General features: G+C 45.8%; 2 protein-coding genes and 3 long non-coding RNA genes across 7 annotated transcripts; 4 read left to right on the forward strand and 1 right to left on the reverse strand.

The window, feature by feature from the left end:
- Nucleotides 1-11,555: 11,555 nt before the first annotated feature.
- LOC132680677 (uncharacterized) lies at nucleotides 11,556-12,529 on the reverse strand. The gene is made up of 2 exons (XR_009610660.2): nucleotides 12,355-12,529; nucleotides 11,556-12,057 (listed from the first exon to the last, which is right to left on the reverse strand). It is a non-coding gene; the product is annotated as an uncharacterized LOC132680677 (long non-coding RNA).
- A 10,400-nt stretch (nucleotides 12,530-22,929) lies between these two features.
- On the forward strand, nucleotides 22,930-97,737 carry MARCHF6 (membrane associated ring-CH-type finger 6). 3 transcript variants are annotated; one of them, XM_078444394.1, is made up of 27 exons: nucleotides 22,930-23,186; nucleotides 34,003-34,210; nucleotides 41,929-42,025; nucleotides 42,814-42,887; nucleotides 45,274-45,417; nucleotides 50,658-50,730; nucleotides 54,690-54,858; nucleotides 57,534-57,723; nucleotides 59,360-59,421; nucleotides 60,159-60,191; nucleotides 61,358-61,409; nucleotides 64,558-64,616; nucleotides 65,887-65,967; nucleotides 66,196-66,264; nucleotides 66,344-66,418; nucleotides 67,728-67,862; nucleotides 69,832-69,951; nucleotides 70,749-70,849; nucleotides 73,331-73,468; nucleotides 74,066-74,270; nucleotides 77,277-77,346; nucleotides 80,019-80,215; nucleotides 81,876-82,010; nucleotides 87,108-87,197; nucleotides 89,621-89,753; nucleotides 91,150-91,285; nucleotides 94,800-97,737. In XM_078444394.1, exons 5-27 carry the CDS (start codon nucleotides 45,288-45,290, stop codon nucleotides 94,888-94,890), a joined length of 2,544 nt encoding a protein of 847 aa, XP_078300520.1. In that variant the 5' UTR covers nucleotides 22,930-23,186; nucleotides 34,003-34,210; nucleotides 41,929-42,025; nucleotides 42,814-42,887; nucleotides 45,274-45,287; the 3' UTR covers nucleotides 94,891-97,737. The 3 variants fall into 3 exon arrangements, with proteins under 3 accessions (XP_078300520.1, XP_078300515.1, XP_078300518.1); XM_078444389.1 differs by lacking the exon at nucleotides 34,003-34,210; XM_078444392.1 differs by lacking the exon at nucleotides 34,003-34,210 and having other exon boundaries at nucleotides 80,034-80,215.
- Nucleotides 97,738-104,548: 6,811 nt separating this feature from the next.
- On the forward strand, nucleotides 104,549-122,836 carry ROPN1L (rhophilin associated tail protein 1 like). The gene is made up of 5 exons (XM_060634356.3): nucleotides 104,549-105,327; nucleotides 109,450-109,573; nucleotides 111,007-111,168; nucleotides 118,383-118,558; nucleotides 122,655-122,836. Exons 1-5 carry the CDS (start codon nucleotides 105,197-105,199, stop codon nucleotides 122,716-122,718), a joined length of 657 nt encoding a protein of 218 aa, XP_060490339.1. The 5' UTR covers nucleotides 104,549-105,196; the 3' UTR covers nucleotides 122,719-122,836.
- Nucleotides 122,837-127,147: 4,311 nt separating this feature from the next.
- Nucleotides 127,148-129,333, forward strand: LOC132680678 (uncharacterized). Its single transcript, XR_009610661.3, has 2 exons — nucleotides 127,148-127,543; nucleotides 127,902-129,333. It is a non-coding gene; the product is annotated as an uncharacterized LOC132680678 (long non-coding RNA).
- Nucleotides 129,334-133,570: 4,237 nt separating this feature from the next.
- LOC144615909 (uncharacterized) lies at nucleotides 133,571-137,280 on the forward strand. The gene is made up of 3 exons (XR_013554609.2): nucleotides 133,571-135,670; nucleotides 136,258-136,377; nucleotides 136,646-137,280. It is a non-coding gene; the product is annotated as an uncharacterized LOC144615909 (long non-coding RNA).
- The last annotated feature ends 5,094 nt before the right edge of the window (nucleotides 137,281-142,374 follow it).

Below are 142,374 nucleotides of genomic sequence, written 5' to 3' on the forward strand. Positions count from 1 at the left end.
ATTGTGCACCTGAAACTAATATAACACTGCATGTTAATGGCATGAATTAAAATGAAATAAAATGTGTAGGTGCATATTAAGTTATGGTAGTTATTTAATAAAAATATGTTTATTTAAATAGTAGTGATTACCCAAAGGAGATGCTGATTTAACACCCCCAAACTACTAGAATGAACACTTCAAATAAAAATCAGGGTATCATAAACTACGGTTTAATATTTCTCTGAGAAAGTAGTTTTGAAATAAATAGCATTATAGTTTTATGAATTAAAACGAGGAGGGGCGCCTGGGAGGCTCAGTTGGTTGAGTGTCCAACTTTGGCTCAGGTCATGATCTCAGGTTTCATGTGTTCAAGCCCCACGTCGGGCTCTGTGCTGTCAGCTCAGAGCCTGGAGCCTGCTTTGGATTCTGTGTCTCCCTTTCTCTCTGCCCCTCTCCTGCTCACACTGTGTCTCTCTCTGTCTCTCAAAAATAAATAAACTTAAAAAAATTTTTTTTAAATAAAATGAAGAGACAGTGGGGCTCCTGGCTGGCTTAGTCAGAGAAGTATGCAACTCTTGATCTCAGGGCTATGAGCTTGAGCCCCACATTGGGTGTAAAGACTAGATAGATAGATAGATGATAGATAGATAGATGATAGATAGATGATAGATAGATAGATAGATAGACAGATAAAATGAAGAGACATTTGTAGCAGCTCTCTTCATAATTGCCCCAAACAAGAAACAACCCAAACATCTCTCAACGAGTGAATTGATGAACAAACCGTGATGTATCTATGCCATGGAATGTTCCTCAGATAAAAAAGGAACAAGTTATTCATACACCCAAAAACACAGATGGGTAAGTAAAAGAAGCTGGTCCCAAAAGGTTACATACCACATGGTTCCACTCATACAGCATTCTGAAAAGGCAAAACTGGGGGAAGAAAGAACAGATCCGTGCTTGCCAGGGGCTGGGGGTCACGAGAGGGCTTGACAAGAAAAGGGCCCACGAGGCAGTTTCCTGGATGATGGCAGTATTCTGGGCACTGACGGTGGTGGTGGACAAACATATGCCCGTGTTTAAAACGTACAGAACTATGCGCCAGAACCCAATGCCTATTTGATGGTATGTACATCTAAAATAATTCAAGATACATAAAGGGGCACATATGAGAAAGTCTGAACAGTAATTCCTTAACTCGCTCTTTTTCTCTGGGTATTTGGTGCTCAGTATTCTGGTGAACAGAGAACTAAATTCTGGTATCAGATCCCTTAATCTCAAGAGAACCCCATGAAAGGAGTCGTCAGAATGTGTTTCTTTTTCAACAAGGCAGCAGAGAGGTCCTTTCTGAAATCCTGATATTGGGAGAGGGGTTTCCATTTAAATCCCTGCACGAGAAAAGGGTTGAGACGCCAGTGCGAGAGATGCCATGAAATGTCAACGTTGGAAAAGGGACAGAAAGGAAGACCACAATTTTGCTAATTCAATGCCACGTGTGAAGGATGGCAGGCCCCAGCTCCTCTGGGCTGGAAGCGAGCAAAACACCAGTGAGGAGAAAATGAGAGGCAATCACTAGCCCCCGTTTATCAATTTCTTTTACTTTCTCCCTAACTGGCTCTTGGTCTAAATAATAAAACAACTCAGGTGTTTTTTTTTCATGGGTAAGCATTATGATATTTTGGCCTTCAAATCTAAATTCCCAGACATTCTTGAACAATTCTGCTTCCTTTTTCTTTTTTTCAGAGGCAGAAACTCTACTTCACTATTCTGGAAAGTGGGAAACTCTCTCATTTGTTTTTAGAGAGGAGATCTTTTCGTAGAAAAAGGACACCATTCCGTCACCATTTAGGGCATTGTTTGTAGTAGTTATCTCTTGCTGCATTACAAACGTCCTTAACATTTAGTGGCTTCAGAGGCACCTGGTGGCTCAGTCGACTAAGCGTCTGACTCTTGATCTCGGCTCAGGTCGTGATCTCACGGTTAGTGAGTTCAAGCCTCACCTTGAACCCCAGGTTGCACTCCATCATTCCTGCTGCATTCTGTTGATCAAAGCAAGCCCAGGGCAGCCCAGGGTCAAGGGTTGGAGAAACAGGTCCTACCTCTTGGTTTAAGGAGGCACAGCCTAGTCACACAGTCAGAGCGGTAAAGGACACAGGGAGACGGTGACTGGAACAGCGCGCCACACTCCCGTTAATAACGTTTAAAGCTCATATAAATATTAATTCCATTAGTCCTTGGATCTGAATCTGGATGAAATTAGGCTAAAGATATGTTTTGGGTTAGAAGCTCGCATTCACGCCAGCTTTGATGTGGTTAATCCTCATTTTAAAACCATCAGAAACCACTTAGAGATGATTCAGAGAAACCTGACCCCGCGGTTTTTAGGGGGATTTTAACCATCAACTAACGGAAGAGTAACGTGGAATCCATTAGCTATTTTAAAATACACTATTATTATCTAATCGTGTGTCAGCTCCCCTAGGTGTCCTAATGTCTAAACATTTCATAATGTTGTAGGATGATGAAAGGATCCAATTCCCCCAAAGGATGTGGGCAAATCTGAGCATAACCATGAACTAGAGTGGACTGCTGGTAGGTCTCTGGGGCAGAAGGCACAGAGGAAGACCAGAATAATCCTCGTGCGTGCAGTTCAGACTTAGCCCTCTGTCAGCACAGGCTGCCAAACCTGTCACCTTTCTGGCAATAAGGAGCGACGCTCACACAGGCACCAGGGCTACGCCAACATCTCACCCCCTCTGTAGTCTGGGCTAATTCCAGCAATTCGCTGGGGGAGAAGGTATCATGAGAAATCAAGGTCAGGAAACTGCCCACACACCTGCCCCAATTACTCAGCCTCACCAAATTCGTCATGCTCTTTCCTGCTTCAAAGCCTTTGTCCTAGCAGCTCTCCCTGACTGTGAACTTGACTCCCCAGGGTAAGTAATGAAGTGGAGTAGAAATCAAAGGTGGGGATTTGCCCTGGCTTGCCCTTCTGTTGCTCCAAGGCCAGATCCGGGGCCTCTATCCTGCCCTAGGGGATGTTTCTCCCTCTGACCCTTATGGTGGGGGGCGGGGCCCTTTCTGCAACTCCTCCCCACTCCCATCCCCCCACACCTCTCCTCCCCTCCCGTGCCTGAGCCCAGGGCCTTATTGCTGGAAAAGAAATCCCACCACCCTGGGGCTCCCGCAGAGACAGTGGGCAGCTGGGGCGTTCCAGGTTCTTACAGAAGAGTGGGAGGTAGGGAGGAGAACCTGGGAAGCAGAGAAACCGGGAAAGGAGGAGGAAAAAGGACGGCTCTGGAGAGAATTTCCTTTTCACGCTTCTGCTGACCCTGGGGTGGGACTCAAATTGCCAGTGAAGAGGGGCCTGGAGGGGTTTGTAATGTGGGGCTGGGCGTGGGGTTGGGCGGCGTGTGCCAAGGAGGGGGGCTCCGTGCCATGGGCACTCACACGCCCACCTGCTAGAGACAGATAGGGAAGGCTTTGTCCCAAACCGAAAGGATCTGCAAGCCTCTCTAAAAATTCTGAGTTTTCATGTGAGCCTATTTTCCTGCGGGGATTCAACAGGGTGAAACGTGCAGTCAAAGCATTTAGCAGCTGTGTGTGCCTCAGGGTGCTGTAACATCAAAGCCGTTCTTTCTCTCCAGAAAAACACAACTGACCACCCGCCTCCCACCTTTCATGCACTCCTGTGGATATCCCCCACTGGCCCCCTCCTCCCTTCCCCCCTCACCCCCAGCGCCTCCTGATGGCAGCCTCTGCCCAGATCCCCATCCTCAGGCCTCCCGCTCCCCCCTCCAGAAAGCTCATGGCTCCGGGACCTAGGCTGACCACCCTATCCAGCCCCCAGTCCTGGGACAGCTCCCGGAGCCTAAAGGTTCAAGTTCAAACTCATTGATGTCGGGCCTCAGTTTATCCCCGCACCCCTCCACTGCCCCCCACTCCTGTCTTCCTTTCACCGGGGCTGAGTGCATCAGGCACTCTCATGCTGCTGGGCTTTAATCCATGCTGTTCTGCCCTCCCTGCAAACTCTCTTGGAGGTACAGGCAAATATTATTTCAGCTGTAAGGCTGCCCTCCTCCCCACGGCCTCCCCAGAGCCCCCACCCCAACCAGTCACTGCTGGCCGTGCCTGCAGATTTCTGTGCGCTGTGTGTTACACCCCTGTGGTGGCTGACAGCTGGCAGCTGGGATGTCTGTCTCCCTCCTGTCCAGGAGGAGGGTGTCCTCACTGGATCCTGCCCTCCCTGAGCTCCGTCTTCCTCCACACTATCCAGTGAGATTCCTCTCCACGCAGCAGGTTTTCTGTAGACAAGTTTCTCTGTCAACATATGGGAGGTGATTTACCCAGCACTGTTGCAGACCTATTCAACTACTTTTTGAACTGGCCCCACCTTCGTCTTCCCAAAAGAGCTAAAACCAGGCCTTTGATGGTTCCCTGAAATGTTAACCCAGCGATCCCGCTCCCAGGTAGAGGGCCAACGGAATTGAAAACATGCATTCGTATACCTACGTGTTCATAGCAGCTTTATTCATCGTGGCCAAAAAGCAGAAACAACCCAACCAAATGTCCATCAGCTAATGGATGGAGAAGTAAAATGTGCTAGATCTATTCAATGGAATAGTATTTGGCTATAAAAAGAGAACGAAGCTCTGACACCCATTACCACGTGGATGAACCTTGAAAACATTATGCTAAGTCAAAGATGCCAGACACAAAAGATCCCACATTTAGAGGAAATCTATAGACACAGAAAGGTTAAAGTTTGCCAGGGGCTGGGGGTGGGGGGGGGGGGGGGAGGAACAGAGGGTGACTGCCGATGGGGACAGGTTTCTTTTTACAGAGAGGAAAACATTCCAGGGCGGATGGTGGTGACGACTGCAGGGCTCAGTGAGTGAACACACCAAACGGTTGACTTGTACGTGTTCACGTGGGTGAATGGTACCTGTGACCTATGTCTCAATAAAGAGGCTAAAAAGAATTGTCTTTTGAGCACGGTCAAGGGGGTACCGTTCCAGTCCTTACAGGGCTGTGTATTGTATATCGCTTCGGTACTAAGCCCAAGAAAAGTGGTTTGGGAAAGCTCTTCTGGCATTTGGCCCCCCCGTTAGCTTTTCTCCAGGCTCCATGATCCCTTTCCTCTTCTTTCCCCCTCGCACGGGGTGGGACGGTGGTTAGAGCCGCAGAGGGCAGGCGGGGGGGCCCCTACCTGCAGATGCGGGAGGAAGGCTGCCTGGGGGGAGGCGGGCCCTGCACATGGTGCACATGGACGGAGCCTGCGCAGACGCGCCTGCCCAGCACCCCCACCGCCCAGAAGTGCGGTCCGGAAAAGGATGACACCTGACACTAACCGAGCTGTTCCGTGCCGGGTGCACCCAGCCTCCTCGACAGACCCCCAAACCAACCTTAACCGGACAGCCGTGGGAGTGGGGGTACCTGGATCCGTCCCTCCCGGGTCGTTGCCGACCTCAGGCTGCCAGGATCGGGGAGGAACCGCGGGCGCCGCCAGGGGCCGAGAGGACTGGTGTCCTTGGGTGTGATGCCCCCCAGCGAACATCCGAGATTGGAGAGGGGGGGCGAGAAGAGGTCGGGGAGCACGAATACCCGGTGCCGAGTCAGCAGAATCCGGCCTTAGAGAGAACTGGCTCAGAATCAAAGGGACAGCAGGGGGCGGGAGGTTTGAAAAACAGCAATATTTGTACTAGGGGAGAAAGGCACATAAAAGTGTCCTCGCAGTCGGAGTTGGGAGTGGGGGTCACGGGGGAAAGCAGAAACCAGGCGGCCAAGAACGAGTGTGGGTGGCGAGGGCACGCGGGAGACACGTGGGACCCCTGTCCAGCTCTGTGGGCGGCGTGGACAGGGCAGGGCAGGCTGAGCGTGGTCAAAGAAGCCAAGTGGTGTGGATGGGTGGTGGCGGTGTAGACACCGAGACCATAAGATGCAAGAGGCGGGTTAAAGAATCCCCCACCCCCCCCACCCCCGCGTCTGCTTGCAGCCCATCTACTCGAATGGAAGCCCCAGGCGCCTCATGGTGTTCTGGTATCGTCTCTAAAATGCGAGCCAGCTGGAGGGATCTCAGAGACAAGGAAAGTTGGGGGGGGGGCGGGGCGGGGGAGGGGAATATGCCTGCAGGTTGGAAGGAGGGCCCTGACCAGTCTGGAGCCATTGGCCTGGGGCCTTGCCTTTGAGGCTAGCTCAGATCACCTTGTCCCAAGTTCCTACCTCTGCTGCCGTCCAGCCAAATGCCAGGGAAGCCACAGGAGCTGGTGGCTCAGGCCAGCAAGAGTCCCAGGGGTGAGCCAGAGGGCGGCTGTGCCTCTGGGCCTTCTTATTTCTGTTAATGCTCATTATTTAATGCTCATTAATTAGCATTAATAGTTAATGCTCATTATTTAACAATACGTAAAACACATTATGATGGCGTAAGGCTCTCCACAGATGTCCACCTCCTAATCCCTAGAACCTGTAAACATGTTATGTGGCACACCCACACCCACAAAGTGGGGGTGATTAGATTAAGGCTCTGGAGGTAGAAGATTATCCTGGATCACCTGGGTGGGCCCAGTATAATCACAGGGAAGAGGGAGGCACAAAGGGCAGAGTCAAGAGGAGAACCCCAGAAACAGAGGTCCCAGCAATGCAATTGCTGACTTTGAAGATGGACAAAGGGACGCGAGTTGCTGAACGCCGGCAGCTTCCAGAAGGTGGAAAGAGGCAAAGAAGGAGTTTCTGCCCTGGAGCCCCCACGAGGAACTCAGTCCTGCAAACACTCCCATTCCAGGACAGGGCAGTGAAACCCATCTCAGACTCCTGATGTCTGTAAGACAATAAATGGGTACCGTTTCAAGCTTCTAAGTTTGCGATAATTTGTTATAGCAGCAACAGGAAATCACTACCTGAATATGTATGTCTAAAAACAGAAAATAAAATCAGTGGTGATCTACCACCCAGAATAAGATCACAGTTTTTTGTTGTTTTTTTTTTTAATTTATTTTTGAGACAGGGAGAGACAGAGCATGAACAGGGGAGGGTCAGAGAGAGGGAGACACAGAATCCGAAACAGGCTCCAGGCTCCGAGCGGTCAGCACAGAGCCCGACGCGGGGCTCGAACTCACGGACCGCGAGATCATGACCTGAGCCGAAGTCGGCCGCTTAACCAACTGAGCCACACAGGCACCCCAAGATCACAGTTTTTAACGTCTATGATTTAGCAGTCAACTGAGAACGAGAACTGATAGGTGAAGGCGCTCGCAAAGAGCGAAAGTGTCATGTAGCTTATGCTGGCATGTCCAGGGCTAGACACCCCAGTAATTCTACCAGCTAAGAGGGTCTCGAAGCTCACCCAATGCCCAGATCCGGGTTTCTGAATCCCATTCTCCACCCAGAGACGCCAGAGCTCCAAGGCCGACTGGTTAATTTCAGGGTTCAGATAGGAAAGATACAAGATGACGCCAGATCACAGTATTCTGCCAGACAGTGAGGAAGTGCGCAAAGAATGACGCAAACTTATCAAAAGAACGAAAGGAAGTTAGCTTGAAGGAGCTCCCTTTGGACAAATCTGGAATAATTTGCCCAACAGTAATGATGGTATTGTGTTACAACTATTCTTACTTTATTCTATTATAATCATGGTCTCAAGTAAAAATCCACAAGTGCCTACAGATCCAATTATATAGGTGAAAAAAAACAAATGGAGGGAAGAGAAAGGTCTTCCTATGGTAGAATATCAACTAGTAAATGTAGGAGTAACGGAATCGGAAATACCATCAGGAGCCACCATAGTAATAACTGTGTCGGAGAGAATCGTCAATGAATACTAAAACAGCGGGTGAAAGGTTAACGAGAAATGAGATTTGTATACGGTCTCACTCTTCCCTCACAGGATACTAACTATCAAAGGTAAAATAGGAACTTTACGGTGGAGAAAAATCTGGCAGCCATCTTAACCAAGTGATCAAAATTAACATCATCAGTAACAGGACAAAATGACAACAGGAGCCTCTGATACAATGCAACAAGGGCACATCACTTCGGTGCTGCTCATGCCCAAAATTCATAACTTGAATTTGTGAGGGAATATCAAACCACCCTGAAACGTATTTTACAAAATAAAATGAAATGGCCTGTACCCTACAAAAATGCCGAGCTCATGAACAACGCAGGAAGATTAAGAAATTGTTCCTTATTACAGGGGACTAAAGAAGCATGGCACCTAAATGCACTCTGGATTTGGGATCGGATCCTGGACCAGGAAAAATGGCGTTTTCCCCTTTTCCTTAAAAAGGACATCGGTCATGCTACAAGGTGGATGAACCTTGAGGACACTATGCCAAGCGAAATAATCCAATCAAAAGAGACAAATATCGTGTGGTTCCACCTTTATGAAGTTCTTAAAATAGTCAAATTCAGAGATAGAATACATAGTAGTTTCCAGGGGCCGAGGGGAGGGGGGGATGGGGAATTATTGTGCGCTGAGTACTCAGTTCGTTTGAGATGATGGGACAGTACCGCAAACCGATAGTGGTCGCTGTAGACTGGATGTTTGTGTCTCCAAAAATTCATATATTGAAACTTAATCCCCAGTAGGGTGTTTGGAGGTGGAGCCTTTGAGAGATGATTAGGTCATGAGGGCAGAGCCTTTGTGAACGAGTAGTAGTCTTGTAAAAAGAGACCCCAGGGGCGCCTGGGTGGCTCAGTCGGTTAAGTGGCCGACTTCGGCTCAGGTCATGATCTCGCGGTCCGTGAGTTCGAGCCCCGCGTCGGGCTCTGTGCTGACAGCTCAGAGCCTGGAGCCTGTTTCAGATTCTGTGTCTCCCTCTCTCTGACCCTCCCCCATTCATGCTCTGTCTCTGTCTCAAAAATAAATAAATGTTAAAAAAATTAAATAAATAAATAAATAAATAAATAAATAAATAAATAAAAAGAGACCCCAGAGTGCCTGGGTGGTGAAGCATCTGACTTCGGCTCAGGTCATGATCTTGCAGTTTGTGAGTTTGAGCCCCCTGTCAGGCTCTATGCTGACAGCCCAGAGCCTGGAGCCTGTTTCTGATTCTGTGTCTCCCTCTCTCTCTGTCCCTCCCCGGCTCATGCTCTGTCTCTCTGTCTCTCTCTCTCAAGAATAAATAAACATTAAAAAAAAATTTTTTTTTAAAAGAAAGACCCCAGGGAGCTCCCCTGTCTTTCTGACATGCAAGGACACAGTTAGAGATTGCCATCTATGAACCAGGAAACATCCTCCCCAGACACCTCATCTGCTGGCACCCTGATCTTGGACCTCTAGAACTTCAAGAAATAAGCGTCTGTTGTTTATAGGTCACCTGCTCTATGGTATTTTTGTCATAGCAGCCCGAATGGACTAAGATGGTGATAAGGTTGCACAACATTGTGAATGTACTTAATGCCACGGATTGTACACTGAAAAATGGTTAAAATAGACAACAGGTGTTGGCAAGGACGTGGAGAAAAAGGAACGCTCATGCACTGTTGGTGGGAATGCAAACTGGTGTAGCCACTGTGGAAAACAGTATGGAGGGTCCTCAAAAAGTTAAAAATAGAACTACCCTATGATCCACCACTGGATATTTACCCAAAGAATACGAAAACAGTGATTCAAAGACAAACATGCACCCCTATGTTTATAGCAGCATTATTTACAACAGTCAAGATAGGGAAGCAGCCAAAATATCCATCAATTGATGAAAGTGGTGAAGTTTTGGGGTTTTGGTAGAGGGGTCTGGAGCCGATGGTCAAGAAAGAATTCTTGAAGACGTCTTTGGTGCAAAAAGGTGATTTTATTAAAGCACAGGGACAGGACCCGTGGGCACAAGAGCTGCACTGGGATCCTGACGGGTAACTGATTATATATCCTCAGGTTGAGAGGGGGTTATTACTGTTTGGTAAAACCTCAGTCATGAGACCCTTCAGATGTGTATCAGGGGGCCATAAGCTTGGAGTATGATTGCCTGCATATATCTTGGTGGAGTTGAGATAAAGAAAGTTTCCAAAGGAATTTTTATATGTTCAAGTAGACTTACAGGTTCCTGGGGCTTCAAGGTTAAGCCAAGATTCTCTTTTGCCCCTAGCAAAGTGTCATCATCAAGGCAGCTGAGCTCCTAGAGGGAGGTCACTCAGCCCGTTTCAAGGACTTGTCAATGGGCTGCAGGCAGTAAGGGAATTTAATTTTTCATTTGCCTTAGTTTCCCACACTCCCATAGCAAGCACTTAAACCCCTCTCCTTGGTTCTTGGGTATCCAGGAGTGTCCAAAGAATATCACAACCTATCCTACCTGGAGGAGGGGTGCTGTTAGCCTGTACTTTGCCCTCAACTTGCCCCCTACTCTCTCATCAAATGGATAAAGAAGATGTATCTGGGGCACCTGGCTGGCTCAGTCAGTGGAGTGTGTGAGTCTTGATCTTGGGGTCATGAGTTTGAGCTCCATGTTGGGTATAGAGATTACTTAAAAAAATTAGATCTTTAAAAAAAAAGGAAGATGTGGCATCTACACAATGGAACATTATTCAGCCATAAAAAAGAATGAAACCTTGCCATTTTCAATGACATGGATGGAGCTAGAGATTATCACACTAAGCAAAATACGTCAGTCAGAGAAAGACAAATACCATAGGATTTCACTCATGCGTGGGATTTAAGAAACCAAAGAAGTGAACAAAGGGAAAAAGAGAGAGAGAGAGGCAAACCAAGAAACAGTCTTTTAGCTATGGAGAACAAACTGATGGAAACAGAGGGGAGGGGGTTGGGGGGTGGGTAAAATAGGAGATGGGGTAAAAGAGTGCACTTGTGACAAGCACCAAGTGATGTATGGCATTGTTGAGTCACTATATGGCACAGCAAAAACTAATATAACACTGTATGTTAACTACCTGGAATTAAAACAGAAACTTTAAAAAAATTTTTTTAAAATGTTAAATTAAGGTGAAAATAGCAAGTTCTATGCTGTATATATGTTACTATAATAAAAAAATAATTTGAAAAGTCCCGCAAGTCTCGCAAACAAACTCATGACTGGCTGATGGGCAGAATCTGCATAAGGTCGGGAGTTATATAACACTGGCGTGTCAATGTTAATTTCCTCATTTTAATAAACGTACTGTGGTTATGTAAGAAAATGTCCTTTTGCAAAAATAGAAATACATAGCGAAGTATTTAGGGGCAAAGAGGTATGATGCCTACAATACACTCTCAGTTTAGAAAAAACGTACACAAATAATTCATATAGGGATAGAAAAAATGGTAGAGCAAGTGTGCAAAACATCACTATTTGGGGAAGGTGGATGAAATGTACTAAAGAGTCTGCACTATTGTTGCAACTTTTCTGTAAAATCATTTCAAAATATGCAGTTTTAAAAAGCAGAAGAAGTTCCGGGTACCTGGGTGGCGCAGACGGTTAAGCATCTGCCTCTTGACCTTGGCTCAGGTCATGATCTCACAGTTGGCACCCTGCGTCAGGCTCTGCGTTGATGGTATGGAGCCTGTTTGGGATTCTTTCTTTCTCTCTGCCCCTCCCCCGCTTGTGCGCCCTCTCACTCTCTCAAAATAAATAAACAAACTTAAAAAAATTTTTTTTTAAATAGGAGAAGTTCAAATAACTGGAAAGGAATGAGACTGTCTGGAGGGAAGAGGATTCTAACGCCTCAGGCTGTCTTGGCCGCCTGGGCTCTGTGACGCCCTAATTCAGGTGGCTCAGGAACAAGGGAAGCAGTGTGTGCTCAGGTACCCTACCACCCTGACTAATGGGGAAAAAACAGTCCAGGAGCCCTTGGAATGGAGCCTGGGGCAGCTCCAGCCACTTGCAGAGATGAGCCAATTTGCGAAGAGCCTTGGTGAGCTGGGGTTTGGTTCAAGTGGACATCTACCAGGAGTTTCAGTGGAAGGTGAGGCAGAGAAGCCAGGAGGCTGATCAAGTTCAAAGCCCTGACCGTTCTATTGCTGGAGGGGGGGGGGGGAGGGAATCCTCCTCTTCCAGCCACACACACAATGGGGAAATCTCACTCCCTTCATGATGAGCGAAATAAGTCAGCCGCAAATGGTCCACGAGGTCTGATTCCATTCATCTGAAGTTCAAAAGCAGAACAAATTGATGGCGATGGAAGTCACATGCATGTCCCTGGGGGGCGGGGGTCGTGGGAAGGGCAGGAGGGAATTCTGCGCAGCCCTGGAAATACTCTATATCCTGTTCTGGGTGTTGGTCGCAATTTATCAAGAATGTGCACTTAAGCTTGGCCCACTTTCTACTGTGTGAATCCTCCGTTTAAGACGAGTCAGCCCCACCCCCACCTTGGCACTGCAGCACTGACGATGCGTCCATGTTAACAAGGCTTTCATGCAGATTCAATGGAGATTCGATTTACCTTGTTTGTTATTTCGTTGCTAAGCAACGCGGTCGAAGCTGCACGACCAAGTGACGCCAATGATTAAGAGCCAATGTGGGGGGTGTGCTGGAGGAGGATCCAAGAGGGACCAACATGGACAAGCCCCACTCCCACCCCCTTGTTGCCCTGGGTGGCGGCGTGGGGGTGGGGTGGGAGGAGGTTAGGATGGGATTGAGCAGGGCCGACCAGGCCGAAAGCTCAGGCCCTCGCTGCTTGGAGCCACTCTCCCTCCTGCCTGTGCATCTATCGCCATGGCAACCGCTTCGCAGCTCCGGGGCTAAAATGAGCCCCGGTGGGTGTCAGGCAGTGATTGGAGGTCTCACCTGCCATGAAACTGAGTAGCCTGATGAAGAAAGTGATGAGTCACTGCAAGAAAAGGCTGAGGCTTAGGGTCATTCGTGTCAAAAGGGGACAGATTTGAGGCCAGGGCCAGGCCAGAGAGAGTGGTGAAGGTTTTCTGCAGGGCAGGGGTGGGCAGGGCACCAAAACAGAAAGACCTACAACCAGTTAAAACTCAAATGATGTGGAAATAAACAAAGACCACCCAAATGAGAAAAGCAAAGCCTATTCATTCAGAGCTTACTATACAAGAGGAGTCAGCCCCCCTCCCGTGTTTGGCAGACCCTCAAAGGCCGGCACAGGAGGGGGGAAGCTTTATAATGGAAGAAGGGAAGGTTTCAGATACGCTCTGTTTGCAGACTGTTGGCACAGGGAACCCGAAGCAGGGTGTCCTGTGTGAGCCGTTACAGATGCGTATTTGGCTTTCTCTCGTTGGTCCTAAATTGGAAGCGGGACCACAAGGTAGAGAAGTTGACAGCTACTGATGAAGTTCCAGGCCAATGCCGCAGGGCTTGAAGCTTGGCTTCCCGGGCCGGTGGCGGCAGACTGTGGGGTAGAGTTCTGCTGTCGTGCATGGTCAGGTCAGGGTCCATTTGTGTGTTCAGTCCCTCAGTGAATGCCTAGAAGTTAGACGGGTCAAGAGAGTGGTCCCCACGGTCGTATTGACCAGGAGGTGAGGCACTGTGTACGACAGAGGCACAGCTGTGAAAGTCACCCCAGGAGAAGCGGAATATGGAGCATCACAGGGAGGAAAGGAAGAGACCAGGACGGGATTAAACACCTGTGTAGACTCAGCAGTTATGGGGACCAGGAGGCACCTCTGATGGGGACTCGGGGTCTCCTGTGAGCCCGGGATGTGTTTCCTTGCTCAGGCCCTGGATTCAGGCACTGAGGGCGCCACTTCTGAGAGTGTCAGATGGGAGTAACTCATGGTGTCTGAGAGTTTGTCTCTCCAGCTCCTACCGCATAAGAGTGTTGAGATTTGAACCAGTTATGATGCATCAGGTCCATTGGACAGGGCCTGGCACTCAGCACGTGCTCAGTCGATGCTAGATATTATTTAGAGTTTCTGAATGGTTGCTCAAAAATTTAAATTCAGAATACTATGAGGATCACTCTCCAAAGTCTGTAGATGTAACTGGAAACTAATGTGTCAGAAACCTGGAGTCAGAGTAGGGTGAGAGGGATGATGAGTTGACTGAAGGGGTTAGTGGGAGAGACGCAGCATCTTGGGTGCCAAGTGTATATATTTGTCCAGGCTAGACTGGATGCCCTCCCCAGGGACGGAGGAGGAAAGGGGTGATGGGCCAGCGGGGAGACTCCAGAACTCTGTCTGCAGTGACACAGGAGCAGTTCTCTAAAAGAGAGACAGATGGGGGCGCCTGGCTGACTCCGTAAGTAGAGCGTGTGACTCTTCATCTCCTGGTCGTGAGTTCAAGCCCCACATTGGGTGTACAGCTTACTTAAAAAGAGAGAGAGAGACAGAGAGAGACAGAGAAGCAGATCTTGTTACCAGGAGACAAGGAGGAAGGAGAACTTCACAAACAAAAATAATATGTCGTACACTTTAACGGTTTGTGCTCAAAAAGAAGATTTAAACCTAAGAAACTGAGAAATTTGAGCTAGACTTTGAGATTGCATCTAAGCAGTCAGAGTGGTGATCATTATGTGGCTTCCCCAAGGGAAGTTGTAAAAAAAAGATTCCTTCCCAGGAAACCTAGAAAGCAGTCCTGAATTCAGTGGTAACCTTCTTCAGGGACAGGAACTATGTCTTTGATCTGCCTGACCTGCTTATCTCCAGGGTCTAACATAGCATATTCCACAGAAAAACCACTCAGTAAATGCTTGATGGTAACGGAGACCCACGAGATACAGAAGAAATGCAGCTTTGGATTTTAATAAATACAGGAGGGAGAGGTGCTAGTTAATCCCTAAAGATTCCTTTGGGTGCCATACAGCTAAGATGAAATTTCTAAGGGAGACCCTCCGTTTAGGGCAGCTACACAATTTCAGGTTAGAAGCCAAACAGATTAAAATGTACATTGCAGGAGAGGAGCCAGAGAGAGACTCCTCTGGACCCTGGGGAGTGGCCCCTGAATGCTGCACGTGGCTGAGTGTGGCAGTATTCGCTACACCCAGCGTGGGTCTCGAACTCATGACCCTGAGGTCAAGAGCAACATGCTCCTCCGGGTGAGCCAGCAAGGCGCCCTGATTCTCTGTCCCCCTAAGGACACCTGTCATTGCATTTTTGGTCTACCTGGATAATGCAGGATGATCTTCTCATCTCAAGATCCTTACCCGAATCACACCTGCAAAGGTTGTTTTTCCAAATAAGGTAATATTCACAGGTTCCAGGGATTAAGACATGGACATATCTTTTTGGGGGCCACCATTTAGCTGATGATTCCACATCCCAAAGGTAAGAACATGAAGAAGTTCATAGTCCACTCCTGAAAATGCTTGTTAACTGTCCCATGACCTTCTGGGACTGACTGACTCATGACCTCACACAGGGCAACCCAGCATCCATCCTTGGAGGTGGGATTTATTATCAGCCTGGGGTGATCTGCCTTAACCAGGGAAATCCAACACAGTTTCAAAGAATTTGTGAGCTATAGGATCCTCTGGAAGTGGAAGGTTCCATAGCTAACTTAGATGCTTTTCTACTCTCAAGGGTGGATATCTTGCTTCATTTATCCTTGGGGTCCCTCGGACTTTTGTGGTTCAGCGTTTTGCAGAGTGCATACTTGGGTACTCTAGCTACATGAGATGGCCTTTTAGGGAAGGGTTCATGGCCAAGGATGTGTGGACGTCACTGGTGACATTCCCTTTTTGTAAATCCTCAACACGCTTTCATAGATTAAAGTCACCCAAAAATCCAACAGTAGAGAAGTCTAATACTTCCCAACTTGCCTGCAACCCTTTTACAACTCACGCTTTGCTCTGGGAAAGAGATCTATTACACAGGAGTTGGAGGGTATGTGTTTGCACTGTGTTTCCTCTGGTTGGCAGGGTGAGCCGATGCCAGATTATTCTTCATTTCTGACCCTATTTGCAATCCCAGGGCTGGGGCCAACTGCTGACTCTAATGGGCTCTGATCCCTGCTAGGCATCTACTCATCCGCTGATGTTTTACTTCATCCCAGGATTCAGCCGTGTTGCCCAGGACTTACTGATCTGCCTTTGATGTTGCAGCAGAGATACAGAATCCTAGGTTGTGCTGAGTCGCTACGGCCCTTCCCATGCCCTTCCCTTTCACAATAATTGGGAACTTGCCTTGTTTATGGGTGATCTTTTGTGTCCATGGGCATTAAATAAAAGGTTTCTTTTGTCTGGCTTTATTGAGTAGTAAGGTCAGAAATGCAGCAACTCAATCTGAATTTATAAGTGGCTCAGAAGGGGTTCCTAGCTTCTTTCCCTCCTTTGGTTTCTGCAGGAGGAACTCTGTAGGCCCAGCCTATTTCACACGGATGAGCACTCAGGGCCCTGACACTCAGGAAGACCAGTAGGAGTCAACAGTGATTTTTCCCTTTCTTTCTTTCCTTTCCTCTGTTTCTTCTGCCCTCCCTCTCTCTCCCCACCCTACACCTCTTTCTTTCTTTCTTTTTTTTTTTTTTTTTTTTTTTTTTTGCAAGAATTAAGAGATTGACACAATTAGAACAAGGTTTTATTTCACGGAAAAAATCAAGGGAGAATTTTGTGATAAAGAGCCTAGAAGGTTTGTAAAATACACTTGTTATATGAATATCAATGTTTTCATTTTTTTTAACTTTATTTATTTATTTGAGAGAGACAGAGACAGCGTGAGTGGGAAAGGGGTAGAGAGAGAAGGAGAGAGAGAGAAGCCCAAACAGGCTCTGAGCTGCCAGCACAGAGCCAGATGCAGGGCTCGAACTACAAAACTGTGAGATCATAACCTGAGCTGAAACCAAGAGTCAGATGCTTAACCGACTGAGCCACCCCAGGCATCCCTGAATATCAATGTTTTTAATGATAACATGCAATTTCAAATTTAAAAAGAATTTTAAAACCTAGCTGTCCCACTTAGTAGGAAGATATGAATGAAAGGATCTGAAGGCCTGTGACTTTCAAGCATTGCTCAACAGATCATGAGTAGATGGTGAGACTTAGCCATCACCTTAATGAAGTGATCAAACTCAGCAACATTGGTAGTGGTTCAACCTGACTTTCTGGCCTCCCTGTGTGCTGCCACGCCACCTATCAAATATTCTTTTTAAAGAAATGTTTATCCCAGATCAAATCAAGCCTCTAGGCTAACTTCCAGTTTATGTGATACAGACAGCCTAGCGGAACAGATTACATGACAGCCAGAAGCAATCAGACAAATCTAGAATGAGAGACTTTGTATTAACAGCTGTCCTATGATCTGCCAACAGGCATGTCGTCAGAAAACAAAGCGTACAGGACAGTTTTAGAATAAGGGCGATGACCACACAGACTTAAACCTGTGGCAATGAAGGAGGCTGGATTGGATGCTTATGTTACACACTTTTTTTTTTCAAAGCAAAACTGTAAAAGACATTCCTGGGACTATTACAGAACCTTCAGGTTCTAGGTATTATTATGGGGTGCTAATGGTTTTAAAAGAGATTCTTCTTTTTCTTTTTTTTAATGTTTATTTATATTTGAGAGAGAGAGAGAGAGAGAGAGAGAGACAGAGCACAAGCAGGGGGAGGGAGACAGAATGTGAAGCAGGCTCCAGCCTCAGTTGTCAGCTCAACGTGAGGCTCGAACTCACCATCCATGAGATCGTGACCTGAGCTGAAGTCGCTTAACCGACTGAACCACCCAGGTGCCCCTAAAGGAGATTATCCTAACTCTAGAAGATAGTCCTAACATGCTCAGGGGCAGAGTTGTTCAGACAAAGTTGTTCAAAAACAGGACATATAGCTGTTCATTATACTATTTCTTCACCTTTTCTGTATGTTTGAAAATTTTCATAATGAAAGAGTGGAGAAAAAAGGAAATGTGATCTTGAAGGCCTTCATCTCAGCAAACTTCTGACTTAAATCGTGATTTTCATGTGATTTTTGTTTCCAAACATGCCATGAAAAAGAAACACTTGGTACTCCATTTTGATGATTTTTTTTAAATATATATAAATTTTTCTTTTAATTGTAGAGAGGGAGCGCAAGCAGGGAGCGCAAGCATGACTCTGGAATCATGACTCAAGCCGAAATCAAGAGTCAGATGCTCAACCGACTGAGTCACCCAGGTGCCCGCCATTTTGATGAGTTGATTCAACTCAACGTATATCCTCATTGAGAACAGCTGCATGAGGTATTGAAATCGGATTTATTACAACCAAGAAATGCAGATATAAAGGTATGGACACACTAAATGTAATGTATCATTGTCGCTCATTTGATATTGTGGCTATGATATGAACTTATCTCTTCCTAAGAAAGGCCTTAATACACATGTACTATTCCAGCATCCAAAGGATGTCCTGGAAATTTATGCTTAATTTATTCAGCCAATATTTATTGACATGTTGCTACATGTCGAGGCCTGTATTGACCTCAGGGATACATCAGCGAATGAAAGGAGACCACTCCCTGTGAAGGACCACAGGTGACAGACCTCCATGTGCACAAGGACAGATGTAGCCTCATTCATACACGAGTGCAGAGCTCTCTAAAGATTTTGCTTGCACACATCCTAAAAAATTACGTGTACCTTTATTTCTCAATAAATAAACATTATCAGTTTAGGTTTAAATGGTGGCAAAAGATGTAATTCTGTTATAGCATTAACATTTTATTTTTTTAAAGTTCATTTATTTACTTTTTGAGAGAGAGAGGGAGAGAGAGAGCGCGCATGAGCAGAGGAGAGGCAGAGAGAGAGGGAGAGGGAGAATCCCAAAGAGGGTCTGCACCCTCAGCACGGAGCCCGACACAGGGCTCAGACTCACAGACCGTGAAATCACGGCCTGAGCTGAAATCAAGAGTCAGACACTTAACCGACTGAACCACCCAGGCACTATAAAATTAACATTTTAAAATAACAGTGTTTTATCACTCTTTTCAGAATGCCATAGTAAGTGTAGTTTCTTTGTAATCTGTGCGTCTAGGGATTTCCATACCCGAGGTGTTTGCAGGGTGGTTTCTGCTGTCATGTAAATTCTTGCTCAAGGTATCTTGTGACATACGTATGTATAGCTACACACACAAATATTTGGTTATGTTTACTGTGTGCAGTTCGTTGTCCTTGTACATTTACTCGTGGACGTTCTTTGAGGGATGACGTTATGGATGGAACGTGTCCTTCTAAGGTTCACTTTTGAAACCCTAGCTCCCGGTGTGACGGTATTAGGAGACAGAGGTTTTGAGGAGGTAATTGAGATTGAATGGTGTCAGAAGGGAAGGCCCCTAATCGAGTAGGACTCCAGTCCTTGTAGGAAGGGGAAGACACACCAGGGATGTGCACACACAGAAACAAGGCCGTGTAAGGACGCAACAAGAAGGCGTCTGTCTGCAAGCCAAGGGGAGAGGCCTCCGGAGAAACCAACCTTGATGGCATCTTGACCTTGTACTCTCAGCCTCCAGGACCGTGACAGAGTAAATTTCTGTTGTTTAAGCTACCCCATCTGTGGTCTTCTTTTATGGGAGTCCTAGCCGACCAAGACAGCTAGGAAGCAGTGCATTCCCCTAGAAGAATCAGCATTTACTTCTTTCAGGTGCTTAGGGCTCCCAGTGGTCCAAGACCATTTTGAACTGAATTCACTGTCAGAGATTATTTGGTCACTGGGGTGATGGGAGTTGGGGTACAATCCATGCCAGAGCTGGTTCATGGGTATCATCAGCAGACAACTTTCCCTAGATGTCTTAGAGAGGATTCAGATTTATTTCTGGCCCGCTGTTCCCCAGAGACAGCAGCCCTATGGGCCTTGGGGAGAATCCTGGTGGAAGGTCCCTTAACAGAGCCTCATGCCGGTCAGGTTCTGGGCTCCCAAAATTATTCTTCTTGCTGTCAAAACACAAATTCACATCTGCCTGGCTCAGCAGAGCAAAAGCAATTTCCAGGTTCCATTTTCCTCCTCTCCTCAGATTTTGGTCCAGTAATTGCTTTACTGTTTTACTCAACATGTAAGAATATGTCTTTTATATTTTTATCTAGCATTTTCAACTGTTGGCTTAAATAACCTAGCCTGCTATATCCTCGGAAAATGAAATGGATGTTATTATTTTTCTCAATACTTTAACTGAGGTTATTTAAAAAAATTTTTTTTTAATGTTTATTTATTTTTGAAAGAGAGAGAGAAAGAGACAAAGCGTGAGTGGGGGAAGGGCAGAGAAAGAAGGAGACACAGAATCCGAGGCAGGCTCCAGGCTCTGAGCTGTCAGCACAGAGCCCAGTGCGGGGCTCGAACTCACAAACTGTGAGATCATGACCTGAGCTGAATGAAGTCAGACGCCCAAGTGACTAAGCCACCCAGGTGCCCCTAACTGAGAGGTTATTTTAACCAGGAATTTATGCATGGACTCGAAGGCATCCATGAAATACGCCCTGAAATTTTATGCAATGTTTGTGCCTGTGGAATTTTTCCGGGAAAAAAGTGCATAGATTTTATCAGGTTGTCAGAAGTGTTTATGACCGATCCCCAAATTTGAGAACTGCTGCTCTGGAGTTCCATCTGCACTTACCAATTTTGCCTTTAAAAAATGATTTCAGAATAATTTCAAAGTCACAGAAAAGTTGCAAATACAGTACAGACAACTTTCATATTAACTTCACCCAGCTTCAGCAACTTTTAACTTCTCCCTTTCTCTCGATACACACATACCTGCTTTCTCTCGATACACACGTGTGCATGTACACACCCATGTGCGCACACACACACACACACACACACACACACACGGATATAGTCTTTTTTCTAAACGATTTGACTATAAGCTTCAAACCTAATCCTACCTCAAACCTAAATGCTCTAGTGTGTATTTTCCTAAACACAGATCTCTGAAAAAGTCGGGAAATCAACATGGATGCAACACTAACCTCCAAAGACCTTACTCAAATTTCAATTTTGCCAATTGTCCCCAAAATATCTTTTTGCGTTTTCTGGTGTGGGACCTCATCCAGAAACACATATTGCATGCAGTTGTCGTGTCTCTTTGGTCTCCTCCAGTCTGAAACGTCTCCTCAGTCATTTTCTTGTCCTGACAGTATAGGCCTTATATTCTGTAGGATGCCCCTCAGCCTGGGTTCGTCTGCTGTTTCCTCATGCCCAGACGCAGGCGTGCCTTGTCGGCAGGTTTTGATTTTTCATCATGTCCATCTGTCCCATCACTGGTGATGCTAACCACCCCGACCATCTGGTCATGCAGATGCCTTCACTGCAGTACATAACCCGTACTTCTGTGAGCAAGTCTCAATGTCTGTCTCACAGAATCCTTGCCATACAACGCGAGACCGGGTTTGGTGATCCTGAACTGGGCCTCCGGTCTCAGCTCAGGGAGAAGTGCTCTGCTACAGGCCTTACAGGCATGTGAGCTCATGTTAGGGTTAGGTGAGGGATAGGGGCTGGGGAATGAGCCTCCTTCAAATTCAATTTCTTGGGAGATAGTCAAAACATAGCTAAAGAAAGACTTAAATGGGATCAGTTCTCAAGCTCAGTCCTTGAAATCAGCGGGTCTCCATTACAGTGTCAAGAATTCGCTTTCCTACATTGGTAACATGAGTAAAATCAGTCAAATCAGTGACATCGGTCTTTAAGGGTTGTTCTCTTTTTGGAGGACTCCATTTCACTATTTTTACTCTAAATCTCATTCTGATTCAGAAAGTGGGGGGGGGGGGGGAGGTCTTCCCAATGCCTTCAGTCACGCAGATGGAAAAGAGATTGCTAGCATTTTTTTTTTTTTAATTTTTTTTCAACGTTTTTTATTTTTGGGACAGAGAGAGACAGAGCATGAACGGGGGAGGGGCAGAGAGAGAGGGAGACACAGAATCGGAAACAGGCTCCAGGCTCCGAGCCATCAGCCCAGAGCCTGACGCGGGGCTCGAACTCACGGACCGCGAGATCGTGACCTGGCTGAAGTCGGACGCTTAACCGACTGCGCCACCCAGGCGCCCCCTAGCATTCTTGAATCTATTTCTTTTTTTTATTTTTTTATTTTTGGGACAGAGAGAGACAGAGCATGAACGGGGGAGGGGCAGAGCGAGAGGGAGACACAGAATCGGAAACAGGCTCCAGGCTCCGAGCAATCAGCCCAGAGCCTGACGCGGGGCTCGAACTCACGGACCGCGAGATCGTGACCTGGCTGAAGTCGGACGCCCAACCGACTGCGCCACCCAGGCGCCCCTCTTGAATCTATTTCTTTAAATAATCTGTATATTGTTTAAAATGCTTTTCTTTGGGGTTAGAGGCATCTCTGCTTCTACTCAGGCGATCCTAAGGCACTGGCCTTTCTAATCTGTATTTTGTAAGCAGAGCTTCACTTAAAGAAAAAGGCAAGCTCATGGTGTGGAGTGCTGACGGAGGCAGAGGTCAGCCGCTCCTCCTAAGGCCGAGGCAGTTCGGCCCCGGCCCGGTAGGCATCCTGAACTCCGCACAGGAAAGCCTGTTCGCATCCGAACCGATCTCTGTTAGAGGCGGATGTCTCAATCCTCAGCCTCAGTGGGTTATTGAAGTCCTTCCAACCAAAATGCATGAGTCTCCCCGGGGGGAATTTTGGTAAAGTTAGCGAGCGTCTTCTCACATTTCAGTGATGTTGCACCGTTTCCTCAAAACGTGCATCACAGCCACCCGGGTGCCGAACAAAAGTGCATCTCCTGGGCCCACTCCAGACACACGGCACTAGAGTCTCGTGGCGGGAGAGGGGGCGCAGAACCTGTGTTTTCTTTCACCCAGAGGATCCGTAAGCCACCCAGAAACGAGCCTCTGTTGTGCACCGCGGTCCGGTCCGCGCTGCGCTCGCTCACGCTGCTCCGCCCCCCCCCCCCCCCCCCCGGCTCTGTTCCTTTTTTGTCGCCGCCCTCGGTGCCACCAGAGTTCGGCTCCTGCTTAGGTTTCAGCCACGCCGCCCACGACGAGACCCAGGTGGCCCGGAGCCCGGGCAGTCGCAGCCCCGCCCGCGCCCGACCCTCACCGTCCCGGAGGCCGCCGGCGGCGGAAGTGACGGCGCGCGTCGTTGGGGGGCGCTCCCGCCCCTTCCGCCCGGCGCCCCGCCCCGGCCTCTCCGCCCCGCTCTCCCCGCCCCTCCCCCTCCCCTCTCGCGGCCGCTTTCTGTCAGCCTGTCTCCCTCTCCCTCTCCCCCTCTCTCCTTCCTCTCGTTTCCTCTCTCGCACCTGAGCACACGCACCTGCCCGGCCCGGCTCCGCTCCCTCCTCCCTCCTCCCCCTCCCTCCCTCCCTCCCCGCCCGGGCCGGAAGGCTCCGGCCCCGGCCGCGGGTGCCTCGCGGCTGCGTCACCGCCGCCCCCCCAGACAAGATGGACACCGCCGAGGAAGGTAAGCGGCGGCGCCCGCGCCCTTGCACCGGCGCCTGGGTTCGGGCCAGGCCCGCGCTCTGGCCGCGGCGCCCGAGACGGGCGACGGGCCCGGGCGGCGCGGCGGGGGCGCCTGCCCTCGGGGCGGGGGAGCGCGGTGACCGGCGGGGCCAGCGCCCGGGCCGTTTGCCCGCCGAGGAGCCGGCTCGAGGGGCGGCGGACCGCGCGGAGCTGGGCGGGGGGGGGGGGGGGAGCCGAAGGTGACCCCTCGGCGCCCCCCACCGTTTCCCGCCCGTGCGCGCGGGGGGCGGGAACCCGCCGGGGGCGCGGGGCTGCGGGGCTCCGGGCTGGCGCGGCCTCCCTGCCCCTCCATCCCCCCCCCCCCCCCCACGTCCCCGGGGGACCTGCAGTGGTCGCCGCCCGAAGTACGGGGGCGTATTCCACGCCCATCCCCCACTCGGTTTTGTCTTCCTTATTGTCGTTTCGCCTATTGCTGTACAGGCCCTGTCCCCTGACGACAAAACTTCTTTGTTGACTCTGAAACTTCGCGAAAAATGCCCCGCCAGGTGACGGCTGAGTGCGGTTGACTGACCCCTATTTAAGAACCTTGCCCTGTGCGTCCCTGCCCCCAAATAATTTGTTTAGTAAACGTGGAAGAGTAAGGTCCAGCGAGGTTATTAGGAGGAGGGAGATTGTTCGGAATTCTTTTGTTTCGGTGTAGTTGATTTTGTGTCCAGTCCCTGACACCAGTAAGCGGGGGTTTGTGTGCTTTGTTTTGTGAGTGTGGGTTTGGGATACGGCTGTTCGTTAACCCGTGTAAACTGAATACGTGAGGTATAAACATCTAGGGGTGTGGAAATGCGTTTGCTTATCCACCGAAGGGTAGGGTGGGTTCACTTTAAAGCGGTTTTATCTTTTTAGAATCGAGCAAATAATTCAGTGTGTCTGTAGAGGAAATTACTACACTATCCTGTTTCTTGATGGTTTGGTGATCAGTGAAGATGCCCTGATGCGTTTGAGTGGCTTTATGTGGGGGTATGTCTTGCAGCCTTAATGGATTGCGATTTGGGTGGTTTTGGATGAAAATCGTGGAGCACTGCCATGGCATGCAATGGTGATAAAAAGTTTAAGATCTTAGTGTATGTGAAGAATTGGTGGAACTCATCATTTCTTAAATAAATCTTTCATTGGATAATAAGAAGCTAGGCTGTGATGACATTTGTGTGTGATGGTTTACGGAGCCTACCCACGTGCCTTTACCTTTGATCCTCATGGTGGTCCGGTGGAGTAGGTAGGTATAGGTGTGGAAATTCAGGCTTAGTTGTTTTAACAGCTGGTCCACGTCTCACACACTTGTAAGAGATTTTCAGCCCAGATATTGTGATTACCAACAGAGGTTTCCTTCCATTATGTCTCCGTTGTGTTTATTACACCCAGGGAGTGAAGCTGGTCGCCACAGGAGATTCCCTTGGAAAAAAATAGTAAAGCTGCTGAGAGGTTAGGAATCACTTTGTTTTTGACAGATGGTCCTTGTGTGTGAATTTCCATCTGCAAAGATTTTACGTCATTTCGGATTCACATTTTAATGACTCAATCTAGTAAGGCACGTATTTATTTATTTATCACTCGATGTGTGCTGGCAACCCTAAATTCCATTCTTTGAGCCTGGGCGCTTAGTACTTGCCTACACTTCTGGTGCTATAGTTAGTGGTAAATCAGGAATTGCAGAATCTGGAGGTTTATATGGAATCATGAAAGGATGATTTTCAGCGTACTTCCAGTGCTTCAACATTGTTTTTCCTTGTAAAATTATAATCAGGGTAAGGCATGAATGATTTTTATTTACTGACTTGAACACTGTTTCTTATTGAAATAACTAGTATTGAGTACGTGTGTGTGGCATGTGTTTACTGAACACTTTATACACATCTTCTTCTCTCCACATTTTTAGGGTATCCACTCTTTACAGAGAGGAAAGGGGGAGTGTGGGGGGGGGGCGTTGAGGTGAGGGGTCGGGTTGGTATGATTCCGTGACTTGCCCAGGGTCGTCTAGGTAGCGCATATCAGAGGTAAGATTCAGACTCAGGTCTGTTAGACCCTGTGGTTAAAATAGATAATAAATAACTTATTTTTGTCACTCCCTTTATAGGATGAATCATTTACATATTTTGACAGAACCTTTTTTTGGGCATTTGTTTTATGAAGCTATTATTCATGAAATGAAAGTGAATTTTAGTACTTTTCCTGCTCACTTTTGCTAAATTCCAAATCAGAAATCTCAAATTTTCAAAATTAATTTAAATTTAACTTGGAAAAACATTGAAAGGAAAGAGAGGGTTATAGAGAATTATTTCATGATAAAGTGAAAAAAAGTTTGGAAACAACTGCTCTGTTTGCTAAACTAGTTATTACAGATTATTTCTTAAAATGCAATTGGGTTTTTTTTTTTTTTATCTGACTATAAAAGAAACAGTTTTTCTGTAAGACACAGTAAAAATGAAAGAAAATTACCAAAAAAATGTAAAGAAAATTAAATTTTTAAAAATTGTCATTTATTTTTAAAAACACTGATAATGTTTACTTTTCTATTTTTAGTATGTTAATCTGAGCAAAGATGAAGAATGTAATTAAAATACCAACTATACAGTGTGTAACTCTAACCTCCTTTAAAAATGGCATGTCGAGGGGTGCTTGGGTGGCTTGGTTGGTTAAGCATCCGACTTCGGCTCAGGTCATGATCTCACGGTCCGTGAGTTCGAGCCCCGTGTTGGGCTCTGTGCTGACAGCTCAGAGCCTGGAGCCTGTTTCAGATTCTGTGTCTCCCTCTCTCTCTGCCCCTCCCCTGTTCACGCTCTGTCTCTCTCTGTCTCAAAAATAAATAAACGTTAAAAAAATTTTTTTAAAAATGGCATGTCGCTTTCCTCTAGGGTATCACAGATGATGTTGTAATGCTCAGAATGTTTTGTATTTGTGGTAAACAGTACTAAAGTCTGTTAGAAAACTGATAATTTGCTAGATGGATTTTGGCCCTTCATAATAAGTGTTTGCTAGATTTTAAAGATCTCTAAAAAGTGTTTGGGGTATTAAATTTTGTTTTTGTAAAATCAACAGGTTTATGATCTAGTTTCATAACAGAGGATGTGTGAGTCATTCATATTGTTTTTTGTATGTATTTTGTATGAGTGGAGATACGTTATGTAAACTGCTATCATCAAGTCTTTAAATGTAAGAGGATACCTTAGATACACAGCTTCCTCATTTTATGGATTAGGAGTCTGATCCTGCAATGCACTGAGATTTTTTGGTTTCAAAAAAAATATATGTCTTTTGCTCAAGGATATACATTAAAAAAAAATGTTTATTTAGAGAGAGAGAACCAGCGGGGGAGGGGCAGAGAGAGAAGAGAAGGGGGCACAGAGTATCCAAAGTGGTGTCCGCGCTGACATCAGAGAGCCTGATACAGGGCTTGAATTCATGAACCCATGAGATCATGACGTGAGCCAAAGTCGCACACTTAACTTACACAGCCCCTCAAGGATATACATTTCTTAAAAGGAAAAACACCACGCTGTTGGAATGGATGTTGGAAGCAAGTATTGATGTATGAAACCCTCATAAAGATACTAAATACATTTTGCCATAGTAGAGTGTTATCATTTCGGTCCAGTGATACAGACCTGATTTTTTTATTTTGCTAAATTACTACTTACACTAGCAGAAGACAGTTCAAAATCTTATCAGCAATTTGTTTATGGAATGCCAAAGCACTTATTTTATATGCTTTGTGAAACATTGGGAGGGTATAAATTTGAAAGTGTATTGCAGTCGATCGTGTTATATATTTACTATGGCAAAAACTTGAGATGACATAGCTTTGGAAGAAAGGAGTTAGAAGTATGGGAAGTTGTCAGAACCAGACAGCTAGTTACCATCTTTCTAGAACCACATGGTCTTTCATCTCTGCTTCCAGACAAGTCTGCTTCATTCTTCTCACCACAGATCAGCTTTCACTGCATTGGCAGGCTTATCACCAAGCAGACATGCACTTATTTGACAAATGTTTATTTGAGCACCTGTTAGAAGCCAGGCACTATTTTATGCGCTTGGGCTAGGCAGAGAACAAAATAGACAAAATCCCTCATTTCATAGAGTTTACATTCTTGCTTTTGGCTTGGTAGGGGAGGAAGGGATGACAGAAAATAAATTATATGGCATAGCTGGAAGGTTATAAATGTTGTGGAGAAGAGTAAATCTGGAGGGAATAAGGTGTGCCAGGGTGGGAGGACGGGATTTCAGTTTTAACTATGGCAGTGAAGGAAGGCCTCACTGAGAAGGAGCGAAGAGAGGGAGTTGGATACGCAAATACTCTGTGCACAGAGAATTCTAGGCAGAGAGAATAGCCAGTGTGAACTCTCTAAGATGGGAGTGTGTCAGGAGACCAGTGTAGCTACAATGGAGTGAATGAGTAGGGGGAAGAGTAAGTAAAATATGAGGTCAGAGATCATGGGACCAGTGTAGAAGCAGACGGGTATGTAGGACTTTACTTCTACTGTTGTGAGATAGGGAGGGTTTTGAGCAGAGGTGAGGCATAAATTGTCTTGCCATTGTGTCCATGGCTATTTCCGTGAATAGATAGATCTTTTTCCTCATCAACTTAATCTTAAATCCAAATTTCTGGGAGCTAGAATCTGATTGGCCCATGTGGGATCAGGTGCCTACCCATGATCCAGGTGGCTGTGTGATGGTGGGAAAGATGATGGAAAAGTAAAAATCATGCCAAAAGCTACAAACCAGCAGTTACAAGTCCTGGAGATGTAGTATACAGCCCCATAACAATAGTCAATACTATGTTATATATGTGAAAGTTGTTAACAGAGTAGATCTTAAAAGTTCTTATCACAGGAAAAAAATTACGTGTAGTGATGGACTTAACTAGAGTTACTGGGGTCATTTCACATGTTACATATATTGAATCTTTATGTCATACACTCAGAAGTAATGTTATATGTCAGTTATAGTTCAATAAAAAGGAAAAGAATAAAAGTCATGGCTGTCAGTGTCCATTCTCGATTCAGGGCAGACATCCCAAAAGTTGTTTCCTCCATTGTTGAACTAGAATATCTTCTGGGCTGGAATGCTGTGAGTGATTAATGTTGAGCTACCTGGGTATCCTCTTCCAGACCAGGCTTATTTTAGTTGGGCTTTACTTCTCTCCTGTAAGGCCATGAAGATTGCTTATTTTTAGTATAATACAGGTAGAATGGAGAGTGTTCTTAAAAAGGTGACAGGAAGTAAGACCCCAAGGGAAAACTGATTAATTCAGACTATATTTTAGAATGCTATTGCAGTGGGCTGGGCAAGATATTATATAGGGGTTTACATTCAGGCAGTGCAAATGGAAAGAATGAGAAAGAAGAAACAGATCAGGGTAGAATTAATAGAAAAGAGTGATTGATGAGGTGATATAGGAAGGAAGATTTAAGAATGATTTCTAGTGTAGTTTCATTAGCTCTGAATGGGAGGAGATGAATTCAGTTTTGGATATTGTGTTTTCAACAGGTGCCATAACAAAGGATCACAGACTGGGTAACTTAATAGAGGGTTATTTTCTCAGTTCTGGAGACCAGAAGTTTGATACCAAGGTGTCTGCAGGGCTGGTTTCTTCTGAGGCTTCTCTCCTTGCTTGCAGATTTGTGTCTTCTTCTTGTGCCTTCTGTATGGCTTTCTCTCTTTGCATGTTTGTGCCCTAATCTTGTTTTTACAGAGGCACCACTCGTGTTGACTTAGGGCCCATCCGAATGATCTTATTTTTTAACTTAATTATCTCCTTAAATACCCTGTCTAGAAATACAGTCATTCTGAGGTTCTAGGTGTTAGGACATCAGTTTATGAATTTTGGTAGAGCTGGTGGAAACAACACAATTGAGTCCATAACAGGCATAAATTCTTGAAGGCTTGGAAGACATGGAACATTTTCTGTACACTTATTTCTTATAACTGAACTTAATTACAATGTCTTTTTTACTTTTCTCTCTCACTTCCCTGCTTCCACTTGTGTATTCTGTACTGATAGGTTAATAAGGTATAATTTGTATACAATCAAATTTAGTATTTTTAGTGTGTAATTCTATTATAGCACTTTTGAGATAGAAGATTTGGAGGTTCCTTGTCTCTTTCTTCTCCATTTATCAAATATTGAATTCCCCCATTCTTAGCCATTTCAAAGTTCCTCAGAGGCACTTTTATTAAACGGAACAGCTTGTAGACCATTGGACTTAGGATTCCTTTACACTTTTTTTTTTTTTTTAAATTTTAGAGAGAGTGATCAGGAGAGAGGGACAGAGAGAGAGAGAGAGAGAGAGAGAGAGTGTGTGTGTGTGTGTGTGTGTGTGTTTAATGTTTTTATGTATTTTTGAGAGAGAGAGAGAGAGAGGGAGCAAGGGCACAAGCAGGGAAGGGCAGAGAGAGAGGGAGACACAGAATCAGAAGCAGGCTGTAGGCTCTGAGCTGTCAGCACAGAGCCTGATGCAGGGCTCAAACTTGTGAACTTCAAGATCATGACCTGAGCTGAAGTTGGACGCTTAATCGACTGAGCCATCCAGGTACCCCATGAGAGAATCTTAAGCAGAGGCTCAATCCCATGACCTGGAATCATGACCTGAGCGAAATCAAAAGTTGAACGCTTAACTGACTGAACCACCCAGGCGCCCCTCCTTTTACACTTTTAAATACTGAGGACCCATAGGACTTTTGTTTATTTATTTTTTATTTTATTTTTTATTTATTTTTTAATTTTTTTTATTAATGTTTATTTATTTTTGAGACAGAGAGAGGCAGAGCATGAGCGGGGGAGGGGCAGAGAGAGAGGGAGACACAGAATCGAAAGCAGGCTCCAGGCTCTGACCCATCAGCCCAGAGCCCGACGTGGGGCTCGAACTCACGGACCGCAAGATCGTGACCTGAGCTGAAGTCGGACGCTCAACCGACTGAGCCACCCAGGTGCCCCAGGACTTTTGTTTATGTAGGGGTTATCTTTTTACTCTATTAGAAATGAAAACAGAACTTTAAATACCATACATGTTAACAAAAATAACTTCATGATAAATGTATTTTCCAAGACAAAAACCTCAGTGAGAAGAGTATCATTGTTTGAATTTTTTGCCAATCTCTTTTATGCCTGGATTCTTACAAGACAATTGGATTCACATCTCTGCCTCTGTAGTTCCTCTTGCCATATGTTTTGGTTAAAGTGTATGAAGAAAATTTGGCTTCACACAGGTAATTTGAAAAGGGAGGTATATTTTCAGGTAATTTTTGATATCCTTTGATACTATGCCAAAAGTTGACAAGTAGTAGTTTCTTTAAGCAGTATTACATCTGAAAACATATATATCACCTTTTAAAAATTAAATCAACTTAAATTAAAATCCATTGGTCTGATGGCTCAGGATAGTCCAGGAATAGACTCATACGTATATGGACAATTGATTTGTTTACTAATCCAGATACAAAAGCAGGGGTGCCTGGTGGCTCCATCTGTTGAGCGTCTGGCTCAGGTCATGGTCTCAGGGTCATGGGATCGAGCCCTGTGTCGGGCTCTGTGCTGAGCCTGGAGCCTGCTTGGGATTCTCTCTCTCCCTCTTCCCCGCTGCCCTGCTTAAGCTTCCTTACTCTCTCTCTCCCCCTCCCCCCCTCAAAAAAAGGAAAAGAAAAAAGATACAAAAGCATTTCCGTGGAGAAAGTATAGTTTTTCAACAAATGGTGCTGGAATAATTGACTGTCCAAAGGCAGAAAATGAAGTTTGAGGAATTCCTTGGACCATGTACCAAAATTAGCCCAAAGGGATGTTAGATCTAAATGAAAAACCTGTGAAAGTTTTAGAAGAACATAGGAGAAAATCTTTGTGATCTTGGGTTAGTCTGCTAAGATTTCTTAGGTACAACACTAAAAGCATGATCCCTAAAAGAAGAAATTGTTAAATTGGATGGCATCAAAATTCATCACTGTTTAGAGAATGAGGACATGTCACAGAAAATGTTTGCAAAACATATATCTGATAAAAGGACTTACTGGAGTATATAAGAAACTCTCAAAACTCAAGAAGAAAACAAATGACCCAATTAAAAAAAAAAATTTTTTTTTAATGTTTATTTTTGAGAGATACTGAGTGTGAATGGGGGAGGGGAGAGAGAGAGGGAGACACCGAATCAGAAGGCTGCAGACTCAGCTGTCAGCACAGAGCCTGATGAGGGGCTCGAACTCACGAACTTCGAGATCTTGACCTGAGCCAAAGTCGGACGCTTAGCCAATTGAGCCATCCAGGCGCCCCACAAAAGACCCAGTTTAAGAGATGGCCCAAAGATTTTGGAAACTTCACCAGAGGATATATGCACATGGCTAGTAAGCATATAAAAAGATGCGGAGCATCACTGGTCATTAGGTACATGCAAATCAAGATGACTGTGAAAGAATTCACACCCACAACAATGAGTGTAATCAAAAGGGACGGATAATCAGTGTTGTTGGGATTGTGGAGAAATTGGAGCTTCCATTCATTTCTGGTGAGAATGTAGATGGTGTGGCTAATTAACCTCAAAAAGTTAAACTGAGCTGCCAATTCCATTCCTAGGTATATACCCAAGAGGATTAAAAATGTCACAATCCGTTGTCTATTATCTGATGAATGGATAAGTAAAATGTGGTAGATCTATAAAATGGAATATTTGGAAATACAAAGGAATGAAATACTGGTATGTATTACAACTTGGCTGAACCTCATAAACATTATGCTAGGTGAAAGAAGCTAGTCCTGAAACACCACATTTCATATGATTCAAATTGTGTGAAATATCCCAAATAGGCAAATCTACATAAAGAGAAAGAATGAGGAGTGACTGTTAATATATTGTTACAAGGTTTCTTTTTGGGATGATGAAGTTGTTAAAAAACTAGATTGTGGTACTGATTGCATAACTCTGCACATAAATTAAAAACCATCGGATTGAATTGAGCTTTATAATTTGTGTATTTAAATAAAGCTGTTAACAAAAGAAGACTACGATGAGGTATCTCTATTGTGTACCTGTTAGGAAGGATGAAATTGTACAGGACGACCATACCAAATGTTGGTGAGAATGTGGAACAGCCGGCACTTTGTGTACTGCTGGTGGGAATGTAAAATGGTACGGCCACTTTGAAAATCAGTGTAGCGGTTTCTTAGAACGTTAAACATGCACTTAACACATGATCCAGCCATAGCACTCCTAGGGATTTACTAGGAGAAATGAATGCCTACAAACTCGTATGTGCACGTACATAGCAGTTTTATTTGTAAAATCCCAAAACTTGCACTAGCCCAAATGCCCATCGACAGACGAATGGATAAACAAATGGTGACACATCCATACAGTGGAATACTAGTCTGTGCTAAAAAGAAATGAACTTTTGATACACGTAACACCATAGATGAATCTCAAAATAATTAGGATGAGTGAAAGAAGAAGCCAGGGTATGTGCCACTTACATAAAACTCTAGAGAATGCAAGTTAATCCGAAGTACTGGAATGCAGGTAGGTACTTGCTTAGGAATGGGGCGGAGAGGAGAGTGGGACAGTGAGATTATCAAGGAACTTGAGTTAATTTTGGTGGTGATGGATACCTTATTTCAGTTGTGGCGACCGTTTTATCATTGTCAAGTGTACCAAGTGATATTTAAGTGCATTTTATTGAATGTCACTTATTCCTCAATAAAGCTATTTTTAAAAATCTATTGGGTTATTTTTTTACTCATGCATGGTTTTGTAGCATGACGTATTGATCTTTTGGTAGATAGTCACTGAGTTCTGCATATCTTTCAAATGGTAGTAGAAAAGCTTCCATTCACTAACGTCACCACCTACCTTGTCTTGAAAAGCCTTTTAGGTATTAGAGAGGCTGTTATGCTCGTTGTGATGGATACAAGTTTTCTAAAATCATGATTTTTGTCTGAAAGTTTGATTTTTATCATTGGCAGTAAATATCGTTAGTTGTTTTCCTTCACTCCTGGGCTCACTTGATTCTTTTGTGATAAAATGTCTGCGAATACCTAGACCTGAATAACTGTTTTTGTTTTTGTTTTCTCAGTTTTTTTTACCCATGGTAAACATGATGTTTCAAAAAACAACATGATCCATGGAAGGAAAAAACAGCTAGTCCAGCTGGCAAGTCCAAAGAATTGTACAAGTGCTGTTTCTTGTGGTAGCCATTGCTGTCGAGCTCAAGTCCAGGATGAGGAGCCCACACTCCCTGTGTTTTCCAATTCTAAAACTTCCACTTGGTTTTTTAAATCTTCTTTTTCTTTTTTTTTTTTTTTTCTGTTTTTTTGTTTGTTTGTTTGTTTTTTGCAGTCTTGGTCTAGTGAGGAGACAGAAAACACACAGTAATTTAGCCAGAGGAAGTTGAAGGAATTATTAAGCTACAGTTAGAGCGTAGCTATAAAGGTGTAAAGCATACTGTAAAGGGTACTTTGGACAAGAGGGAGTCTATCCAAGTAGGGACGCATTCTGAATTGATGGGGCCCCCCTCACGTCTGTGGTTCAGACGTTGGAGAAATGTGGAGTTGTTCAGAGCTGGTCTGCAGTTTCTGGGCAAGCAGGAAGCAACCCTCCGGGGTGCAGGCAAGCCAGAGTTGATGGATGGGCATGCAGAGGAAGTTGGATACCATTGTTAGGTACAAGGCCTGGAGTGTATTGGGTTCTTCTTACCAGTAGGATTGTGAAAAGGTAGACATTATAACAGACCTACTGACAGTGCAGCAGGAGCCGGAAAACCACTTCCTCCCTCTTGCCTTGTCCCTCCAGCACCCTGTACTGACATGTTTGTGTAAAGAAAGGCTTAAGGATTCATTCTCTTACCACTGGACGGATACTGAAGAACGAATCTGGAGCTGAGAGGGAATGCGTTGATACCTGGCCCACCCCTCCTAAAGCCATTGGAGCCACTGCCTGTGCTGCTGGCAGAATCACCACCAGGATCTCTAACTACTGCAGGAGTCCACAGCACCTGCAGGTAGCTGCCACTGCTTTTTTTAGAGCCAGTAGTAGGAAATGGCTTTACCTTTTCCGGCAAAAGTGCTTCTTGTTGACCGAATGCAACTCAAGCCTAGTCAGCAAAGAAGCCAAAAAAAAGTGGTTTTCAGGCTTCCAAGAGCAACAGTACAGGTGAATGTTCATTTTGTAATAAGTAATCTGGAGAGAGAAAATAACTAAACCTTGGGGTATATGTAGAATTAGGATTTTGAATCCTGTGTTTGCAAGACCTAATTATGTACATTTTTTTATAGGCAGACTTTTCCAGGTAGAGAGTGGCAGTGAAGCACTAGAAACTTTGGGGAAGGAAGGCAAGAAAATCACCAGTGTTCTCATCTAACCAATTATAATGGCTATGTTGGGTTTGTTGGTTTTTTTTTTTTTTTTTTTGTATCTTCTCTTTTAGGCTATTCTGATATTTTTACCTAGTAGGAAGTACAGTGTGTATTTTATTTCAGTTTTTATTCCTGTCTTGTTTACTTAACATTTTGCATTTTTCTATATTCCATGTAGTGAATGTACCACAATTTAATATACCCATTCCCCTGGTTTTGGGTATGTAGGTTATTCACTGACATTTTGAGTAATATTTTTCAATCCTATATTAATATTTGCTTACTGTGATCATAGCTACTAATTGTAAAATTTTATTGGTAATCAGATATTAAAAATCCTTTGTTACTTCAGCCAAATGACTCAAGGCCAACATTAACAATCATAATTCATGTTAATGATATATACCCTTAATATGATGTGATGAAAATGGCACTTTGCCTGTGTGATTTTCTTCCCTCAGACCTATAGCCCCGTATTCTAATCATGAGGAAACATGAGACAAATTCTGAAAAAGACATCCTACAACATACCTACCCAATACTCCTTAAAACAACCAAAGTCATCAGAAGCAAGGAAAGCCTAAGAAACTGCCAGAGCCGAGAGAAACTATCTTAGCCAAGCTAAGGAGATATGGCAGCTAAATAAACGTCAGGTGGATTTTGGAACAAAAAAAAAAAAAGGACATTTGGTGCAGAGAAAGGAAATCTGAATGAACTGTTGATTTTAGTTTATGATAATGTGTGAATATTAGTTCATTAGATGCAAACAAAAGTACCATCCTAATGTAAGGTGTTAAAAACGTGATACTAGGTGCTGTGCATATGAGAACACTGCGCCATCTTCTCAGATTTTCTGTAAATGTAAACTTGTTCTGGAAAATAAAGTCTTTTAATAATTTACCAACCCTTTGCTTTTTGAGTTATCATTAGTTGATTACCTGAAGGATTGTGCAAACATTTTAAAATCTTATGTGGAAAAACATTCAAGGTAGATGATAGCCTAAAAATAATGACATCTACCCAAAGCTCTTCTTTTTTCTGTAGTAGGTGCTTAGGATACATTTGGTGAACTGGATTATTGGCTGGAAAAATTGATGGGATGGGCCAAACCAATACGGGTGTTGACTTCCACAGCTGACTCCAACTTGGTGACCTACTCTTCTTACTGGTTGTTCTCTTCTCCCTCCCTCTCATTTCCTGGGCCATCTCCATACTCAGTTACTAAGGATTTGACGTTTTTCAGTAAAAAAACAAAAAAACCGCACCTTTATATTTATTGAGCTAGGCTCTGTGCTATTAAAAGGTATGCTTTTGTGAAGATATTAGGTATTCAAATAAAGCCACAAAAGTTCCCACACGATTAGACAGAAGAGATTTACTTTTGAAAAGCGGGAAGAGCCTGGGGAGAGGGAAGGGGGGGAAAAAGGGCAGGAAGAGTTTCTCTTCACTGTTTCTAAGCAGGTTTGCATTCCTAACAAGTAAAATGCGATGTTTTTACTTGGGCCTGACAAGATTTGTAGTTTTGCTGCATGTAAATCCGGTGGGAGCCTTGTTCTACCACAGAACTTGATTCTTTCAGTTTTACTAAAGGGCCTCAGGCCGTGCCTTATGCAGACTTGATTGTTTTATAACCTTGGCCATATTATTCTGTTGAGGCGTTGGCTGCTGTGATTGGTTTTGGTATACGAACAGGTTAGTCTTTCTTTGACTTGCTGTGTTGGTGGTAGTTGTGTTCTAGTTGCTCCCCCCGCCCCCGAAGCTGCTGAGACCCTTTCTGAAACAGGATAGGCTAACTCATGTCTTAGGCACAACTCCAAAGTCAGGGCAGGTCAAAACGACAGAGGTTTCTTTCTCAGTGAGCATCATGTCTGGTACGGGCTGGGGAGAGATGCCCCTGGTTCCTGTGGGCATGTGGAAACCTAGATTGCTGGGCGCTCCATCTCAGTGTGCCTCCACAGGCAGTAAGGCAGGAAAATGCAGTGTGGTGAGTTGCGTTCGTCAGCTCCCAGAGTTGTCTACCCGGAAGTGGTACACGTCACTCTCGCTTGTATTTCGTTTCTAATTTCAGAGTGGCAGGGAGGGCAGTCCTATTATCCAGAAAGTGGAATGCCAGAAATATTTAATGTCCAGCGCTGATGATTTCCACAGTCCCTAATGGCATTAGTTCCTGTCTGACTGGATGAAATTAATGTGCATGTTGGGATACGATTCAGTATGCAACTTCATCAGACTACATTTGAGTGAGGGAACAGTAACTTTTTTTCATGTCATTACACTTTCCCATTTGTTCTTCAAATAAACTATTTAAACGATACTTTAATTTACCTTACTATTTAATGTTCGTGGGTTTTTTTGTTTTGTTTTTTTTTTTGGTCTGGGTCAGTTTGTGTAATTTTTTAATTCCAGTGTAGTTTAACATACACTGTTATATTAGTTTCAGGTATACAATATAGTGATTCACCGGTTCCTATATTAGTGCTCATCATGATAAGTGTACTGTTAATCCCCTTCACTTAACACCATCGTCCCACCTACCTCCCCTCTGGTAGCCACCTGTTTATTCTGTGTAGTTAAGAGGCTGTCTTTGGTTTGTCTCTCTCTTTTTTTCTTTATTCATTTGTTTTGTTTCTTAAATTCCACATGTGAGTTAAATCATATGGTATGTGTTTTTCTCTGACTTTTTTCACTTAGCTATAATCTCTCTGGATCCATTCATATGTTGCAAATGGCAAGATTTCATTCTTTTTTATGGCTGAATAACAATCATTGTATGTGTATATAACATGTCTCTCTCTTTTTTTTTTAATGTTTGTTTATTTTTGAGGGGGAGAGAGAGAGAGAGGGAGGGAGGGAGGGAATCCCAAGCAGGCTCCACTGTCATTGCAGAGCCCCACGCAGGGCCCAAACCCACAAACCATGAGATTATGACCTGAGCCAAAATTAAGAGTCAGTTGCCCGACAGACTGAGCCACTCAGGCGCCCCTACAGCACATCTTTATCCATTTATCCATGGTAATGTCCATGAGTTTTTGACAAATGCAGACAGTCATGTAGCTAGCACATTCAAGGTATGGAATAGTTCAGCCACTTCTCAAAATACCCCTGTTCCCTTTTTTGGGCAGTCCCATCCCCAGAGACCCTGGCAGCCACTGATGTGTTTCTGTCTCTGTAGTTTTACCTTTTCTAGAATGTCATAAATGGAATAATATAGTATGGAGCTTTTTTCAGTCTGGCTTCTTTTGCTTAACATATAATTAATTTGAGATTTATTTACATTGTTGTATATATCATTATTTCATTCCTTTTTATTGCTTAATAGTATTCTGTTGTAGAAAAGAATATCAGATGTACCACAGTTTATCTGTTCTCCAATTGTGGAATGCTTGGACTGGTTGTTTCCAGTTAGGGGAAATTATGAATGAAGCCATTGTACAAATTCATGTGGGTCTTTATGCAAACATAAATTTTCATTTTATTAAGTACCTAGGAATGGGATTGCTGGGTCGTATGGTAAAAATGTTTTATTTTTTTTCCTTTTTGTCATTTTAATCGGTATGTAGTGGTATCTTACTGTGATTTAAATTTTTTTGTAGTAAAATATGCATAACAAAATTTACCATTCTAATCATTTTTAAGTGTACAGTTCACTGGAATTAAATATAGTCACATTTAATTGTTGTGCAGCCATCACCATCTTAGTGTGATTTTAACTGCATTTTCCTAATGACTTCATTCTTATGTATCCTTCCAGAAAAAATGTTAGCTCTGTATACCTATGCCTTAATTCAGATTTTTTTTTTACTGGAACACGGATTGACAGGGAAGAAGCTTCCATTCCTTCCTAGTCCACACACAGACTGGATAAGGAAATTTAATTGAGGATATAGACTGAGAGCAGGTGCAGCCTTTCTGTTTGGCAGCTTTTCCCAGCTTCCAGTTCCCTAATAAGGTGTGGCTATGCCCATGACACAGTCTAATCAGGGATTGGGGACTGCTAAACTGCCAAATGTTGGCCTTACAAGTATTTTATAGCTGGGGCTTATCACCATTCTAGTTTATACCAACAATCTTCACCTTTCCATTTAGGGTAATATTTATACATGAGGTGCTTTTGAACGAAACTTAGTCACATCTTCATGATGTGGGAAAACAAAGGGTCAGTACTGCAGAAGAGATTTGTAATATTTTTTGGACCAAGTTCCATATTAAAGTCATTTAGAATAAATGGTTTTTAAATTAGAATTGGGTTGTTGGTGGTGCACAGAAATAGGCTTTTAGGAATGTTGAGACATATTTTTTAAATGTTACTCTGCGTTCTTCCCCTGATGAAGATATAGCCAGTGAAAGTTTTATCACATTTTATTTTACATTTTTTTAAGTTTTTATTTTGAGAGAAAGTGAACTGGGAAGGGGCAGAGAGGGAAAGAGAGAATCTCAAGCAGGCTGCACGCTGTCAACGCAGAGCTACAGCTCCTTTTCAGGAGCCCCACCCAATCTGGCCAATACACGGTCCTCGTGCCACATGGGGGCTGCGCCGTCCTTGTGGGGCTGGTCCCCATTGCAGGATGAGCCCAGTGGCATCAACTGTTGGCACACATGTGAGTATCCCTTCCCCGTTGTCACTGCATCCTGTTGGTGGCAGTGTGCCCACAAAGGCACTCCTTAGTCACCTTGTTTCTGGAGGGCGACATAACTACCCTTATTTGTGTGGGTGCAGCAGTATTGCTGCTGCTTTCCTTTACACTGTGTCCTGATGGCATTACACTCCGTGCCACACTTTTGCTGCTGTGCCCTACTTCTGCAACTGCCTGAGAGCTGCCTGCGGAGACAGGGTGAGGTGGGACTGCTTTGCCTCGGGTCTGCGTTGGCTCACCCACGTTTGCACCCAAACCACCCTACCTGATTAATCCCTCAGTAGCACATGCCTATCTCTAAAGTCGATCCACGGGCATCCTAGCACTTGTGGCCCGGTGTGGTCATGTTCCATATGGCTTTGAGTGCTTATTCTGCTCATACCTGGATAATTCTGATAATCGTGGAACTGATCGATGCCCATAGGCACCAGCATCTCTGGTGATTCTAGATAACCCAGATCGGTCGCCTGTCTCTTGGACCTGTCAACTACTTTAGGTAGCAGTCCCAGTGCCTTTAGTGGCGACCATCACGACCAGGAATCCAGACTTGGTACCATAAATGTAGCTTGATGGTCAAATACCCCAACCAAGAAAGACCACAGATGCACAGATGACCTGCTTGCGACCAGGGAGAGCAGTGATGAAAAACAACACTGGTCTCTTTTGAGGTCCTGTAGTTGGAATGAGTCCATTTTAAATCCTTTGAGGAGGATCCGTCGCAGGGCAAGTCTGGTGCTGGCAGCTGCAGTAATCCCACTTTCAGTGCAGATCCCGAATTCGGTGTACTTAAAATGTTCGTGTGATATTGGATCTCCGGCTTCCCTGTGGGTCTACCGCAGGGTCCTTGCAGGTCCCCACCCCCTGCCTCTAGTGAGCTCCTGGCTCTTAGCCTGGTTTCCCTAGCTGAGGTGTATGTTTGGAGAAAATTAGAGTACTCAAAGCAGACTTGAGCTGCCAGGATACGGCCCCGGGAATCATGGAATTCTAGTGTGGTTCTGTTTTGTTTGTGTCAGAACTTTGCAGAGGCTGATTGGGCAGAAATGTTGGGACATTCATATTGTCGCAAGAGCCCAAAGTCTTAGAATGGTGCAAGACGGACCAGAGTGAAAACTTTTGCCAAAGATGTTTTCGTTAATCAAGGATGAAGGTGAAAGTGGGAGGTTTGAAGAGGCTTTGGATCCGAGTACCCGGTGCGGTTCTGGCTGTAAACAGATGCACATCGCCAGCATTGTTCTCATGACCCCACAGGCTGCTTCCAGGAAACCAAAGTCCTTTGAGTGGTGGTAGCTGGAGGGTGTGGTGCTGAAGCTGAAAGGCGCAACCCTGGAGCGTGTGCTTGATTTGACTCAACCTGGACAACCCCTCCCGGCTCCTGTGCAGACAGAATCGGCACGGCAAAAGCTCTTCCGCGGGTGGTGGTATATGCCCTTTCTGTGCTGGCAGTGATTTGTCTGGCTTATTGATAACCAGGGGTATTAGTGTGCTGAACAGTTAGCCAGCCTGAGTCCTCAGAACCCCTCGTATTCGGTAAGTGGCATTCAGCCACTCGAGATTGAGCAACACGGTGCTTTTTAACGTGGGGGACCAACTACCACCCTGCTTAGCTCATGTGCAGCCTAGTCCCACGGGTGCTGGGGACTGGTTAAATGCATTAATAACGGGCTTGGGTTGCAGTTACTCCCCATTCACGAGAAATTCCCTGTGAGAAGGTAGGTCGAAAGTTTGCCTGAGTCCCTGCCCCCAGTACACACTGCCTGTCGCCTTTCAGATCTACCACTTGGGGTGGGCACTTGGCCCTGAAGATCTCAGAGAAGATGGTCTAAGTAAAAGTTGCGGCCAAATTTCCATAGGTGGTCTTGCAGAGGGAGTGTTGTGGAGCCGGGAGGATTGCTCGCGCGAGGCGCTTCCTCTGCACCCCGGGGGCCGCCCCAGGCAAGATGAGCGAGCCATGTGGGGCCGGGTGAAGGTCTGCCGACCAGGCAGTCCAGGGCTCTGGCGGCTTTTGCTTAAGGTGACCTCTAGCTTGCCTCTCTCTGGCCTGGTACCTTTGTGGTTTTGGGGTGCCCCCTCACCCTGATCGTGTGTGTGTGCGCGCGTGTCCTTAGACCTCTGGTGGTGTGACGTGAAGCTAAAGGGGTGTCTCCTATGCTGCCCGCTGTTACTGTGTCAGGTCCTTGGATATGTTTTTTGTGGAGTTTAAACTGTTAGGACCGGACTTAGGACTTTAAACTGTCGGGATTGGAGTTTAAAACTCTTAGGACACCAGTGGTGACCTGATTTTGCATGTTTCTATTTAACGTTTGTTAGTTACAGAAGAGTGCAGTTTTAGGAGAATAGTTTTTATCAAAAGGGCAATTCACCTTTCTATGTATTAGGGAATTTTTTAGCTTTGAATATACTTATTATGACAGTCACACTTTTACATCTCTGCTGCTGACAGATTCTTGCTTTAACACAGTATTTTTGCTTTGAGGTTGCGTGTTTTTTTTTTTTTTTTCTAAGTTTATTTTTGAGAGAGAGGGAGACGGAGCGTGAGTGGGGGAGGGGCAGAGAGAGAGAGGGAGACAGACTCTGAAGGGGGCTCCAGGCTCTGAGCTGTTAGCCCAGAGCCCAACGCGGGGCTTGAACCCATAAGATCGTGACCTGAGCCGAAGTCGGATGCCAAGTGTTCTGTTTTTTTTTTTTAAGTTATAAAGAAAGATAATTCAATTTATCTTTTTCGTTCACAGACATATGTAGAGTGTGTCGGTCAGAAGGAACACCCGAGAAACCTCTTTATCATCCTTGTGTATGTACCGGCAGTATTAAGTTCATCCATCAAGAATGGTGAGTCATCCTTACAGAAAATTTTATGTCTGAGCTTCAGTGTTGTCATTTATATAATGAAGGGGATTCTTTCAGTGAACTTTCTCTATAATTATTTTTTAAAACTTTTATTCTGAAAATTTAGAAATTACCTATATTCATAATTACCATACCCTGTCATTTGGGTATTGTTTTCCAGGTGCATATGAGTACCTGTTTATTTCTGCCACAGAGAGCTTATTTTGTTCATTGGCAGTATGGAGGTTTTCGGATTCTACTTGTTGTGATAATAGCTTACGTTCATGCAGTGCTTTGTGCCCGGTGGTTCTCAGTGCTTGTACGCAATTCATTTAATTCTTAGAACCATGAGGTGGAATATTTTTATTGTTATGCAGATGAGGAAACGAACACGGAAAGGTTAAGTACCCTTTTCTAGGTCACTCAGCCAACCACTTAGTGACAACCAGGATTCAGACCTAGCTGCCTAGGGTAACAATATTATCAGACCAGTGTTAGAACTGATGTTGATGCTTGGAGATTCTTTTATATTCAAGGCTAGCTTTGAGGAGATTACAATTTAGTTTACTGAACTTTTTTAGTAATAGAAATACATATTTTTATTTGTTATAGTTTTGGACTGTCAGCATGAAGTTATAAAAAGCTAAAAAATGTTATAAATATGAACCTGTCAGAATTGTAAAAGCTCTATGATATATAAAATTTTAATAAAATAGAATGTTGGCTTTCAGTGAAACCTTAAAGTTTCTTTGCTGTAAGTACTATGCTTATTAATGTATTTTTGATTGCAGCTTAGTTCAGTGGCTGAAACACAGTCGAAAAGAATACTGTGAATTATGCAAGCACAGATTTGCTTTCACACCAAGTAAGTTCTTTAGAAGTTTGCATTGCGTTTTGGGGTTATAACTGGTCACGTAAAGATATTTAATAAAAGTATAAAATTTTGGGAAAATATTAAAAAAATGTTTTTTTAAATGTTTATTTATTTTTGAGAGAGCGTGAGCGGGGGAGAGGCAAAGAGAGAGGGAGAACAGAATCCAAAGCAGGCTTCAGGCTCTGAGCCCTATGCGGGGCTCAGACTCACTAGCCATGAGATAATGACTTGAGCCGAAGTCGGACGCTTAACTGGCTGAGCCACCCAGGCGCCCCAGGAAAATCTTTTTTAAAACTACATGTCAGCTTTCAACACACAAATGCATGTGTATGTGAGAAAGAGTGATTTAATTTGTGAGATGTTCCTTTTTTCTTTATTTTTTAATTTTTTATTATGGACAAATTCAAACATTAAAAAAAGGTATAATAAGCCCCCTGTTCATATCTCTTAGTTTGACTCATTTTCAAATCATGGCCTTTACGTGATATTTCTTACCTGTGTTCTTGTTCCCCACCTCCCTATCCTTTTTAAGGCAAATCTCATTTATTTTCATTGGTACATATTTTAGTATGTATCTCTGAACAATAAGGATTCCTTTTAAAAACAATAACTTTAGGGGCATCTGGGCAATTCAGTTGGTTGGGTGTTCAGCTCTTAATTTTAGCTAGGGTCATGGTCTTGCAGTTTGTGAGATCAAGCCTTGCATTGGGCTCTGTGCAGACAGAACAGAGCCTGAAGCCTGCTTGGGATTCTCTGTTTCTCTGCCTCACACCTCTCTCTCTCTCTCTCTCTCTCTCTCTCTCTCTCTCTCACACTCTCACTCTCACTCTCTCACTCACTCAAAAATAAACATTTAGAAAAAATAAAGAGATCTTTCTAAAACATGGCCAAACCTTCCTCTGAGTGTGTTGAACCAGATTTTACAGAGAGATGGGGAGATCTGAATTTACTGTTTGGAGTATTAGTTATTGTGCTGAAATTGGGGAGAGGCAATTGGCTAACAGACATCAGCGGGGTGTTTGCTTCCACATGAAATGACTTTACTGTGGATTGTACTTTTTGAGTGCTGTGTTTCAGGCTTGTATTTGGGAGGAGGGTTCTTTCTTCCTTTTTTTTAAATTGGAGTACAGTTGAGACACAGTGTTAGATTAGTTCTGATGTACAGCATAGTGATTCCACAACTCTGTTATGTTGTGCTCACCGCAAGTGTAGCTACCCAACTTTCACCATACGGTGCTATTATTGCACCATTGACTCTATTCCCTCTGCTATACTTTTCATCCCCGTGACTTATTCCGTAACTGGAAGCCCATACCTCCCACTGTCCTTCACCCATTTTGCCCCCCTCCCCCTTCCCCTTTGGCAACCACCAGTTTGTTCTCTGTACTTATGGGTCTGTTACTGCTTTTTTGTTTATTTATTTGTTTTGTTTTTTAGATTGCATATATGAGTAAAATCATATGGCATTTGTATTTTACTTACTGACTTATTTCACTTAGTATAATACCTTCTAAGTCCATCTTTGCTGTCACAAATGGCAGGATCTTATTATTTTTCATGGCTGAGCAATATTTGTGTGTGTGTGTGTGTGTGTGTGTGTGTGTGTGTAGTATTTTTTCTTTATCCATTCATCTACCAGTGGACGCTTGATGGGTTGCTTCCATATCTTGGCTATTGTAAGTAATACCGCAATAAATATAAGGGTGCATATATCTTTTCGAGTTAGTGTTTTTGTTTTCCTTGGGTGAATACCCAGTAGTGGAATTACTGGATTGTATGATGCTATATGTTTTTAATTTTTTGAGGAATCTCCATACTATTTTCCACAGTGGCTGTGCCAATTTACATTCTCACACCCATAGTGCACGAGGGTTTCTTTTTCTCCACATCCTCGCCAACGCTTATTATTCCTTGTCTTTTTCATGATAGCCCTTTGACAGATACAAGGTGATATCTTAATTGTGGTTTTGACTTAGGAGGGTTTTCTTTAACATGCCAACAGCTTCACCTTTTGCTCCTGTTTGCTTTATCTGATCTTTAATTTGGGAAAACATATTGTTTGAATGCTAAAATATGTATAAATTAGCTATGCACGAAGTTCATGGTAGTGACTGAGGGAATATGAACTTCTCTTGAATCTTTTCTCCTGCACAGAAGCCTTTTTTGTTGGCTTCTGCATTTAACACGTGATTTGCTCTCAAATGAGTTCTGGGTAAATGTGGTATCATTGTGACTGTTTGATTCCCTTTTTTAATAGGAAAAAATAAGTGCAATACAAAGATTGAAAGTTAAGCTAGCACTACATGCTTATTTTATATTTATGAATTAAGCTATTTTTAAATCTTCATGAAATTATGTGCTTTTTTTTCTCTTCTAGTTTATTCTCCAGATATGCCTTCACGGCTTCCAATCCAAGACATATTTGCCGGACTGGTTACAAGTATTGGCACTGCAATACGATACTGGTTTCATTATACACTTGTGGCCTTTGCATGGTTGGGAGTTGTTCCTCTTACAGCATGTGCGTATTCACTTCTCCGTGGTTGGAGTAATTTAAAATTTACGTAACTATTTAATATTACAAAGTTATATTGTATCATATTTGTGTTCAAATGGTATTTAATTATTTGATATTATAATTTCATGTATTTGGAAAGCCTCGCTTAGAAAACGTCCACCTAAATTAAGAACTGTTATCAACAGATCATTTTATCAAATGAATGTGGGAAAGGGGCGCCTGGGTGGCGCAGTCGGTTAAGCATCCGACTTCAGCCAGGTCACGATCTCGCGGTCCGTGAGTTCGAGCCCCGCATCGGGCTCTGGGCTGATGGCTCAGAGCCTGGAGCCTGCTTCCGATTCTGTGTCTCCCTCTCTCTCTGCCCCTCCCCCATTCATGCTCTGTCTCTCTCTGTCTCAAAAATAAATAAAAAACGTTAAAAAAATAAAAAAATTTAAAAATGAATGTGGGAAAGACAAACACAGCATACAGAGGCTAATAATGAAGGTTCATGAAAGAGTTGAAAAAGCAAAAGCAAATTATAATTGGAAGGACCATGATTTTTATTCTCTGAAGTATATTAGAAATTTCAAAGATTGCAGAAGGTGGACTATTTTGAGATTTTCTCCCTCTTTTAAAAGACAACTCATGTATCTATTATTATAGTCCTGAATAATTGGGAGGCTTATCTTTCAAGATATAGGAGGTTTTCTAGAGGTTGGTATACTAACCCTTAATTGATCCCTTTTGTGTTTTTACTTTTTTGTGTGTTTATTATTTAAATGTTTACTCATTTTTGAGAGAGCGTGTGTGTGTTCATGCACAAGCAGGGAAGGGGCGGGGCGGGGGGGGGGGACAGAGGGTCCGAAGTGGGGTCCGTGCTGACAGCAGCGAGCCCGATGCAGGTCTCAAGAACGTGAACTACAAAAATCACAACCCAAGCCAAAGTCTGACATTTAACCGACTGAGCCACCCAGGTGCCCCTGTTTTTTGTTTTTAAAGACATGCAGAAGGTTAGATAGCATATGGTTCCAGAGTGTGCAGATATGATTCTTTGGAATTAGATGCAAATGAGATTTTTATTTTTTATTTTTTATTTTTTTTATTTTTTATTTTTTTTAATGTTTATTTATTTTTGAGACAGAGAGAGACAGAGCATGAACGGGGGAGGGTCAGAGAGAGGGAGACACAGAATCTGAAACAGGCTCCAGGCTCTGAGCTGTCAGCACAGAGCCCGACACGGGGCTCGAACTCACGGACCGCGAGATCATGACCCGAGCTGAAGTCGGCCACTTAACCGACTGAGCCACCCAGGCGCCCCGCAAATGAGATTTTTAAATAAGCATAATTCATATCGTCGTTTCTCTTTAGAATAAAATACACTTGATCATTCATGAAGATGAAAGTCTTTGGGGATACATCAATAGCAGAATAAGTATTGTTGGAGAGTGAGGTGGTGAACTAGGAGATTGAGCAAGGAGTTCTCTAGGATGGAACTCAGAGACAAGAAGTTGCAAGTATGAGGGGAAAAATCAGGAGGTACAGGCTGTATCCAGTTGTTTCACGATCTGTCTAGTAAGTACTTTGAGAAGGTGAAAGAGATACTGGACAGGAGGAAATGACCAGCCTCTGTTCGATTGAAGGAGAGACGGCTGACCATGATGAAGGACAGAGACGCATGAACCTAGACATTCTGGTCTTCCGGGGCTGACTAGCATGGTAGATAATCCATTTTCAGATTGTCCTACAAAGTAATGAAACTCAGACTGGCATTAGACTTAAAATCAGCGGCTTTGAATGCCAAAAGACAGCAGAGACTTCAGATTTTGGCAAAATGTCTGAAACTGAAATCTACCCATAAATTATTCTCAGATGAAGGGACAAAATGCAGACATTTCAGTCAGTGCAAAGGCATGAAAAGCTTGCCACCTCAAACTATTTATGAAAAAAGCATTTGAGGACATACTTCACCAAAATGAGTAAGAAATCGGAAAGGCATGAGCTACGAAGAAAAAGAAACAAGTGCTTCTCACAGCTAACCAGCAATTTTAATCTATAGTGATTGGTAATTTTTCTTTGTGAGGGGACTGTGGGTGCTGTAGATACAGATAGGAAAGTATAGTGTGACTGCATATTAAAAATAATAGGGGTAAGCAAATAGAGCCCAGAGCTAGACTCACATCTGCATCATCACCTGAATCACAACAGAGGTACCACTGCTGTTCAGTGGAAGAAAGCTGATCCTTTCAGTATATGGTACAGCATCACCTGGCTGGCCGGATGAAAAATGAACCATGTCATTATCTTACACCTGACACAAAAATTAATTTGAGTTGGATCATAATCTTGAATGTGCATGTTACAACCAAAAGACTTCTAAAAAAAAAAAACATGGGAGAATAACCATAAAAGAAAATACTGAATAAGTTAGACTTCAGTGAAATTGAGAACTTTTATTCATGCTTAGATACCTTTGAGAAAGGCAAGCCACAGAGAGAAGATATTTGCAATACATACTTCAAACAAAGGACTTGTATCTACGGTATGTAGGGAACTCCTAAAAGTCAGTAAGAAAAAGGCAGACACCCCAAATAAAAAGTAGACAAAAGATCTGAACAGTTGTTTCTGGAAAGAAGATGATCTAAATAGCCAGTGAACACACAAAAAGCTGCTCAGCATCATTAGTCGTCAGGGAAATGCACAAGAAGATACTACTACGTACTCTGCAAAATGGCTGAAACTAAAATATAAGACAAAGCCAAATGTTTCTTAGGGTGTGGAGCATCTGGAACATGCCTTTGTTGGTGGAGGGAATATATATGGTGTAACTACTTCAGAAAACTGTGTGGCAATATCTGACAGATGCTAAATATTATAAATACCTATGATCCAACCTGAAGTTCCATTTCTGGGAATATAGCTGACAGAAACTACAGCCTGTGTCCTCTAAAAGACGTGTGTAAGAATGATCACAGCAGCTTTGCTAATAGGAGTTCACCGGAACCAACCAAATACCTATCAACAGTAGAGTGCATATATTGTGGTTTATCTATACAATGGAATACTACTTAGCAGTGAAAAAATAGGTGATTATTGTGATGCGGAATAACATGGATGAATTTTACTCTGAGAGAACGAAGCGAGGCACAAAAGAGTTTGGATTGCATTTATGTGAAATTTTAAAGTAGGCCAAATTGGGGGTGCCTGGATGGCTCAGTTGGTTGAGCATCTGACTTGGCTCAGATCATGATCTCACAGTTGGTGAGTTCAAGCCCCGTGTTGGGCTCTGTACTGACAGCTTGGAGCCTGAAGCCAGCTTCGGATTCTGTGTCTCCCTTTCTCTCTGCCCCTCTCCCACTTGCGCTCTGTCTCTCTCTCTTGAAAATAAACAAGCATTAAAAAAAATAATTTTAAGTAGGCCAAATTAATCTATGGTGATAGAGATCAGACTAGCAGCTACCTTTTGCTGGAGATTCCAACTGGGAAGGGGATTGAGAAGCCTTCCACGGAGCTAGAAATGCTGAATATCTTGATCTGGGTGGTAGTTTCTTGGATATATGTACATACATAAAAATTCACCCAGACACATACTTAAGATTCACGTAAATTTTACCCTAATAAGAAGTAACAAAATGAAACTTAAAACTGAGTGCCAGAAGAGTAGAAGTGGGATTGAGTTTTTATCCTGGGGAGTGGGAGTAGGAAACAGCAAATATTTGAAAATCTAACAAAAGACAGGAAAGACAGGGAGAGAGGGTAGAGGGAGGGAAGTAAGAGAGGAAGGGGTAAGGTTGCAACTTCTGTGATCCTAAGACTTTAGATTTATCTAATTGCAAGATAGGGGCTTACGGTTCTGTACAGAGAAAAGTGATTCACTGTAAGAGATAAGTACAGAGCAGCCCAGGTTAATGCTAGAGGGATGTCAGCAAATGCTGACAAAACAAAGGAACGGCATTAATCAGCCAGATGTCATTCAAGATGAAACACTTTAATGGGTAAAGAGCATTTATTTTGTATGAGTAAAATGCATAGGCTACCAAGCAAATAAAATTGAAGAACTTTTATGCACCAGAGAACAGGACTTTGAAGTATGTAAAGTGTTCATAGTCAAGTGGAAGACTAACCTCTCTAAAAGCAGTAGATCAAATAATAAATTAAGTAGGGACTTAAAGAATTTACATAATACAATCAACAAGCTGAATCTCTGTTCTCACTTGTTACACACGCACACACTCATACTCAGAATTTAAGTTCTGCCACAAATACATGGTCTGTAACTTTTTTTTTTTTTTTTTTTTAGTCTGTAACTTTTTTAAATTAGCAGTGTACCCTGGGACCTTTCCATGTGAGAACTTGTTGAGCTACCTTAGTTTTTAATGGATGCATAGCACTCTGCACTGAGGACACCTGTAATTTATGAATCCATTTTCTTATCTACAGACATTTGGTCTGTTGTCAGTTTTCCTTTGTTACAACCACACTTGCTTGGAATATTTTATAAATGTATAGAAGTCATTTCTATTACAGAAATCTTTTCCTACCTTTTCATTTTGATTTGGCTTTTGAAAACAGCCGTTGAGGTCACTGAAAATTTTTGATACAAGGCCATAGGGAGTGCTTAAACTAATATACAAGTTCTGGTTAGAAGGAAAATCTCAGCTGTTTCCTCATGGGCCCCATTTCTGTTCTTGACTTTTCTGAGTAAGAGGATGAGGGGATGGCGGTGCCTTCACCCACACTTGATCTTTTTTTCCCTTCATGGCCAGACCCTTAGTCTGTGTTGTTTCAAAATCAGTTGTTAGTGTGCTATTCATGTTATTAGAGCCTTTACTCTTCTGGAAAGTCCTCTTAATTTCAAATTGTATACCCTTGAACTGAAACCTTTTATTTTTGTGAGCAGACTCCATGAATTTTAGAATTCTCGGTTCAGAAAAATTCTCCGTGTTGTAATTTGGAGGTCTTTAATGTAGATTTTTTTCCTTTGCAAACATCTAAGCTCATTCAATAGAAACAAGTCAGTCTATAGAGAATCTAAGCTCTCAACATGAGTGTGTGATGTTGACTCACTATTTTTACGCTTAGTTCACCGTGTTGGGTTTTTTTGATGTAGTATCGTATCGTATTGCCTAGTATAGCGTTTAATGTAGTAAGACAGCCTTGCAAAGACTAAATATTTCAGTGGCTTTCACTTTACCGCTGTTTAATCGAGGCCCTGAGTTCATGGTGAGCGTTATAACCACATGCTGTCTTGCTCTTTTTGCTAGGCCGTATCTACAAGTGCTTGTTTACTGGCTCCGTGAGCTCACTACTGACACTGCCACTGGACATGCTGTCCACGTGAGTACTGAACCTTGTGAAGCTGGAAGGCCGCACAGCACGGAGAGTGCTCGTTTCTCCTGCACACATCTATGTTTCTTACAATTTGAAAATTCCTTTTGTTCCGAGGACAAAAAGTAACTTACGTGTCTTAGTCTGACAGTTATAGGTACAGACGAAGTGGCTGGCAACACGTACGTGTTTGTTTAAAAACAGATATGTTTTAAAGGACTGTTTTGTAACCGGGGGGCGGGGGGGCACCTCTTAAATGGGCTCATGCAATGTGAGATCTACGCTGCTGTGTTCCTGTGCTGAGAGTTCATTTAAACATGTGTTTTTAATGACATAGGCATTTGAATACAAATTTTTTTAAATGTTTCTTGTGATTATTAGAATATGGACTCTAAAAAAACTTGTTCGTGGTCATTGTTTTACTGTATCTTGATTTGACATCAAGCATCGTAATAGCGTTTTTGGGGGGAAAGACGTGTGTTTTATTACTGATGTCAGAATTAGAAATGCTGTAAATGATTAACTGTATCAGGATCACTAGAATATTCAGCCTACCAAAATTGCACCTATATTTGCCAAATCTTTTGTACCCAGTTGACCTTAGGTTCCTGATCCTTATGTCAGTGAGAACAAAGAACAGTATCAAACCCTTCTGTGAACAAGAGTATTCAGAGTATATTACCATAAAAATAAGTCACTCGGCAAAAGGAGAGAGCAAGCTGTATTTCCAATAGAAAAGAAATTAGGAATTCTTTGAAGTCTCTTGCATCTGCATCATTACTTCTAATCATGTTTCTAAATATTTAGAAACATTGGTTGTGTCTGTGACTTGGTTCTTCTACTTGCTGGTTATACCTTTTTGGGTAGAACAGGCAAGGTACTTCATTTCTGTCTGTTTCTTTGGCAGTATAGGGAATAATAGGTTTTCATTGAAGGTTTTCAGCTTGAGCCTTATTTACATGAGAATTGTTTTTTGTTTTCATTTTTGAAGAACAGCTGTGATAAAGTAATTTTTAGAAGTAGACAAAGGCCTCTAAATAGGGCACTGATGGCTGTGGCCATGACAAAACAGGGAAGCAGTAATTTAACACACTTGAAAATCTGGAACTAGTGTAAGGAGATAACCCTTTGTGTAAAAATACAGGCCTTTTGTGAAATGATGCAGTAGAAACCAACAGGATAGTGATCCCTTTTCTGGACATCAGATTTTTAGCTCAGCCGTCCAGAGCATGGTCTTAGTATAGAAGTTTAAAAAGTCTGTCTTAAATGGCTCAGCTGTCATTTGTGTGTATGACATAGCTCACCTCTGACTTGCAGTTAGGAATTGTGTACAAAGCAAAGATGCATATTAGAAGTAGTGAGGGAGGTCAGAAAAAGCAAGGGGTGACTGCTAAGTGGGATGGAAGTCTTATTTTCATAGGTATAAACTAATGAAAGAACCATTTCACGTAGGGAAGGCTTATTCCATTTAGTTTGGACTGAAATTCCGTAAACCATTATAGTTTATGAGTGTGTGTAGTAGAGGCCAGTCAGTATCTCAGTTGTTTAGAAAAGTTGGCTTGAGTTCCTATCTGGACAGTTTAATGAAGTAGAGAGATACATTATTTTTCTCATGGTTTCTGTTTTAATGGCTAAGTTAACATTTACCAAAGCCTGAATTGGGAGGCATTGGCTATGTGAAAAACAGGTGTTTATGGAAGCCGTGTCGGTGAAAATGCCAGACAAAATGTAGTACTTTACTAGCTACCTTCACTTCTTATTGGTAGAACCGTTGAACAGCTGGTTATTTGGCAGGTGTGATCACTTAGGTGATACAGAGAGGTAGTTGGTTGTAACAGAAGGAACCCTAGCATTGGAATACGGTGTCTGTAGCTGGAAGTTTTTTGGTGACCTTGGGCAAATCACTGGAAATTTCTGAACCCGTTTCCTCATCTGTAAAGTCAGGAAGATCATGCCTCAGGGATTTGGGTGGGCTATTCAAAGATTAAATTCACATATATCCATAAAAACTCCATGTGAATTTTGAGTACTTGTGGTAGTGTTCTAGCAGAATTCTCCCCAAAGCTCAGAGCCGTTGCTTGCCTTACATTGGCAAGCTCCCCTTTTCTTTCTCACCTGATTGGTTGGTGAGCCACCAGAATCGCCTTTGAGACACTGCTGATTAACGAGAAGAACACTGAAGGCATGGATGGGGGGGATAGTCAAAAGAAATTGTAAACATGGTTTGGTTTCATAATTCCATGCTGCCTTTTACAGTTTGAAGAATTGAGCCAGTTTTCCTGAAAGCAATTTTAGCTAAACTACTTTTTTTTTTTAATGAGCATTATTTAATTTTCTCTATAGGATTAATTTTATTTCTGCAATTTTACTTTAAATTTCTTAATATTGTAGCTGCTGCTTATATATTCTGTAGCTAAGTTCTCCAGATCATCTCTAGGCACAACATACTAAAGCAGTTAATTACTGCTTTAAAACATACTGCCCCCAAAACTTACTGACTTAAAACAACAGTAATTTTGTTTGCTCATGATTCCGGGGGCCAGCAGTTTGAGCTGAGCTCAGCTGATCAGTTCATCTGTTGGGCTTGCCTCAGTTACTCATGTGTTGCCCTGGGTTCGGATGGTCTAGGATGGCTCTGGCTGGGGTGCCGTGGTTCTCTTCCACGTGGCCTCTCATCTCGCAGAAAGCCAGTGGGGCTTCTGTAGGTGGTGGACACAGGGCAGCATTCTAAAAGAGTGAAAGCGGAAGCTCACAAGCTGTCTTCTAGGCGCTAAACTCAGACAGCCTCTCCTTCATCCAGGCAGTTCACAGAACCAGCCCTGACTCTAGATAGGAGGGAAAAGAACTCTACAAAGGGTTTGTTACTGTTTAAAACTGACGTCAAACAGTTGTTATGCTTATTGCTGGTGACAAGTAGAGAGTAGAGAAGGGGGTGTTTTAGTCCCAAGCTATCAAAGTTTTAATAATCTGAAGGGTTCCTTAGCCCAGGAGTGGTTAGCATTCGTCTTTTGATTGGGATATATTCCAGATCATATCTGTGGGCCACATCAGTTCTTTAAGTTTGGAGCTTGTAGGCTGAGATTGCTCAAATGGATCCTTCTTCAGACTTTCCATGGAGGAAAAAAGTCATTCCATTCTGATGGAAGATTTTCCTAAGGCCACCAAGATTTTTGAGTTATCCTTGAATTATTCTGAAATCAGACGTAGGCTGGGGAAGGACAAGCCCTTTCAGAGAGGGAGTGAACAAAGAGGCCTTTGGTGTCATGATAATGTATTTTCATGTACGACTGTAAAGGAACCGTAGTGTCTTTCTGAATTGGTTGAGGGACTACCGGTAGGTTTGCAGTTGCCATCAAAATTCGATCTGCTTTCTAAGTGACACTTGTCTAAAGTGCGTTACAGACTTTGTCTTATACGCTGCATAGCGAGTATCTCTCGGCCTTTCTTGGGCATTGTCATTAGGCCTTTCTGGAGGTGCTTCTGTCCCTTTCTATTTTACTGGTTATCTTCATGTGTGTGGGTCTCAGCCAACCAAGTTTGTTAAACTTGTGTGTAAAGTAAGGATAAGGAGAGTCTCCCTGAGGGTTGGACAGTCACTCACCTGTAGTAAATTACGTGTACGTTCGGCTGCTTTTGGTTTTTTGTTTTTTGCCTGCCTGTTTCTAAGCCATGTTCATAGAGAAGCTAGGTAGCTAAGTTCTGTGTAGTTCTTATGTTATTCTTTGCTTATTAAAATAAAAACACACATAGTAGAAATGTAGAAAAAAATATATTTGGCCAACTTATAAGATAGTTAGAATTTCACCATTCTCAGAAGTAATTCTCAGAGGCTGATTTCACCCAGAAGATGATGACTTCTTTTTCTGGCCATTCTTCTGACATTTAAGTGTAAAATGAAATGTTGTTACCTTTGTTTTCTTAATTTGAAGTGTTCTTTGGAGTAATTCTCTATAATTTTTTTTTAATAGGGACAATTTATTGGCGGATTGTTTGCAGGGTTGTTTCGTGGTGACGTGCACGCTGTGTGCATTCATCAGCCTCGTGTGGTTGCGAGAGCAGATAGTCCACGGGGGGGCACCGATTTGGTTGGAGCATGCTGCCCCACCCTTCAATGCTGCTGGGCACCACCACAATGAGGTAACTCCCTCGCCCCCGGTGATTCTATCTGAGTAGGACGTGGGAATTACTGTCACCTTCTGAGACCTAAACCCTTGACTCCTGTGCCCCTCATTCAGAAGCAGGACAGTGAAAAGGTTTGGGAGAAGATTAAGGGAGATGCAAAAAATCAAAAGAAGGCTACTTTTCCTTTGCCTCTTAATTTTCTAGTGAGATTGGGAACAATGGTGAGGGTGTACCGAAGCGCTCTTGCACTCTCTTTGCCTGGATTTACTGCTTAACGCTGGCCTGGAAGTTACCATGTGTACTTCCTGGATATGATGCTGATGTGCCGCCTGGCACTAAGGAGGCTGCATACCTCCTTGGTTCATCAGTTTCTTTGTACGTAAATTGCTTATGTTTCCTGCTCCCAGTAGCAACATTACCAAAAGTAGAAAAATCGGAACCCTGTTAACAGTCTGGTGCATTTTCGCTGTTTCTTGATGAGAGATGCCATGCTTAATGTTAGATACAGGAGCATTTGCTGGAAGTATTAAGAGAAAGAGGATGAGGTAAATGATTTTTAGTGTCTTGCTTGCTGAGAAATTTTGGGGCTGACAGTGTCAAAATATTAACTACTTACGTTCGAAAACTACTTACACTTCATACAGTTTTATTATGAAAAATTGACTCTAAGATACTCAGAATGATAATTAACAACTTAATTTTTCATTTAAGGACCTTCTGTGTCAGTGTGTAGCTTGGTCTCCTCAAATTCTGACATTCTTTTTAAAAAAATTTTTTAACGTTCATTTATTTTTGAGAGAGAAAGCATGCAGGAGCAGGGGAGGGGCAGAGAGAGAGGACAGAGAATCTCAAGCAGGCTCTGCACTGTGAGTGCAAACCCCAACGTGTGGCCTGAACCCACGAACTATGAGATCGTGACCTGAACCAAAGTCGGACGCTCAACCAATTGAGCCACCCAGGTGCCCCCAAATTCAATCATACTTTTTTCTTTACAGAGTTAAGAGTGCAAGATGTGAGACTAGAAAGAAAAGATACTTCTTATGTAGCATTACTACATTTATGGTCGTACCTCATATTTTGAAGCATTTAATGCAGTTTTTTAAGAATCTTTATGGACTCCATGGGGGTTCAGTGTTTTCCTTAACTGTAGCTGTGTCTTTGCATTTGGTCGGTAGCAGAACTTAGTAAGAGCCAGAGGAGAATGCATGCGGGAACTGACAGCGTCCATACGGATAGGTTCACCTACTGAGCAGGAATTAGACACCTTTTCCTCAAGTATTTAACTGATAACTGAGAATTAAGTTCTAGATCTGTACGGGTGTAAACGAGTAGGTAATGAGTAAAACTATTTTCGTCCCTGAGATGGTCACTGAAGGCAGTAAAGAAGAATTGCCACCCTTTCCCAGAGTTGGTTGTGGGGTTTGAGTCTCCTCATGAGCTGCCCCCGCCACCCTCCAGGGGAATCTGAGTTCTCTTTTCCCAGAGGTGAAGAATGGAGTTGGACGGGTACCCAAAGACACTAAGAAATAGAGAAATTCAGAATGATCAAATAAGGTCACCACCAAATGAGATGGTGGCTCAGGAGCCAGAGGTCATCCTAATAATGGCTCCCCAGGTCCAGGTTCCACCAGAGCCTTCTGGGCTTCCCCCGGATGGCCTTGATGAAGACCGGAACACGTTGAGATCATTCCGTTGAAGGAATCCTCCCAACCCTGTAGCCTCCAGGCAGAGGTGGCAGCTGGGCTCAAGGGTGTCCTCAGACCTCTCCAGGATCTTGCTGGACAGTGGCTGAGACCCAGTGTTTACACAGAGGAACAGACTGGAGATGCTGGCGTACGAGTAATTCCAGGTTGTCTTGCCTGAGGAGCTCAGAGCGCAGGTGCAGGGATGGCAGCCTGGGGCCAGAATCCCTGGTTGAGTCTCATTGCTCCTTCTTGCTCAGCCTGCATGAGAAGTAACCAGAGTTCTCTTGTTGCAAGATCTGACTGCAGTCGTGGGAAGTCTAACCTTGGTTTTCCTTGAGTTTGCCTTTGACTAGTTGTAATAATAAATCAGAACTCAGGTCTGGATCTCTTTTGGCTGATGCAGCTCTGTTTCCTGAAACTGTGAACTCCAGCAGTTTCTCTCTCCTGTTGTTAAGACAGTCAGCCTGCTGCTTATTTTTACTCTGCTGAATGCCTCCTTTTTTGCCTCCTTTTGTGACATGTTTTAACGTACTGTTTTTATGTATACAAAGGGAATGTTGCTTTAACTTTCTGAATTCTCCATTCTTGCTTTGCTGGCATGAATAGAAGCTTCTGTAACCACACCAGTAACTCATTTGGGATGTGCTTGAAATGTTAAAGTTTGGTCCTCAAAAAAAAAAAATGTTTAAAGGTGAAGAAGGATTATGGAATCATGCGTTCAGAATAGCCAGCCAGATTTGTTAACCCATTTCCTGTGCTGTTTTTGTGAAATCCCTAAATTGTACTGAATGAATATAGACACTGTGACGTGAATTCACGCTCTTATATACTGAGTTGATCCAAAATCAGATACTTGTAGAAAAGGTGACTTTGAGAGGTGTGTTTTGGAATTTTAACAGTGTGTGTGTTTATTAGTTTTATTTTTTTAGCAGGAAGAGTGCTGTTTGGAAATAGAGCAAAACTGAGACAAGTTAGCTAAATTTCTGGGCTTCTCTGTCACTTTAGGCTCCAGCGGGAGGCAATGGTGCTGAAAATGTGGCCCCTGACCAGCCTGCTAACCCGCCGGCCGAGAACGCGGTGGTGGGAGAAAACCCTGATGCCCAGGACGATCAGGCAGAAGAAGAGGAGGAGGACAACGAGGAGGAAGAGGACGCGGGCGGGGAAGATGCAGCCGATGCCAACAACGGGGCCCAGGGTAATGGCCGCTGGCCCATCCTTCTGTTCCCTCCATGACCATGAACCCACTTCCAGCTTTCCTTGAGGAGAAGGACTAGAATTTTCAAAATTTTATGGGCTTGGAGTTGTATTTCCGGCCTGTTTTTACTCTGTTTTGCAAACTTGCATTTCTGGATATACATACGTGTAATTTTTTTTTTTTCCTGTGAAGCAGGGTACATTTTGTGTTTTATTTATGTATTTAATGTTTATTTTTGGGCGAGTGCAGGTGGGGGAGGGGCAGAGAGAAGGGGACAGAGGATCCGAAGCAGGCTCTGTGTTGACAGCAGCAAGCCTGATGCAGGGCTCAAACTCAACGAGCCACGAGATCGTGGTCTGAGCCCAAGTGGGATGCTTTACCAACTGAGCCACCCAGGCGCCCCACGTTCTGTGTTTTAAAATCCTGCTTTACATGGGAGTTTTTTAGAATGAATAGGAAGAAGTTACTTGTAAGTTGTAGTAGATCCTAGGTTGTTTTTTTTTTTTTAAAGGAATTTGATACAGATATACTTTATTCCTTTCCATTTCTATTAAGTCAGCACAGCTTTTTATATCAAAGAGGAATTCTTGAGGTGTACACGGCAGGCCAGATGCCATTAAGGAGGCCATTTCTCTTCTTTTCTAGCAGTTTGTGACTCCAGAAAGTTAAGAAAATCCAAGACTGTGCCCTCCAGCCTGCTATATCGCTAGCTCACCACCTCCATTTCCCCCTCTTGCCCCAGAGTTTTCCTGTCAAGCACCATACTGTGTCTAGGCCCACTTGACATTGCTGACATCAGAGTGCCTCCCGGGCGCCGGCACTCGGGTCCCTGCCTTCATGGAATTTCTGGTCTCTGTGAAGAAGCAGGAATACCCAAGTGAACAAGTACCTCGTTACACATTGTGATAAGTGTGCAGGTTGCTCTGAGGATGCTCTTGGGAAAGACCCTTTTTAAGTAGGTTCTCCGGGTAGCTCAGAGTCGGTGACAGCTGAGACCTGGAAGGATGAGAAGCGAGTTGGGTCATGGGAGCAAGGGCCTTCATCGGGAGGGGCGAGTGTGTGTTCAGAGGCTCTGAGAATGTGGCCCTGCATTCAGGGCACTGAATGCAGCCTCCATTTCCCTGTCTCGGTCCAGCACAATAGCTCCTAACGAGCTGCTGTTCTCTGCTCTCGCCCCACTGTATTCTCACTGCACAGAATGTTCCTAGTGCCTCCTGCCTTAAATTCTTGTGGTTTCTCCGTTGTACTAAAGAAGAAAACATAGTCCAGTTTTACCTTCCCCGCTTGTATGATTGGACCTCTGTCTGCCTTTCATACTGTCTCTTCTGCCACCCTCCCCCCGTGAAAAAGTCTTGTCCCCTGCCTTCCTCACCTTTCTCAAGTTTGCCAGATTCATTCTGGTTTAGTTCCTCTCTTTCACATAATCGTATTTATTGCCTTTCCAACACTTAACCACAGTCTAAAATCAACTATGTATGTGTTTCATTTGTTTATATGTGTTCTTCCTGCCTAACAGGCAAGTAATGTGGTTCAGCTTCTCATTGCTGGTTTACAAAACACCAAACTAAAAGAATGTGTTTTATTGTTTGTGGTTCAGGTTCCATCAGTAATCTTTAAATGACAATTATATTTCCAGATGACATGAACTGGAATGCTTTAGAGTGGGACCGAGCTGCAGAAGAACTTACGTGGGAAAGAGTAAGATTCTTTCATGCATTCTAGTGTTGTTTTTAATTATTTTAATTATTTGAGAAAGAGCACAGGGCAGGGGCAGAGAGAGAACCCAAGCAGTCTCCTCACTGTCAGCGCGGAGCCCAATGCAGGGCTTGAACTCACGAACCGTAAGATCATGATCTGAGCTGAGATCAAGAGTCGGAAGCTTAACTGACTGAGCCACCGAGGTGCCCTGCATTCTAGTGTTTTAACCTGAAACTGTGTTTTAAAGTCAGCCATTTTTATATTTATACACTAATTTTGTAGTCAACATTTGATGGAGACTGTGAACTTTAATTTCTAGAGAAAAGTAATGTATTGTTTGTGGTGAAAATATTAAAAATATAATCTTATTACTGACTATTTTTCTATTTTCTGGCCTTTAATACAAACACATTGTGGACTTTTGGAAAATGAAGTAACAATTTAAATGAAGTATTATTCCGATACTGCAAGTTGATAGGTCCTGAAATCTTGACTGGCTCCATAGCTAATGTAAGAAGTAAACCCAAGATGGAATTGTTTGATTTCATAATCATAAGATTTAGAATAAAAGGAGGCCCAGATATAAAACTCTAGTAAGTTTTTTACTCGAAAATGGTAAGCTGTTTTAGAAAGTAGTGGGTAAGGATTATGTTTACAGATAATTGAAAATGAGCCTTTTTTATAAATAGAAAAAAAATCCTGTTGCATCTTTAATTCGTGTATATTATTTATTTTAGATGCTAGGACTTGACGGATCACTAGTTTTTCTAGTAAGTAAAGCCAATATTTTTTAATAATAAGAGTTGTGACTTAATTATCTTAATGACTCAGCAGTTTCAAATTTACAGTATTATGTGCTGGCTTTTTTACGCTAAAGGTCAGCATGCCCTGTGCCTTTTGATTACTTGATATGTTGAAGAAGGTCTGTTTTGTGTATTGAAAATATTGGCAAAGAACAAAGGTAATAGTATTTAAAAAGGTAATTATTGATTACTTGATTTTTAGAAAACAAAATGAAATACAGAATTGTAGTTAAGAAGAACTTGATCTTTTTTTTTTTTTTTGGGGTCTTTTTAAACTTTGCAGTATATTAATTCATGCCTGAACTGGTGAAAATAGAGCAGCTTTGCAGTGTTCCCGGTGAGAGGCCCATTTTCATGTTAGGTTTCCACTGTTTGCCAAACCTCACCTATCTTCTTTACTTACTGGTAAAGAGTACAGCTCAGAGGTGAGGAATAGTTCCTTAAAGGAGAAGTGATGCTCTTTTCAGGTTCTGTAATATGAAATCACTTGGGATTTTTGAGTATTAAGGTGACTTTAGCTGCATGGGGAAGATTCCCTACTGCCTCAAACAATCATGTAAGGTGACAGTCATCTTGGAGGTGCTAATAACGTAGTAAGTTACTGTGGGGGTGGATGAATGGCCAAGAGGGAATGAGTATTCTAAGACCTCCACTGAGAAAACCGGGGTGCCATAGGGAAAAAAGGGACCAAGGAAGATCAAATGACCTTGCAGAAACCATGAGAACAAAATGGGCAGCGGAAAGAAGCACTGTGCAGTTTACATTCATAAAAAGTTCAGAATTAATGTGATTTTTCAATTTTCCTCCATTTGGAAATTTTCAGTGTCATCTGATTTAAACGAAATCTGGGTATTTTTTGTGAGAATCTGTAATTTGTAGTGGCTTCTTTCTGAAGAGGAAATGTTTATAGATTGATTTTTTTTCCCTACATGTAACATTATAAACTTGAGCCTTATTAGGCTTAATTGTATGAGCTATGTAATGAAAAATAAGTTGCACATAATTTCTGAAATGAAATCTCAACATTCTAGAGTGAAAATTCCAGTCTCCTAACTAAGTGGAGTAGTCTCGTTAGACATATAGTATGAACATATAGAATTGAGTATGTTTTATTAATGGCTCTTTTCTTTTAGGAACATGTCTTCTGGGTGGTGTCTTTAAACACACTCTTCATTCTTGTTTTTGGTAAGTGGTGTTTATACTGTTATTTATGGTAATAAGATAGGAGTTGTTTTTTTGGAGCCTTGTTATGGGTTTTGTTTTTGTTTGTTTTTAAACACAGGGACATACGAAATGGTTTCAGATAGTTATCCTGTACTGGAAGGCCCCACCCATACAGATAACTTTTCTTTCCTAAGCGACATTGACTATAGTTACCTACCATCTCTGCTTCTTTGGGGCATTTCCATCTCTTTTTATAGGAGCTGGTTTTAGACTGACTTGAGAATAGGCATCATCCTGTCTCTGGAACCAGTTTTGTGGTGATTATCTGTGTGTTCTTCCCTTTGGCAGAAGATCTTGTTTTCCTCTCTCAGAGTCCTATCCGAGGCCTTCCCAGAGATCCTGGCTTGGGAGCTGTCACCAGAGGTGGATATAGGCTTGAGGAGAAAAGTGAACCTTTCCCAAGTGTGAATTTCCTTTAGAACCAAATTCCAGGAAATGCAAAGTCATTTCCAAACACTTTGACAACTGCAACCGTGAGGATTTTGTGACAACACATGAGTCCCTCCTGTTGGGAGTGATTAGAGAAAGGAAGATGGGTGAGGAGACAGAATTCACAGGTTTTTCTGCTTTGAGAAAGATGTAATTCCTGCACCTCTCAAGGGAAAGGAAGTGGAGTCTGATAGAATCAGGCTGTTAGATTGTGCTTTGATTTGTGTCTCATAGAGACACCTCAGGCTACACATCTCTTGATAGGGCTGATCTTTGAGAAATTCCTTCTTTCTGCATGTGAGTTACCCCTTAATTCTGCTAAGGAGGGGCAGTATAGATTTCCCAATGTTCTTACACTTTATTCTAAGTTACTCGTTTTGGGTTGCCAACCACGTTGTGACTCAGAAAGCAGTTAGGCCTTCAACGGGAAGTGTTGAAGTGTTGTGAAAAAGACATTGAATGTGTAGACTTGAGAATGAGACAAAAAACTAATTTCTGAATATTATCTATGAAAGAACAAAAAAAATTTAAAGGTATCTTGTTGAAACAAAATAATCTTGAAAAAGTTCCATTGATTCTTAATTTTTAGTAGCTATTGAAGATGGTGCAAATTGATAGGAAGCTCATTCTTTGTTTCCTTTTGCGAGGGTTGGGGTGAGGGGGGTGGAAACATGAAAATGAAGATTATTCTGCATACATTCTTCATTATGTAAAATAATTGATACATACATAGAGTGTGAAACTGTTCTGATTCTTTGAGAGAAAAAATGATGTGTAGATTTTGTCTTTGTTCTTGCAAGAAAAGCTTAATGCTGAATTAATGTTTGGAGGAACAAGTCGCCTTTAAAACATCAATTATAGTGGGGCACCTGGCTGGCTTCGTCGGAGGAGCGTGCAACTCTTAAACTTGGAGTTGTGAGTTGAGCCCCGCACTGGGTATAGAGATGACTAAAAAATAAATAAATAAACTTAAAAAGAAAACATGAATTATAGAAACGGGAGCACTCACTTATGTAAAACAAATCTAAGTAAATTTTTTTTTAATCCAGCCTCTAAGCTTATGCTATAAAAAAGTTGTCTTCGTATAAAACCTGTATATGTTATACTTAGGATCTTTTGAAATGAACCAAGAGGTTTTCCTCTTCTTAGGAATATACTTTTCCTTAAAGGTGAATGGTCATTGGGATTAAGCACACTCCTATTTCTTTTCTACTTTAGTTGCTCTGTTGGAATTTTCCACCTCCATTTTTGGACTCTTATGGTCATGTACTTTGCAGAATTATAGCCTTATTACGCAGCTGTGTCCTAGTAGAAGGGAATGATACTGAGAAACTGACCTTAATTTCAGGATATTTATCTGGTAGTTGCTGTGTAATTGGATAGAAATTGTTAACAATTGGTGCTTCTCAGGAGCCTATTTGAGTCATCATCAGAGCTGGGTGTGAACAAAATAGGAAAAATTCTGCATATAGTTTTTTCTTACTCTTATAGGAATTTCTCGTGCTTTATAATACACGTATTAGTAAAATAATGTGTGTATGATTTATAATTTTAAATATGTTGGGAATACCTGTTCAAAATAATTTCTACCCATGGAATACAATCGATTAGAGAGGTGTGGTGGCCAGATCCCTGTAGATTCACTCTTTTGTCTTAATGATTGAGTCCCCTCGTGGCTTCCCTAGTAATCTGTGCTGCTCAATTAATTTTGCCATACAGAAAATATAATTACATTTTATTAAGAAAAATAAAATTGTATTAACATGACAAGAAATACTTGAGGAAAAGAGACTATACAAATTTTTATTATGAAAATTTTAAGGGTATTTTCTCATTCAACCATAGTGTCTATCACACTGTACTAAATTAGCAGAATTTAAGTTTTTTTTTAACAATCCATCATATTAAAAATTCCTAGATTGTCTCCTTAAATGTCATTTTACAGTTGGTTTGTTTGAGGATGAAAATAAGGTGTACACATTAGTTTTGGTTGTTAAGTCTTAAGTTCCTTTTGATCTAGAATATTCTTTGCTCCTTTCTGCTACTTCTACCCTATTTTGCCATTGATTTCTTGAACAGACTAGGTCACTTGTCCTACATTTGTCTGATTGGCTTCTTGTATGCTGTCTACCACCTTGCTCCTTTGTCTCTATTTTTCCTTTAAACTGGAACATTTAAGTAACATCATAGTTAACCTGAACCTGTTTGTTCAGAAGAAGCCAGACAGGTGTGCGGTTCTTTCCCTCCAATTATCAGTTTTCAGGGTAAGGAATTGATGTGCTATTTCCATGGGTGATGAAAGTGTTTTTTCTTCTGTTGCTTTTTGTCCTTTTGCGGTTTTGTTTTTGGCTTTCCCCTTTTTGGGTAGTATGAACTCGTGTATTTGTGAAGCATTCAGTGTGTTTCCGTCAGTTTGGTCATTCTTTGATGCTCATATTGTCCTTTCATGAGACTTCATGATGGTTCCTGGGTCCTTTGGCCATGAGCCTATTCGACTTTGGTATCTTTGTTGTTTTCCAGTTATAGAGAATGTCCTTCCTAGGCAGTACATTTTTGACCCCAGTTCTGGAATCTTTCATTTCTCGAAGAAGCTCTGGTTCCTTTTAGTGTGGGTTGACACTAGGAGTGTTCCTTGTTTTGATTTTGAAGTTTTCATTGAGTTTTTTTCTTCCCTTTTTAGCATTTTGCCCTTACCATATTGGTCATTTCTCCCTTGTTGGTTTGGGATTTGAAGAACACGTGAGTATAATACTTTTACAAGCTTACTTTCATTATTTTGCCCCAAATTTGATATTTGTTGAGTAAATGATAGTGTTGTAAAGAGTTACTTCATTTCTCAATTTGCCTTCCACAAAGGAATAGTTATCCAACATTATCTCATTCTTTTTCTTTTTTAAACTAACAGAGGCTCAAGACAGTGTAGATAATATTGCCAGCTGAGGAAGATGTGCTCTGAATCCCATGATGCACTCATGTCTTTCTTCCTGTTGGGTGGGCCAAAGGCATGCTACTGGAAAGTTTTCGTACAGGATGATTTTTGACCTGTTCCATTAACTTGTATGCTCCCTTCTCTTCCTTTTCTTTAGCTTTCCCATAGTGAATTTAGAAAAGTAGCAACATATCAGTCAACTTAAAAAAAAAAAAAAAGGATTGGTCTGTTTTGGAATGATAGGCTATAGTGTTTTCTAAAGAATTTGTCTTAATTTTGACATCTCCATGTTTTTAGAGGTAGATAAATATTTGGATGGTCAACTACAGCTATTTTGTGGGGTCTAGTGACTATTTTGTGTAGGGGTCTATTTTGTGAAAGATCTAGTCTTTCAAGGAAGAGCTGACATATCTGGAACGTTCTGTTCAATTTGTGTATGTAAATCCGGAGAGCTCAGATTCTGAAGCGTTCTGAAAGGGCAAAGAGATGCATTTCAGTGTTTAATTGCAGCTCTGCTTCTCGCAGTTGAACACACTTGAAAGGTTCACATAAAGCTTTGATAAATTTGACTTTCCAAACTATCACCACTTGCTGTCTGAAATTCAGGAACCCCAAAGATTTGTCACTGTCCAAACTTTTACTCTCTGTAAGTTGAAAATGGAAGGGATTTGGAGAGCAGGGGAAATGTATGCAGTCGCTCCTCGGGGTGGGAGGTGAGGGGCTGAGACGGACCTGGCCGGCCGGCTGCTTGGGTGGCGCGCTGCTGCTTTCTTTGCTCAGCCCTGGGCGAGTCCGCCTCAGGCCAGAGTAGAGACGAGACTAGTGTTTTGCAGCAGTTAATTTTGTAAAATTTAATTCACTCTGCTTTTATTTTGTCTGCTTGAGTAGAGTGTTACTCTTTGATTTTACCTCATCCTTTCATAATATATAGCAGTGGGAGAGTCTGGTTTGCAGAGATGTCATTCAAAGGGGATTTTATAGTTGTTTTACAGCTTTTAGTCTGCTTGGATTGTTCATACATTATTAAACTGGGATGTAGGCCATATGGTAAAATTAAATTCTATTTATTTTTATTTCCAGGTACAAGCATCTCATTTTGAAGGTCTAATCACAACCATAGTTGGGTATATACTTTTAGCAATAACACTGATAATTTGTCACGTATCCTTTAATTAACTAACGTGGGTATTCAGTGATGTGATTCATACCAAAGAGTTGTTCCTGTTAATGACAAAACTGTTTCTTTTCTCTTGTCCTTTCAGTAAAAGCTGTAGATATATGTAGTGAGGATGAGGACAGATAAAGTATGAAATAAATTGTCAAATAACATTAAGTGTTGCCTAAATAAGTATCTGTTATGCTCAGATTTTCCTTGACTAGATGCTGCAGGGCTTGGCAACTCTTGTTAAATTTCATAGGTCTCGTCGCTTGCTGGGAGTCTGCTATATCGTTGTTAAGGTAATTCCTGTTATAAGTTAAAACCAGAAGTGGCTTCTCCCCATTTGGATGATACTGATGATCTTTGTTTTTACCAAAGGTCTCTTTGCTAGTGGTGGTAGAAATTGGAGTGTTCCCTCTCATTTGTGGCTGGTGGCTGGATATCTGTTCCCTGGTAAGTTTGTTATTCATTATCATATGACCTGATAAATTAAAAGCTTCAAAAAAGGAGGTCTTTAAAATGAATTCCTTTTAAAGGAAACTCAATAGGATAGTAATTTGCTTATTTTTTCTGAGAATGAATCATTGTGGAGTCTTAATGTTACTAGTATTTGTTGAGTACATGATTTTATTTGAGGCTTTGTGCAGATTTTTGATGTCCGAGTATTTTGACTGGAACCTTTCTAATAACCAGTGGAGAAGTTTTGTACCCATTTTACTCTTCTAAATTTTACAGTAATGCTGAGACGTTACATATATAAAGAGAACAATCTAATAAGACTATCTTTGTTTAATAAATTCAACTTTAATCATTTCTTTTAACTAAGATGCTTAGTCTTCATTATAATTAAAAAAAATTGTTTTTAATATTTATGTACTTTTGAGAGAGAGAGAGAGAGAGCGCGCATACATGCGAGCAGGGGAGGGGCAGAGAGAGAGGGAGACACAGAATCCAAAGCAGACTCCAGGCTCTGAGCTGTCAGCACAGAGCCCGATGCGGAGCTCGAACTCATGAACTGTGAGATCATGATCTGAGCTGAAGTCGGAGGCTTAACTGACTGAGGTGCTCAGTCAGCTCAGGACCCAGGTGCTCCTTGATTATAATTTTTAAGGCTGCCAGTGATAATCACGTTTTGACTTTTCAAAAATATTTTGTGTGTAGAAAAGCACCCATACCTTACTATTAAAACTTGTCACGAATGCAGACCTGTAACCAAGGAAAGAAGGTATCGTTAACCAAAAATGTGTCTTTCACAGTAGCAGCATTAGTAAAGTTTGTTTGTTTTGTTTTTTGTTTTTTTTTTTTTGAGAGAGACAGAGACAGTATGAGTGGGGGAGGGACAGAGAGAGGGAGAGCAAGAATCCCAAGCAGCCTCTGCACTGTCAGTGCAGAGCCCGACACAGGGTTTGAACCTATAAAACCACAAGATCATGACCTGAGCTGAAACCAAGAGTCGGACGCTCAGCTGACTGACTGAGCCACCCAGGCGCCCCCGCATTAGTGAAATTCTTATTCGCCAATTGGTTTATCAGTCTTCCTTCTAATATTTAAAACCTTCAAGGGTCATTATCTATCTTTGAAATAGGATCCTGTTTTATATCAGTTATATTTCTGTCATACCATGAAATGACATTTAAAGAGCTGTAGTCCTAGAACATCCTAACCCATACACGTAGTGATATATTCACTTCCTGGAAGATGGAGATGTTAATTTGGCAAATGTGAGTGGTACAGATCTCTCACTTGTTCCGCTTTGATTTAGGAAATGTTTGATGCCACCTTGAAAGACCGAGAGCTGAGCTTTCAGTCTGCGCCAGGTACTACCATGTTTCTGCACTGGCTGGTGGGGATGGTGTACGTGTTCTACTTTGCCTCCTTCATTCTGTTGCTAAGAGAGGTAAGTTCTCAGGGAGACGCCAGCACTGTCCCTTTAAGGAAAGGACTTTGTTTTAACCACGTGTCCTGACTCATTTTCTCAAGGATTTTAGTCTAAGAAGGAATAGCTGATAGAGGAATTTGGCTTTATGTCTTTAAACCGTTTTCAGTCATTTGTCTCAAAAACTGATAAATTTTAATATTTCTGCGTATAGTTAACGAGTTTGAAAGATGAGTAGATCGAGGATAAAACTACTTGTTTTACTTGGTGTCTTTTGTAGCCATCCTCTCCTACAAATTCTTGAAATTTTATGTGATGTGAGTCTGACTTGGACTTCGTTCAAGGAAATCTAGTGCTGGAAATACCCAGAGGTTTTGCAGGATCACGATGTAAAGTTTGTAATCAAGTACATTAAATATGGAATCACAGTGAGGGTCGTTTATGACTGCAGTTCACTTGCCGATGAGTACCTTCACTAGTCCCGTTTTTAGAATACGGTCTTTCCCGATTTGAAGAGAGTGAAAGTAGGGCCAGTATTTGATTAGTATACGTCATGTGCAATCATTCTGATGCGGTGGGCAGTGTAAAAGTGAGTAATTTTCACAAGCGTACTTGCTGCTGTGCATTAGTCCCTCACATATTACCGCAAAGTCCCTCTGCGCCAGACGCGGTGCTGACTGCTGAGGTAATAGTGAGAAACAGAGACACGATTCCCGCTCTTTCCGATTTTATATCCTGGGAAGGAGGAGAGGCATCTGACAAGTCCGCTTACAGCAGTGAGAGTGGTGATGGAGATGCACAGGGCCGCCGGAGGAGGCCGACTGATCCAGTGTGAATGGCCTAATGCTATCCTGGCGTACATTGTGTTTTGGGAAATTGAGGCATTAAGGAGGGGGGCTGAGGTCAAAATGTTCTCCTGAATCATATAGTGTAAGTTCGGTAAATTCTACTTGCAAATAAAACTTGTATTCTTTCTTTGAAGCAAGTGATTGAGACTAACTTAATCTATTCAAAACTGTATAGAACCTCTTAATTACACTGTTAAGTCATAAACTGTTTCACATTGAAATTTTTCATCTTCTCAGTGGGGTGGTTTTTGTGGTGCACAATCCTAGAATTGGGGTGTCAGATGAAACCTTAGAGGTCAGATACCCCCTCATTTGGAGGTTGGAGAAATAGAGTTTGGGCAGTGGAAATGCTTTACACGTGCTAACTCCGTGAATTTGGACCACCTGAGACCACTACCTAGCCTCGCCCATTGCCCCACCACCCACGGCCTCTTGGGTTGATGATTTCCACTGAGAAACGGAAAAAGGATGTAGACAGTAAAATGAAAATGCTGAGAGTTTCTAGCTCCTCTCCGGAGTGTGAGGCTGAAATCAGATCTTGTATTAAAACATTTATAAATTGCAACATAATTCTTTCACTGGATGACACAATATAGTGACAGTTCCTTTATTTTTCTATTTTCATTTTATTTCTTTTAATGTTTTTAATTTATTTTTGAGAGCGAGAGAGTGAGCGAGCGAGCAGGGGAGGTGCAGAGAGGGAGAGGACAGAGGATCCCAAGTGGGCTGCACGCCGACAGCAGAGAGCCCGGTGCAGGGCTCGAACTCACGAACTGTGAGATCATGACCCGAGCTGAAGTTGGATTCTCAACTGACTGAGCCACCCAGGTGCTCCTGTAGTGACAGTGTTTGAAAACAACAACAACAACAAAAAACAACTTATTTTTTATTTTGGAGATTTAGGTTTCTTGACAAATTCTACATTTTTTTTTTTTCATTGAATGATTAAATGGACATCCAGCAAAATAGTTTATTTCATATAGATTCTGATTTAGGAACTTCTTTTCATAGGAAAGCCATGTGAATTTTCTGGGACCCATTTTATTAAGTTTTAAAAGCTTACTTTTCTGTTGATATTTTAGCTCATCTACAGAGTCTGAAGACATTGGTGAGTATTCATAGCATTTAAAATATATTTGCAGGTACTTCGACCTGGTGTCTTATGGTTTCTAAGGAATTTGAATGATCCAGATTTTAATCCAGTACAAGAAATGATCCATTTGCCCATTTATAGGCATCTCCGAAGATTTATTTTGTCAGTGGTAAGCATACCTTTTTATTGTTTTTTGAGTAAAGTGTGCTACCCTTTTGTATTGTTTTGTGGGGGTTTTTTGGCGGCGGGGGGTGCAGTCAGGGGCTGGTAGAGTAGATACGTTGAGTTATTTATGTTTAAGTTGGTGGAAGTTAGTTGTCAAACAGCTGTTCTGTTGGTTGTTTTGATAAAGTAATTAAAATGTTTACTAAAAACAACATTCCCTAGTTCTTTAGTAGTATAATTGGTTGCCAAATTATGGCTTTTGAATTACACTTCATTTGCATTGGAGCAATGGAGATTCACTAATAGTTTTTAAATTCAAAAAACTCTAAACAGAAGTATCTTGAAGTTTCTGTCCCACCTGGAAGAAGAAATTACCTAGTTAAAGCTAAGTTTTTTTAAAATAAAATTTACAAAGCAATATGGTGCCTTCCGGAAACTTTTGTAGCTATTAATATGGGTCACGTCTTATATGTGGTTTATTAAGTTGCAGATGATTCTGATCGTTCATTGTAAGTTTCTGACCCTCTCTTCACATACCGTGCAGTGATTATCCTTTGTGGCTCCTCCTTGAGCCTTTGTGTCCTAGAGAGAGAGAGAGAGAGAGAGAGAGAGGAGCACCCTTCCCAGGAATGCATTCTTTCCACAAAGTGACCCAAGTATATAGTCTGTGGAGTGAGAACACTCTGGGCCGTGGGTGGGTATAGACACTTGGATTGCATCCTGGCTGGGTGTGTTCAGAAGTCTGTTTGTCTCTCACAGGAATGGTTAACAGTGGTGTTCTGCCTTTTTTCTTAACTGCAGATTGTCTTTGGCTCCATTGTTCTCCTGATGCTTTGGCTTCCTATACGTATAATTAAGAGTCTGCTGCCTAATTTTCTTCCATATAATGTCATGCTCTATAGGTGAGTTTTTGAAATTTAGAAGCTTTACTAGTTTAGCTTTGTTGATAACTTAGAGTATATACATTTAAAACATTCATTTCTTAACAGATACTGGAAATCATTTGATACTTGAGTTTTGCCATTTTAGATCGTATAAACATTAGTTTAGCAGTTGCATTTTCCAAAGAAAGACTTATTTTTATGCAAATCAAGTGTGCTTTGGTTCAGCATTGAAATGTTTACCGTACTTAATGACACCATGTTAGCCGCCATCATTTTTGTATGAAAAGCACATCATAAGGAATGTGTAGCCATAGTTATATGTTTAATTGTAGATTAAAATGAAGAAATAAGGCTTATGGATGGAAAATCTTTTTCATTTAAAAGCCTAAGTCACCTGGAAACTTAGTCTCTGCCATTCCACCCCCCCCCCCCCCCCCAATTCCTTTTTTCATTGACTTGCATCATCCTTTCAGTTACCTAAACAGAAGGCTGCTGGAAAATTGGATTTCTTCCTCAGACTTCTAATTAGTCTTTAAATATCGTTAAGTCTTATTTTTAAAGGTCTCTTATCTAATCCAGCTTGATTTACCACTTCCTTAGTTTAGGCTTTCCTCTTGTTCTCCATTTATAGCCCATCCTTACTTAACACCCTGCCTCTTCCTCCATAATCTACATCATAATATCCGGGTCATGTGCAAGGCTTGGCATAGTCTCATGTTGACTTTCCAGCATCCTGTCCCTGCATTGTCTGACTCAAATTCTGCTCTCCAACCATGCTCCCCTCCGCTCAGTCTCCCTAAAACACCTAGCTATTCCTTGTCTTCCTTTCTGTTTAGAATGACCTTCTTCCTCATGTTTAGCTGGAACCCTTTTTGTTATCTTTACTCAAAATCCAAATTAAGATTTGATTCTCTGAATTTTTCCCTAACTAGAGTAAATCCTCATTCCTTCCTTGTGAATTTGGGTCTGGTTATAGTGAGAACCAGGAAGCTTAGGCTTTGGCTATATATATTGTTAGGATAGACCCATTTTGGTAGTCAGTTACACTTAGAAGTTTAGCAGTTTTGGGCCTGTATAGCAGTATTTAGTCCATTCTTCCATTAAAAAAAAACAAAACAAGGGCCCATTGTATGTCCGGTCCTTTTCTGTGCACTAGGTATATAACAGTGAACCAAACAAAATCAAGACAATTCTCTGCTCTTGTGGAGCTTACATTTCAGTGAGGGGGAGACACCCCTCAAAATAGAATATGTAGTATATCTGGGGTCATCAGTACTAGGGGCTTGGAAGATGAAGCAGAGAAAGGGGATAGAGAGAGTGGCCAAGATGGGGTTGTAATTTAGAAGTGACTGATGAGGACCTGAAGAGGTGACAGCTCAGGAAAGCCCTGTCGGAGCTGCTGAGGGATGAGCCATATGGGTTCCTGAAGGTAGAGTGTCCTTGCAGGGGGTGGGCAAGTGCGGTGACATTGGGGTCCGTTTGAGGAGTAGCAGGGAGGCCAGTCTGGCTGGGGTGGAAGAAGGAAAGCATGGTGGTTGGCTGTGAGGTCAGAGAAGTCATGCAAAACCAGATCCTACAGAGTCTCGTAAGCCACTGGAAGCATTTTGGGTTCAACTTGAGCGATTTGGGGAGTTCTTGAAACGTTTGACCAGAAGAGTGATCTGATACAGGTTAGTTAAGAAGCGTCACCGTGGCTGCTGTGATGAGAAGAGACTGGGTCAGGTGGCCAGGACAGAAGCGGGAAGCCGGCTGGGAGGATGGCGCAGTGACCTTGGTGCTGAGGTGAAGGAAGTAGCAGTGGAGGTAATGAGAGGTGGTGAGATTTAGGGCATTGCTAGGATCCAGTCAGCAGGACTCGGGCTGTTTGAGTTGGAGTGAAATAAAGGCAGTCAATGACCTGAGCACCTGGAAGGATGGAGTTGCCATTTACTGGGATGAGGAAGGCTGTGGAGGAGCAGGATTAGAAGGGAAGAGTGGGAATTTGGTCATGGTCAACTGAAGACGTCTCATGTCTGTAGGAGACATTGAGGTCGCACTTTGGATACAAAGTTAGGAGTTAGGGAAGACGTCTGAGTGGTACATAGAAATTTACCGCAACGTAGAAATTTAAGCCACACGAGTGTGCATTCATCCAGAGAGCATGCACACGTGAGAGAGGACAGAGCCTGGGGCCCTCCGTTGTCTTCGGCTCCCTGAGCTAACAGATCTAGAAGGGCGTCCAGTGAGAAAGCGTTTTGAGGACCAAGGAGTACCCAGTTGTGTAATACGCCATACAGCCAGTGAGGTGGGACCCAGACCTGACCATCACATTTAACAACACAGAGGTCACTGGCGACCCTCGTCGGGACTGGTTTTGGAGGATTCAAGGGAGAATGGGGGAGAGGTGATAGAGACAGCGTCAAGGAGTTTTGCTGTCGTCCCATCAGATGTTCAGTATGATGCAGTTACGATGGAAAATAGAGTCGCGCTGTAAATCACAGCTGTTTGTCATTGTCCTAGTGATGCTCCAGTGAGTGAACTGTCCCTTGAGCTGCTCCTGCTTCAGGTGGTCTTGCCGGCGTTACTTGAACAGGGACACACGCGGCAGTGGCTGAAGGGGCTCGTGCGAGCGTGGACTGTAACTGCTGGGTACTTGCTGTAAGTAGGCACTTGATGACCTTTCTGACAAAGTACGTTCCGTGCCCCACTCAGGAGATCGGAGTTTGAAGAAGAGACCATTTGGTGATACCTGCAGGTACATAGGATACTTACTTTGTTCAATTCTTCGTCTTGCTTATTTTTCTCATTACTGTACATCCTTTTATAGAGAACGTACGCACGTTTTTACCCTCGTAAAGTTGAATCTTTGTGATTTAAATGTTTTTCCAGAGAATGTGTGGCATTCTGCTGTCTTATTGCGAAGTACGCATTGGCTTGTATCGGATTGAGCAGGTGTCCCCTGCAGCCTCCGCCATCTCATTTTTGCCGCCACGGATGCGCGTTGGGTTCCCTGCCACAATAGGCACAGGCGCTGGACTGAATTTTCAGGGTGTTTTGGACACGAATAGTAAATTTGGAAAAGTTTAATTTAAAGCAGGTACCAGCGTTTAGGCCAGAATGAGGGGATTAATAGTGCTGTGTATGGATTCTGCTTGTACGTTTTCTACCTTAAGGAATAATAAGAAAGTACGTCTCCTGTCTGCTGTTTTATTCTGATCTGAAGAGAGAATTTTTATTGATGTAATTTTTACACAGGGATCTGCATTCCTATTTATTGGGAGACCAGGAAGAAAACGAGAACAGTGCAAACCAACAAGTTAACAATAATCAGCACGCTCGAAACAACAATGCTATTCCCGTGGTGGGGGAAGGCCTGCATGCAGCCCACCAAGCCATACTGCAGCAGGGGGGGCCTGTTGGCTTTCAGCCTTATCGCCGGCCTTTAAATTTTCCACTCAGGGTAGGTACTAGAAGACTTAGACATGGGGCGCCTGGGTGGTTCAGTTGGTTAAGCATCTGACTTTGGCTCAGGTCATGATCTCGCAGCTCATGAGTTTGAGCCCCATGTCGGGCTCTGTGCCGACAGCTCAGTGCCTGGATCCTGCTTTGGATTCTGTGTCTCCCTCTTTGTCTCTCTGCCTCTCCCTCACTCACAGTCTGTCTCTCTCTGTCTCTCAAAAATAAAAAAACATACAAAAAATTAAAAAAAGACTTCACCAGAAGTCAAGTTTTTTCCCAATTTCTATTGAGAAATTTGCTGCTGTGGCTGGTGCTAGGAGCAGGTAGTCCTCTGTATAGAACTATCTCGCAGTCTCCTGAAAAGAGCCCCCAGCTCTCTCGTTAGCAACATGATATGTGTAAACCTAAGGTAAGTTGATCAGATCTCATAAGTGGCTCACAGTGTTGGGACTCCCTATGCTGCTGCTCCCTCTGCTGTTTGAAAGGAGCAGTGTTAAAGACCCTGGTGAAAATAAGAAATTAACATTATTGATATATTTCAATTATGTGTCAGAGCTGAAATGGGCATTTTAATGTTTTCCCTATTTAATATTCTTCCTAACGTGGCAAGATTGAGTAGTAATCTCATGTTTACATCTGTTGAAACTAAAGAACAGATTGGTTAAGGAAGTGTCTTGTCCCAGCAAAACTTTCCCCCAGCCCCCACCAGAACTGTTCCTGACAAGGGTCGCGGTGGCTTTTGTTTCGTTAAATCCGATGGTCAGGTCTTGGTCCTCACCTCGCTGGCTGGATGAGTAACGTGTTGCACTTTTGGTCAGTCCTTACTCCACGAAACGCTTTTTCAGAAAGCATTCAGGAATCTTCAGGGAGGAGGTGATGCTTTTAAGTCTCTAAAGTTAGGCCAGCCAGAGAATAAAATTGGAAGTGGAAGGGCATGCCAGGCACATGCCAAAACACGAGGCAGGTTAGACATGGTAAGTTTGGAACTGCAGGGAATTAAGTGGATCTAGAGGGTGGAGTGGTGGGGGGGTGCCTGGGTGGCTCAGTCTGTCTGAGTCTGACTTTTTTTTTTTTTTTTAATTTTTGTTTTAATGGTTTTTTTTAAAATGTTTGTTTATTTTTAACAGAGAGAGAGAGAGTGGGGGAGGGGTGGAGAGAGAGGGAGACACAGAATCCAAAGCAGGCTCCAGGCTCTGAGCCATCAGCACAGAGCCCGACACGGGGCTCAAACTCACAGACCGTGAGATCATGACCTGAGCTGAAGTCGGATGCTCAACTGACTTAACCAACCGAGCCACCCAGGTGCCCCTAAATGTCTGACTCTTGGTCTCTGCTCAGGTCTTGACCTCAGGGTCATGAGTCCAGGCCCCGTGTTGGGCTCTGCACTGGGTGTGAAGCCTACCTTAAAAAAAAAGGAGGGGAGGGGGCGCCTGGGTGGCTCGGTTGGTTAAGCGTCTGAGCCTTCATTTCAGCTCAGGTCACGATCTCAGGATTTGTGAGATCGATCCCCATGTCGGGCTCTGCGCTGATGGCATGGAGCCTGTTGGGGATTCTCTGTCTCTCTCTCTGTCTCTCTCAAAATAAGTAAATAAGCATTTAAAAAAACAGAGGGTGGGGTGTATGCAGGTGAGCGTGAGCAATGGGGGAGTCGTGAGAGATGAGGCTCTTAGGCAAAAGGTACTTTCCGGCCCAGATGAGAGACAGTCGGTGGGAGTTTCTCAGGCAACGAAGGCCGACAGGCTCCTCTTGGAGTGTTATGGTGGGTGCTTCTCCGTCTTCCCTCTAGAGCTCTCCCTTCTGGGCCTGGTGAGGGAGAAGGCCAGCAGCGGATGCTCCTCTTCTGCCCCGGGGGCAGCCACTTTCCTCTCAGCCTGCTCGCTTCTCATGCGCACATGTCTGTCCAGGAGCCTCCGCTACACGTGACAGTTCACAATTAAACTTAATTAAAAGTAAATACAACTCGCGAGGATGTGGTGTGATGGATGTGTTAATTACTTCACTGGTAGGAATCCCTTTACGATGTGTACATACAGCGAATCACGTTGTACACTTTAAATACATCACGGTTTTGTCGGTGAGGGGAAAGTACATTTCTAGTAACAGCACGCGCAGAGTAGTTACAGTGTGGCCGTCACCGCCTGGTGACCCCACGTTGCGTGTGCTCGGCCGCTTGTGCCAGCGCAGGTTCCGTCATCGGTCACAGAGAGGTCTAATTAGGCAGCACTGTTAGAGAGGAAGCTTTCCTTTTCACGAAAACTTGTTTTTTGAGAATGTGATTACAAGGTGAGTGTTGGGGCACCTGGGTGGCTCAGTCGGTTGCATGTTCAGCTCTTTAGCTCAGCTCGGGTCATAATCTCGCGGTTTGGGAGGTTGAGCCCTGAGTCAGGCTGTGTGCTCACTGACTGTGTGGGGCCTGTTGGGGAGCCTCTCTCCCTCTGACCTTGTTGTCCTGCACATATGGGCACTCTTTTTCTGTGTCTTTCTCAAAATAAGTAAACTTTTAAAAACGAGTGTGCACACACAAGTGGGGGAGGGACGGAGAGAGGGAGGCACAGAATCCGAAACGGACTCCAGGCTCTGAGCTGTCGGCACAGAGCGCAACACAGGGCTCGAACCCACAGACCGCGAGATCATGACCTGAGCCAAAGTTGGACACTTACCCGACTGAGCCACCTAGGATTCCCTAAGTAAACTTGTAAAAGAAATGGTATGTTTTTAGTTTTAATTTGGAAACATGTAAGCTGATTGTGTCTTACTTTATGCTGATTACAAAATATACATCCTTATTACTTGCTGATGTATCTGATTGTCTGAAAATAGACACTTTTAGCTGAAATTAGAAGTAAATTTACCTAAAATAAAAATCTTTTTGTGTGAAATGGAAGGAAACCTGGGAATAAAAGCCATTTCTTCTTACTGGGAGGATTATTAGGACACATTGAGGGGTGTCCTAAAATATGTTGAGCACATTTGAATCCCTTATGCCCTCTTATGTTTTGCCTTGCAGATATTTTTGTTGATTGTCTTCATGTGTATAACCTTACTGATTGCCAGCCTCATCTGCCTTACTTTACCAGGTATGAGCTAATGACGTGAAAAGATGCTTTGTATCTTCCATCAAGTATAAACCTGAAATAGTTTGCCCCTTATTTTTGATTGATTATGGGCTATTGATCTCTTTAGGACTCTCCATCTCCTTGGAGTCATTTGTCTTAGAACAGAGGGGGACAAAATCGAGGTATAATTTCTGATTCATTTTTAGAAGTAAATTACATATGGGCACTCAGTTTTCTTGGACATAGTCTTTAAAAAATCACCTGTGTGGCTTAGGTCATTTTTTTCAAGTCAGTCTTTCGACGTTGATCACGTTTGCCCTCACTGTATCTTTCCAGTCCGCTGCGTCTTGTTGCTAGGCACCTTTATGAAGCCAGACCGGTTCCCTTTATTGTCTGGTGTTCACAAATACTGATCTTCAAATTTCAGCTAAACGACATTTCTTCATCTGACAAGTGAGATGCTGTGGATGAATATAGTAGTTTGTCATGCTCTGCAAAGGTCAGGAGTAAATGGGAGTCGAGCCCAGAGCCAGTGACAAAGTCTCAGGAACAGCTTGCTGCCCCCAACCTCCCAGTTAGTGTTTATAGCAAGCCAGAAAATCCTGATTCTTACTGATCTATGTTAGCCACTTAAATAATCATTAAGTGGAAGATACTTTTCATTCTTACAAGTACATAAATGTGTATTGACTTAGTATCTCAAGTATAGCACTGCTTCTATAATGTTCTAAATCTGATTTGTATTGAATACTTGAGTTTTTCCATGAGGGCTAAGGTCAAGGAACAAGTAGGAAATTTTGTTTTGAGTGAGGTTTTTAAAAATAATGAGAATATTCTCTAATCTGTAGGAATTGTGGTTTAACTTAAAATGGTAAAAATAAAGGTGGTGTTTTTTTTTTTTTAACTGCTTCTGAATAATAAACTTTGACCTTTAGAACTATGCTCGTAGGAAGCTCACTACTCCTCATATCACAGCTCTCAACAAAGTCTGATTAACGGCTGGGTGCAACATAGTAAATACATTGCTGAGAAAAGTTGGGTTTTGAACTTCGGACAGTTTTACATTTGTGGTTTTAATGTTCTATTTTCGTGTCTTTATCAGAAATACTGAAAAGTTAAAGGAAGGAAACCTTTTAGTATCCAAATTTGTTAGTAAAAGTACTTTAATTTCACTGAAGATTGTTAACTAAATATTCCCCCGTTAATCTAATCTCACTATGGGTTAGTTTTCTGTAGCTTCAGTTCAGCTGATGATAACTTAGTACAAACTAAAAATTTTAACCCTGTGTTAAAGTGTTAAGTCTCAGAAACACTTAAGTAGAAGTGTGTGAAGTATAGAATAGAAACGGGCCATCAGATTTTTAAAAACCACCCAACTATAAACAACCACAGCAACTACAAAAAACCTTGGGATAGCAATGTATGTAAACATATGTGTGTATATAAAATACTAAACATTTCTACAGAATTACCAGTAGTGATTTTTATATCTTTTTCAAATTAACATTCACATGTGTTTATTTCACATAACATTTATGTGTATTTGTCTTTAACAATAACTTATCTTCACATCCAAACCATTTTGTGAGGTTGCAGAGAAGTGTCGATGCCAGCAGTGTGGCTTGTGAGACTTAGTTGTTGAGCTGCTTTAGTTCAGTTGGAGGCAGAGTGCTTCATTGGTCAAGAGCATGAGCTCTGTGGTTCATTGGTCAAGGCATGAGTTCAAATTCAGCCTCCACCCTCACGGGACCTTGGTTGGGCCAGGTTCTTAATCTTCAAAATGGAAATAGTGGCTGCTTAGGGGTTTTTAGGAGGATTGAGATAATATATGGAGAATGCTCGGCACAGCCACTAGCTCCTTTTAGGTATTTAAAAATAGCACTGTATTAACAAGAACTTGATCCATAGAAAAATACGCAAGACGTTTGGGCCTTGCTGTTCTTTCTAGCCTTATTGAAAAGTAACCAAGTGAAGAAAGTTACCATATGGAATGGTCTTGCCTGAGTTAGATTTTTATGGGTACGTTACAGAATTTCTTTGTGTGAGGCAGTTATTTAGACACTTCTCAAATCTGTCTAAGTTAAGACACTTTTCAAATCTGTTTAATATTTGGATCTTTTTTCTAAGAGAATTAATATGTTCCTTGATTATTGTGCTTTAAAATGTTACTATGCCCATTTCATATTAAAATAAGCTTAGTTTTCTGTCTTGATGGACAAACCAACTGAAAGAAAGTTAATCTGACTTACTTGTAATGTTCCTAAATGTTGAAGGTATTGACAGCATAAATAATAACTAAATTCCCCACTTTTGTCATATTATGTGGTAATGATTTTATTTGGTGGTAAAAACAATGGAAACAACCTCCTCAATTGTTTTCATTCTGAAAGAGTAGGTAATCAACAGGGCCGGGCAGAGTAGATGTCACAGGAGAGCTTGTCCCCTGACTTCCTCCTGTGTTTTAGTTGTGTCTTAATCAAATAATTGCATTCTTTAGAGTGTGTGTGTGTGTGTGTGTGTGGTGGGGGGGGGGGGGCTTATTGTTACTTATTTTTAATGAAGACATTGACATATCAAAATGTGATGTCATTTTACTTATCACTTAAAACAATTGAAATAATTGAAAATACTAACAGAAGGACATCAAGATTATAGTTCTCTTTACACAGATAGCCACATATCTCATTTATCAGCCTTTCTGTTTTCAGTATTTGCTGGCCGTTGGTTAATGTCATTTTGGACGGGGACTGCCAAAATTCATGAGCTCTACACAGCTGCTTGTGGTCTCTATGTTTGCTGGCTAACTATAAGGGCAGTGACGGTGCTGGTGGCCTGGATGCCACAGGGACGCAGAGTGATCTTCCAGAAGGTTAAAGAGTGGTCCCTCATGGTAGGTTTTTCTACTACAGAACTGATGGTGTATGATAGGAGTAGTGGATACATGTTTAGTCATTTATTTAAATCTTTTCACTTGTTTCTTCATTATGCATATGGTGTCGAGAGTTGATTTATTTTTAATTAGAAGGGATATTCCTTTAAGACATTAGCTTTCTGATTCATTCTGAGAACCACAGTTGGATGAATTCAAGGGTCAAAAGAAAATCATATTATTACATGATCCAGTAGGGCCCTTAAGTAAGTAATGTAATTAGAAGTTATTTTGGAGATGTTAAGGTATAAGATATTCTTTAGAATTTAAAATCAGTCTAGACATTTTAAGATATTTTTTCTAAAATTTGATTTTTTGATCTATTTGAATATGTAAAAATCTTGACTTCAGGATTAAGTTTGTGTTTTTCATATAAATGGTATTCCTTTAATTACACATTTCTATTGCTGATTCAAGAATGTCTTGGCTAATGTGAAAGTGTAGTAAGTAATGGAAATTATTACTCAGTAAGTACCTAATTGCACAGAGGTGGGGGAAAATGTCAGTGTAAGATGACCGTCCATGTGTGATGATTTATTGATTGATTGTGATGTTGGTTATGCTTGCTAGATAGGTTTAGGTCACTGCTTATGCCTCTTCATTTGTATAATCCTAGTTTTGTATCTGAATCTAGATTTTAATTTCACTAAAAGGTTAATATTAGCGTTGAAAGAAAAACTTGAGATTTATTATATATTATGAATGGAGGGGCTTAATTGCTGTTTAATTTCACAAGATAATGAGACGCTTAAATATATTTAAAATACGGAAACCAGCTAATAACCAGTTTTCATTTGGTAATTTTCTGTTTCTATTTTCTATTATCGATATGCCATTTAAAAAAACAAGTACTGCATTTTGTATGACCCACGTCATGTTAGTCTCTTGTTGAAACAGATGTACTCACCGAGGCTACGTTAAGAGAAAGGGAGGTCATCAGACATCAGGGCCACTTTAAGCACTCATTTCTTTGTCAGGATTCTGTAGTGGTGTTTTCATAGTCTCTATTGTTTTCTCAGTGTTGACTTTATTTTCATTTTTTTGTTGCTTTGTCCAAATTCTAGAGCTGTGCTAACAGAGTAGCCATGTAGCTAATGGCTACTGTATTGGCAACACAGATATAGGACATTTTGGTTATCATAGTTCTCTTGGGCCACAGAGGATTCTAGAGGGAGCCAGTTTGATCAGCGGGTTTAATTACCTTCACTGGGGTTTCTACAGAGCCCTTCTCCTGTACCAGTCCACCTCCAGGGTTACAGGTCAGCCTGTGAGTTGGCTTCATTGGATTAGGAGCCTGGGATAATCAGTAGCTTTTCTTGGACAAATGAAAACCTACTTCTGAGAATGAGTTTGAGAAAAACAGCACAGCCACCTGGTTAATATATGTAATAATGACTTCTGTAATTTATAAGCAAAAATGCATAATAGTTTCATGCTTTTATTATAGCTTGAGCTTGATATACATATTCATTTAATGATATAATACGTATGCGAGGTGTTTAGGTAATGTATTTGTTCTGTTAGGCATCAGGTTAAAGAAGAAAAATAAAGTTCCAAGTGGAATAGAGTTTAGCTAAAAGCCAGAAAGACTCTCTAGTGACATGGCCTCATTTGCTGGCAGATCATGAAGACTTTGATAGTCGCTGTGCTGCTGGCCGGGGTTGTCCCGCTCCTGCTGGGGCTCCTGTTTGAGCTGGTTATTGTCGCTCCCCTGCGGGTTCCCTTGGATCAGACTCCTCTTTTTTACCCATGGCAGGTAAGTGCATGACTTCTGCTCATGGTATTTCTTTATGGATTTGGAATCAGAAAAAGTTGTGATTTTTTTTTTTTTTTTAAAGTGATTTTAAGTAGTTTGTTTAGAAAGACTAATTTTTTCTATTCTGGGAACCCTTATAAAATTGATTAAATAGTACATTTTAATTAATTGCTTTCAAAATATACAGGTCATTTAACTCCTTTAAAAGGTCTTTATAGGTTAAAATGTCACTATTTAGGCTTCACCTGATCTTTAAAGGTACAGACTAACACGTGTTGGTTTTTTCACTTATTAGCTAAGATGAGATACCTTTCTTCTTCTAGGTTTGAGGCTTTAAGCAGTAACTTACATTTTTGAATACTCACAGCATGTTTTCCCACAAAGTCACAGGTTTATTAAAAAGAGCATTCTGAGGGAACCTATATAGATCACAGCAAAGGTCTTAAAGCTATCGGGGAAGAAAAATACTACTTTTCTATAGTATTTAGAGCCTGAAATTAGCATCTTAGACTTCAAGTTCTTAGGAGATCAAAAGGGAAGAGCTAGGCATTGATTCAGTCATTCATAGGCTTTTCAGCCTTGTTTCTATTTTCTCTTAGTGTCTCATGAGAGTAGATTTACTGGAAATGAAAATTATGCAGGATGTATTTCCCCTCCTCTACTTTCCAGATGGAGAGACTCCACAAACTTTACTCAACAGCAGATAACTTACTTTCGTGCTCTAATGTGTGCTAAAACCCTGTATTGTATAACTCAGATGGAAATGAGTCCAATGCAGGAACTTCTTGTGGACCTTATGGGCCGATCGGCGAGACAGGTGCCAGGTGGGCCGCACTGTGATTGGGGCAGTACAGGCCGCTGTGGCCTCATGTAGGAGGTATTTATCCTGGCTTTAGGAGTTACGTATGATTTTCTGTAGGAGACAAGGTCTTGGACAACCTAGAAGAGAGTACAAAGGAGTGGCCAAGAAAGGAAGAAGTGTATTCAAGGAAAGAGGGATTGGGCAGACCACGTGGTGAAACAGAGCATATGTGTGGAGCTGTCTATAATCCTGTGTGCTCTAGAGTCGACTTGGAGAAGTGGGAAACAAAGGGAAAGTTAAGCACATGTGACGTCTTTCTGTAAGGTCTGTACTGCAGGGTAGTCAAATGGCATCAGTGACTGAAGGAAAGCTAGTTTTTTTATGGAGTAATACCAGCTAATAAAGGTAGAGGAAGTAACAATGAGAAAAATCACTGTTTTGCAATAGTTCACAAAATAGGTGATTGCGGCCAAGACTGTTAGTGGATGCTGAACCCGTCAGGTGAAAGTTGATGGGTCTTCAGTTACTACCGCTACATAGCAAGTTGTGTCACAACGGTGTGGCTTAAAACAGCCATTTATTTTGTCTACACAGTCTGTGGGTCAGAAATTAAGACAGGGCACATTGGCTGCTCTGCTCCATGTTGTGTGGGGCCTCGGCTGGGAAGACAGTAGCTGAGTGTGATTTGACAGCAGCAGCCGGAACCCTTTGGAAGTGTCATCACTCACACGTGGGGGTTGGTGCCGGTTGTTGGTTTTACCCCAACTGGGCTGTCGGCTGGAGCTCCTGGATGTACCTGGGCTTCCTCACAGCCGGGCAGCCTCCAGGAAGTGGGGCCTGTTACTTTGTACTTGAGAGAAACAAGCGTCCCCACAGACAGGGTAGGAGCTGCTCATCTCGGAATTCCCACGGTATTGATTTTCACTCCGTTGTAGTGGATCCAGGCAAGACGCAGAGGTGGGCCCAGGTTCAAGGGAAGGCGGTGTAGACCCCTAGCACCTAGGAAGAAGAATTTGCAGGCATGTTTCAACACCACTACGATGCGGAAGTAGTTATTTAAATGGCGGCCAATTGTCATCTTGCACATTACTTGATATCCCAAAGGAAAATACACAGCTTTACTGTGGAAGGGTCAGTCAGACGCTGCCTTAACGCAATGATCACTGCAGATGCCACAAACGGGTACGATTTCAGTGGGTGGCACTGAAACGGAGCAGATTGCCCCTGACATTCAGGTGCTGGCCTGGCATCGGCCGGGCCTTGCTGTTCTCCTCTCGGCAGAAACAGTTTCACAGAACATCAGCGTCACACAAGACCACTTTGTGACAGTGACGGGTCAAGACAAAAACAAGACCCTTTCAAAACCGCGTCTGAACACGGGCAAGGCGTGAGCATTGTCCAAACCACAAAAATGAGAAGACATCCCCCGTTCCCAGCTAACGTCATTAGCCGCTGCTGCATTACTAACTACGGTTTTAGCCTCAGTTGGTCCCTGCTTCTGGGCAAGATAATAATATTAAGATACCCAGGATAGATCACCTCTGCTTTCTAAGAGCGTCCGACACGGAGCAAAGCCCTGTGCCCTTCCTTCCCCCGTATCACCTCACACAAACCGAAATCCTACAGTCAGCTCTTCCGGCTCTCACCGAGCGCCCCACGCTCCCCAGACCGTGTGCTCTTCCTTCCTCACGGCAGCGAGCGGTAACTGCAGCTTGCGTGGCTACACGTGTGTCCCTGTGGTGTTGACGGCGCCCAGCATCGTCCTTCCGCAGAATGACTGGAAACGCTCCGGTTTGGGGCATATTGGCGTATTATGACCCAGTGGTTTCACTTTTCGGAATCCGCGGCAAGGGAACATTGACATGCGCGGGAGGCACGGACCGGGCTGTCTCCACCATGTCATTGTTTCTGATGCCAACATCGTGAGCAACCTGCATGTCCGTCAGCAGAGAAGGCCTAAAGAAAATGTGATCTATTTTTGCTTTGGCACTTGATGTAGCCGTTAAAAAGAGGGAAGTGGAGTTGTGTGTTTTGTTAGAGTTCTCAGTCATGTTTGTGAGTAGGAGAAAAATACAAGTTGTAGATGGCTGTGTGTAGCATGGTGTCCTTAAAATTCTGGATAAGAACAGCTTGCTTTTTCTCCGTACCTGACTCTAAGCTGCTTGCCTTCCCCGTGTTAAGTGGCTGCAGATTTATGGGAGACTGGGCCCTTGGAGTTCTGGCAGAGGGACGTGTGTGTGTGTGTGTGTGTGTGCGCGCGCGTGCGTGTTCTGTCCTGGGGGAAAAGACTGGATGTCAGTGGCTCTTGAAAGAGCTTGAACCTCAGCAATCTGTGGACCTCCTCAGGTGAAAATGAACTTCACCTGGGTGCCTTCTAGACGCCAAAGGCCAAGAGAAAGCTGAATTTGCAAGTCAAATCTCCCCTGCCTGGGGGCCTGGGACAGCACAGGAATGAAGCAAGGAGGCTTCACCATGTTCTGAGTAGGGGACTAGGGGCTTGCTATCCGAACGTCTAAAAGGCTAAAAGGTCCTTTTGTAACCTTTAGGATATTCTTAGTCTGACCTGAGCCTCATTGAACCTGCAGAGAAAAATAACAAATGCTTGATCTAAGGGGGTGCACAGCAACCACAGAAAGGAAGGTCTGGCAGAGCGATGAGAACACGTGCCCAGTGACATGCCTGCCAAACCCTGAGCATCCAAATAGAAGAATAAGAACACAGGTGATCAAGGGCAGTATGTGTGTAGACGCACACACAGTGGCAGTAAAACAAAGTGAAACTGTGGTGCTACATAGCACGGATCTCAGACATTCAGCAGGTGAATTGAAGACGTGGGTCGTCACCGTCGAGGCTCACACTGTGTTTCTGGAAGACCACTGCAGAGCACAGAGCTAAACTGAACAAGTGGGAAGTTGAGGGTAAAGGTCAGGGCCTTGGAGAGTACATCCAGGGAAACTAACATCCCCTGATAAGGGCTCCAGAGTGCAGAAATGAGCGGTGTATAATGAAATAGAAAAATTTAACTGAATTGAAGAAAGTTCTGATTCCGTAGGTTAAAAGAGCTCATCAGGTTTGGTGAAATGGACATTGATGAGAAAAATTTGGGGCATATCTTGGTAAGATAGTTCTGAGTCCTAAAGGTAAAGAGAAATCATAAACCTCGAAACAGAAAATCATATTGGTAATGGACTTTTTTCTGTAACACACAAAACCATACGGCAGAAGAGCATTTATAGACAATTGCAATAAAAGGTATAAAAAACCAGGCCTCCTGTACTGAGGCAGAATGTCACTCAGCCATTTGTCTGTCAGGGTGAAGAGCCATATTTGGGATAGCAAGAATTCAGTGCATACATCAGCCTTTCACCTCATTTGAAGAAGGTGCTCAGAATACAAACCAAGCAGAGCAGTAAATCACATTAGCCTGAAGATGGTAGACAGTGAAGAGGGCTGGCAAACAGTAGGAGCAAAGTTCATATAAAGATGATGCTGCATCATTTCTGTGGGATGTAGATATATAGATACAAGTAAACGCACGGGAAAAAACGTGGAGGGTACGTGAACGGTGGTCATTGCTGGGGAGCGATCGGGTTTTGGGCTGGTAATCACAGAGGACTCCAGCCTTCTCTGCGAAGGTTTTGATTTTATGTAAGAGTACGTCTAAATGTGAATGTGTTACTTTTTAAAAAACACATTAAAAAAACAAACCCAGAGACCGGGTTATGAAGGACTTTGTGTGCCATGCTCAGGAGGACTTCCGAGTTGTAAGCAGGAGACTGACTTGTGATGGGGGTGGTGATGTTTCTGGCGGCCTGGTGGAGAGCTGGCATGGGCGGTTGAGGCTCTAATAACAGTTCAGCAGTACTAGAGCTGGAAACTCTCTGAGCCTTCGGGGTGGTTTCTTCAGGCCAAACATGGCTCCACAGGCTTGTTTTGATGTAGTGTTAGCTCAGCTGAAGGCAACACGGCAGCTTAAGACGGTTGATGAAATAAAATCATGGCACTGTTTCACTTGCTTTTGAGATCCCCATTAATGTTGACACGTTTCCTAATTCTCCTGGGGAAATAATGTAGGTTTCTAAAAGATAATAGAATGAGTTTCGTTAGAAAGACTGAACTTGAGCTCTTAGGGGGAAATTTCCCTGGATTTTTCTAGTGTATGTTCATCTTCTGTAAAATTGTTGCTAATCCTGTAGGACTTCTGTTTTGAAATGAAATATTCAAGAAAATGTATAGCCTGTCTGCTGGGTTTATTGCTGAAAACAAACACCTTTCAAATGGTTTTTGTTTCCTAGGACTGGGCACTTGGAGTCCTTCATGCCAAAATCATCGCAGCTATAACCCTGATGGGCCCTCAGTGGTGGTTAAAGACAGTAATTGAGCAGGTGAGCAGAGTTCGCTTTCAGGAGAGACTAGGTGGGGCAGGGGTCGTGCTTGGCTGCTGGGGTGCTTAAGTTTCATTTTCCACCTTTGAGTTTTCTGCATTTTCTCTAATAAGTATATGTAACTTTTTTTTTTCTAAGAAGACAGTTGGCTGTTTTATCACCATGAATTTTCATCAACCATTCTTAAGACTTTCTCCTTTTTTTAAAAAATGTTTTTGTATTTGTTTTGAAGGAGAGAGAGCACATACACGCCAGTGCGTGGGAAGGGCAGAGAGAGGAGAGAGAGAGTCTCAAGCAGGCTCTGTGCTGTCAGCCCCATGCAGAACTCGATCTCACAAACTGAGATCATGACCTGAGCCAAAATCAAGAGTTGGACACTTAACCAACTGAGCCACCCAGCATCCCAAGATTTCCCTTATCTGAAGTTTAACCAGTGGCTTACAGTACCTAAAGCTCCGAAGTAAAGGCAAAAATTAGTACACTATGTGGTTTGTTTCAGGGAAGTTCTGATGTACGCTTGGTACTCAGTTTTCTAAATCTGTAGTCGAATAAAGAGGTTACTGTTCAAGACAGTAAATCAAGGGCAGGGGAAAAAATAATTTAAAAAGTAAAGCTGATACTGTATACTTGAAACTAATATAACACTATATGTTAACTAACTGGAATAAAATAAAAACGTTGGGGCGCCTGGGTGGCTCAGCTGATGAAGCATCTTTCAGCTCAGGTCATGACCTCACAGTTGGTGGGGTCGAGCCTTACATGGGGCTCTGTGCTGACAGCTCAGAGCCTGCTTGGGATTCTCTGTCTCTCCGTTTCTTCCTGCCCTTCCCCCGCTTGCACATGCCCCTGTGCACTGTTGGGCTCACTCTCTCTCCCCCACCAATATAAATAAACTTAAAAAAAAAAAAAGACTTAAAAAAACATATCCCAAAGCCTTAAAAAAATAATTAAAACACAAAATAAAAACAGTCTTAATGAAAAAAAAAGCAGAGCTGTTAGGGAATATTTTACTACATAGCATGTAGGCTGCTATTATCATATTATGGAACTGTCCGATAACTTGATCATTATGGTGATAACCTTGAAAAAAATACATTGTGCCTCTGTACTCTGGTAATAAGGCTGGAAAGTATGAGAATTCGCTTTAGGAAGATTTCTATCTAAAATAGCCAACATAACAGATTTTGGTACTTACTTCTTTAAATTTTAGTTGACTAGAAAACGTACTTGTGGACAATCCTCTTATCCTTAGGCCAGCGCCAAATAGATTCGGCGTTCTGTTGCAGGAAACAGATGTATAGGAGATAAAGACAGTAGTTCCCAGCTCAGTATGCACAAGAAAATTGTCAGAAAAATCCTGGCCCCGGAGATTTGTGGGGGTAGGAGCGCCAGGAAGTGGCCGTGTGTTTGCATCCACTTTGGAGTCTCTAGGTGTGACTCTGGCCCTTGCCAAGAAATGTGGAGAAGAGGGTTTTGTCGCAATTGGACATTGTGAAACATTGTTGATCTTTGTAATATTTTGCTCTCTGAGACGTTCTTTTTTCATACTGTGTGTGTAAGTTTGAACAAAATGGTTGAGAAACACTGGGATGTCTTGTTGCATCAGTTTAGATTCATTCGGGATTGGTTGCCTTTGGAGGGTTGAGCCTGTTGTCAAGCATGTCCGTGCGCTGTGGCCCTTGGTTGAAGTGTGCTTCAATACTGTGTGCTGCGGGCCGGGAGAAGGCGGGGTGCTGGGGAGAAAGCAAGAACAGAGGTCTTCAGTTCTGTCCCCCTCTGCTCACCATCTTTATTTTCTGTTATTCCCAAGGTTTTCCCACTTCTATTCATTCTTTCCTCTGAAGTGCTATTCATTAGAACTTTCTGGATAAGATAATGAAAATACTGGAGAAATTCTTGACATAAAAAAAAAAAATTCACCATAGAATTCTTTCATACTAAATTTTCACGTAAAATATCTTTGGTTAAAATTTGATTTATACAAGCTTATCAGAAACATGTTCCCTGCTTATAATGTTTTCTTTCGTATTCAGATAAAATGAACGTAATCTTGATTAATAACACAGATCATTCTTACACACATATGTGAGTAGTTGTTTTGGGTTATGATGTGGTCTTCACCTCATATTATTGGGTGTATCCAGTATTGTATAGTGCAGGGCTAGTATAGTTAGGATTCTAGACTAGTGTTTTATTGTTTCATCCCTTTGCAGAGTTAACCTCAAAGTGTAAGGAAATAAATGCATTTCTGTAACGACTTGTGGGCACCGTACTTAACATTCGTGTTCAGAATTTGTCTTGACTTCGGAAAAAATAGCCAATAGATTCAACTCCCTGTGGCTTGGATTCAGTAGAGATTGCTCTGTCAACTTGGGGGAATTTGTCTTGTCTCCCTTTTTCTAATTTTCTCCCTCACGTTTCAGGTTTATGCAAATGGCATCCGGAACATCGACCTTCACTATATCATTCGTAAACTGGCAGCACCAGTGATCTCTGTGCTCTTGCTTTCCCTGTGCGTACCTTACGTCATCGCATCTGGCGTCGTTCCTTTACTAGGTGGGTAATGCTGGCCAGGGAGCTGGAGACGGCACCTGTTAACATCACTACTTTCTCGGCACTTCCAGTGCCGTGGGCTGTGTGGCTCCAGATGATTAATTTGTGAATATAAATCCAGCTAAAACAGTGATTTTGCAGGACTCTTTTTCTTCGATTTGACTACTTAGGGCAAGATTTGGGGAATCATAAACTTCCTTGATACAGTTTTTTCTCTAGGCAAGTGAGGAAGTATTGACATTTACACTGTCCTCAAAATAGGTACAGCTTTCCTTCAGGTTGTCTTCTCCTGACTAGAAGTGCTGTGATCCCATACTTGTAAAATCAAGGTGAAGTGTTGTTATATTAGTAACTAGATATTATTTTTTTAAGTTTATTTTGAGAGAGAGAGAGAGAGAGAGAGAGAGCACGCACATGCACACTAGCAAGGGAGGGGCAAAGAGGGAGAGAGAGAGAGAGAGGATCCCAAGCAGGCTGTGCACTGTCAGCACAGAGCCCAGCGCAGGGCTTGAACCCATGAACTGTGAGGTCATAACCTCAGCTGAAATCAAGAGTCGGATGCTTAACCAACAGAGCCACCCAGACGCCCCACAGCTAGATATTAGCTTGTCAATTACGTGCTCACAGGTCCTCACAGGACCTTAAACCCAGCATATTTTCAAAATTAGAAGCACAAAGTTTCCCCTCCAAATCTTTTTCTTCTACTGAATTCCCTCTCTTAGTGCTTAGTGTTATCATCCAGAATTTGCATGGGTCAGAAACCTTGTAGGTCATTTGTGTCACCTTCCTACTCACATGGTCCCCAAGTCCCGCTGCCCCAGCCTCCAGAAGCCATTCTCTAACCAGGCATCGTTCCCTGTGGCTCTTACCTTAACCTCAGTGGCCTCCTGTCTGGTTTCCCTAATTTAAAGCCACCGCCACTAATTCACTCTCCACACTGTGGCCACAGTGACCTTTCAAAAGAATAAGTCTCATTGTTCCTGTCTGGTGAACATCCTCTTGATGGTTCCAGCATGGCCTTTATTTTATTTATTTATTTATTTTTTTAATTTTTTTTTAACGTTTATTTATTTTTGAGACAGAGACAGAGCATGAACGGGGGAGGGTCAGAGAGAGAGGGAGACACAAAATCTGAAACAGGGTCCAGGCTCTGAGCGGTCAGCACAGCCTGACGCGGGGCTCGAGCTCACGGACCGCGAGATCATGACCTGAGCCGAAGTCGGCCGCTTAACCGACTGAGCCACCCAGGCGCCCCAGCATGGCCTTTATTTAAAGCATTTCACGTGGCAAGCGTCAGCTTCAGTTAAGCATCTCCCAGCCCTGCCTCCCGGGGGAAGGACATATTTTTATTTCACGGTCATTCCATATATACTTAGTTTGCCCTTTCTTTGTTTTACAGGTGTTACTGCAGAAATGCAAAACTTGGTCCATCGGCGAATTTATCCGTTTTTACTGATGGTTGTGGTATTGATGGGGATCTTGTCCTTCCAGGTCCGCCAGTTTAAGCGCCTTTATGAACATATTAAAAATGACAAGTAAGTCTAGATTTCCATTTATCTAACTGTTTTTAAGATGTCTCTTTCTTAATTTTTGTTTCTAATGTGATAAATCATAGTTGAGAAGAGTGCTCAGATTATGGATACGTTTTGAGGTAGAATTAAGGATTTGCTAACAGATTTGATGTAAGATGTAAAAGACAGTGTTATCAAGGATTCCACTGGGGATAGGGAGCTGTCTCTTTTGGAGATGAACAAGACTGGGAGAAGCAAGTAAAGGGAGGAAGGCTTTAATGCCCATTCTAAATAGTTTTTAGTCTGTTTCCTAATGTTTTGGTCTGACAGTACATTAAATAGTTTTAGATAAAAATAAGCCTGTATGAGGACTTGGCCCACCTAAGCTCTACCTGCAACCAGGGGCCACTGGGTCACTCTGACCATTGCCAAGAGAGGCTGTAAGGTTCCTACAGAAGTACCGTAGGGCCTCTGAGGGAAACTGTGACCTCTGCTCCGTGAGAGATTGAGGACAGCCAAGGAAAACACGTTCTGGGGATAACAGCCGTCTGACCTTCCATGTCCTAACAAAGCCAAATGGTGGCTGGCAGAGAGAGTGAGTTTATAATATAACTCCATCCTGGTTTGCCAGGAAGAGTCCCAGTTTACACGTGTTGTCTTGTTGCATTGTTAACAACACTCTCGTTTAGACATGAGATACCTCCTCACACCTGTTGAAGTGGCTACAATTAACAACTCAGGAAACAAACAGATGTTGGCAAGGATGTGGATAAGGGGGAACACTTTTGCACTGTTGTTGGTGGGAATGCAAACTGGTGCAGCCATTCTGGAAAACAGTGTGGCGGTTCCTCCAAAAATTAAAAATAGAACTACCCTACAACCTAGCAGTTGCACTAGTAGGTATTTATCCAAAGGATACAGAAATGCTAATTCAGAGAGGCGCATGCACCCCAATGTTTATAGCAGCACCAAATTATGGAGAGAGCCCGGATGTCCATCGATTGATGAATGGGTAAGAGAGAGAGAGAGAGAGAGAGAGAGAGAGAGTGTGTGTGTGTGTGTGTGTGTGTGTCTATACACACATACATATACACAGTGGAATATCAGCCATCAAAAAGAAAGTCTTGCCATTTGCAACGACACATAGAGTGTATTATGCAAAGCGAAATAAGTCAGGCAGAGAAAGACAATTATCCTATGATTTCACTCCTGTATGGAACTTAAGAAACCAAACAGATGAACATAGGGGAAGGGAAGGAAAAATAAGATAAAAACAGGGATGGAGACAAAACATAAGAGACTCTTAAATACAGAGAACAAACTGACGGTTGCTGGAGGGCAGGGGAGGTGTGGGATGAGTCAATGGGTGATGGGCGCGAAGGAGGGTGCTTGTTGTGATGGGCACTGAGTGTTATATGTAAGTGATGACTCACTGGGCTCTAGTCTGGAAACCAGTACTACGTTGTATGTTAACTCACTTGAATTTAAATGAATAAAAAAAAAAGATGAAATTTAGGGTGTTCAAGACTTTTCCAAAGCATTCACTGACAAAAAACCCAAGTATGCTTGGGTAGTCTGTAAAGTTCTGTCTACCGGGAAAGAACAGAGAGGGGATTTCAATGGTGAATGTCCCATTTTTCTCACTTCACTCGTTTAGGCTGACGAGTACATTCTGCAGACAAGGCAGACGAGACATGGCCTCGGCTTTTTGCTGCTTTCTTCCTCACCCTTGTCCCCCACCCTGCTCGTCTGCCCCAGCGGTCTCTCCTGCCTACCTTGGAGCATGTCTTACTCGTTATTTTCTGCTCTTTTGCTGCAGCCCAGTGTACTCTCTTCTCCCACGTTCGTTCTTCGCATAGCAAACTGTGAAGGGCAGGCTCCCTTGAGGCCGCACCTCGGGTGCCGTGGTTTCCGCCGGTCCAGCAGTGTCGGAAAGGGAGCAGGCTCTGCTCGTGGGGTGTGCGGGGCGGGCTGTGGGCACGAGAGGGTGCTCGGTCATTAGGGAGAGTGGGCGGTGGGCTCAGAGTCTCCTTTCTCTGCACTGAGTTCCTTTTTGGTCCTGGGCAAATGAATTAAAATCACTGTTGTCTCTGCTTTTTATTGCTTTTTCATTGCCATAACGTCAACCCCATTTTTGGCATAACTTGGTGTATTTTGTGATTATGGGTGTGTCAGGCAGTGCCTGACATTAGCATCAGGATACATTAGCATCCAGTTGTCATCGTTTAAAACATTGATAAGCCGTCACAGTTAAAAATACACTGGTGGGGGAACTAACTGTGAGGGAAAGGAGTAGTTAACATCAGGAAAAGGATTGGTGAGAGAAAAAGAACGAGGATTATACCGTGGGATCATGGATGAAGAAGCAATAGGATTAGTGAAATGCTTTAAAAAGTGACGTGAAACTACTCGGCAGAAACTGCCACAATTTCGCGTGAGGCTGGTGTGTGTTGGTGGAAAAGTGGTGAAGGTCAGAGAAGCGAAAGTAATGGTGAAAAGTGAAAGTCACTACACTGAGTCCAGCACATGCCAGGCCTTTGTTGCCGTGGCTTTTGTGTGTTTCTTATTTCTTACAGCAGTCACGGGGCACAGTACTGCTGTCCTCGTTTTATTGGCGAGTAAATAAATTGGGTCTCAGAGACCCAGCTCCCGGGCCAGCCTGTCGCGTGCCGGCTTTGCTGTCCCGTGCTCGCACAGGTGGCTGAGGACCGAGTGACCACTCGTGGGTCTGCAGCGCTGACTTCACGTGGGCACCGTGTACCCCAGCCTCCTGCCGCTCATTGCCACAGTCGGCTCTCACCCACTGTCCTCCGAGGCTCAGCCTGCAGCCCGGGCCCCAGGGTCAGGAGGCCCCCCTGCTTCTCCACAACCGCTGCTGTTGTCCTGGGGATGTGGTGTCTGGTCACGCCAGCCGTGGTCACTTCTGTGTCTGGTGCTGTAGCCCTGCACCCTTTGCCCTGACCTCCGTATCATCATGGCACGTGACTTAGGGACGTGTAACGCTCTGTTGTTGGGCCGTAACCTCCTTCCTTCTGTCCCTTGCATATGCTCACTTCTCTGCCTTCTCCCCTTTGACCTCATTGAGACTCTTGCCCTTGGGTTTCTCCTTTTCTCTAGAACTAGAGCTATTCTGACCCACTTTCTTCTCTACCTAGCTTTCTGTTTCTTCAGATCTGTCTTCTGAGCCGTTTTAGAAAATATTCCTAACAGATAAATGCCCTGAGTCAGTTGACTGTGTCTTACCCCCCGGTGTCTGCGTGTGCACGAGAGCCCCAGCCTTGGGGCCAGAGTACACACGCCATTGCCTGGGATCCGAGGCCTTCCGACGTTTGCTGCTCTCACCTCGCCGTGAGCTGCCTGCTTATGTGCCGTGCCTGTTGCCAGTGTTCATTCTACGTTCCCCTTCAGACCATTGAAGGGTTTTAAGTGGGAGTGATCTGATTTGCCTTCAAAAGATGTATCACTGGCTGCTCTTAGGAAGAATATTTTAATATGTGGGATCATATAAGAGAGTAACCACCCTGTTTTTACAACCTAGATACCTTGTGGGCCAACGCCTCGTGAATTACGAACGGAAATCTGGCAAACAAGGCACATCTCCACCACCTGCACAGTCGTCCCAAGAATAAAGTGGTTGTCTCAACTACCTTGACCTTCCCCTTGCCTTTACGTGTCCTTTTTTGTGGACTTCTCTCTGGGAGATTTTTCCCAGTGATCTCTCAGCATTGTTTTTAAGTTAACCGTATTTGACTTGTGTTCTCAGCATTCGGAGAAGCAGCGTGCAGGGCCCTGCCGCCCTTCCTGCATCTTCCACCATCGTTGCTGTCTGAGGTCTGTACATGTGTAAATAGAAGTTCCTGGATACCCTAAAACCGTGGATTAAACAGAATGTGCATTGTACATCTTTAAACAAAATGTATATTAATTTATTAAATCTAGTTGTCACTTTATTTTGGACCTGCTGTGATCTTGACAGGAAATGTGCCGCAGAGCCATAGTGCAGAGGCAAAACTTTCTCACGACGTCCTTTGGAGCGCGGTATCCCATTAAGTAAACTGTGCATTCTGTCTTTCTTGGCTGTTCAGACCTTACCAAGAACTTGAAAGGAAACAAGTAGAAATCAGCAGTGGAGTGTCTGTGGTAAGAGAACATGGACTTTGTGCTTCACTGTCGACCGTTTTTGGAAGTTATTTTGTATAACACCAAAGCTGTTGTACATTTTCTACTGCCTGATTTTTTTTCATGTGTCTGTGTTTATAATATTGTATAGTATCTTGTGCTAGGTGAGGAAATTATTTTTAATTTTGATAATTTAATATTCCTAGTGATCAGCATTAGGGGTTGGGCTTTTGTGCTTGTTCGGGGCATGTCTATACTTAGAGAAAAAAAAAAGTCCACAAGAACGTTTTCCTTAGTTCTCTCCAGCCCCTCTTTTCCACACACAGCTGTCGTTTTTTTTCTCTTTGGCAGCAGTAGCCAAAGGTCATGCCGGATCGCGAGTCTTCTAGAATACTGTCAACAACAGTACCGCATCATACTGGAATTAGGACACACTGAGGTGTTAGCTAAATGCACATGTCGTTTGTGGTCTTAGATCGGCAGCACCAGGGAAGGCAGCCTACAACACCTGGTCCCGCTGCTTGGGGCACCCCGTTGGGTCAGGATCAGGGAGTCTGTTTCTCCTAGTTTTCCATGAGTAAACCCCAAAGTTTCCAGAGCTTTTTGTTTACAGAAGAAAACTACAAATGAAACCAGTTTGATTTTACTCGTCCTGAAGGAAGCTGGCTTGAGCTGGCCTTTTTAACATAGGAGTGAAGAAGGTGTTTCATTGGAAATGTGCTGTAAAATCGCAGAATACTGAACACTTACAGATCTGGTTTTCCCTGAGAACCAAAGCTTCAAGAATGAAGTATTTAGAGCAATACAACAGTTGGGCACACGATCCCAGTATTTAATGGTAATGGTATATTGTAAGGGTGGTGTTTGTGTTTTGAATGTCCTCAGAGAAAATGGGCAGCAGAGGTCTTCAGGAACTCTTAAAGAGTTTCCATATAGTATTAAAATCTGTAGACTTAAATCTGAAGATTCTTTAAATATGAAAGTCAGCCAAACGTAAGCTACCACAAAAGCAGACATATTCTGGTTGTTTTACATTGCAGCAGTTTTTCCTGAAGTGGTAATACTTTACCTTAAAATGTAGTGTAAAACATCAGTATCAAAAAAAAAAAAGCTTGACATGGGGTTCAGTGTTAACACCCTCTGGCACTTTGTAGCAGTCCTTTCCCTTGTATTTGAAATAAGGTCTTTGCTAGCCCTGCATTTATGTGGAAATGGAATCCTACTTTAAAAAATTAAGAGCATTTTAAAATGTACTGCCACCTATCGTGGTATGTGTCTATATAAATTGTTCTCTTTGGGAGAAAAATATTATCAATTGGGCATAGAACTTGATTATATTAATTTAGCTTTCTTTTTAAAATTTTCAGAGAATTTATAGATCTTGATATAAAGTCATTGAACACATTTATCCATTTTATCGGAAAGAGAGCTAGGCAGATACCACAAAAAATTAAAAATTGTTGTTCTACAAAATTTTAAATGAATCTTATCAGATATTTTGTAAAAAAAAAAAAAAAAAAAACTGAAAAGAAAAACATACATATATATGAACATATACGAATGGTGAGAATCTTGCCCTCCATTTCACCGGCAGATAACTTTATCTTGTTGTATCTAAGGATTTCCTCTTGGTTTTCAGTTGTGCTCTGTCCTGTTTTTAATAAGATGAAAACTTTCATAAGGAAAGCGTTTGCTGACATAATATTTACATGGGCAGCACCAGAATTTTATGATTAATCAATAGTCTCATGAACATTTGAAACCTCTGGTTCAGAAAGTTCTAGTATTGCTGCCCTTCATGTAGAATTAAAAAAAAAAAAAAATAGTGTAGTTTTGCTTCATTTTACATTGGGCTAAAACCGTCTTCAAGGAAATTAATTACAAAAGAAGACCATTTTGCTTTATTTTTAATTGTTTATAAATGGAAGACAAATCAGCATTTGGGAGTAAGTTTCACATGACCAGTTATCAAATGGTCATATTATGAGGTGTGCATTTGTCATTATTAGCAAATTATGTTTGAGTTTTAAACTGTTGAAGCTAATAGTTGAGATGAAAACAAGAAAATACCAATGTGAGGTTTATGTATAGCTAGCCTTAAAAAAGTTCCATGTTTTTAGGTGATTTTTTTCCTGTTAGTTCTCTGGAGAAACAGTGGAAATTGGACATCTCAATTCCAGATGTAAACAAAAAGTAATTTTTATTTCAACATTTAATATAGCTGTTATTACTGTGGATCCTTGTGTTTTTTCTTTCCCTTATTCAAGTAACAGAGAATAACTTTTTCTTAAATGATTTGGTCTTAGAGATGTCATTTCTGTATTGGCAAATGCTATTATTAAAGTGTAATTCTTGAATTTAGGTTGAATTCATGACTTTTTAAAACGAAGAAGCACTGGACATTTCTCCACTGTATTGTGTTTACCCCCCGACACACACACACACACACACACACACACACACACACACACACACACGAGAATGTAGTGCCGGTCTAAGAACACTGGCAGTTTTGTCAACTTCGCAAGTTAGCTACTCATTCTCACTTTCAGGACTATTTTAAGCTCTCTACTTACTGTGATAAGGTTTATACTTGTAAAATTTTAAAGTGATTATGTTCAAAATACTCCTTTAGAATGTTACCTACTCGGTTGCCATCAAGAAAAGACAAAATGTGCCACTAAAGTATTAACAAAAACCTTGTGTGTGGAGATTGTAACTCCCTTGGTTGGGCTGTCTTATATCTCATTTGTCCCTCGGGCACATATTTTCTCTTCACCCTGTTACTGCCCTGTGTCATTGTTTAAAAGCAGCCATCATGAGAAAGGGTTTCTTTTCACGTAATCTCCAACAGTATGCTTGTTACTAATACAGTATTAAAGGTGTAAGACAGTATATACCCAATTTCATTCCCAGTGATTTTGTATGAGTGCCTCATTTTGTGTCAGCAGAGTAATACACAATACCTTAACTGGAAATGTAATGACTGTAAGGCCTGGAACTGACTTGTAGATGGTACGTAGAGCACTTAGTTATTTAGGACGTCAATTTTCTATTGAAGCAAACACCTTAGACACCCAGACCAATTTTATGTATATATATTCTAAAATGCTCCCTTTTTTATGTGGTTGGTTGTTGCCTTCTAAGTCAAGAGAACAAAATTGAATAAAGCAAATGTTAGCTGTAGCCTAGTTTTTTTGGTTTGTTTTTGCTTTGTTGCAAAATTACTTCAGAATTACAGAAATGTGCATTATTAATCAGCATAGGTAGACAATCTAGGTTATTAAAAAAATTTTTTTTAATGTTTATTTTTGAGAGGGAGACCGAGTGCAAGTGGGGGAGGGACAGAGAGAGAGGAGGACACAGAATCCAAAGCAGGCTCCAGGCTCCGAGCTGTCAGCACAGAGCCTGACGGGAGGCTCAAACTCACGAACTGTGAGATCATGACCTGAGCCAAAGTCGAATGCTTAACCAGCTGAGCCACCCAGGCTCCCTAGGTATTTTTTAAATATAATAATTACATAAGAAAATTAATATATGATTATAGCTCCTCCATTCAGTTTTCAGTGTAAATTTAGAAGTATAGTTGCAGAGAACACATCCCTCTCCCCTCATCCCCTGACTGTATTGCTAGACCATCTTCATGGGCAACAGTAAAGGCCCTCGTCTTGCGGGCAAGCTGCCTCCCGCTTCGGCAAGATCCACAGGCCAGAGCCTCAGCAGGTTTTCTCTTTAAGTGGATACTTGGAATAGAGTAAAATCAGTCAAAGCCATTTTATGTAGCTGCCTGTAAATCTCAGAGAAAAAGGAAAGAATTGCATGAAGCTTTTTTCCTCCTGAGTTGCCCCCATGTGAAGAGATCCTTTTGTTTCGAGGTTCAAAACTTGATGGTTTCTTTTTAATCAAGTGCATTTAAGAAACACTTTTTAAATGTTTATTTTATGTATTTTGAGGGATAGGGTGTGTGAGAGAGCAGGGGAGGGGCAGAGAGGGAGAGAGACAATCCCAAGCAGGCTCAGCACCAGAGCCTGAGGCAGGGCTCAGTCTCATGAACCGTAAGATCATGACCTGAGACGAAATCAAGTCAGACGCTTAAGTGACTGAGCCACCCAGGCGCCCTCCAAGTGTTATTTTATTTATTTTAAATGCAGTGGTGGTAGGCAAAATGTTATCTGAACCACAGGGCATCTGTGAGGTTTTACAGCAAAGGGGACTGCATGGTGAATCTCAGAAAGTGGCCATTCCCCCTCACACCCCACAGTTCACAGCCACTCTTGTTGGAAAAACGAAACTGCTGTCACAAGTGGATTAAGGGTCCGAGGAGGTAACGCTCTCCTCTCCTCCCTCCCACAATGTTTCGTTTTGGGGTCTATTTTGTTGCCCTGCCCTGTACTGAGTACTGCAGTTGAATCGAGGTATGGTGTCTGCCTTCAAGTAGCCCAGTTAGAGTGGAAAAGGCCAGAAAAATGAGCAGAGGGTTCTAACAGGGATACAGTGCCCTGAGGAATACAGAGGAGGGGCCCACTGTACGCATAGACTCGTCCCCCACGCCCCCCGCAGTCTGCCTCCCACAGCCCCACACTGCTGGAATGGGCCGACAGCAGCTGGTGACCTGGGTGGAGGCAGTCCCTTCTGCACCCCTGTACATGCTTAATCTTCCTTTTGAAATTTCTCTTTTTACACATAGGCAACAGTGCAGTGTCTTTCTGCTTTTCCACATTTGTTCAGTAGCTTTTTTAGGACAAGAAGCTTTGTGTCAGCAACCCCCTCAATAACTCCTTTTTTCTTGGCTCAGTTGCATCCGTCCCTCCTGCCAGTTACACAAACCCACTGGACTGATGGAGCAGAACAGAAAGTCCAGAAATAGACCCACATGCGTAGGGACAGGTGAGTTTTGACAAGGTGCGAAAGTCAAACAAATGGTGCTAGAACAATTGGCCATCCAGATGCAAAGTTAAAAATTGATCCATATCTCAACATCTGCAAAAATTAAAATTACTGTATTCCTAAACATGAAAGCTCAAACTATATAACTTCTGGGAAAAAACAGGGAGAAATGTTCAGCCTCGGGTAAGGCAAAGATTTAGATTGGATACAGCCCAGAAGCACCATCCTTAGAAGAAAAATTTGATAAATTGGACATTATCAAAATTGAAAATGTCCACTCTGATATATGTCATTCAGAAAACAAAAGCCATGGAGTGGCAGGGAATATTTGCAGAACATTTCTGATAATAGACATGCATTCAGAATAAAGTCTCAAAACTCAGTAGTTTGAGAAGATCCATTTGCCCATTTTTAAAATGGGCAAAATATTTAAACACTTCACTAAAGAGGACATACAGATAGCAAATAAGCACATGAGAAGCTGGTCAATGTAAAAGCCATTAGGAAAATAGAAATTAAAACCTGTGAGTTACCACCACATATCAGAATGACTAAAAATACCACGTGTCGGTGAGAATGTGAGGAATGCTCAGGTTGTGCTGGAAGGAAAGTAAAGGGGTGAGCTAATCACTTTAGAACAGTTGGGGGCACCTGGGTGGCTCAGTCGGTTAGGCGTCTGACTTCAGCTCAAGTCGTGATCTCACGGTTTGTGGGTTCCGGGCACAGTCAGGCTCTCCAGTCAGGCTCTGTGCTGACAGCTCGGAGCCTGGAGCCTGCTTCATATTCTGTGTCTCCCTGTCTCTCTGTCCCTCCCCTGCTCACACTCTCTCTCTCTCTCTCTCAAACAAAAAAAAAAAAAAAAAACTTTTAAATAATGGGCAGTGCTTAAAAGGTTATAGTAAGTACTCACCACCCCCAGTTACTGACTGAGGAAAAAGTAAGTCCATATGATGACTCAGACATGAACGTTTATGGTAGCTTTATTTGTAATAGCCCAAAGGTGGAAAAAATGCACATGGCCAACAACAGGGAAAGAGATAAATGGTTATCCATACAATGAAATACTGTTCCAATAAAAGGCAATTAACTTGATATACGCAACATGGACAAGTCCCAATGCTGATTGAAAGCAGACCAAAAATGTCTGCTTTCGTTTATCAAAACTTTTGGAAAATGCAGAGTAACCTACAGAAATCAATAGAAAGCACATGAGGGGGGGTTGGTGGGGAAGGACATGGAGAGATTTCAAAGGGGCATAAGAAAATGGGGGTGATGATGTGTCCGTTACCTTGATGTGGTTCTGGTTTGACATGTATACATCTGTCAAAGAATTGCACATTTTAAACTTGTGCAATTTGCATGTTAATTACATCTTGATTTCAAAAATAAATTCCATGTTCATATATGCTCTCTAATCATTTCATACCTTATCTTTCTACAAAGTGCCCGCTTCTCCTTTCTGACTTTTGGCTGATGACTTTTCTATTTCACCGAGAAGACCAAAGCAATCGGAACAAGTCTTCTCACAAGTTCACACCATCACATTTACCCTCTTACTTGCACCTGTGCCCAGATGCCCCGTGGGCCATGCAGGCCATGCACGTCCCCTCCGGCGTGGCTGCCCTGTACGTAGAGTGAAATGTGCCCCCGGGCTCATGTGCGACCACTCCCTGAGCCCTGCCCGCCTTGCACGGCCTCACTGGATGGACAGGACTCTCACCCGCTCAAGGCGCTGCTGCAGATCTCCCTCTCCCTCATGGTAACTGTTGTGGTTCCTTCCCATCATCCAGACGTTTCCGTTGTTTCTTGCATAAGAAAAATCTTCACCTCCTTCATCTGCTCTATTTTGCTTTCCTTTTCAGTAAAGGCCTTCAGTTATCGTACTCCCGCTTTCCAATTTTTCCTCTCCTTTTCCAACCCTACTACAATCAGCTATTTGCTCCACTCTTCCGCCGGAATTGCTCTTGTGAAAGGCCACCAATGGCCACCCCTAACTTCGGTGGTTAATTCTCGGGTCTCACCGGAAACAGCTGGTCCCTCTCTCCAGTGAAACCATTTCCCTTGGCTCTCAGGACACAGCACTCCCCTCATCTTCCTCCTACCTGTCTGTGGACTCTGCTTTATAAACTCCTTCACTGACCCTGTCTTGCCTTCCAGCTCCGTCTGGGACCTCTGTTCTACCTGCACCTATTGACTTGGTGATCTCGCTTACTCTCATAGTTTTAAAGGCCGTCTAGATGCTGATCACTCACATACATATTTATTTACTCATTCCATCTTCCTTCCTGGAACTCCAGACACATCCGTGCGGCTGCCTATGTGGACTCTCCGGACATCTCGAACTGAGTAGGTCCAAAACACAACTCGTGATTCCCCTACCCCAGATTTATTTTCTCAAACTTCCCCTTTCAGTTGGTAAGCACCTGGACGGATTCAGGTTGCTAAATAAAAAATGTTGGTAACACCTTTGACACGTGTTTTTCCACGCTTCACGTACAATTGGGCAGCAAGTCTTAACTTCAAAATAAATTGGATTCTGGCTACGTCACAGCACCCCCACTGCTACCATCCTGGTGCAATGCACCATCATCTTCCTCCTGCCTGGGTCACTGCAGTTTCTCTGGAGCTCCTGACCTCTGCCCATGCTCTCTTTTCTTTCTTCCATTGACTTTCAACACTGGATCCGGAGTGATCATGTTGAGATCTAAGATCACATCAGTGCTTTGCCCAGGTAGCTAACCATCACAGAGTCCCAAGTCCACAGTCGCTTTGAGGCCCCCTGTGCTCACTGTGCTCCAGGCAGCCTCCTTGCTTCCAGAACAGGTCAAACCTCTGGGCCTTTGCACTTGCTGCTTGCTGTGCCTTATTGTTCTTCCTCTAGGCTCTCCCCAAGTTCTTCCTCTCTTCACTGAAGTGTCATTCTTAGGCTTATCTAAAATTGCAGCTCCTGGGGCTTTCCCCGACCCCTCTACTGCTGTGTTCTGTCTCTCATATGTATTAACATACTATATGGTTTTCCTGTATTGTTTACATTAGCATGTTTCCCCCCATTTGAATGTAAGCTTCGGAGATTTTTTTTTTGGTAACTATTCGGAGATTACTATTGTATTTCAGGACGGTTCTTGGGACATATTCCATATTCAATAAATACTCTTGAGGAAATAAATGGATGAAACAGCATAAAAACAATGTGTCTATGATTAAAATAAAAACTGAAAACCTGTGCCATTCTCCAGAGGTAATTACCACTATTAGTAGTTTAGTGTTTGTTTCCAGAATGTGGTGTGGGTAAACATACATTCACAGGCTCCTTTTATCACAATATAGGTAGTGTGCTCCCACAGACTCTGCTCAATGGGGTGCTTTTTTTTTTCTGCTTTATATTTCATGACCATCTTTTTATATCAACACTTAAGTAGCTACCTCATTTAATAATTCTGGCTGTATTGTATTCTGTTGTGTGGATAAGATTATGATTTCAGTTTGCTGAAAGACCATTAGTTAACCCATTTTATTATATGCTATAATAAACACATTTGTCCGTACTAATTTATATACTCAGGCTAGTATTTCTGTAGGATCAATCGGTAAAATATTGGTAAGTCATCAAAATATAGTACCAAATGGCCCCCAAATGTACTAATTGACATTCCTCTCTCACCAGCATATGAGATTCCTTGTTTTCCCATATTATATCAACATTAAATATTGACTGTTTTAAGTTTTTGCTAATGCTGTTAATTTGGAAATGTGTGTGCCCAGGTAGAGGGATCATGGGTGGGGGTGATGCCTCTAGGGCAGGAGGAAGGGCTGCCTGACTCTTCCTGGAGATAACTTATTCCAGTTCTCCATTTTCCGGGCTAGAGGTGAGCAGGGGAAAGCAGGCTTCGGGGGCCTCATACATTCAGGGTGGGTTTAAACGTAGCCGCCTTGTACACTGCCCTGGTCAGGATTCACCAGAATGGAGCCAATTACTCTACCCATGGACCCGAACCTACTGTATCAGAAGACATGGCTTATGTCCTTCTAGACCCGATCATATTGGCTCAACCATTCCATCTTCCTTAGGAAAACAATTTAAACAGAATCTTCTTTTAGCTGAAAATCAGCCTCTGTCTAAACTAAGTGGCTCTTAAACTGCAATCAGCAGACCGAGTGGGAGATGCGAGGATATCGAGGCTGGGGACCGCTTGGACGAGCACGTGCAGCATGAGCGCGACAGTCGAGGAAGGCAGGGCCACATTCCTTCGGGGGAGGGGGGAGCTCGTGCCACCTGCACCGACCAGCCCCCATGATTACAACGGCTTCCTACCTACGAGGACTGAGTCACCTCGTCCTTAAGTTTACGACGCCAGAGCAAGGGGAAGGGGAGTCCTTTGTGAATTCGCCCTTCACAACTGGCAGTGGGAAATCGACCAAAAAGGTCCTTTTCTAAGCGAAACGTTCGGCTCCGTATAAACAACCAATTAGTGGCGAAAGGGGGCTGGAGCCAGACTGCGCAAGCGCATTACCTGCCGGCCGGGCGCGGGCGACCGTGCGGTCTCGGCCCGAGGCGTGCGCGCCTGCGCGGAGCCAGGGGGCGGTGCCCTCATGCGTCCCGGTTGCCTGGATACCTCTGCGACACAATTGGTGCCGCTGGCGCTTCCGGGCTGTGACTAGAAGGGGCAGTTGGCGTTCACTTTCCGAGGAGCCCGAGGAGGAGCGGCTGAAAGACCCGGCCGGCCACCCCGGACCTCGCGAAGCCGGCCTCCTGGCCCGCCCCCAAGTCCGGGAGCCCGGCCCCGCCACAGAACCCAGGTCCCCTCCAGGCTCCAGATCCGGGGAGGCTGGGCGGCCAGACCCTTGAGCTGCGCCTGCGCCCCGAGGCTCACGCCCCCACACGCAGCGCACCTTGATTCTTCGCAGCCTGGTCCCGGTCTGCGGAGAGCGATGCCGCTTCCCGACACCATGTTCTGCGCGCAGCAGATCCACATTCCCCCGGAACTGCCGGACATCCTGAAGCAGTTCACCAAGGCTGCGATCCGCACCCAGCCCGCCGACGTGCTGCAGTGGTCCGCGGGGTAAGCGCCTGGGAGAGCCGGCCGCTTCGCGTGGTCCGACGCTCAGGACACCTTTCCCAGCTGGTGTCTACATCTGAGCGTCTAGGAAGCATCGTGGTTGGGTGACCTTCCCAGAAATTACTGCAGAATGCTCACTGTCCTGCAAAGTAATGACAACTCCATCGTGGGAGAGTGGTACTTACTCAGAGTAAAACTTACAAAGCAGTTGCGTCGGGTAAAAAAGTTTCTGCATTGTGTTATAAGACCAAGCCACTGCAGACCCTGTATTTTATTTGTAAAGTGATTTTTTTTTTTTTTTTCCAAGAAGGAATCTTAGGGCTAGGTTCCTCGTGCTAGAGAATCCTCCCAGGCTTAGGTACCTGGGTCAGTTTATTAGAACCCAAACGACCAAGGTCATGTTGGGGTGATTTTCCCAAGGCTGCTGTAAAGGTTAGACTTCGCCCAGCTTAGTTCACAGAAGGCAAATATTTCTTGCAGCAAACATACTATTTCCCTAATTTTAAAGTTGCAAACAGACCTTAAAACCATTAAAATAAACCCATTTGGTTTTGAAAGGAACGTTCTGTGTCCTTTTCAGGAAACAGACTTAGAAACTCAGTCTTATGATCCCAAGAACCAGTATGAATGTAAACGTTTTATTTAGTAACCAGCATATCCAGTTTCTCTCACCTGTAAAACCAAGGTGACCTAGTTCCCTGTGGCCCGCTCTAGCGAATAACCACAAAAGCTGATGGGTGAAAACAACAGGCATGTATTCTCTTACAGTTGTGGAGGCTGCAAGTCCGAAATCAGTTTCGCCTGGCTGTAGTCAAGCTGTCACGGCTTCTGTCCGGAGGCTCTAGGGAGAATCCAGTCCCTTGCCTTGCCTTTTCCAGCTTCTGGAACTGCCTTCCTTGTGTTCTATGGCTCATGGCCCCTTCGTCTTTAAAGCCAGAAGTGTGGCATCTCCAAGTCTCTCCCTCTGCCTCCCTCTCCCAAGGACACTTGTGATTGCATTTAGGACCCCTCAAGATAGTTCAGTACAGTTTTCCCATCTCAGAATCCTCACTCACATCTACAAAAGTCCCTGTTACCACACAAAATGAGATCTGCAGCTTCCAGGATTCGGACCTGGATATCTTTGAGGCTCTTACAGAACGTACCACACAAGGCTGCTTATCAATCCAGTGCTTTGCCTTGTGACAAACATTTCTGTCGGTTGCTTCTGATAGATTCTCTCTGGGTTCTTCCCCCCCCCCCCCCAAAAAAAAAAAAAACTATGGCCTTGGTTTTAACCGTCATTAAAGCATCAACGAAAGTAGGACGTGTAAGAGTTTATTTGTACTGGACAGAACATTCCAAGGTTGAGTCACTGTTTTCTTGGAACATTAAATTATTTTAATTTAAGCTTCACTTTAATTTAAAAGGCTCAATTGAGAACTTTCTGGATGTGCCATGCAACTGTTTTCTCTCGAGAACAGTTTTGGAGTTGAGGAGTAAAAGGAAGCATTATTCACTAAGTAGCGTGTGTGAAATGGTCTCAGCCAGGTCCCAGCTGTCACCAGACAATCTGTTAGGGAGAGATGTTGCTCAGAAGAGGACGAATTGGTCTTTGAGGTTACGGCAAGGCAAGGGTAGCCTGGGTGGCTCAGTTGGTTAAGCATCCAACTCTTAAAAAAGTCTTTTAATGTTTCTTTTTGAGAGAGAGAGAGACAGAGAATCAAGGGAGGGGCAGAGGGAGAGGGAGACACTGAATCCGAAGCAGGCTCCAGGCTCCAAGCTGTCAGCACAGAGCCTGGCGTGGGGCTGGAACTCACGAACCACGAGATCGTGACCTGAACTGAAGTCGGACGCTCAACCGACTGAGCCACCCAGGCACTCCAAGCAACCAACTCTTGATTTCGGCTTGGGTCTTGATCTCACGAGCCCCTCATTGGGCTCTGGTGCTGACCGTGCAGAGCCTGCTTGAGATATTCTCTCTCTCTCTCTCTCTCTCTGTCTCTCTCTCTCTCTCCCCCTCTCTCTCTGCCCCTCCCCTGCTTGCACATGCTGTGCCTCTTTCTCTCAACATACATAAACAAACAAACAAAAACTTTAAAAGACAAGGCAAGGGTATTCCAGGAAGAGGAATGGCATCCGGACCAAGGGATGGTGACAGGAGAAAAAAGCAGAAAATCAGGATGCCTGTGAAGGTAACTGCAGAAGCCTCCAGGAGGCGTTCAGGTTACAAACGAGGCTCTCAGGTGGCAGAGGCGGCTCAGCCTGGCTCCCCCGCCTGTGTTCTCTGCTCTGACGCAACAGCTAGTTGGCCGTACCTTGTTACGTCGCCTGTGCGTCGTGCGGTATGACTGGGGCAAGAATTGGTTCAATGCTATAGGCTGCTTTCTGCTGCACGGGCCTCCAGGGAATTAGCACATCGGGGCTCGCCCCTAACGCAGGCTTTCTCAGCCTGGGCACCGTTGACACTTGGGACAGGACAATTGCTTGGGGGCTGTGGGGAGGGTGGGGCTGGGGGGGGTGTCTGGGCCCAGCAGGGCCCTTTGCAGCATCCTGGCCTGTACCCACTAGAGGCCAGTCGCACCATCCACCCCCTCCTGTGACGACCAGAAATGTCTCCAGAAACTGCCAGGGCCTTCCTGGGGAGGAGAAGGGAGAACCGTTGAGGACCCCTGCTTTAGAGGCTGTGTGGAGGTGGGTGAGTGGCTTGATCGGTGATGAGGAATAAAGTCCCCCAAATAGGCGAAAACCCTAATGAGGAACAATATGACAAAGCTAAACACCCATGCCTCCCCCTGTCACCTTACTTCCACCTTTGTCTCTCTCACTGCTGCCCTTGTGTTAGGTCAACAAAATACGGGTGGAGAGAGGAAAAGGGGACGAGGTACAAAATTTCTGTTAGCCTATCAAATACCTAGCTACGGCTGTCTTTGTTACATAATCAGAGATGTTTCTAATGACTCATATCTTTTATTAGTTTTTAAGTTTACTTTTGAGAGAGAGAGAGAGCTGGGGAGGGGCAGAGAGAGAGAATCCCAAGGAGGCTCCAAACTGCCAATACGAGAGCCTGGTGCGGGGGCTCGAACTCACAAAACGCAAAGTCGTGACCTGAGCTGAAGTCAAGAGTCGGACGCTTAACCGATTGAGCCGCCCAGGCACCCCTCATTATTCAGACCTTTTCGATTATGACCTGTTGCCCTGGCGGAGGATTTGCCATTCATTTCGCTGTGTATATTGTTTCTTTTTGTTGTGTTAGCCATGAGAGTGGCCGGTGACTTGCCTCCAGCGGCTGGCCACCCCTGGCTCGCCTGGTGCCCCCTCCCCGTCCCCGCCAGACAGAAGCCGAGTGTGTGTCTCATCCTGACTCGTTGCCCTAAACTGGTTCCATGCCCTCACTTGTCCCGCTAGAGGCAATATTGGCACCGATGTAAGCACCCATATTCCCACCCAGAAAGGAACAGGGAAAAGGGAAACAATGCTAAAACCACTACTAAATTGTTAATTACTAAATTAATTGCTATTATTACTAAGTTGTTAAATTTAATAAAGCAGTTTCCTAAAAAATTACTAAAACAAGGTACCAGGCAGGAAAGCGTGAAGGGTGGGGGAGGGTGGCCTCTGACTTAGAGGAGTGGGGCAGACAGGTGACCTCCCTGATCCGGGACCGTGTCGGGCTGAACCGAGATGGTCGAAGTCAGGCCCCTTGGAAGGCAGCCAGGCCAACCAAAGGGAGGGCCAGATGCCAGCTGTCAAAATGGAAGGACTGCACTGTGGCATTGCCCTTGGGTCACTGTCGTCCCAAATCTCCGACCTCCTTTGGCAGCATTCCAGGACCCCTCATAGTGTTTGCTTGATAAGAACATGTGTTTCGGGAGCCCCCCCGCCCCTTGGCCTGATGGCTGAGCGGCACGTTCAGCCCGCTGTGGCTTGAGCTCAGTGCTCCTAGGGGCCCTACAACAGGGATTGCCATTATCGGTTTTGCAGACAGAGAAACTGAGGCACGCAGAGAGGGTTAAGTTGGAGAGCCGAGTAGAGGAGCCAAGACCCCTGGAGGGGTCCCAGGCATTGGGGGTCATTTAAGAGACCGCATTCATTACGGTGCTTTCTGTGTATCGACGAGCCTTCAGGGACATCTGTTGCTGTTAGGTATTTTTCAGCTTTGTCAAGAGGAGATCCGCTTCCTGTCAAGGACAGAATTGAAATGCCCGTGGCCACTCAGAAAACGGACACAGGCCTGACTCAAGGACTCCTGAAAGTTTTGCACAAGCAGGTATGAGGGGTCTCTGTTAATCTGTCGGCTCCACGAGATAAAGTGTGGCTGCGTTAACGCATCCCAACACATTTGCGAGGCCTCCGTTCCCTGTGCAAACCCGCAAGATTTAGTCAAAGGAGGGATCCGTTGTATTCAGTGCTCTTTCTCTAGTTGAAAGAACCCAGCATAGCTATTCGTGATTAGATCGTAGGAAAGTGAAATATAATTTCTTTTAAATACCAAATTAAAACGCTAGATGCTCCTGGACTACAAGTCTGAACATTCAACTCCAAACATGGGGGCTGCAAGTCTCTTCTTGAAATATGTTTATAAAAATTTTGTATGTGCTAAAGAAATAATTTGCCGCCTCATTAATCTGAACAGCAGAGCGCCCTTTGGCGTGGTGTCCTTGGTCCAGAGAGCCCGGGCGTGGGCGAGGCCCTTCCCCGCACAGTCTTGGCGCAAGAGTCCCGGGCCGGTGCTCTCCCGACCCATCATCTTGCTTTCAGAGAAACGAGCTGCCAGATTGTGTGTTATCCGGCCAAGCTTGGCAATCGGAATGATTGCGTTGTGTTGCTAAAAATGACATCGGTGGCATCACCTTGATCTTTAAAGTGATTTGTCCCCATTACACTTTTTGACTTACCGTGCTTCTGTGCCGGATACGCTGACTTCTGGAAATCTGGAGGGAAAAACGAATAACCGTCGAAAGGGGTAGCTCGGGAAAAGACACGCTAAAATTGCTCAAAGCATTTCACGTTCAAGACCATTAGCACATCGTGGTAGTTACCAGTTCTCACAGATTGTTTCAAAAAGTGGAAGGAATGAAGTTGTTTTCAGTTTTCAAATTTCTCTTATTTAACTGTTAACACATGAAGCGGGTGGGATTTGAAATGTTTTCATTTTGTTTGTTGAAGTTGATTTTTTTTGTAATATGAAATCCATCGTCACAGTGGTTTCCGTACAACACCCAGCGCTCCTCCCAACAGGTGCCCTCCTCGGTGCCCCTCACCCACCCTCCCCTCCCTCCCACCCCCTCATCAACCCTCAGTCTGTTCTCAGTTTTTAAGAGTTGAAGTTTATTTTTTCTTGCAAAGCATTTCACACAGACCACAGGGAATCACCTACCCCGTGTGCGTGTGCCCGTTTTCCTAAGTCACAATGGGAGGCCGTATTGGCCTCACCGTCCTTTTTCCTTTTGAGAAGTTAACTGTGCCGATGTCGGCTGGCCGCGCCCTCCTGCCGGGCGAGCATCCCCCCACACACCTTCCCCCCCAGCTCTCCCCGGGCTCTCTGTGTTGTGAATTCAGAGCTCATCTCTTCCCAGCATGCAGTCGTGCGCCTGGGATGAGTTTAAAGATTCATCGGCATTATGTTTCACGGGTTTTTAAACCTTAATACTTGCAGACGTAAAAACGTACTGATTTTGTCACACTGTGTTTTCTATACAGTGTAGCCACAAGCAGTATGTGGAATTAGCACATCTTGAGCAGAAATGGAAAAATCTGTGCCTGCCGGTAGAAAACTTCAGAACTCTGCTGCAGCTGGATCCTTGCGAAAACAAAATCGAGTGGATAAAATTTTTAGCGCTCGGATGTAGCATGCTTGGTGGGGTACGTACCTACAAGTAGCGTATTAATCATCCTGGGTAATCATAGGCCTGGCTTGAAAATAATAGAGGTGTTTCAGTAACTGAAGGAAACACTCTCATTACTTTACTCACTTTGTCTAAGAGAAGCAATTTTTTTTTCCAGAGACTGTCATATTTTTTTCAATGTTGATTGATTGATTGAGAGAGACTGAGAGAGCGAGTGAAAGAGGGACAGAAAAGGAGAGAGAATCCCAAGCAGGCTCCATGCCGTCAGCACAGAGCCCAACACGGGGCTCAAACTCACGAACCTCAAGATCATAACCTGAGCCGAAGTCAGATGCTTAACCAACTGAGCCACCCAGGCACCCCTGACTGTCTTATTCTTGGGCTTACAGTTATTTTAAACTTTTTTTTTTAATGTTTATTTATTTTGAGAGAGAGAAAGAAAGCATGAGTAGGGAAGGGGCAGAGAGGGAGAGGGAGAGAGAATCCCAAGCAGGCTCCACGCTGTCAGCGCAGAGCCCGACGTGGGGCTCCATCTCATGAACCATGAGGTCATGATGCTGAGCCAACACCAAGAGTCAGATGCTCACCCAACGGAGCCACCCAGGCGCCCCTGGGCTTACAGTTATTTTAATTTGGGAAAGTTAAAGACTTACGAATGCTTCAATGTTAAAATTGTTAACAGTAGATAAAATATCATTAAAAGTACATTAAAAAAGTAGATAAAATATCATTAAAAGGCATTTGGGTTTTAGAAGAGAATGCATCAGTGACTTTTTATGAAACTACATACAGTTTCGTAAGCAGATGTTATTTTCCTCCTCTGTGGGAAGAGGCGTAAAGTTAGTTTATATTTGAGTTAAAATCTGTGATTAGTAGGTGACAGATATAGTGAACTTGGCTTATGTTGAAGTACGACCGTTGGGAATCAAGACACGGGCGACTCTCCAGTTCCGAAGGTAAGGGCGTCTCTGAACCGAGGGGGGCGGGGAGAGGAGGGACCGGACTGCTTTGGGGATCTGGACGTTCTCTCTCCAGCCCCAGTATTCGAGTCTGTGAGACACCGGGGTCCGGGGCAGGAAGAGCTACCACTGTCCGCTTGTGAAGAAGGGGTTTTTAGGAGGAGAAGTGGCCCCTTCGCTGCCGAGATGGCCACCTGTTTTCTGCCCTCCCTTTTTATAGTCTTTGCACCGCAGAGAGCATAACTGGTAATTCACAGTCCACGCTTCATGACGCACTCATCTCCGGTGTTAATTTTAGACGGTCATTTAACGTCAGAAGCGCCCATGATCCCCACACGATCGCTAACACCAACAATGCGCCGCTGCTGAGGGCCTCTGCTCTCTTCCTCCATTCGATCCCCCTGCCTCCCCGGCCCGAAGCAACCGCTATCCCAAATCTCACGCTTCCTGGGGGCCACGCACATACCCCAAGAAATACGTTATCTCGGGGCGCCTGGCTGGCTCAGTCTGTTTTAAGCGTCCCCCTTCGGCTCAGGTCACGATCTCGTGGTTCATGAGTTCGAGCCCCGCACTGGGCTCTGTGCTGACAGCTCAGAGCCTGGAGCCTGCTCCGGATTCTGTGTCTCCCCCTCTGCACCCCCACCCCCCGCCTCCCCCCGGCTCATATTCTGTGTGTGCCTCTCTCTCTCTAAAATAAATGACCATTAAAAAAAAATAAAAAGAAAGAAAGAACACTATTTTATTTTCGTTGGTTTCAACTTTATGAAAAGAGGATTCTGTTATTAGTAACCTTCTGGAACTTCTTTTCACTCCCAGTTAGATTTCCTTATCTGTCCGTCCGTATCATTACAGACCGCTGTAGGTCGGGCCCCAGTGAGAAAGTGGGAAACCCCAGGAGAGCCAGGTGCCGGCCGGACGCTGCACGCTGAGCTGCACGGGGGCCCAGAGGCAGTGCTCCCACCGGCCGCGGAGAGGACGGCAGCCCCGGGGACCCTCCTGCGGCCAAGACGGGCCCCGACGTGACCGGTGGGAAGGACAAAGTCAGGTTTCGTTACTGAAGCTAACGTTGCCTTGCCTGGTTCATCTGGAACTCCTGTGAAAGCAAGATTTTCATAATGTAAAATGAGTGTCTAATATCTGGACGGATGTTTATGGTGTAGTTGTGAAATTCAGATTTTCCCACGAGGTAGAATGTTTCATCCTGTGGGGGATCCACCTTTGTCACCTTCACTTTAAGCCTGACGGTTAAGCGCTAGATTTGGAGCCAGGCCAGAGCAAGCGACAGGGTCTCTTGTCCACGCGTCGGGTGGGACGCTAGGTGGAGACATCTGGTCACCTTCTGAACGCAACACCGGGGAAGGGGCCAGGACTCCAGCGTGCGCGCCCCTCCTTTCCTCCTTGAATAAGTCTGTCATCCCGGCTGGTCAGTGTGGGGTCTGGTCCCGTCCCCGAGCCAGGCCATCTCGGCAGTAGTGCTTGCCGTGAGCCGTGCACTCTGGAGCCAGGCGGTCGGGGAAGGTCCCCTCCTGCTGGTCCCCGTCCCCTCTGGTCCACCGGCCACGTAGGTGGGGAAGGGAGAGGGGGGCGGGGGGGGGTGCAGCTGGCCCGGGGCAGCCAGGCCCCGAAGGAGAGAGGCCACTGGATGCCCACGCGTCGGTGGGGTAGCGTGGAGGCGCGTCAGCAACCCGAAGCTGTGCCTCGGAGGGGACGGTTGTGGTGTCGTGGGGCATCTTAGCGTTTACGTTCGTGCTTTTTAAAAACCCTTCAGAGGGAGGAGACGGAGCGGTGACGTGGAAGGAAGGGACGAGTATTTTACGACGGATTACTGCCCGTTCACCCTTCCACAGAGGCTTTCCGGTAAACTGGAATCTGGTGGCTGTGTCAGCACAACGGGCTCGACCCCGCCGCCTCCATCCACGGTCTCTGCGTGGCCGGTGGCAGACGCGTCCTCCGTGCTGTCCGTGCTGTCCAATTCCTCTTCGAAATCGCCGGGCAGAGGGATCAAATGCAAGGTCTCTGCGAAGACCAGAAGCTCTACTTAAACTTCAGAGTCCTGTGAATCGCGCCTGCCTGCCTTCCTTGCTTCACAAACGTGTGCTGAGCCCTGCTTCGAGCTGGGCCCCGTCCTGAGTGGACAGAACAGGCAGACGTGCCTCACCGCCACCTGGCTTACCGCGTCGCGAGCCACAAAAGGGGTTCGGGGGCGTGTGGCTGCCCCGGGGCAGGTGGGAGGCAGGGCGGGCGTGCTGGTGACTCCCGCGCCCCCCTCCCCCCTCCCCCCCGCCCCCTGCTCCGATGCTGTGTGATGCTTGCCCGGCAAGATGACATTTCATGTCGTGATCTTTGAGTTTCCATTTCTGCAGCACCGGCAGTGATCCTAAGCATCGAAGCAGGGGATCAAAATTCTTCGCTTTGTTTTTTAAGCTTGAGGACCTCTTTTAGTACAAAAAACAGTTGTGAATGAAGTCCCCGCCACCCTCCGCCCCACACTGAGGGAGGAAGCCCGGAATGGCAAACCACCGGCCCGACGCTCGAGAGCCTCTGAGAGGCATGAACTTCGCTCTGCGTCCGGTGGCCAGGACGCGTGTGTGTAACGCGATTTTCCATCCAAAACGCGCCGCTTACGAATGGGCGTCACGTCCAGGGTTCTCGCCGTGGGCTGGAACGTTCGGGGCCTTGTCTCTATTCTCCTTAATCCTCCAGCAGCCCTCTGCGGAAGGGCCCCTCCCGGGCCTCGCACCATGACTAGTCGTGGAGGGAGGCTCAGGGACTCAGATTGCAAGTGGCAGAGCGGGATCTGAACGCAGACCACGGGCTCCACGCTGCCGATGCACGGCCACCGGGCTCCCTGGGGACTCTGTAGCCCCGGAGTGTGCCGCCCTCGGGTTGGGGCACCGTGTGAGAGCCTGCAGGTTCCTGTCTCAGAGAATAACCACTCCCAAGGACTGTCATTAATATCACTTGATTTCCTAAAAGGAGTTTTACTCTGAAAAGCTCTCACTGCCAGCCTCCTAGCAGGGCCCAGCTGGAATTCTTAGGACAACCTCCAAGCACAGTGGGTCACCACCCCGGTGGCCCAGTGATGGAGGCAGCGTCCTGGCTCGCTCCCCTATTCAGGTTTCCCAGTTTGGACTCTGAGCCCATTCTGAGGTGCCCACGAGAAGTCCTTTTACCGTCTGACCGTGGAAGAGAAACAGCCCCCCCGCCGTGGGTGGGAGCCTCACGTCACAGACAAGTTTGGTAACTGTCTCCACCAGGAGGGCTGCTCTTGGGCCCCTGGGGTCTCCGGCCCCCAGCACCAGGCACCCCACTGCTGAGGGTCTCCCCCAGGGGGGAGAAAGAGGCGGGGTGCACCCCACCCACATGCCTCCACTGGCCTTGTCCCTGTGCTCACACGTGGGGGCCCTCCCTCCTCCCCGGACGGCGACGTGGGCAGCATCGGCCCTCACGAACGGGCGTCTCCCGAGGACTGAGCCCCGCCATCTCGAGAGTACCCGTCCGCCACCCTCACCTGCCGCAGGTCCCCGAACTGAACTGCGTTTCAGATGAGAAAACCCCTGAGGATGAGGAAGGAAGTGAAAAGGTCCTCAGACTTTTTCAGAGTGAAATGCGGGGGTGACACCACTGCTTGAGGTACTGAGCTCTCCCTCCCGGCTGCCAAGGAGACCCCCCCCCCTTCTTCTTTTTAAAGGGATCAGTCACGATGTTACACAGATTGTCACTTCCCCGCTAGCTAAAAGGGGATTTGGGGAGGTGTGAGGTGCCTCTGTTGTCACCACAAGAGCAGCTAAGATTCTGAAACAGAAGCTTCCACAGAGCTGGTGCCCTGAAGCTGCTCAGGAAACAGCAGGTGTCTCCAGGCCTGTTTTGGTCTCCTGTCCCCGCCTGAATCGCATGCGACTGCCACGGCTCAGACTTAAGTGCTGGGCTAGAAGCAAGTGCAGCCACACCTTCCAGAAGAGCTGGTGTCGGGAGAGTGAGTCGGGGCAGGGGCGCCTGCCTACGAGGGTCTTCTGGCTGGAGAGCAACCCTTGGGAGCGGAGAAATCTGGCTCAGGTACAAAGCCAGGCAAGTTGCCTTACGAACCCTCGTGGATATAAAAATGGCTGCGCATCTCATTGCCAGAAATGTTAACACCGGTACCATCGTCGGGCCTTTGCAGAAGGCAGGGATGCTGGGATGTTTTGATGTACTTTTTCCTTAAATACCTCCTCCTCGGAAGCATTGGAGCCACAGTTTCTTAGACCTCATCTGCTTGCTCCGCGAAGGCTGCTTCCGTCCCCATCATCCCTCCTGAGGCTCAGCATTGCCACACCCACCGGCAACTCTCTCCCGCTTGCGACGGATATAAAAGCAAAATCTAACAAAACCACGTGTCTTTGAAAGGTTTCAAGCGGCCCTCGGTCCCGGGTGGTGTGGGAAGTGGCTTTCCAGACACCTGGAGCCCCGGCTATGGCGATGGGGAGCTCTGGGCTGGTCAGGCCTCCTCTCCTCCAGCCCCCAGCCCGGCGCCTGGAGTCCCTGAAGGTGGCAGCTCACCTACCCCCCCCCCCCCCAAAGCCTGGTGGCTCTTCACGTTGCTGGGGTGTGTTCACTGCTCCTGCCCTGCTGGCTTCACCTCAGGCCAGCCGCTCAGCCGCTGGGCCCCACTGACTCCCTTTTAGCCCTCTCCCCCTCTCCCTGCTGCAAGCATGAGGCGTCTTCTCTGGCATGACTATGAGAAGCCGGTCGAGCTCCTGGAGCCTGGTGGAGGTGCACTGCCTTGTTGTGAGGGTCCGCGGAGAGCCGGCCGCGAGGCAGCGAGTCCGCCGGCAACTTGGGTCAGGGCGGGGGCAGGTCTGTCTCCAGTCGAGCCTCCAGATGAGGCCCCAACCCTGGCCAACACCTTGACTGGAGCCGTGAACGGGCCAGCTAAGCAGTGCCGACTCCTGACCCACAGAAACTTAGAGAGAGTAAAGGTGACTCCAGACATTTGTGTGTCCCTCAGGGTGTCAGGTTTGTCCCCCTACGCAGCCTCAGTCCCGGTCAGGCAGGTCCGTGTGTGACCGTCCCATCTGTGTTTTTCTCACTCTTTCCTCCCAAGTGCAGCCCCCTAAACAGCCTGCTCTCTGCAGGGGAGAAGGACCCTGACTGGCATGAGGTGTAAATGCTCCCACCATGGCTGGTCTCAAGCTGCCAATGGGAGGTCAACCCTCTCAATAAACTCCTGGAAAGTTTACAGTCCGCAAGAGCTGGTCCCCTGCACACAGGCCTGGTCCCTGCGTCTCCACGAGGCTCTCGTGGGGTCACCAGGGATCCGATACAGTCTAGCACTAAACCAGCGCTGTCTGCGTGGGCCTTCCCGCTGTGCTTGACGTAGGCAGTGGCTCCCCCACCGTGAGTGCGTGTCCTTGAGCCCTCCTGGTTTGGAGGGAGTCAGCCCGCTCAGAGCTTGTGCCTTGGTGGGAGACGGACGGCTTCTCCCAGGCCTGGCTTTCGGGCTCAAAGCCAAAGTACCGGCAGCCGGGGAGGGGGTGGGGGTGACCGACCCAGGCAGAGGGAGGCACGGTGCACAGGGGCGAAGGGGCTGGTGCTTCCCGGAACTGAGACAAGGCCCAGAGCAGGGCCGGCCCTGCCTGGGGCCTGCACGGTGCCTGACGGGCAGGTGACACGTCTACTTGGTGAGCGTTAGCTCCGCCCCTAGGCATGCGGTGACTCCAAAGGGGCTGGTGAGTTCTGCGCTGGCTTGGGGCCCGTCTTAAGGGGGCTGATACTTCCTCACGTCCTGGAGAGTCGTTCCCATTTTATTTATTTATTTTTTTAAGTTTATTTACTTAGAGAAAGTGTGAGTCAAGGAGGGGCAGAGAGAGAGAGAGAGAGAGAGAGAGAGATTGAGAGATTGAGAATCTCGAGCAGGCTCTGCACTGTCAGTGCCAGAGCTTGACACGGGGCTCGAACTCACCAACTGGGAGATCATGACCTGAGCTGAAACCGAGAGTCAGATGCTTAAGCGACTGAGCCACCCAGGTGCGCCCCCCCCCCCCCATTTTAATATAAAATAAAATCTGTGGATTAACATTCTTTTCAGGCCAATCGCATCGTGATCAGACCTTCCCTTTTCTTTGTTTATGGCAGTTGTAACCTTACCCAGTTCTTCATTTAGATCGAGGAGAACATACCCTTCGGAGACTTCCTGTCAAATACGCTCAGGCGTTTTCTCTGCGGGTGTCTTAGGCTTCCGTTTCAGCGGTGCCAAGTGGTAATTGTTTCCCCCTGTCTGTCGTGTCTCTAGTCACTGAACACTTCGATGAAGCATCTGTGTGAGATCCTGACCACGGACCCCGAGGGCGGGCCCGCGCGCATCCCGTTTGAGACTTTCTCCTACGTCTACCGTTACTTGTCCAAGATGGACTCGGACGTCCCTGAGGGGGACACAGAGTCCTATCTCGCCACTTTAAAGGACACTGTGTGAGTACAAGCCCTCCCCGGAATTCGAGTGTACTGATGCCCGGAGAGGGTCCTTTCTCCCTCTTTTCCTCAGACGACTTGGTTCCTGCGGATCCTGCCGGTGCTGGGAGGGAAGGGCCACGCACACCGGCTCCCAGGTGTCCCTCGGCGGCACCAGAGAAAGCCACACGGCAGGAGGCGGCTTTTCTCCGGGTGTGACCCGGGGGGGGGGGGGGGGGGGGGCGGGGGCGGGGGACACAGGTTCTCTTCACACTTGAGAGGGAGGGTTTATCCTGTCTTTAAGACGAGTTTATCCAGAATTTATCCTGATTCTTTCGGGCGTCAAATGGTTTCACATCACAGCGTGTCAAAGCGGAAGATGGAAGTGTCTCCGCAATGACCCTGCGGGGGGGGGGGGGGGGGGGTGACTTCCCGCCTTGTTCCTTGAATGTGTCCCCTTCTGTCTTTGCTGGGAGGGGCCGGACACCAGACTGACAGAGTGACAGACATGGCCGGCCCGCAGGCAGGGCTGAGGGCCCTGAGAACAAGGGAGGAGAGGCGGACACTCGGGGGCAGGGCACGCGCTGCTCACCAGGCCTTGTCCTCGCCGCCAGACTCTGGTCCCCTCCTGCCCAGGGATGCCAGGGCCAGCGCCCAGACTCCCCAGCTGCCGCAGTGGCCGTCTCTCCTTGCTCTCCTCGGCTCGGCCTCCCGGACCGTGTCGTGTCCCCCCTCCTCCAGGGCCCATGTCCTCCGCCGTCCAGCGTGCCCCTCCCCCCACGTGCCGCCTGCTGACTCGGCACGCGCTCCTCCTGGGGGACAGCACGCCAGGTGACCCCCTTCCTGCCGACACTCCTGACGCCACAGTTCTTGGGGACTCGCCCCTCCCCTCTCCAATGTCCACGGGGATGTCTCTCACCTTCCCCTCTCCCCACCGCCCCTCCCCCTGCAGCTGGCTCCCCACCTCCAGGGCTGCGTCCCGGGAGGAAAATGTACCCTGCCCAGCGCCTCCCTTCTTTCCTGAGACCTCCAGCATCACCCCTGGCATGATAGGAGGGGACTGCCCGCCCTGGGACTGTGCCCTTGACTCCTGGTCCCACCTCGTCTGGTCACAGTCATGCTCTTCCTATGTCAGTCTTAGAGCACGCGCCTGATCTCAGGTCCTCACGGTGGGCGCTGCATAGACCCTGTCCTGTCACCTCGCCCCAGACCCATTCTCTAGCTCCAGACCCAGTCTGTCCCGTGGCCCGGAGGCAGCTTACGCCCTGCCAGGGACAGCAGCATCCCAGAGTTGAACCAGGCTTTCGGAGACTCGCTCCTGCTGTCCCTTCCCTCCCCCCACCCACCTCTGGGAATCTCAGCCCCCCAGTCCTGTTGTGAAGCCAGTCTTGCTTCCCAGCTCTGGACTCAGGTATCAAACCACCCACTTGACCTTCCTGCTGGGATGTCTGTGCACGAGCCAGGCTGAACATGTCCCAGCAGAAATCCACCTTCTTTCCCATGAGTTCCCCCCCTGGTTTCCCTCTGTCCATAAACCGAGCCACCCTCCTCCCCACGAGGGAGGTCAGAGCAGAGACATGGGTGCCCCTGTCCTCCCCTGCCCCCCCTTGACCCATCTCACATCTTTCTCCACTCCTATGTCCCCACCTCCCACTGCCCCTGTCTCTAGCCGTCTGCAGTTAGCTGGCCTTTAATTTTTTTTTAATGTTTGTTTTTGGGAGAGAGAGAGAGAGAGAAAGATACAGAGTGCAGTGGGGGGGGTGGGATGCAGAGAGAGAAGGAGACACAGAATCCGAAGCAGGCTCCAGGTTCCGGGCCGTCAGCACAGAGCCCTACACGGGGCTTGAACCCACGGACCGTGAGATCATGACCTGAGCCGAAGTCCGATGTTTAACCGACTGAGCCCCCCAGGCGCCCCATCAGCTGGCCTTTAAGAGGGAAAACCTCTGCGCCTTCATGGCCTCGGGGTCCCGCAGGCTCTGACCACTGCCCACCCGCAGGCTCGCTCCTCTGGTTCTCACTTGATGACCCCTGCTCATCGTGCTTCAGCCACACGGGTCCCCGAGTGTTTCAAGCAGGCCAAGCTCCCCCACCCCAAGCACGCTTGTTCTTCCTGAACATCCCACCCCCTTTGCCTGGCTGCCCCGCGTCCCTGCTCAGAGAGGCCTCTCCTACAGGCCCCTCTCTGTCCCTCTGTGAGGTCATCTGATGTGATGTTCGTGGAGGGTGGCGACGGGATGCGGTGCTGTCTGCCCGCCCAGCGGTGCCCAGGGGACCCTTGGCCTGCCTGCCCCCCACAGGTGGTGGAAGAGGAGAGATTCAGAGCCTCTAGGGAGCCCGGGTTGTGTCCGGTGAAGAGCCTACTGAGGGAACCGGGGGTGGGTTCTGGCTAGAAGACCCTCGAGAGGCATGATGACTCCGGAAATTTCTGCAGAGGTCCAGACCAGAGCTGACAAATAGGGCGAGGCTGTAGCACTGCCCCAGACTGGGGAGGCTAAGTGGATGGCAGGGGTCGGCGACAGGCTTCCGGGACTGTGGGCCCGTGGGCCTGGGGCTGAGCACCGGACCCCCGCCCCCTCCCTGCCCGCCTGTGCACACTTGCTAAGTAGGCCTCTTTTTGCAGCGGGAGTGATTTCTTTCTACTCGGTAATTCGTCGATTCCCTCCACGATTCCCTCAGTGTTTGAGACACTTCGACTTTGCCAAAGTCAAAGGCGCTGGACATGACCTTGCACTGATGCGCCACAGGTGTGCGTGGGAGAGACGGGCTGGGCCGCACGGGCCTACCAGGGGCCCCCGGCTGAGGAGGTGCCCCGGGGGCTGACCCTGAGATGGCTCTGCAGGGACCTCGCCCCGGAGGTGTGCGAAGCCCCTGGAAGGTTGGAGTGGCCCCTTCCTGTGTCCAGAAGAATCTGGTGCCCTACATTCACGGCGAGATTTGTTCTGAAGCCGTTAGCTACTACCTGAGGTGAAGAATCAGTGGTCCCCAAGGAAGGTCCGCGTAACGTCGCACTCAGTGCTTTCCTTCCATCACTCGGTGGCTGGCTCTTCCTTCACGCGGGGAATACACTCCGCTTGGGCCTTGGTTTGCTGTCCGCACAGCTAACACGGCAAGCACACTGTGCCCGGCGGCTTGAGGACCGTCAGGTCCGCCGTGGCTGGAAATCCTCACAGCCCGGATAGCAAGAGGGCAGGCGGACAGGCATCCTTCTGCAAGATTCTGTTCTTGGTCTCCAAGGAGCCGTGGCAGAGACTGTTTGGCAAGCGGGATCCCCTTGGGAACGTAGGAGATGGTTGCCTTTCGTGGTAAAATACGGTTTAGAGCCACCAACCGGTGTCCCTTTCGCCTGTAAAAACACGAGCCCTCTGAGACCGTTCTCACCTTCCCCGCCGACCACGCAGAAGTTCAGTATTTTTACATCCACTGACGCTGACAATAGTAGTTTGCTAATGTTCACCATCTCTTAAGAAATAAAAGTATCTCTAGTTTTTAACTAGAATCTCTAGTTTAACTAGTTTAACTAGTTTTAACTAGAATCTCTAGTTTTTAACTAGAATCGAGGGACATGCTGTTGTCAATGCCAAAGTTTCATAGACGCAAGACACCCTTTCAGTTTTACTGGACCGACGTTATATATATATTAATGTTTATTTGAGGGAGAGAGAGCGCGCAAGCTGAAGAGGGGCAGAGAAGAGAGGGAGACGGAGAATCCCAAGCAGGCTCCGAGCTGTCAGCACAGAGCCCAGTGCGGGGCTCGGACCCACGAACCGTTGAGGTCGTGACCTGAGCCCAAGTCAGACATTTAACCCACTGAGCCTCCCAGATGCCCCCGGCCAACTTTTTAAATAGAAGGATACTTTTGTTTCAGTAGTGACTAAAATTTGAGGGGTCAGTGAAGAAAAACATATAAAGTATGGATCGTTTCACCTAGAAATAAATGCCCATTTTTATACAAGAAAATAGAATGCTTTCTTTTCAGAGGTAAGAATGACTGATTAGAGACCAGAAAGAATCCATTTTTCTAGGTAAAACTTTTCAATTGTTTTGCGCTTCATAAAAATCGTACTGCGTGCTGTGAGAAATTACTAATAAGTGTCTTTATCTGTTTCCAATTTAGAGACTCTAGAAAGAACGGCATGATAGGACTTTCAGATTTCTTCATTCTGACAAGGAAAGTTTAGGAAACCTCGAAGGGAAAGTGCAGAAGACAGAGCCATTAACACAGAAGAGAACACTTCTTAATGTCAAGTGGTGCCTTTGTAAAACGTTGGCACCAAATACAGCTTGTCATTAACCACATACATGTGTAGCATGAATTTTTCTCCGGGTGGAAGTTCAGTGCGGCCAGTGAAACATGGCAGGGCTGGGGGGTGGGGTGGTCTTCTAAATGATGGCTCTTCACATGCTTCCTGAAGAACCTTACATGTGAAGGATTCACAGCAGGGAAACAATCTTTTTGAGTGAAACGATCTCTGTGGGTGGGAGGGGGAGGGGCAGCGTAAAAACTGGCCACTCTGTTTCCTCCTTGGAGGCTCGCGGCCAGTGAGGTGTTTGCTCCCCGGGGGGAGCACACGTAAGACGCCCCAAGAAGAGCGTCCTCTGCTGAAGCGGGATGTGTTCCGGGAGACGTGGCCCTGGAGAAGGCCTGCTGGCTGGAAGAGGGTCGCGGCCGCCGGGGAAACAAAGTGGACCATTTAGACCACGGAACAGAAATAAGCCTCCCAGGGACACTTGGGTGGCCCAGTCGGTTAAGCATCCAGCTTCAGGGCTCCGGTCGTCATCTCGAAGTTGGTGAGTTCAAGCCCCGCCTAGGGCTCTCTGCTGTCAGTGTGGAGCCTGCTTCAGATCCGCCGCCCCCCTCTCTCTCTGCCCCTCCCCCCATGGTGTGTGTGTGCATGTGTGTGTGTGTGTGTGTGTGTGTCTCTCTCTCTCTCTCTCTCAAAAACAAGTAAAACTTTTTTTTTAATTAAAAAGAAGGGTGCCTGGGTGGTTCAGTCGGTTAAGCATCCGACTTCGGTTCCGGTCATGATCTCACAGCTCGTGAGTTCGAGTCCCGTGTCGGGCTCTGTGCTGACAGCTCGGAGCCTGGAGCCTGCTTCGGATTCTGTGTCTCCCTCTCTCTCTGCCCCTCCCCTGCTCACGCTCTGTCTCTCAAAAATGAGTAAATGTTAAAAAAAAAAATTTTTTTAACATTTATTTATTTTTGAGACAGAGAGAGGCAAAGCATGAACGGGGGAGGGGCAGAGAGAGAGGGAGACACAGAATCGGAAACAGGCTCCAGGCTCTGAGCTCTCAGCACAGAGCCCGACGCGGGGCTCGAACTCACGGACAGCGAGATCATGACCTGAGCCAAAGTCGGACGCTTAACCGACTGAGCCCCCCAGGCACTGCCAAAATTTTTTTAATTAAAGAACTCAGCACCCCAAATCCTTTATCCTTGCTTTATATAAAGTCTTCAAAATGAGATGGCAAGTAATATACCTTAGATAATTTTTCTGATAACTCAGAAGCAGTGTGGCTTGTTGGCTTTCTGCAGATCGACCACCATAGTGATAAAAGTTATCGGTGTTCCAAGACTTGAGAAAACCCAAAGTTAGGAGGAATCGTTTGCTTCAGGGAAGAGGCCCCTCCTGTGTCATCTCTACCAGAGAGCCAGGAACCCTGTTTGGTGCTGGCCCTCCTACAGATAGGACCCTGGCGAGCGGGAAGGTGAGCCATCGATGTCACTGAGCCCCAGAGCTTAGCATGCAAGGTGCCTGTCCAGGGGACCAAGGACCCAGTGTGGGGGCCTGATGGCTTTGGGGCCTGCCGTCTGTTTGGTAGAATTTGTGGTGAGCTGTCTCATCGAGGGGTCATAGGGGAGGGACATACAGCCCCTGCCTCCTGTCGTCACTGGAGGCCACCGACATTCCCCAAAAGAACTTCATCCAGTTGCTGACCAGTCACACTGGCTTGGGTCAAGACGGTAAATTTGGACCGAGTTTTATGAGACTGCAAATGGGTGAATATTATCATAAACTTGCTACCATGGACGTCTGAACTAAAAAACGTAAGTGGGAACCTTCCTCAGTCTATCAGAAAAGCATAAGGTGTTAAGGGAATGAAGCAGGTGAGTGGTAAATAAACTCTGGTCCATCCAGACACCGGGGTGTCAGCTCTAAAACAAATGAGCTGTAGGGGCGCCTGGGTGGCTCAGTCAGTTACGCATCCGACTTCGGCTCAGGTCACGATCTCATGGTTCGTGGGATCGAGGCCCACAGGGCGGGCCCTGCTCTGACAGTGTGGAGCCTGCTTGAGATTCTCTCTCCCTCTCTGTCCCTTCCCCGACTTGCACTTTTAACAAACAAACAAATACAAGAAATGAGCTGTCAAGCCAGGAGAAGACCTGGAGGAAGTTTGAATGCATATTATTAGGTGAGGGAAGCCAGTCTGAAAGGCTCCTTACTATATGATTCCAACTGTACGACATTCTGGAAAAGGCAAACTATGGAGACGGTAACAAGATGAGCGGCTGCCAGGGAGGGGGGTGAGTGGGTGCAGCACACAGGATTTTTCGGGCCGTGGAAATCTGTGCGATACCATAACGATAGAGACCTATCGTTGGGTATCTGCCCAAACCCATAGACCGCGGAGCACCAGGAGTGGGCTCCAGGGTACGTCGTGGGGCTCATCAGCTGTCTCAGCCATCCCCCTCTGGCTGGACGTTGACAGTGGGGAGAGTGGGGTGTGTGTGTGTGTGTGTGTGTGTGTGTGTGTGTGTGTGCGCGCGTGCAGGTGTGTATGGAATCACGTCCTCATGATGCCTGCCACGCGGGTGTGAGTAAACCAGACCCCGCTGGTGAACAGGCTCTGGTGTTTGTCCCTCATCTCAAAAGATGTGCAGCCCCTCAAATTGTTTTGGTCTGACGCGCTGCCCCACGAGGGCCCTACGGTTCCGACGAAGAGAACTGGGCACAGAAACACGAACTCAGCCTTTGTCGAGGTGATAGCACGTGACCATACATTTCATCTCAGGGGGACAACCGGAATGCATGTTCTGTTTCCGGGGATAAATGCACATTGGAACAGCCAGACGCAAGCAGGTCAGCAGAGTCGGATGTGGTTGTCCGGCCCCATCTGGTCCCCTCAATGCTGGCCCTCTGGCTGTCCCAGCAAGGACTACGAGAGTAGCCAGTTAGATCTGACCCCACCCTGAGATCTTGGGGCTCTGTTCCTGTCCCTGCCGCAACACAGTATGGGGGTCATCCTCTGGGTCACTCTCGGCTTGCCTTCAGCCCCAGAAGCTGTCCCTCCGTGTTGACTACCACCACTGGGCCCCCGAGTGGCCAGAGAAAAGATGAAAAATGAGCCAATCCTATAATTAGCAAAGCATTAAGGGGAGGGACTTCTCTGTCTCATTTTTGCCCGAGCGCCTCCAGCATCTTGTCCTAGCACCTCATCAAGAGACCATGCTGTGTGCCCAAACTGGATCATTCCCTCTTCAATAACTAGATTCCTAATGTTCAGACAGAGGGCTTCTTCTCATTAGAGAAAACACTTTTCTTGTTCCCATGCTGATTCGGACTCCTTGGGTTGCCTTTATCCTTCTCCATACCCTGCGGTTATGTCTTTTTAAAATAGCCATGGGAAGCTTGGCTTTCAATCAGATCGTTAACTGTCTTTGGGGGGGCCCATCCAAATGGTTTAATTAATAACTACAAGCTTGTTGCAAGTATCATTAATTAACGCGTTGGATAAAATAAACCATGCAAATGACAGGAATGTTTGAACAAAGTTGCTCTGGGCGGAGACCAGCAAAAACACGCCTCACGAGGCGTTCGGAACCGCGCTCTGCACACACGTGGAGAGGAGGCAGATGGCCTCATCTGGATTCAGTTTGGGGAGACAAAAAAGGTTTTCCAATTAAAGTCACTTAAAAAACAGACTTCACAATGAGGGAGACCAAGCATTTAAAAAAAAAAAAATCCCTGACATTTGTAAGGTGTGGGTTTGGAAAATACCTGCTTTCCCTTCCTTGCAGGGGAGTGGGTTTGGGGAAAGTCCGATTGGAAAAGCCCAACTGGATGCACATCAGCTGATGGCGACTTTGACCTTATGGCTCAGGAACCGTCTGTCCTGCTGAAATGCACATCCAAAGCCCTGGTCCCTGCGGGCAACCAGAACGATTTGGCGTTCCACCACCTAACTCCGTCGGCTTCCGTGTTTTTCACGTTTAGAGAAAGAGGTGTTGGTTGATTGGTGTTTGTGATGAGGAAGCAAGAGAAAAGGGGACGTAGAGACAGCTCTGGAAGTGTGCAGTCACCTGGCACGATGAGCTCTGCGGCGGTTGGGCGGGGCCGTGATTTTGCTCCGAAAATGATTTTAGCTACAAGTTGCTCATTTAACTTAACAATTAGCTGTTATGTCCTGGCAATCACTGGCATACTTACCAGTTCTTGTAACATGGGAACACTTGGCTTTACAAATGTTTTTCAGATGTAGTGAGACCTTCATGTGTCCTCAATTTCACAATGAATGGAGGAGTATGTAAAGTAATCATTTGAGTTTCCTATTGCTATTTCCATACTTTGAGGCCTCATCATTTTTTCAAGTCTGAAACATTTCCAAAGCTCCTTGAAAACACACGTAAGCCTGAGGCTCTTTATCTTGGCGGCTAAAGAATACAAGGGGTCAGCCTCTCTCTCGGGAAAATGCTGAGTCTCATGCAGAACTAATTCTCCTTGATGGTCAAAGTACATTCTCACTGGAACGTCCCGAGGTGGGTGCAGAAGTATAATTAACCCCCTTTTCTAGGTTCTAGGTTCTAGGTTCTAGGTTCTAGGTTCTAGCTCCCAGAATGGTGACTTAACAAACATGTACTCTCTCTGAGAGTCCTTCCACGATGGGTCCAAGGGGACAGGTTTCTCTGCTGCACGTGCTCATTCAGGGACCCAGGTTCTGTCACCTTGCTGTTTTGCTGTCGCTTAGGGTATCGCTGTCATCTGTGTGGTTGCAGTTCACAGGCAGGTGGAGGGCAGGGCGGGGCACGGGCTCCATGACTTAAGGCCCAGAGGCAGCGGTGGTGCCTGTCGCCCCCACCCACATTCCAGCGCTGATGCGTCTGGTCACACGACCACGACAAACTGCACAGGAGGTCGGGCAGGGGAGGAATCTCCCACGGAGTAGCCAGGAGCTCGACCAGCACTCGGTCCCGTGGAAGAAGTGGGAGGTGGGGGGGCGGGGATACCGCGGATGTCCCCCGTCCCGTGCCAGCTCTCCCAGACTCTTCCACGCGTCACCCCAGCCACCACGGTTCAGGAACGAGAACATCCCTGTCCTTGCGGGAAGTCCATGCTTCCTCATTCTGCTTTCGCTTTACAGGCAGGATTTGTCGAGCCGGCCCAGAATGTCTTCTAATGCTGAAGAGTAAGGAGGTGACGTCTGTGACTCACAAAACAGCCCCGTGCACCTGCTAGGGAAGCCAGACTTTTTTCCTCCGACATAACAAATTAGAACCCATCTGGGATTTGAGAAGCCTGAGCTAAGGTTTCCTGGATCTGTTTGCATACGGGGCAGTGATGAAAAGCAAAGAAAACGATATGTTTAAAGAACCCTTCTGTGTCAAGTAGAAGGAAAGCTTAAGAATTCTTATACATTTCACTCTGGTGTAGGATGGTGATGTGTAAGGATCTGAAAATAATTTAACCCATTCACAGTACTTCTATTTTTTTTTTTAATTTTTTAAAATCTGTGCTGTTAGCACAGAGCCCGATGCAGGGCTCAAACCCACAAACCATGAGATCAGGACCTGAGCCGAAGTCAGACACTCAACCGACTGAGCCATCCAGGCCCCTATCCACAGTACTCCTAAGTGCCGGGCACGGTTCTAAGACCTGAGGAATGATAGTTCCTCTAATCCTTACAATGATATTTTGAAATAAGGACTGTTGTACCCATTTGAGGGATGTGGACACGGAGGCAGAGAGGGAGACAGAACTTGCCCCCCGTCACACAGCCAGTAAGCAGTGGATCTAGGATTTGAAGTTAGACAATCTGGCTCCAGAGTCTGTGCCCACGGGCCAGCAACCTTTCTCAGGAACATCAGCTGGTACACATGTTAGGCTCCGCGGGTTGTGCCGCCTGTCACAGCTACTCAGCTCTGTGGCCGAAGGGCAAAGCAGCCACAGAGAATGTGGAAGCGAGCTAAGTGTGGCCGTGTTCCAGTAAGACTTTGTCTGCGGACGCCGAACTTCGAATTTCATGTAATTTTCACGTGTCACAAAATAGTCTTCTTCTTTTATTTTTTTTACTCAACTATTTAAAAACACAACAGCCATTCTTGGCTCGCAGGCTGTTTGCTGGCCCCTGGTCTTTGCAAGTAACCTTGACGCCCCGTGGATTCCTGAAACTGTGAGTCCTTTCCTGAGCCTGACTACACTGGGCGCTCCGAGAAGAGCCTCCTGTGCCCTGGAGACCCGCCCCCTCCACCGAGAGGAGGAAGGCCCTCCTATGTCGTTAGAACTTGGTAGAAGGAGAAGGTGAAGTGTCCCTGTAACCAGGCGTCATGTGGCCAATGAGGATGTGGTCATGTGGCCAGTGAGGACCGGGGCCGGGACCTACCGATGGACGGGCAGGCAGGATTTGGGTTGGCAATCAGAGCACTCACAGGAGCTTAGAGAAATGGGGAAATGAAGAAAGGAGAAAAAAGGGCGGGTGTATGGTGCAGAAGGATGAGAGGCACGGACACGGAGCCTCGTCTCTGCAATTTCCCGTCAAAAGAACTCAGGCAGCCTCTCGGGCAGCGAGCGCTCAGAGAACACATTCCACAAAGCCCGTCCTCACCTGGGTCTTCCGTCAGTTTGGTGACAGCCTGGTGGACAGCCAGGCTGCTTGGGACAGGCCGGGACTGACATAGATACTGGGGGCGCGCTGGCCTGGCGGCCGCCCCAACTGCTTCCCACCGTGGGTCAGATGGCACCAGAGGGACCTGGGTCTTCTCCACGTGCCCAGCTTGCAGCCCCGGGGTGTTCTGGCCGCCTCCGGAGCTCCCTTTGGGGCCTTCTCGGTCCGGGCGCTGGCTCCCCTCTGTGTTAATTTCCAAGTGCCACGTGTTGGGGGCGGGACTTCCCATAACAGAAGTAGCTCTGGGGACAGGAAGTCCAGGCCACAGTGTCTTGAGGGCTCTAGGGAAGAATGCACCTCCCGATTGCAAAGATGAACGGTGATGATGGTGTTGATGATGGTGACGTTCTCACTCATACCAGCCACCCCCTGTCCTCACAGAGGCACGAAGAAGATTACCGCCCTGGAAATCTATGTCCTGGCACTGCATTATTAATTATTACGACTCCCCTGGTCTGTTTTTGAGGCGGCTGCTATCATCATGGCTCCTTGCGTACGGACGTTAAGAGACGTCACGGATGTTTGAGCTAAAAATTAGTCACGTAGGGCGGGCAACAGCTCTGTCGAGTTCTAGGGGTATAACTGGGGAGAGGGGTCTACAATCATTATTCCCCTGTCCCTCACAGAGAAATCGAGACCCAGAGAAGTCAGACTTGCCCAAGTTCTCGCGGTGAGTCAGAGCTAGAAACATCTCGAGCCTCGAACCTCAGTTGCCACAACCATCCCCTTGCAAATGTTTTTAAAACGGGGGTTCACGCTTGGCTCGCACACCCCACGTTTTTCCAGTGAGAGGCTTATAAACTACCACGGGTTAGTTTCACTTGGTCAAGCGGTCAACGCGGGGAGGAGACTCCAGACGGAACGCCCGCCCCCTACTCCATAGGGTGAGCCAAGGTTGAAGGAGCGGGGCCTTTTGCTGGGGGGCCTGCTTCAGGGACACTCTTCCTGTGAGTGTTTCCTGGGGCTGTGGGACAGGAGGCCTCTTCCCCCACTGTGTCTTTCTGTTGAACCTTGACATGACTTTGCAGTTTATAGGCTGGGAAGTGTCAACTTTTTAAGAGAGCTTGAAGGAAAAAAAAAAAAAAATCCATGCTTCAGCATGGGAGGTGCTAAAAATAAGGGCTTCTTAGTTTCCAGAAGAGCAGAGAAATGAACAAACAGGCCAGAAGCAAATGTGGTTATTTCTGCCGGGAGTTTTCTTTCTCTCAACGGTCCCCTGGAGCTGTAAGATGCAAATACAGATTGATAGATTTTTGTCATTAATTCAGAAGCCATTTCTTGGACCCCCATCTATGTGCAAGGCGACGGGCCCAGCTGCCAAATTTCTGAGAGGTTGGAGGTGCTCCCGGGGACGTTAGGAGGGAAGAGAGGTCAGGGCCATTCTGAGAAGCCCATCTTCTGTCTCAGAAAATTCCCAAGGTCCCCGGCGGTCATAGCCACAGTGCCCCATTTTGGTCGCCGAATGGATGCATACCTGGGAATTGAGACTGTGCCTGTTCAGGTGGGGACAGGGCAATGGGACTCGATACGAGGCAGGGCGGTGCAGGTGGCAGGCCTAAGGAAGTTTCCGTCCCATCCTCCTGGCACAGGGGTAAATGCCAGCCTTGTGTCCAGTGCGTCCGTCCCCGGGACCCTGCTCAGGCGTGTCCAAGGCCAACAGCATCGGCTTCCCCTGGGAGCTTGCAGACCTCCTGGATCTGTCTGCCTTCTCACCGGCCCCCTGGGGGAAGGGGGTCGTGTGAGCATTAACACCTCGTGGGTCTTGCTCTAGACTCCACAGGCGTGGTGTCCCCCTGTGACCCCACACTTCCGCCCCCTTTTGGAAAGCGGGTCTCCCGAGCACAGCTCTTTCAAGAAGATCTGCTTTCTCTCACGCCCAATTTGCCCAGGACATTGGGGGGGGGGGGGGAGGATGGGCATCTTCTTTGCTTCCAGAACTTCCACTGCTTTCTTCAGACACCACAGCTCTCGTGAAACCCATCGAGGTATCGGGCCTGGGTCTTGTCGGACTGTGAGCAGTCTGGGATCGGCCTGTCGATCCTTCAGAGTCATGGACACTGCCAGGTGGCTCGGGGCTCCTGGGTCAGGGACAGAGGGCTTCGTTATAGTAGAACAAGCATCATAATCTTTGCTTTAAAATATAGCATAGGAGCGCCTGGGGGGGTCAGTCGGTTGAGCGTTGAACTCTTGGTTTCAGCTCAGGTCATGATCTCACAGTTGGTGAGTTCGAGCCCTGTGTTGTGGGACCTGCTTGGGATTCTCTCTCTCCTGCTCGCTCTCTCTCTCTCTCTCTGCCCCTTCGGTGTTAGGCGTGCTCTCTCTTCTTCTCTCAAAATAAATACACTGAAAAAAAAATTAAAAATATGTAGTGTATTAAAAATAAATTAATTTAATTAAATATAGTGTATTGGTAGAAAACTTGAGGTATAGTAAGGCCGACAGATTGGAAAGATGGGTTGTTACCCACATTTCCCGAGGGGAGGGAGGTGCCTCGCCATGGGGGCCACTTGGGGAAGCACCAGGGTAGGTCAGGGGCAAATATTTACCATCTTCACAGAAGTTTCCTGTCTCCCGACCCTGGGCTGTGAAGGTAGGGAGGAAGCAGGAGGGAATCCGCGTCTCCCTGCCCTAGCCTGGACGGTACCTACGAGACTCTGTTCCCGTTCCCCGAGCCCCATGCGCCCACAGGGCTGCTGGGAAATGTAGTGCCCGGCTGGCAAGCACCTTCTCTGTAGCAGCCCTGCTCCACAGGTGTGAGTTTGGAGCTAACCCTCTCCGTCACATCTCTGGTCCTTCCTCCAAGACTCAGTGGACCGTCTGTCCATTCTGAGGCCTCAGAGCTAGCTGCATGGGCTTCAAACAAATCAGGCCCACGCCTGGCTTTCAGATTCAAGAACCAGAAGCTCAGTGCAGTGAAGGCCGCCGAAAGGGCCCTCAGGAGTGCAGGGCATGGGGTGTGGCCGGAGGGGACGAGCAGGTGGCCAGGAAGTCCTGTTTTCCATCCTGGAGGAAACTGATCCCCAGCTGAGCTTTCACTCGACAGCTGTGTGGTCTGTTGCCAAAATATTCCGTCTCCTAATTCAGCAACATGGGGCTCTGCTTGGAGAGCTTGGGGAGTTTTTGTTTAACGGATATAGGATTTTGGCCTGGGATGACGGAAAGTTCTGGAGAGGGACGGTGGGGGTGGGGATTCCAAAACAGTGTGAATGGACTTAATGCCACTGAATGAACTGTATACTTAAAAGTGGTTAAAGGGGTAAATTTTATGTTATGTGTATTTTACCATAATTAAGGATAAAAACAAGGGGCGCCTGGGGGGCTCAGTCAGTTAAGCATCCAACTCTTTCTTGACTCTGGCTCAGGTCATGATCCCAGGGTCATAGGGTCGTGCCCCAAGTTTGGTTCTGTGATGGTGTCTGCTTGGGATTCCCTCTCTCTCTCTGCTCCACCCCCCCATTTGTGCTCACTCTCTCTCTCAAAAAATAAAAATAAAAACAAACAAAACAAAAACTCTTAAAAGGCAGACCTTTTCAAATGCTTCTGTAATTTGCTATAATAGTCCCTCATATCAAAGCCTTTCTGGTGTATTGAAGACCTGCTCCAAAGGGAAAAAGATAAAAGAAGCCAGTGTCATTTCCTGGACCTTTTAATACCATCAGCATTGCATACCTTTCTTACCCATAAATTCTGGAAAGTTCTAGGTGGCACATGGGAGTTCCTGGAATGAGAGTTTTGGGAGGGGTAATCCGGATCCCGAATCAAACCGGATTGAGAGCCAGAGTCCTCACAGGGTTTGGAGGCAAAGTTGGGGGTCATGGGACCACGATGCTCGCAGTGTAGGAAGGGATGAGGCTTTGCAGGGGGTTGAATAGTTTCCCCTCAACACTTAAGCCCGCCTGGAACCTGTGAACGGGAACTTTTTTGGAAACAAGGTCTTTGCGGATGTCATCAGATGGATCTCGATTGAAAATCACATCCTTGGGGCGCCTGGGTGGCTCAGTCGGTTGGGCGGCCGACTTCGGCTCAGGTCACGATCTCGCGGTCCGTGGGTTCGAGCCCCGCGTCGGGCTCTGTGCTGACAGCCTGGAGCCTGTTTCGGATTCTGTGTCTCCCTCTCTCTGACCCTCCTCCGTTCATGCTCGCTCTCTCTTTCTGTCTCAAAAATAAATAAACGTTAAAAAAATAAATAAAATCACATCCTTGTAAGAGGAGAGAACGCAGAGGGACAGGTAAAGATGGGGGCAGAGTTCCGAGTGACGCAGCCGTGAGCCAAGGAAGACCTGGAGCCACGAGGAGCTGGAAAAGGCAGGCGGGATCCTCCCCGGCCCTCAGAGGGAGCACCCCTGCCGACACCTTACATGTGGACCCCTGGCTCCGGAACTGCAAGGCAGGATACAGTCCCGCTGTTTGAGGCGCCCGGTGTGCGGTCATCTTCGAGGACAGCCCAAGGAGACCGATACAGGCCTTCGGCAAAGGTGTGGGCTGCGGGCCAGGAAGGGGGTGGGCGTGGGGGAACGGGAAGGAACGTCGGGCTCCTGTTGCCGGGTCGGGGATCCTAGCCTCGCCGGTTGTGCAGAAAAGAGAACTTATGGGTTCCCAGGCTGAGACAGCCAGTGAGGGTCAGCTCCGGAAGCGGCTGGATCTGGTCATTCAGAAAAAGTCAAATGAACCTTCCTTTCCCCATCTCTGGGCTCAGCCTGAGATTTTGGTGGGCTCGGGGGCCTCTCTGGGGTGGCTTTGGGAACCTGCCCGTCCAGATGGAGAAGAGCAAGCAGGGAAGCGGGGCTGCCTGAGTGGCGGGACCCGGGTCCCACGCTCACTCTTGGACTGACACGGGGACAGGCGGCCTCCTGACGGCAAATCGGGGTGTTGTCACTAGAGAGAAGCAGGCCGGGAGGCGAACAGGCAGAAACGAGAGAAGCAGGTGACCAGGAAGTACTCCACACCTCTGCCTCCGTGTCCCTCCAGACTTAGCTCTTTCGCCACCGAGTGTCGCTCTGAATGCTCAGCAGTGACATCAGCAGAAGGATCCAGCTGTGAAGAAGCACCGTTCCGGATGCGCTGTCTGCTGCTGACCTCGGGGGTCCACCCGGAGGGCCCGCTCCCAGCCCGATGCCCTGACTCGGGGGGCCAGGACTGTCCACCTAATGGCAATTTAGTGACTCCCCTGGCTTCTCGGAGAGCCATTCCACATGGTCAGCACTGACTATTCACATGTTAAAATTTCCTAAGCGAACCTGACTGGGGGGAACAGCATAATTGGAGTGAAAAGATACTGTGCAGGAGAAAAACGTGTCCTTTTACCTTTGGAAAGCTCTTCCTCGGGTCAGGAGAGCTTCCTGGGGCCCGTGCTGACTCCTTCTGACGACACAGCCCCTCAGCGTCTGTCAGAGGGCTCTAAGGCCCATCAATCCCAGGGGATAAGCCAGGGATTATGTCTAGAGGATAAGGACATCGGTGCCCTGGGTCACCTAGCTGGAAATAGGCTCTAAATTGGGGGTGGTGGGGCGCCTGAGTGGCTCATTCGTTTAAACGACCGACTTCGGCTCAGGTCACGATCTCGCCGTTCTTGGGTTCGAGCCCCGCGTCGGCCTCTGTGCTGACATCTTGGAGCCTGGAGCCTGCTTCGGATTCTGTGTCTCCCTCGCTCTCTGTCCCTCCCCCACTCTCACTCTCTTTCTCTCTCTCAAAAATAAAAATTAAAGTAAATAAATAAATAATCAATCAATCAATCGGGGGTGGGTAGGTGGGGATGGAATGAAGCAAACCAGACGGATAAATGGAGTTGCAGGGGTATTTTTTTCTGCTCTCAGCCATCTCAATGGCCAGCCCCTAGCGTTCCCCCGGAGCTGGACAGGTGCCCATGGCAGACAGTCACCCTTGAGCTGAGAGGCAGAGAAGGGGCGTGAGGAAATGACAGGAGAAGACGAGGAGAAGGCGAGAGAAGGAAGAGGAAGTAGGGGGAGGGGAGGAGATGTACACAATACAAGTACGTCCTTGGAAGTGTTTACCAGATGCCGAACATGGTCCTAAGTGCTTCACGGGCCCCCCGTGACTCCTCCTGAGGAGCCTGTGATGCAAGAGCCATGATCTCCCCCTTCTTAAGGATGCAGAGACAGAGGCGGTTTACAGCCTGACAGTCATGAACATCCGCTGAAACACAGGTTCACGAACACGGAGTTCAAAAGCCACGCGTGGAGTTTGGATGTTCCCGCCACAGTATTTGCTACAGATGTTCCACGATTGTGAAAGGTACTGGACCCCAGGGCTGCAAGCGTCCCTCCGGGATGCTCATGGCTCAGAAAGGGGAAACACAGGCACAAGTTAGTGCAGGGCCGTAGGATGATGCTGTCGCTGGGTGTGGACGCTGAAACACCGGGAGGAAACCGAGGGCCTAGAACTTCCCAGCAGCCACAAGCCAAGGAATGCCAAGATGGCCAGTGCCTTCGGAGGGCTCCAAGTGCGGGAGGTCGGGCCCAGTTGGGGGGCAGTGATGGACATGGAGTAAAATTGCGGGGCAGGGCCTGTGGATGCCAACTCCAGGGGAGTGACCCTGTCCCCCAGCATGGCACACAATAAGAGGCTTCGAGATGGGAATGCGTGAGGACTTTTTCAGTCGCAAAGGACAGAAGCCAAATCCACGTGTGGGCCGGTGCCATGGGACAGGTACCCCTGAGTGGAGGCTGCCATGAGGGAGTACCTTGGTGTGACAGTACCTACTAACATCATACCAGTTTACAGGACCCTATATAGAAGGACCAGAGACAGAGAGAGAGAGAGAGACTCTATTTCCCAGCTTCAGTATAAAAAGCCCCAGGGAAGGACTCTGATTGGTCTAGTTTCAGTCATGTGATGAAACGCTGGACCAATCACTGTGGCCAGGAGAACCGAGGACACGGGCAGGCCCGAGTCATGTGACCACCATGGGACCTGGTCCTGAGCTGGGTGCAGGGAAGCTGGTGAGTGTGCAGTGAGCGACAGCCCCCTCCCGGGAGACCTTTTCTGGAGGAAAGGGACGAAATGCCTACAGATAGACAACAGGCGTTCGTGGCGGGCAGGCCGGACCCAGATGGGTTTTAGAGCTCGCTGGGCAGGGGATGGGGGGGGGCAGGGGGAGGGGTGGGGAGGCTGGGTCTGCCATTCGCTGGCTGTGGGCGGTTGAGAGAAACGCCCCATAGAATAACGACCCAAGCCAGGGTTTAGAATGTTATCTGAAACTCAAAATAGATAACCGTCAGGAAGATAACCCAAAAGAATGCCACTTTGCCACCGAACCACATCCTAGAGAGCCACAGAGCCCACGCCCTTCCGCCAGGAGAGACAGGACCAGGCCTTGAACCGAGCGAGCTGTTGTGTTGGTGAGAAGGGACCCACCCTAGTGGTGTCCAGACCAGTGCTTGCCTCACTGCAGCGTGCCCGAGGATGTCCTGGGGATCAGGTTGAAATGCAAATTCTGATTCGGGAGGTCTGGGGCAGGGACCGAGACTCTGATTTTCCAGCAAGCTCCCAGGCGACGGTGACACCATTGTTCCCACACCCCACTTGAGCCGTGAGGTCTTAGAGTATGGAGTCACCAACTGGATGAACGTTGGGTGAAGCTGGGGTGGGGGGTGGGGGGATGCCTGTCACGGAAGCCACCGAGGCCACCAGCTCAGGTGGTCGCCCTTGGCCTCGCAGCGTTGGAAGTGTGGGAGGCAGGCCGGTGGATGGGCCTTCCCTGAGCTGGCAAGCGCCGCGTGCTCTGGGCCACTGAGATGCCCTCTGGACACAGGGAGCCTCCGCGGAGAGCTAGAAGGGAAGGCGGGTAGGATCTGCTCTCGTCCTTGGATTAGAGCCTGAGGACCTCAGCGGAGGGGGCCCCCTCAGGGTGATTTGACACAGAAGAGGAGGGACCAGTGTGATCAGGGGCGGGGGGTGGGGGGGGCGTCAGGGATCAGAGTGATACGGCCACCAGCTAAGGAAGGCGGGCAGCCCCCCGAAGTGGAAGGAGGCAGGAAAGAGGTTGTCTGCCGGGGCCTCTGGAGGGTGTGACGCCTCAGACACGTTCATTTCAGATTTCTGGCCTTCAGAACTGTGAGAGAATACGTCTCTGTTGTTTTAAGCCACCCACTTTGTGGTCCTTTGTTCTAGCAGCCACGGGGGGGGGGGGGGGGGGGGAGGGGGGTGGGAAATGAACGCAGCCTCCTGGCTGCTGGTAGAGACCGCCCTCCTCCCCACCAGCATCTCTTCGGAGCCAAGGCGCACCTCCAGGCTGTTGGGAAGGGGCCTGGGGCAGCAATGCCTCAGGGCGTGGAGAATGTTCAGAAGGAGCCAGAGGCAGCCAGGGCAGCTGAAGGTGAAGGGCAACACAGGAAGCTGATCCACGACCCCCGGGAATGACACCCACCCTGGGAAGGCCTGTGCCCCTGGCTCAGCTTCCTTGGGCTCCCGCCCATCCTCTGGCCAGTAACATCTGGGAGTCCAGACTCAGTCTTCCCTGTCTAACACCTCCTTTCTACAGCCTCCCCACTCAGACCCCATCTTTCCCACCCCAATACCCACCCCAATGCCCCACCCCTGTGACTTACCCAGAGGCTTCGGCGGGCGGAGCTATCAATTTCCCCGCTCCTTTGTTTTTGTTAAGACTTAAACCTGCTCCAAAGCCCTCCTACCTTCCCTTCTGGGTCTCAAGAGCCTAGTGTGGGAATTAAAAGCCCTATCTTTTGTGTTCCTGCAGTAAGGAGCCTGTTCAGTGAGTGGGCACCTGTCAGAGACAAAGGGAAGGAAAAAAGCACAACAATTTCATTTCGAGGTGTTCTGGGCACAACGGATTGGATCTCCAAGAAAGGATTTGTCTGGGGCACCTGGTGGTTCAGTAGGTTGAGCTTCTGACCGCGGCTCAGGTCGTGATCTCGGGGTTCATGAGTTCAAGCCCCACATCGGACTCTGTGCTGACACCTCAGAGCCTGGATCCTGCTTCGGGTTCTGTGTCTCCCCCCCCACCTCCTGCCCCTTTGCCACTTATGCTCTGTTTGTTTCTCTCTCTGTCTCTCAAAAATAAATAAATAAATAAATAAACATTAAAAAAAATTAAGAAGAAAAAGAAAGGATTTGTCTGGACGGAATGACGTACAGGAGTACAGGTGGGCCTGTTTAACACCGTCCCAGGTGTGACAGAGGCGGTGTCATGGATGGAACTGTGTCCCCCCAAAAAGAGATGGTGAAGCCCTAACCCTAAGTACTTCAGAACGTGACCTTATTTGAAAACGGGGTCATTGCAGATGTCATGAGTTGAGATGTCCCGCCGGAGCGGGTGGGCCTGTATCCGGTGGGATTGGCGTCCTGGAAGAAGATGGCCACATGGCCACGGGAACACGCAGGGAAAACACCCCGAAGTCGGAGGCAGACATTGGAGCCGCACGTCCACAAGACGAGGGATGTCCAAGGTGGCTGGCCGACCACCCGAAGGAGGGTGGACAGCAGGGGAGGAGTCTAGCCAGAACCTCAGAGGGAGCACGGCCCCACCAACACCTCGATCTTGCACTTCCAACCTCCAGAACGTTGACGGTAAATTTCCGTTAAGCCACCGCGTTCGCGGTGGCGGCCACAGGAGGCAAATACAGGTAGTGTCCACCCGGTCCTCCGCCTGCCCGCCTGTCACACTCCACGGCCAGCCCCCAGGTGTTGACCCTCTTCTCCTCGTAGGCACCCACAACGACCCCCTTATCCTGTGTCTGAAAATGGATGATGACCTTTAGTGAAACGGACTGAGGGCGGGAGTCCGATAAGGGGAACGCGACAGTCAGGGATCCGCTTTTTGGCAGAAGCGCCTTTGTCCCTCAGAGGAGGCACCTTCGGAAACTCCAAGCTTTCCTCGGGGCTGTTGTCCTCGCTCAGACCGCGTCGGGACTTTTGTAAGGAACCGCCCTGAGCACCAGATGACAACCCACACGAGGAAACCGGGAATGTCACGTTGTGGCCACGTGTGGGCTTCGCCTCGTAAAATGGAACGGAGTTTGGTCACCCAGCTCAATCACCTGACTTGATTCTGAAAAACCCTTGGCCGTTTCCAAAAATCAGCTCCGGCCTGGAAAGGTGAAGGGCGCCCCGTTAAGAGACACTAAAGTCACCAGGGCCACCGAGTGTGACTAAAGAGCTTCGTTCTGGGCCAGTTCTGTCGTCTCGGAAACAGAGGAAACAACACTTCCTTTCGGTTTAACGCCTTTCCCTTATTTCACTTTTGCACCACCAGGCTGGAACCAGCCCATCCCGAGAGGCGAAGGAAGCTTGTATTTTCTTCCCTGGGCTGGGCCAAATTCCTGACTATTCTTCTACCGGGAATGACCCCCACGTCTCCCACTGAGCTCCCCTTCTCCGTGTTTCTTGCATCCCCACACACGCAAGCCTTCCAGGGAACGGAGCCTTTTCAATCAAAGAGCAGGTGCGAAGCGCATCTTGCCTCTGGCCTGTTTCTGTACCTTCCTCATCCTCGTTTCCGCTCTTTCCTTCCTGCATTTTTGGGCTTTGGTTGCTTTTGGCGCCTGAATTAAATGTTCACTCGATCTGTGTTGTGGCACGAGGCTGGAGCTCACTCCTTTTCCTTGCTGAGCGGAACTCTGCCGTTGGAACACTCCACGATGTACCGGCACGGCCGTGGGTGGGCCTGGGCAATGTTTCAGGTTTCCGAAGGGCAGATCCTGTCCGGATCCGCGTCCGTGTCTTTTGGTGAACACGTTTCTGTTTAGTGTCTCTTTTGGAGCGAATGCGGGGATCACAGCGTTTGCTTATGTTTAGCTTTTTAAAAACTCAGTTTTCTTTAAAAAAATTTTTTTTTTGGTGTTTATTTGAGAGAGAGAGGGGGAGACAGAGGGCAAGTGAAGGAGGGGCAGAGAGAGAGGGAGACACAGAATCCCAAGGGGGCTCCAGGCTGTCAGCACAGAGCCCAACAAGGAGCTCGAACTTACGGACCATGAGATCATGACCTGAGCCAAAGTCAGATGCTTAACCGACTGAGCCACCCCGGCGCCTCGAAACTCTCAGTTTTCTGAGGTAGTTGTACCAAGTGGGTATTTTCATGCCCCCATTTTACTGTTACAGATATTACAACCACTTAAAGCAAATCCAACCTATTAAGGTGCAGGTTTTAACAAAAATAACTTACATAGAATGTTATGTATCGAATTGTGTCTCTCACCCCATCCGCGTGTAAAGTCCTAACCCTCGGTACCTCAGAATGTGACCTTCTTTAGGAACGCGGTCATTACAAGGGCAGCTGGGTGGCTCAGTCAGTTAAGCGTCTGACTCTTGGTTTCAGCTCAGGCCACGGTCTTGCAATTTTGTGAGTTGGAGCTCCACGTCGGGCGCCGTGCCAAGAGTGTGGAGCCTGCTCGGGATTCTCTGTCTTCTCCTCTCTCTGCCCCTCGCCCACTCGCGCTGTCTCTGTCTCTTTCTGAATAAGTAAGTAAACTTTTAAAAAAAAAAGTGAAAAATATTATAAAATTAAAAAAAAAAAGAAGAAATAGGGTCATTACAGATGTCATTAGTTAATACGGAGTCATATTGGAATAGAGCGGGTCCTAATCCAACGGGATCGGTGCCTCACAGAAGGTGGGACTTGGGACAAAGGTACGCACACCAGGAGAAGGTCATGTGAAGACTGGGATGGAGCATCTACAGGCCCAAGATTTCCAGCAAGCTTCCAGAAGCTGGAAGAGGGGCCTGGAACAAGTTCCGTCCCACAGTCCCCGGGGGGTGTGGGGGGAACAGCCCCGCCGACACTTTGACCTCGGACTTCTAGCCTTGACGACAGCGAGGCAATCAGTTTCTGTTCTTTAAGCCACTGGCTTGCTGGTACTTTCTTCCAGGAGCCCCAGCAAATGGTACCCGGCGACTGTTCCCTTTGAGAAAGATGATGTTTGGTAAAGAATGCTCATCAAGTTAGCATGTCCCGAGGTAGCCTGATTAGCTATTGTGCTTACAATCTATCTGCCTTTGAAAATTTGATTCAGGAAGACATCCGACGCATGGTGTGTTAGATTTCTGAAAGCTTGCAGTAAAGGTAAGACATGACTAGGGTGATAATGAGAAGCTAGCGGATTCTGGTCAGCACGCCTCAATAAGCGGGTGGCCCTGAGGGGATGGGGGCGCGGAGAGAAGGGCCCCCACCCATTGGGTGGGGTTCTAGGGCCGGCCATAGCACAGAACAGCAGAGGAGGGTTCCCTCGGGCAAGGGTTACCTCGGCTTCCCTTGCCTCCCTGGCCTCCTTTCTGGCTGGGCAGGTGTCTCTCCTAGAGAGGTTTTCCTCCACCCGCTCTAACTTCTAACGTGGCCCCTCCAGCTGCTGTCTGAGTCGCAGATCGCTGTGAAGGGTGGGGCAAACCATCTTCAAAGGTAATTAGGCCTCGGTGGGTAGCCTGAGGGTCCGGTATTTTTCCTGGCCGAGAACTTGCTTGCTCTGGAAGCTTCCCGGCAACTCAACCCCTTGGGGACTTCTCTGGAAGATTGAGAGGAGGTGAGATCTTTTCCCTGGGGTCTGCGCTCACACCCTCCAGCTGGAAGCACAGATTTAAGATGCGCCCTTTCGAAGCGAGAGCACGTGACCCGGAACCGGGCTAAAAATAGCGCAATTTCTTAAGGTTACATGAGGCTTTGTTTACGGGGTATATTAATTTCCTGCACAAGGAAGCACCACAAGCCGGGGGTGGGGGTGGGGTGCTTCAAACAACAGAAGTCTATTCTGGCACAGTCCTGGAGGTGAGACGTCCCCACAGGAATCCTTCCGTCCCTCTTCTGATTCTAGTGGCCGCCGCCAACCCTCAGTGCTCTTGGTTTGAGCCACATCCCTCCAGGCTCTGGGTCTGCACCCGACCTCCTTCTCTGTGTGTCTGGGGCTTTGTGTCCGAATCTTTGTCCTCATACAAACACCAGTCGAATTAGATGTAGGGCCCGCCCTTGCCCAGGATGACCTCATCTTAAC

The sequence above is a fragment of the Panthera onca genome, chromosome A1, assembly GCF_046562875.1.
Source record: "Panthera onca isolate mPanOnc1 chromosome A1, mPanOnc1 haplotype 2, whole genome shotgun sequence".
NCBI lineage: Eukaryota > Metazoa > Chordata > Mammalia > Carnivora > Felidae > Panthera > Panthera onca.

Coding starts and splice junctions, on each gene's coding strand:
- ROPN1L (XM_060634356.3), top strand. CDS start 105,197: ATGCCGCTTCCCGACACCATGTTCTGCGCGCAGCAGATCCACATTCCC. Junction 111,169..118,382: donor GATGTAGCATGCTTGGTGGG/GTACGTACCTAC, acceptor TCGTGTCTCTAG/TCACTGAACACTTCGATGAA. Junction 118,559..122,654: donor GCCACTTTAAAGGACACTGT/GTGAGTACAAGC, acceptor TTTCCAATTTAG/AGACTCTAGAAAGAACGGCA.
- MARCHF6 (XM_078444389.1), top strand. Junction 42,026..42,813: donor AAGTTCATCCATCAAGAATG/GTGAGTCATCCT, acceptor TTTTGATTGCAG/CTTAGTTCAGTGGCTGAAAC. Junction 54,859..57,533: donor CTGGGCACCACCACAATGAG/GTAACTCCCTCG, acceptor CTGTCACTTTAG/GCTCCAGCGGGAGGCAATGG.